Below are 123,842 nucleotides of genomic sequence, written 5' to 3'. Positions count from 1 at the left end.
GGCCTCCCACAGGCGCCTTTTACAGGCAAGGGAGGCGCTGGCTTAGCGTCCCAGAGGTGGGGCATGGATGCCAGCATTCTCCAGGGCCCCTTTTGGCGGCCTCCCTACCCCCACCCCCCTTACACGTGGGGAAACTGAGCCCCGGGAGGAGCCCAGGGGGCCCTGGGATTGGTAGACCCCATCTTACCCAAGTGGCAGCTGAGGCCCAGTGGTGTCCCGCACTTCCCAGATTAGGAGCCCAACCAGAGGCTTGCCAGACTCCCAGGCTCTGGGCGGGAAAACCCAGGGCGCAGGCGCCGCGTTACTGAGGGGGTGGCATGGGCGGTAGTAAGGGGGCGGGGCAGGGCAGGAGGTGCAGAGTTCGAGTCCAGCCCTAAACTGTAACCCCCGTAGGTGTTTGCCCCAGGGTCCCTGCCAGGAAAGGGCGGGAACTGCGAAGGCAGGGGGCGGTTGGGCAGGGGAGGGGGGGAACGAGATCAGGAAGCCAGTCCATGAACTGATCAATAAGTAGTGCTCACCAACGTGCAGCTGGGGCCAGACCAGTGCTTTGTGATCAGGACACCCTTTACAGCAGGGGTGGAGTGGGCAAAGCCCTCCCCTCCATGGAAGGTCTGGGAGCAAGGAAAGGGAGCCAGCAGGGGTGAAGGAAGGAGACTTTGGGATCCCTGGGGGAGGGGGTCTTCTGGAGGAGCTCAGCTTGAATTAGAGTCAGAATCACGGACAATCACAGAGTGCCTGCTGTGTCCAAGGCACTATGGGGGCCATCTGCAGTCTTCGTGATGTATCTCTCCCCACTGGACCCGGATTGGTCTGGGGAGAAATGAGGCTGGGGACCTTGACCAGCCCTCTCTCACTTAAATCCAATTCCCTTGCAACTCGTGGCGTCACCTCCCTGCTGTCATGGTCCTCTTCCAGAAGGGAGGACCAACAGCACCCACTGGGGAGGAAACTGAGGCTCAGGGAGGGGAAGGACTGACCCTTGCCCACAGACGCCAAATTTCAACCCAGATCCTGCACCTCTAAAGGGGAGCCCAGGAGGCATTGTGTGCAGCCTCCTTGCCAGTTCCTTGCGATGGTTGGGAAACACACTGGGTGCACCTGGTGCATTAGGCACCTACCATGGGGCTGGACTGTTCTAGACCCTAGGCATTCAAGTCCCTGTCCTTCACCTTCCCCTCCTGGGCCTCCCTCAATCACCTGATCTCACACTCTTTGGCCCCTTCATCAAGTATACATTATTTATGTGTCAGTTCATCATGCATAATGTGTAGATAACATCCTATGACATCACATGGCCTCTACTGAATGCCCTGTAGACACCTGCCCTGGACATTCCCAGGTCGCCAAGGGGCTAGTTGGAACTGAGTCCCAAGATGAAACACAACCATATTGCCTTCAGTTTCCCTGAGGCTCTTTCCAGGCCTCTGCCCCTTCCCCAGACTCCCACCCCTCTCCTCACCACAAGAAGGATGGAAAAAGTTGAGCACCTGGCCCTACCTGGGCCAGGCTCACAAGACCTTTGGTCATTGGGCTTCCACTCAAATATGGAGGAATCAAAATGAGAGTTACCAGGACTCTGCCTGTCCCACAGGCCCCCAGCCTTTGTTCCCCTAGAGGAGGAATGGATGAGAAACAAGGCCTTCTTCTCTCAGGACTCCCTGACTGACACCCAGCCTCCAAGACTCCCAAGCACAGAAAGGAAGGAACCTGCTCTAGCCCCTAGGGACAAAGGATGCAGGCAAGGGTCCAGAAAGGGGCAGAGAGGGGGGGGGAGTGGGGTTTGACAGAGAGGCACCCCCGGGAAGGCAGGGGCATGGAGGGAAAGAGGGAAGAGCTACTCTGCCCCAGCATGGGCAAGGTGGAGTTAGGGCTGGAAGATGAAGGTAATCTAGCAAAGCTGCCTCCATTTACAGAGGAGAAAATTGAGGCCCCAGGAGGCTGAGAGGCTTGCTCAAGGTCCGGAATGAGATCATAGATCCCCTTCCCTAAGATGGTGAGTCTACCCCTGGGGGTGCTGCAGTGACCCAAGAGGATGAGAGTATCCTCCATGGAGCTTGGGGATATGGGGGGAGGGGTCAGATACAGTAGAAGAGGGCAGGGGAAGCATGAGGAAAGAAAAGAAGAAAATTTTCAAAAACCATACATACGTCTTCCATCTGTTGTCTACCAGAATTAAAGTCATAGTGATCACTTCCTTTTTCCAATACACACACACAACAAGTCAACTCCACTGTCCATTCTTAACCAGCAAGTGTCAGCAGGTGGGGGCGCTGCATATTGTGGGAAGTCCAGCAGACATCCAAAGGAACCTGTGCAAAGATACTGGCGTGGTTTGACATTTGGTCTCTAGCTCATTGTACAGATGAGGAAAGAGAAGCAAGCAAGGTGAAGTGACTGGCCCAGGGCACGCAGCTAGGAAGGATCTGAGGCCCAATTTGAATCCAGCAAGATAAGTCTTCCTGACTGCAGGCCCAGGGCTGCAGCCACTGCCACATCCAAAGGCCCCTATTTTTTATTCACACATTTCCAGGCACATCTGGCTGATTGTGACTCTTTTTGGCGTCTTGTTGGGGTATCTTTCCTACCTTGGCCCTAATGGTGTGCCTCCCTGCACAGCTGTACGCCATTGGATATGGTGGTCTAGAGCCATGCTTGGTTGCTGAAGTGAAGGGAATTCTTTCACATTAAAAACAAGCTTTGAATTCAAAATGACTTTTTTTTGTCTTTAAATGCTGTTGCTCGAACAATACCTATCCATTTTCGTTATGCAGCCATCTGAATAGGTTAACAATTTCTGGACTATCACTGAACGTGAAAGACTAGAGTGGAGGAGTGAGAAAGAATCCAAAATACAACCACCTAACAGCAAGTAAAACTGTCCCAAGCAAACGTCTGCCCCAAATTGGTTGATAGGATCTTATTCTCACGTTCAGGAGCAGTTAACACTTAAACTGGTCTTTTTGAACCACCAAGCACTAATGACCACAAGAAGTACAGTTAACTCCTGGCTTTAGTGACTCAGGCTCCTTTCTTTTCTCAAAATCTAAAGACACGTCTGACCTGGCTGAGGTGATAACTGAAGTTGGAAAGATAACAAGGGAGGAGGTGAGAATGACTTATTCTCCTTTCTATGGAAAAAAAAAAACCCGAAAAGATGGAATCATTTGGAGGTGGACATTGTTTGCTGATGATGGAATGACCAGTTGTCACTAGGACCATGGCAACTCTTTGCCCACGTCCTTAGACTCTCTTTAATAAAAGCCAGCTCGGTGGGGCTGAGCCAAGATGGCCGAGTAGAAAGACACACATGTGCTAGCTCCAAACCCACAGCCCAAAAAATATCTGTAAAAAAGAACTCCCAACAAATTCTGGAGCAGCAGAAGCCACAGAACAACTGAGTGGACGAGATTTCTGTTCCAGAGAGCCCAGAAAACCTCTCCCAAAAGGTCCTTCATGCTGCAGACCCCGGAGAAGAGCCCAGCCCTGCCTTGGCCGAGCAGCACCGAGAGGAGTGGATCTGAGCTGGCTTCAGGGACAGAATCTCCAGCAGCTGCGCAGGTCCCTCCACACACAGGTGACAAGAGTTGGTGAGAGGGTCTCCTTGGTGGGTCAAGAGGGGAGTGGGGTGCCCCCATAACTCAGACCCCCTTGGGAGGTAGCAGTGGAGGCAGCAGCACACAGGGGCTCCCCAAGCAGGCAGGAGCCTGGATCCATTGTTGAAGGTCTCCACATAAACCCCCTGAGGGAACTGAGCCTCGTGAGGTGGCCCTGCTCCCACCTGAGCACCTGAACCTGATCTCACACTGAATAGCAGCCCTGCCCCCGCCTAAGCCCTGAGGCTAGGGAGCAGCATTTGAATCTCAGACCCCAAGCTCTGGCTGGGCAGATCTCGAGGCCAAGTGGGTGTGAAGAGAATATTCAGAAGTCAAGTCACTGGCTGGGAAAATGCCCAGAAAAGGGGGAAAACATTAAGACTATAGAAGGTTACTTTCTTGGTGAACAGGTATTTCCTCCCTTCCTTTCTGATGAGGAAGAACAATGTTTACCATCAGGGAAAGACACAGAAGTCAAGGCTTCTGTATTCCAGCCCACTCAATGGGCTCAGACCATGGAAGAGCTCAAAAAGGATTTTGAAAATCAAGTTAGAGAGGTGGAGGAAAAACTGGGAAGAGAAATGAGAGACATGCAAGCAAAGCATGAAAAACAAGTAAACACCCTGCTAAAGGAGACCCAAAAAAATGCTGAAGAAAATAACACCTTGAAAAATAAGCTAACTCAATTGGCAAAAGAGGTTTGGAATGCCAACGAGGAGAAGAATGCTTTCAAAAGCAGAATTAGCCAAATGGAAAAGGAGGTTCAAAAGTTCACTGAAGAAAATGGTTCTTTCAAAATTAGAATGGAACAGATGGAGGCTAATGACTTTATGAGAAACCAAGAAATCACAAAACAAAACCAAAAGAATGAAAAAATGGAAGATAATGTGAAATATCTCACTGGGAAAACCACTGACCTGGAAAATAGGTCCAGGAGACACAATTTAAAAATTATGGGACTACCTGAAAGCCATGATCAAAAAAAGAGCCTAGACATCATCTTTCATGAAATTATCAAGGAAAACTGCCCTGAGATTCTAGAACCAGAGGGCAAAATAAGTATTCAAGGAATCCACAGATCACTGCCTGAAAGAGATCCAAAAAGAGAAACTCCTAGGAACATTGTGGCCAAATTCCAGAGTTCCCAGGTCAAGGAGAAAACATTGCAAGCAGCTAGAAAGAAACAATTCAAGTATTGCGGAAATACAATCAGGATCACACAAGACCTAGCAGCTTCTACATTAAGGGATCGGAGGGCGTAGAATAGGATATTCCAGAAGTCAAAGCAACTAGGACTAAAACCAAGAACCACCTACCCAGCAAAACTGAGTATAATACTTCAGGGGAAAAATTGGTCTTTCAATGAAATAGAGGACTTTCAAGCATTCTTGATGCAAAGACCAGAGCTGAAAAGAAAATTTGACTTTCAAACACAAGAATGAATAGAAGCATGAAAAGGTAAACAGCAAAGAGAAGTCATAAGGGACTTATAAAAGTTGAACTGTTTACATTCCTACATGGAAAGACAATATTTGTAACTCTTGAAACTATTCAGTATCTGGGTACTGGGTGCAATTACACACACACACATGCACACGCACACGCACATGCACACACACATAGAGACAGAGTGTAGAGAGTGAATTGAAGAGGATGGGATCATATCTTAAAAAAATGAAATCAAGCAGTGAGAGAGAAATATATTGGCAGGAGAAAGGGAGAAATGGAATGGGGCAAATTATCTCTCATAAAAGAGGCAAGCAAAAGACTTATTAGTGGAGGGATAAAGAGGGGAGGTGAGAGAAAAACAACAAGTTTACTCTCATCACATTCCACTAAAGGAAGGAATAAAATGCACACTCATTTTGGTATGAAAACCTATCTTACAATACAGGAAAGTGGGGGAGAAGGAGATAAGCAGGGTGGGGGGGATGATGGAAGGGAGGGCATGGGGAGGAGGGAGCAATTTGAGGTCGACACTCATGGGGAGGGACAGGATCAAAAGAGAATAGAAGTAATGGGGGACAGGATAGGATGGAGGGAAATATAGTTAGTCTTACACAACACGACTATTATGGAAGTCATTTGCAAAACTACACAGATTTGGCCTATATTGAATTGCTTGCCTTCCAAAGGGAAGGGGTGGGGAGGGAGGGAGGAAAAGAAGTTGGAACTCAAAGTTTTAGCAACAACTGTCGAGTACTGTTCTTGCCACTAGGAAATAAGAAATACAGGTAAAGGGGTACAGAAAGTTATTTGGCCCTACAGGACAAAAGAGAAGATGGAGACAAGGGCAGAGAGGGATGATAGAAGAGAGAGCAGATTGGTGACAGGGGCAATAAGAATGCTCGGTGTTTTGGGATGGGTGGAGGGGACAAAAGGGGAGAAAATTTGGAACCCAAAATTTTGTTAAAATGAATGTTAAAAGTTAAATAAATAAATTTTAAAAAATAATTAACGAAAAAGGAAACCGAAAATAAAGAAAAATTCTTTTCAAATGAAAATCCTATACATCAGATATAAGACACCATGATTTAGGATATTAAGCTTATGTTTAGAAATGATGGACATTTTAATATCTAAATTTGGAAGCCAGCATTTTGTGTTTAAAAGTGACTTGCCTGTCACCTTTTCTCTTTGGAAGAAAGGTGCAGTAGAAATCAAATCTAACACTTGTAGGGCTGGAGAGTAAAGCAGTCACTTCCTTTTCACTTCGGTTGTAGATTAAAAATTCTAATCTTTATTAAAAAGAAAGAGGTTTCACACAGAATTATTTCAGCAATACATCGGAAATTTTATTGGAATCTTAGCATTTGAAAAATAAAACCTGCAGTTCAGATTTGTATATCTATCCCCTGCCCATCTTCAGGTCTGGTTTATCATTACGAGTTTGGTGTTGAAGTCATTTGGAATGGTGAAAATAGGTCCTGGAAAGTAACTAGCTTATCCAGACTTATCTGATACAAGCTCATTTACCCAAAAGGAACTGTGTGTACGCCCAGATGTGTCATGTGAAAATGAGAGCTCTTCCCAGTCTCTTTTGTCCATCTCCTGTTTAGATAGTTCGACAGAACACTTATTGACTTCCAGAAACTGTAATAAGTACTGAGATTATAGATATAATCAAACAAATAACTACAGTCAAGGAGGCTTTTTTATAGCGAGAGAAAACATACATAAAGGGCAGCTGGAAGCAGGATGTGCACAAAATGTGGTCTGGAAATGGTTGGGAAGTGACATGGAGGCCTGGTCCAGGGCAAGAGAAAGTCAAAGTTTACTTAGAAGAGAATCCCAAGTCAGGAGTCCAAGGCTGGGATGGAAGGAAGGGGAGAGGTGGAAACAGTAACATTGAGAGAGATTCCTGGAATGTTCCTGGAGTAGAGACTAAATGGTTTGAAAACTGCCAGGAAATGGGTAGTGGATCAAGTTTCTTCCAGATGACCTGCTCATTTCATGAGTGATTGGGGTCTTGTGATCTTACAGTACACATGTCCCTGTACCCAATTTTGATAAACTCAGTCCTGACCAGTGTGACTTTAATGTAGTTTGGCAAAACAGGTTTAAATACAATTTTGAAATTAAAAAAAAAAATAAAAGTCAGCTCAACCTTCCAAAGGAAGGGAGGCAAGTGTCGCCAGGACCTTATTTAGGAAAGGCAAAGTGAAAGTCACTGACCAGCTCGCCAGATTCATCTGCCAACTTATTGTAAACCCACTCGCGATTGCGGCAGCACTTGATTCCACATTTCCGAGAGTTGCATCTGGGGCATGGGTTGAAGCACCTGGCACAATCAACCAGCAGGCAATCACACAAATCGATACCAGATTGTAAACAGTTTCAAAGTTTTCCAATTATTGAAAGAGGCCACTATCTCTGATTTCAGTTAGATACACATCTTGCAAGCCTCCTCCTCTCCATTCCTGCTGTGACTGTGCATCTTCTCAGTGCGCTCCCCATGGACTACTGCACGAGCCCACTGTCTCCCCCACCCAACACACCATTCATGCCAATGAAAGACTCATCTTCTTGGTTCATACACCTGCTGGTGGCAAAAACCTTTCATGCCTCCCTATGACCAACTGAGTCAAAGAACCCTGAGCAGCCAGTGTTTGCCCAGGGGCAGTGCAGAGTTAGGGAGACTAGCTGGACCTCACTTCGGTGGGAGACACACGGCCCCCGTCCGTGGAGAGGGTACCTTGCCGTGACTGCCAGTAGATAAGATATTTATTCTGCCCTATAGGAAGCAGGTTGCTGGCTCCTTCAGAGACACTGCTGTGGTTCATGTCGCTTCCTGACTAAGAAAGTTGGATTGCACGTGTGGAGAGCTTTAAGTGTTTAGTAACTGAGGACACAGTGTAAGTAGTGTCTCTGGCTTAAAAGTAAATGGGCTACAAGCATGAATCCCGTGTCCCACCTGGCTGAAATCCTCCAGTGTGCAGGAAATCCTCAGGCTTCTAAACAGCCCTTTTCAGTCCCATCCAGGTCAAATTCTCCCTGCAATTTCGAGCCATCCTGCCTGCTTGTGGCCCTCTGGGGTCAAAGGGAAGAAGGGTCATTCCTCTCCCACATGCCACCCTCCAATGAGGGCTGCCCACCCTTGCTGTGAAGAGGGTGAGCAGGTGCCACTGCTTGCCCAAGTCTTCCCTTTTCCAGACTCACTGTCCCATCTTCCCAAGACAGGGCTTGAGGCCCTTCCCCATCCCGTTTTGCTGCTGTGTCAAACCTGGCCAGCATACCAATTCCCACTCCCTTCTTTATCCTCTTCTGTGTCCTATGGATCTTTGATGCTTCCCTTCCTCTCCCTCACTCCTGTTCTCTCTCTGTCTCTCTGTCTCTGTCTCTGTGTGTGTGTGTGTGTGTGTGTGTGTGTGTGTGTGTGTTGCCCTGGGGAGAGATTAGCAGTCTCTACCACTCTTTCTGGGGAATGAACAGAGAGGTGCAGCTGGGCAGGCTGGATCACCGCCAGAGCGCCCTTCTCCATCTGCCAGATGCCAGCAGGGGCTGAAAGGAAACCGCTTGAGGGCAGGGACTGTTTGAGCTTTGCCCTTGGCTCCCCACAGTTCAGCCCAGTGCCCGGGACAGAGAAGGTACATCCTCCCTGCCTGCTGTTCTCAAATGAAAGCAACGATAAATTAACTTCACAAATTTTTTTTTATTCTTTTTCATCTGCTTTCACTTTAACAATATATATTCTTCTGCTCTGGGATATGGCAATTTTCTTAAAGATATTTGTATATATTTTTCCACTCCATAAGCTGCAGAAGAGAGACTCTGAGGAGAGTCCCAGGAGAATCCAGGCTCCTTTAATACCTGCAACAAGATGAGAACAAAAAAGGAGTGAGGCGAGTGGTAGTTGTCAGAGTTCAACTCTAGAACCACAGAACCAAAACCAAAACAACACAGACACAAGATAGAAGAGACACATACATGGCCGTGCAGACATGACAACGCATACATCGGGGGTGGGGGGGTGGGGGGGCGGAGAAGATTTTGTCTTTGTCTTTGTGATCTAGCATTAACGGAAAAACGAAAGAGACTTGGAGGAACCTGGAGAAGAACTCTGGCCTGGCTCTAGGGACACCTGAGGCAGGAAGAGGGGCAGGGTAGGAATGACACTGCACCTTCTGTGGAAGACAAGTTCCAAACACCAGCGTTAGGAGAGACTTCAGTAGGAAATCTCCAGCAGGATGGGCATACGGGTGGAAGGCCTTGTGTTTTTCAGCTGCATGTGGCCTCAGAGTAAAGGCATCTGGGAGAAACGTGTGGGCAAGGTCGTGGGGTGCTCACGGCAATGCGGCTAGGGAGCCCGCAGGAGTGCAGATTGCCAACCCAGCTCCTTGTCCAGGCAGTGACGCTGGGCCAAGAAGAAGAGACACACGGACACAGAGACACAGAGACACAGAGAGCCAGGTGGGGCTCGGGCCCTTACTTGGCATGGGAAAACGGGAAGGTGCTGAAGACTTCTCCACCCTCGTCGGTAATGTCCTCGTAAACCCACTCTCGGTTGCAGCGGCAGGTGGGCCCACACTTGGTGGACTGGCACTCGGGGCACGGGTAGAAGCAGCCCACGCACATTCTCTGCAGGCAGTCGCAGAGGTCTTCTCCATTCACGATCAGCCTGCCTCTCTCGTCGTATTTCCTCATGTCTTTCTTGCCACGTGGGAGCCTCCCAGGTGGCTGAGTTGAGCGGGGGCCAGCTTGGTCAGTGGGCCTGGCCTGGTCATCTGGCCTGCCTTCATCACTGGGCCCTGCTTGAGCCTGAGATCCAGCATGGCTGTAGGGGCTGGGTTGGCCATGGGGGTAGGCTTGGCCCCGGGAGCTGCCTCCACCACGGGGGCGGCCTCGCCCACGGCTGCCGCGCCCACGCCCACGGCTGCCGCGCCCACGCCCACGGCTGCCGCGCCCACGCACACCACGCCCACGGCTGCCACGCGGGCGGCCTCGGCTTCGCCCACGGGGGATGATCTCTTCCTGCTCACTGATCTGGACATCAAGGGCAGTCAGGTCATGGGGGCTGCTCTGCCCCTGCTCGTGCAGCAGGCCTCCCCTGGTGAGGGCAGAGCCCCCGAGCCCACGGCGTCTGGGGCGCCCGCGGCCGCGGGACTTCACCTGGACAATGGTGCCAGGGTCGACGCTGGAGCCGACCTGACTACCTGGGCTGATCTGCACTGGGGATGCCATCTGGACGCTCGAGCCAATCTGGACAGCGGAGGTGGCACTGCTACCACTGGGACCTGATGCACCACTGCAGCTGCCTGGTACTTCTCCACAAGGCGCCTTCTTCTCCACTCCTGCACTCTCCTCAGCCTCAACTCTCACCTCATGCTCTTCTCTGACCTCCTGGGTCTCCACACTCGCAGCCTTCTCCTTCTTTTTCTTAGACAACCGAGAACACGTACTCATTTTCGCTCACTGCAAGGCAGCTTCTCTTGCTGCCTCGGGCGTTCTTGGATGCCGCTGCGTGACCCTGGGAACGACAGTAGGCACCTAGGCTCACTAGGAGCAACCTTCAGCAACCCCCCAAAGGAGGGAGGACGATGGGGGAAAGCAGACTGAGGAGGGCCCCTGAAAGGAGCAAACAAGCCTGGCCCAGGCCGGATCTCCTGTGTCCCTTTTGCTTCTTCTGTCCCCCCTCACCCATTCTCATTCCCCGACCTGTACCAGGACTATCAAAGCAGCTGACCCTAAGGCCTGAAACGGTGGCCTGTCCTCTCCACAAATCTCCTCTGCCTTTGGGTCTATCCATGTACCCCTTGTCAGCCTGGCTCCCCAGCTTGGGTCACCAGCCATGGCTGGAAAGTCCAACCTCTTGCTCCTTTCTCTTCCTCCTTCTCAACTATCGCCTTCCTTCAAGCCGTCCAGGACATCGCCACATCCGTTGGCCCTGGTCTTCTGGAAGCCCAGCTCTTGTGGCCTACAAACTCCCCTCCATTTGTGGCCATTTCAAGCAACATTTCTTTCACCCTCTTCCCAGGAAGGCACACAACAGCCATCAGAGCTGGAGCAAGGTGGGACGAGGTGGGGAGAAAGCCTAGCCTGGGAGTCCTCCCTCCCCACGGTCCCCAGCCCCTCAGCTTCCCTCCTGTGGAAAGCAGAACCACTGGGCTGGAGAGGGCCAGATGGCCTACAGTACACGAAGTTTCTCAGCCGTCACCGCCACAGAGGAAGGGCAGGCAGGACCTGATCTCCTGCAACTGAGGCCAAAGGAGACGAAGAGGTCGTTTTCAGATGAGGAAAGGGACCCCTCTCCAGGCAGGCTGGTTAGGGGCTGCAGCTGTCCTCTCCTAGCCTTACTGAGCTCCCAGGTGAGAAAACTCCCCTTACTCCTCCCTCTGGAGTCTGGCACTTTCTCTGCAATTAGAATCTTAGAGATTTGCTGAGATGCAGAGTCCACACAGTGCCCTGAGGTGGGGGAAGCCCAAACCACATTCATGTGGAATTGGGAAATGCGGATCAGAAGAAACAATAGCTTGCAAGGGAGAGAATGCTGCTTTGAGCTTTTCTCAGTCAACTGGGCCTTCAGGGAAACCTTTGTACTGGAGGTTGAGGCCCCTGGCCTCAGGGCCTCCTGAGTGCTAGTAGCCTGAACAAGGTGTGACCCACGGATAGGGGCAGTGGAGCTGTGAGACCAAACTGACCTGTTTTAAAGGAGAGCTTGTACTCAGGGATGGGAGGATGGAAAGGGGTGATACCAAATGGGGGGAAATGCTCTATTTCTTCACTGAGATCAGCTTCAGGGCGTGTGGTCAGACAGCAGATTTACGTGGTGTGTTCAATGCAGGCAACAGGTTTGAACAAGGTGGTGTTTCCAGTGGGGGACTGAACGGGGCATGGTGGGTATCACCTGACAAAAGATGAGCCAATTTCATTTACATCCCCAGCTGGGGAAAGAAAAGGTGTAGAGGGACAGGCAGGGCCATTTTGTCACTGCCTGGTTAAACGAGGTATCTCTTCCTTCAAAAACACCAGCATTCAACCCCGGGAAAACCCTAGGCCAGAGCTGGCCTCAGGCACTTGAGAGCTGTGCTGCCCCAGACCAGGCTCGCTTTGCTCCACTGTAAAATGGGAGTGAGAATAGCACCTACCTCCCAGGGTTTTGGTAAAGAGCAAATGAGCTATTTACCTGGAAAGCACTTTAGCACAGAGTCTGGCCTGTTGCAGGTGAGAATAAAGGCTTGATCCCTTTCCTTTCTCCTTCCCTGGGTTTGTGGCCATTAAGTCCAGAGGGATAAAGAGAATGGACAATGTTTACAAAGGTGAGGCTGGAAACAAGGCTCCCTAACTTGACACTCCTAAGGGCCATTTAGCATTCCCTTCCTCTTTGGGTGAGAAACAAGCTTATTCTAACAAGGGCTACATGGACCTCAACAGACTGGCCCTGGCGTACATGACCCAAAAGCGGCCAAGAAGACCTGCCAAGGCCAGTGGTCACGGAGACCCTGCCTCTCTGCAGAAAGGCCCCATCCCTTTCATCCGGGCCCCTGCACTTGGATGCTCAGAGGCTGACTAAGCGCCCCCTACCCCCGCCACCCCGATGCAGTGAGCAGGGTCCAACCTGGTCAGAGAGGCTCAGAGGCACAAGCCCCTGCACGGGGTTTCAAGACAGGAGCCCAGACGGGAGCTAGGCTCACACCGAGACTGTCCCTCGGGCCTCCCGACAAAGCAGAGAGCTCGCTAGGACCTGGAGGGAAAAGAGGAAGGCCTGGCCAGGGCAGTCTGAATGGCTGCAGACACCAACAGCCCTGGGCCGGGTCTTGCCACCCACTGCATCTGGGCTTTAATTGCTATGGGTCACTTGCCTTTGGAGCCTTCCACCAGCTAAGTCTTGGTCCTGGACAAACCTGGAACAAAAAGAGACACGGGGGTTACCGAGTGGGGTTTCCGCCAAACCAGGAGAGTGACGAGAGGGAGCTCCCCTGACCTAGCGTGTTTCCCAGGGTGAGGCGCCACAGAGGGGCCAATGGCCGGGAGTGCTCACTCTCCTGGCCGCCTCTCCGTGCGGACGGTGCCTCTTCTGTCGGTGGCAGGCACTGGCCTAATTAGGCTAGGGAAGCCACGGAGAGGAAGAAAACCCTTCTGGCCCTCAGAGAGCTTACATCCTGCTGGAGGATGCCACCTGACCTCTCGTAAGGAAAGGGAAAACCTATGTCTTCAGAAGACATCAGTGATTCCAAACGTTCAGCTCCCCGATGCCCATTAATCACACTGCTCAGTCCCCAGTTCTTTGGGTTCTAAGGTACCACTTTGTTCGCTCAGAGAACACTGAGTCCCAGTGATTCGTTTTCTACAAGGGGAAACTGAGGCCCTTAGAGGATAAACACGATCCTTGATCTCACAGGTCTCTTTTATCTCTGCATAGGGGTCAGAACCCAGATCTCCTGATTCTCATTTCAATGTTCTGTCTGCCTTTGATTGGGCAGATCGAGAGGAATGGGGGATCAGGTCTGGTGGCAGGACGATCAGTCCATCTCTCCCTGCCCTGGCATTGGAAGGATGGGCCTTCCCCAGCGCCCCCTACACAGTCTTAGGTCCCAGCAGGAACGTGGCTATTTCAGGGGGCTCTTGGCAGCAAGCTCTTGGGGATAGGTTGGGGGAGGGAGAGATAAGCCCCCAGACAGGGACACCAGCTAGGGCCTCCCCTCCTGTGCAGCAACAGACCAGTTGTGGGCCACTAGCGTCACCTCAAGAACTAGGGCGATCCAGGGGTCTCTTAACTCCTTCCTTATTAATCAGTAAATAACATTTCCACCTAGTTTTCCACGATTCACTTAAATGCAGTCCTCAGCCCTTCGAGAAAGCTCATTTACATAACAACTGAAGAAAAATAACCTCATAGCACAACATCTGGTTACATTAACTATCTCTCAGCAGAATGCCCTGTAGACACTGCCCCCCCCCACCACCCCATTCCCGGTTGTCCAAGGTGGTAGATGGCCATTGGGTGAGGCCTCGCCAGGCGCGAGGGGCCCGGGGCAGCGGCTCCTGGAAGTCAGTCACGGGAGAAAACACAACCATCCAGGCTTCAGGGCCCCCACAAGCGGCCTTTGGGGCTTCCACCCCCCAGACTCCACACGTCTTAGCCCCCAGAGCATGGAGAAGGGTGAGGAAGGACGCCTACCGGGGAATGCCTCCCCCAGACCGCTACCCATTGCACCCGCCCCACAGGATGGCCAAGGATGACAAGTGCAGACGACTGGGTTCTGCCCCCCACAGACCTTCGCCCATTGGCCCCCTCCGCCACCCAAAATACGGCGAAGGATGAGACACGAGGCCTACCGGGGCTCTGGCCCCCCCAGGCCCCCGAATCTGCCCCACCCAGGGCATGGAGAGAGATGAGAAACCAGGGCTGCTGGGGTCGGTTCGGAACCCCAAGGAAGCAGGACGTGAAAGGAGGCCTATCGGGGTTCTGCCCCCCCAAACTCCCGCCCTGACCCCCGCGCCAGTGGGCCCGCCCAGAGAATGGCGCAGGCTGAGAATCCAGGCCTAGCAGCCTACGTCCTTCCCCTCAGATCTCCGCCCACTGGCCTTCCCTCAACCCAAAGAATGGCGCAGGATGAGACACGAGGCCAACAGGGGCTATGACCCCCACCCCCACCCCCACCCCTTGGCCCTCCCAAAGATGGAGGACAAAAAACGAGGCCTAGCTGCATTCTGCCCCTCCTCCACACCCCCTGCCATTGCTCCCCCCAACCGAGGATGGGGAAGCGTGAGAAAAGCGGCCTCCCGGGGCTCGGCCCCCAGACACGCCCAGCGCCCCCCAGGATGGCGATGGATGAGAAACCGGGCACCGCAGGCCCCAGCCCCTCGGCCCCCCCACACCTGCGCCATGGCCCCCCACCGAGGACGACCAAGGAGGAGAAACGAGGCCTACCTCTCCCAGGAGGCCCTCAGGGACGCCCTGCTTCAACTGTTCCCAAGCACAAAAGGAAGGAGCCTGCTCTGCCCCCTAGGGATGGCAGGATGCGATGCAGGGGAGGAGGGGGCGGGGCTGAGAGGGGGCGGGGCTGAGAGGGGCGGGGCCGAGAGGGGCAGGGTTGAGAGGGGAAGGGTTCAGAGGGGCAGGGCTGAGAGGGGAAAGGCTGAGAGCGGAAGGGCTGAGAGGGGAAGGGTTGAGAGGGGCAGGGTTGAGAGGGGCAGGGCTGAGAGGGGAAGGGCTGAGAGGGGAAGGGCTGACAGGGGAAGGGCTGAGAGGGGAAGGGCTGAGAGGGGCGGGGCTGAGAAGGGCGGGGCTGAGAGGGGAAGGCCTGAGAGGGGCAGGGTTGAGAGGGGAAGGGTTCAGAGGGGCAGGGCTGACAGGGGAAAGGCTGAGAGCGGAAGGGCTGAGAGGGGAAGGGTTGAGAGGGGCAGGGTTGAGAGGGGCAGGGCTGAGAGGGGAAGGGCTGAGAGGGGAAGGGCTGAGAGGGGCAGGGTTGAGAAGGGCAGGGTTGATAGGGGAAGGGTTCAGAGGGGCAGGGTTCAGAGGGGCAGGGTTGAGAGGGGAAGGGCAGACGGGCGAGGGGCGCCAGGGGAGGGCTTGGCCACCCACAGGGGCACCCTGGGGGAGGAAGGGGAGCTCCAGGCGCTGCTCTACCGCCAACAGGCACAAGATGGGGTTGGGGCCTGTAAGGGGCCTCCCACAGGCGCCTTTTACAGGCAAGGGAGGCGCTGGCTTAGCATCCCAGAGGTGGGGCATGGATGCCAGCATTCTCCAGGGCCCCTTTTGGCGGCCTCCCTACCCCCACCCCCCTTACACGTGGGGAAACTGAGCCCCGGGAGGAGCCCAGGGGGCCCTGGGATTGGTAGACCCCATCTTACCCAAGTGGCAGCTGAGGCCCAGTGGTGTCCCGCACTTCCCAGATTAGGAGCCCAACCAGAGGCTTGCCAGACTCCCAGGCTCTGGGTGGAAAACCCAGTGCGCAGGCGCCGCGTTACTGAGGGGGTGGCATGGGCGGTAGTAAGGGGGCGGGGCAGGGCAGGAGGTGCAGAGTTCGAGTCCAGCCCTAAACTGTAACCCCCGTAGGTGTTTGCCCCAGGGTCCCTGCCAGGAAAGGGCGGGAACTGCGAAGGCAGGGGGCGGTTGGGCAGGGGAGGGGGGGAACGAGATCAGGAAGCCAGTCCATGAACTGATCAATAAGTAGTGCTCACCAACGTGCAGCTGGGGCCAGACCAGTGCTTTGTGATCAGGACACCCTTTACAGCAGGGGTGGAGTGGGCAAAGCCCTCCCCTCCATGGAAGGTCTGGGAGCAAGGAAAGGGGGCCAGCAGGGGTGAAGGAAGGAGACTTTGGGATCCCTGGGGGAGGGGGTCTTCTGGAGGAGCTCAGCTTGAATTAGAGTCAGAATCACGGACAATCACAGAGTGCCTGCTGTGTCCAAGGCACTATGGGGGCCATCTGCAGTCTTCCTGATGTATCTCTCCCCACTGAACCCGGATGGGTCTGGGGAGAAGTGAGGCTGGGGACCTTGACCAGCCCTCCCTCACTTAAATCCACTTCACTTGAAAGTCCTAACATCACTTCCCTGCTCTCATGGTCCTCTTCCAGAAGGGAGGCCCAGGGAGGGGCAGGTCTGTCCGTTGTTCACAGATGTCAAATTTCAACCCAGATCCTGCACCTCTAGAGAGGAGCCCAGGAGCCAGTCTGTCCAGCCTGCTTGCCAGTTCCCTGGGCTCCCTGGGAAAGATGCTGGGTGCACCTGCTGCATTAGGCACTGACCATGGGGCTGGCCCTCTTCTACGCCCTGGGTATTCAAGTCCCTGTCCCTCACCTTCCCCACCTAGGACTCCATCAATTGCCCAAACTCACAGCCTTTGGCCCCTTCATCAAGTATGCATTATTTATGTCAATTTATAACATATAATATGTAAATAACATTCTATGACCTCACATGGCTTCTACTGAATGTCTTGTAGACACCTGCCCTGAACATTCCCGGGTGGCCAAGGGTCTAGACAGAACTGAGTCCCCAGATGAAACACAACCATATTGGCTTCAGTTTCCCTGATGTTCTTTCCGGGACTCTGCCCCTTTCCCAGACCCCCACCCTTCTCCCTTTCCAGAAAGGATGGAGAAGGATGAGAAATGAGGCCGACTTGGGCTCTTCCCCCCAGACCCTTGCTCACTGACTCTCCACCGAGAAGATGGAGTTAAAGAAATGAGGCCTAACAGGACTCTACTCCCCTATCCTTGCCCCTAACCCACCCCCACACGCCAGAGGATGGACAAGGATGAGAAACGAGGCCTAGTCAGGCTCTGCCCATCCCCCAGACCTCCCCACCCATTGGCCCTCCACCCAAAAGATGGGGGAATAGAAATGCGGATGGAAAATAGAAAAGTCAATGAGGAGAACAGTGCTTTAAAAAGCAGAATTAGCCAAATAGAAGTTCAAAAGCTCACTGAAAAAAATAGTTCTTTAAAAATTAGGATGGAGCAGATGGAAGCTAATGACTTTATAACAAACCAAGTGATTAATAAAACAAAACCAAAGGAGTGGAAAAAAATAGAAGACCACGTGTAATATCTCATTCGAAAAACATCTGACTTGGAAAATAGATCCAGGAGAGATAATTTAAAAATTGTTGGTCAACCTGAAAATCATGATCAAAAAAAGAGCCTAGACATCATCTTCCAAAGTATTATCAAAGAAAAGTGCCCTCATATTCTAGAACCAGGGGGTAAAATAGAAATGGGTAGAATTCTCTGATCAACTCCTAAAAGAGATCTCAAAAGGAAAACTCCGAGGAACACTGTAGCCAAATTCCAGAGTCCTCAGGTAAAGAGAAAATATTACAAGCAGCCAGAAAGAAATAATGCAAAAATTGTGGAATCCCCAAGTAAATACCAAATTAGAAATACTGAAAATCAAAGGAGATATTAATAAAATTGAAATTAAGAAAACTACTGAACTCATAAATAAAACTGAGTTGGTTTTATGAAAAAATACCAATAAAATTGATAAAATTCAGTCAATCTGATTTAAAAAAAGAAAAAAGAAAACTAAATTACCTATATAAAAAATGAAAAAGATAAACTCACCTCCAACAAGGAGGAAAACAATAATTAGACGTAAGTTGAATACTTAAATAACCCCACCTCAGAAAAAGAAATTGAACAAGCCATCAATGAACTCCCTAGAAAAATATCTCCAGGGCCAGATGGATTTACAAGTGAATTCTATCAAACATTTAAAGAATAATTAATTCTAATACTATAAAGACTATTGGGGAAAATTGGTGGAGTCCTACCAAATTATTTTTATGATGTAAATATGGTTCTGATACTTAAACCAGGGAGAACCAAAACAGAGAAAGAAAATTATAGACCAATTTTTCTAATGAATATAGACGCAAAAATTTTAAATAAGATTTTAGCAAAAAGAATACAGTAACTTGTCACAAGAATAATACATTATGTTCAAGTAGGATTTATGCCAGCAATACATGGCTGGTTCAATACTGGGAAAACTATCAGCATTGTTGATCTTATCAACAACAAAACTAAGAGAAACCAATTGATTATCTCAATAGACGCAGAAAAAGCCTTTGACAAAATACAACGCTCATGCCTATTGAAAACACTGGAGAGCATAGGAATACCTGGAGTCTTCTAAAAAATAATAAGCAGTATCTCCCCAAACCATCAGCAAGCATTATATGTAATGGGGATAAGCTGGATGCATTTCCAATAAGATCAGGTGTGAAACAAGGATGTCCATTATCACCACTGTTACTCAATATGGTACTAGAAAGGTGAGCTTTAGCAATAAGAAAAGAAAAAGAAATTGAAGGAATAAGATAAGCAAAGAAGAAACTCAGTTATCACTCTTCGCAGATGATATAATGATATACTTAGAGAACCCCAGAGAATCAAGGAAAAAACTACTTGAAATAATAAACAACTTTGGTAAAGTTTCAGGTTACAATATAAACCCACATAAATCATCTGCATTTCTATATATTAGTAACAAAGTCCAACAGCAAGAGAAACAAAGAGAAATCCCATTTAAAGCTGTAGTACACACTATAAAATATCTGCAAGTCTACCTGCCAAAACAAACCCAACAAACAAACGCAATTACAAAACTCTTTTCACCCAAATAAAGCCAAATCTAAGTAAGTGGAAAAACATCAGTTGCTCGTGGAGAGGCCAAGCTAATATAATAAAAAGGACAATCCTACCTAAATTAATTGACCTATTCAGTGCCATAAAAAACTACCAGATAATTATTTTATAGAGCTAGAAAAAAATGTCAAAACTCATTTGGAAGAACAAAAGGTCCAGAATGTCAAGGGAATTATTGAAAAAAAATTCTAGAGTAGGTGGCCTAGCCTTATCAGTTCTCAAATTGTATTATAAAGAAGCACATATCAAAAGCACTTGGTACTGGCTAAAAACAGAAGGGTAGACCAGAGGAATATGTTAGATACTCATGACATAGTAGTTAAAGAATACAGCAATCTACTGTTTGATCAACCCAAGGACCTCAGCTTTTAGGATAAGAACTCACTGTATGACAAAAATTGCTGGGAAAACTGGATAACGGTGTGTGAGGAAACTAGGCATAGACCAATGCCTGACACCACACACAAGAAAAAACTCCAAACAGATATATGACTGAGGTATAAAGACTGGCATTAAAAACAAATAAGGGGAGCAAGGAATAGTGTGTTTCTCAGACTAATGGAGAATGGAGGATTTTTTGACCAAACAAGAGATAGAGAACATTGTGAAGTGCAAAATGGATAATTTTGATTATATTAAATTGAAAAGTTTTTGCACAACCAAACCCAATGCAACCAAGATTAGGAGGGAAGCAGAAAACTGGGAAAGAATTTTTGCAATTAGTGTCTGTGATAAATTCCTCATTTCTAAAATATATAGAGAACTGAGTCAAATATACAAAAATACAAGTCATTCCCCAATTGATAAATGGTCAAAAGTTATGAATAGGGAGATTCCAGAGGAAGAAATTAAACCTACCTATAGTCGTATTAAAAAAACGCTCTAAATCATTCTTGATGAAAGATGAAAATCAAAACAACTCTGAGACACCACATCACACCTATCAGATTGGCTGACATGACAAAACAGGAAGATGATAAAAATGTTGGAGAAGATATGGGGAGTTGGAACACTAATTCATTGTTGGTGGAGCTGTGAGCTGATCCAACCACTCTGGAGAGCAATTTGGAACTATGCCCAAAGGACTGCAAAAATGTGCATAGCTTATGACCCACCAATATCACTTCTAGGACTGTATCCCAAACAGATCATAAAAATAGGAAAAGGTCCCACATGTACAAAAACGTTTATAGCAGCTCTCTTTGTGGTGACCAAGAACTGGAAATAAAGGGGATGCCCATCCATTGGGGAATGGCTGAACAAGTTGTGGTGTATGAATGTAATGGAATACTATTGTGCTATGAGAATGATGAAGACTTCAGAGAGGCCTGGAAGGACCTATATGAACTAATGCTGAGTGAAAGGAGCAGAACCAAAACGTAGTACACAACAAAAACCACAGTGTGCGAGGAATTTTTCTGGTAGTCTTAGCCCTTCACAGCAAGGCAAGGACCTAAAAAAATTCTCAATGGACACTTGAGGCAAAATGTCTTCCACATCCAGAGAAAGAGCTATGGAACTGGATCACAGAATGTAGCAGATCATTTTCTCTTGTGCTGTTTTTTTTGTTTTGTTTTGTTTCCATGGTTTCTTCCATTCATTTTAATTCTTCTATGCAATTTGAATAAGGTAAAAATGTATTTAATAAGAATATATGTGTAGAACCTATATAAGATCTCACACTGTCTCCGGGAAGGAGGGGGAAGGTAGGGAAGGAAAAGAAGAAAGTGCAGGAGGGGAGGGAAAAAAATCTAAGATATACTGAAGTGATTTTAGAAAACTGAAAACAAATAAATTAATTTTTCAAAATGAAACCTGTTTGTGGGATTTTCCTGACACCCCCTTAAGTCCTGTATTATTTTCTTCCTGGAAATGGATGTCCTGACCTGCTGGGCACAGGTCAGTCTGTTATTCCCATTGGATTTTACAGGACACATACTATGTTGGATTGGTGATTCTGGACTAAAACTTTACCTGGGAACCCAAGATGGTCAAGAAAAATAGTCCCAGTGGAACTGCATGTGTCTAGGCAAGTGTCCAGGAGCCCCTACCCCATGAGGTGACCAGGAATGGAAATGACACAGGATGAAAGGCCAAGGATGGAGGGTTCTGCTTCAGGAGGCTTTGTGTGTCAGAGGGCACCATTACAGTCATGTCTCTAATTATGCTGACAGAAACAAAACATGAGGGGAAGGAAAGGGTACAAAAGAACTAGTGAGTCCCCATGAAGGCAGCTGAATCTGCTAACCACTGAAAACTCCATTTCCATCTGTGCCCTGGCTCTCTGCAAGCAGTTACCAGAACAGGTGATGTAGCCTTAGAGCCCCTCCCTGGGAGGCAAAGCTTGAATGGGGAGGTTCTGGTTGTGGGAAGTCCTTCCTTCCCCTCGTTCTGGCTGGAGGGTCAAGTTTCATGCTGCCCTTCTAGTGAGGCAGGCACACCTGCCCTCCAGATGTGGATCATACTTACCTTCACCCACTTGGTGAGGAGGACCTACTTGCCCATGCAGGGGTACCCTTTGGATATGGCTGACCGTAGCACTCCTTGGATTCTGAGTGAAAGGGAATTCTTAGAGATTAAAAACCAACTTTGGATGTGTAAATCGCTTTTATTTTGTTCTTTAAATACTGCTATCTAAACAAGCTTTATCCATTTCATCTCTGAAACATCTCAATAGCTGAACAATTCAGCAACTAGAACTCAACATGAAAGACCAAACAAATGAGAGAAAAAAAGACAGAAAGATCCCAAAGCACAAACTTGGCAAAAAACCAGCACCCAGACCAGGTTGAGTTTCTTTGTTTGTTAACCTTCAGGAGCTATTTGCAACAAGAAACAGAGGCAGCCCCTAGCTTTAGAAACTAAACTGGCTCTAGGGAGGATGAGAGGGGAGGCATGCCTTATCCTTCCTATGCACGGTGGAAGGTGAGCATTGTGAGAGCAGTCCTGAGCAGGGGGAAGTTTGTTGGAGCCCAGCACTGGAAGGCTCACTGCACACTAGGGCCAGGTCAGCTCTTTGCCCAGTTTTGCCCTACAGATCACTAAGAAAGTAGCCACTTGGGCTCCCTCCAAGAAAAGGGGGCAAGTGTGCCCTGTGGGTGCCGGGTCGGCCTTACTTGGTATAGGAAAATGGATTGGTGCTGACCGGGTCGTCAGATTCATTGTCGTTCTTCCTATAGACCCAGCGCCGGTTGCAGCGACACTTGATCCTGCATTTCTTGGAGGTGCACTTGGGGCATGGGGAGAAGCAGCCAGGGCACCCTTCGTTGAGGCAGTCACACAGGTCTAAACCATTACTAAGGAGCCTGCCTTTCCCGTCATATTTTCTCTTGTCTTTTCTCCCTCTGGCATTCCCTCTGGATGAGTCAGGCCCCTGGGCAGTGGGGGAGCTAGGGCTCCCACCAGCTGCCTCAGCTACTGCTTCCTCCCCACCTTTTGCTATGACCTCTGCTCCCTGGGGGGCACGCTTTCTAATATTTAGGGCCATTAATTGCTGTATCACCGTTTCTATTTGCTTCTCTTCCATCTGATGAACTTTTATGGGAGACGCATCCCCTGCCGCAGCTCCCTCTTGATTGGCAGTGGACTTTTCCCCTCGGCCTTTTGACGTTTTGCCCTTGTCCTTGGTACTCATGCTGGCAGATCCTCCACTCCACTTTGGACTTGCTGTCTTAAGGTCTCTCCTCTAAGTGGTTCCAACTGGACCTGGGGGATAAGAGCACAAAATAGGGGGAAGATGTCTAGAGCAGAAGGCTGCTATGCTCTGCTTGGCACCAGAAAGCCAGACCACTTGGTGCCCAGTCAAAGCAGGACCCCATGGAGTTCGTGTCTCTCGAGAGGAGGACATTGTGGCCACCACCTCCCTGCCTCCTTGTGCTTTGAAAACGTCCCCCCAACCACTGGGGACCCACTCTGCAAATGCCCTCTTGCTTTGGGTCTGTCCTTGCTCCTGTTGTCCTGGCTCCACATCCTGGGTCATCCAATTCACAGCCCTGGGCAGCCCTGGGTGTTGGCAGCCTGTCCTCCCAGCCTGCTTCCTGTTGCCCAGCTCTATGGCCTCGGGGTTGCCCTCCATCGGTGGTCTTTTACAAGCAGCACTCAGTTCATACCTTCAGCCTCAGAACTGGACCTGCTTTCTCTGGGGCAAAGGAGGGAGGGAGGCTCACCAGGCTGTGGGACTGAGATCATCTCCTGAGCCCCAGGTCATTCTCCTCATTTTGTCAAACACTGTTACCCCAGCTCCTGCTCCTTCTTTTCTACCCCATTCCCTGACCTAACCTTTGGGGGGCTTTCACCTTCCTCTTAAGAGCCTTTCTAAAGATGGGGAGATGGCTATACATTTTAATTCTTCTATGTAACATGACTAAGGTGAAAATGTATTGTAGAACCTATATAAAATTGTATGCCGTCTCAGGGAGGGGGGGAGAGAGGGGGAAAAATCTAAGTCATATGGAAGTGATTGTAGAACACTGAAAACAAATAAATACTTTATAAAAAAATAAAAAATAATGTTTGTGTATCCCAACTGAATATTATTTTTTCTTTTGCTTTATTGATGCTCCTCATAATATTCAAAAGGTCATAATGTTATAATATTTTTATTATATTCAGAGCAATATGAAGTATTAATTTCAATCATAATATCAAAAGATCTTTGAATATATTGTGTAGGGCTTTTTTTTTTTTTTAGCATAAATGAGTTTTGTACTTTGTCAAGGTATTTTCTGTATCTATTGAGATAATCATGTCAATTTTGATAGCTTTGTTTTTAATATGATTAATTACATTGATTGTCCCCATAGTGTTGAACAATCCTTGCATCATTTGTATGAATTCAGTTGGTCTAATGAATGATTTCTTGTCTAAGTATCTGCAGTACACTGAACAAGATTTTATCTAAAATTTTTGAATAATCATTAAAAATGCATTAATTATATTGGTTTATAATTCTTTTCCTGGGTTTCACTCTTCCCTGGTTTTGTACTGGTACTACATCTGTCTCATGAAATGATTGCGGTAGGGTGCTATCCCCCTTTTAAAGAATAACTTATGCATTACGGCTATTTAAAAAAAAAAAGATGGGAAGATGGAGCTCAGAGAAAGGATACACTGTGCTGTTTGGATGAATGCACTGGATCTGAGATCTCATCCAAGCAGTGCACCTAGAGACAGGGTACGGAAGTGAGGACTGAGTGGGCAGTGAGACAAGGGGAGCAGCCAGTGTAGACTGACAAGATGTTGGGACTGGAAGCTCAAATCCGTGTGGACAGTCTCGGGCGGGTAAAAGTGGGACTTCTAAATCTTAGAGTCTTACGAGGCCCTCCATGAACAGCGGGGGTTCGAGAAGGTCAGACCGAGCTAGCTCGGCTAGCTCGGGTATTTCCGCCTCTCCCCCGGAGATACCTGATGGGTGGAGTCTCCCTGCCCTCGAGGTCGTCCCGGATTGGAGCACACCTAGTTACCTAACAGCATGGTATTGAGATGCAAACGGTGTGGCTGAAGATTAAGTAGGATTGAGGAAGCCTAAAAGCTCTCTTAGCACGTGTGGAGCCAAAGAGAAAAGTAGGGCTCCGCTTCTTTTCTTTTCTCTCTCCCCTCCCCCTCTCTCCCCGCTTGTACTTCTACTTCCAATCCCTTAAGCTTAGCCTCCTTAGGAAATCTCCCCCTCTTCGTCCTAAGAAAGAAGACTCCCTGTACTTGTAACCGAAACCCTGTAATAAAGCTCAACCCCTGTTTGACTCTGGAACGTCCTTTCTCTCATACGTGCATCCGGCGTGGCCAGCCGAAGACCTCGGGAGGTGAGGTAAGGAAGACTCGGGTAGCCCAATACAGGCCTCTAGGCTTGGCAACAAGAGGCATGGGAAAATACCATGATCTCTTGGGAGGATGCAAGGGGCAAGGGATAAGGGGCAAGGGAAGACTTTCTTTGTAGCAGAAGGGATACCTGGGGGTTTGGGGGCAAGCAGAAGGGAATGAACCAGAAAGAAGACTGTGTCCATTCATGTGTATGGAAATCCAGCACATCTCTGTAAACATGGGCAGAACAAGAGAGGAGAGCACTGCCCTGAGCCAAGTGTTTCCTTTCCCACTAAGAATTAACTGGGGTTTTTATAGTGAGGAGTTACAGGTCAAGGAAGGGAAAGGTGGTGTCTCACCCCCCAACTTACTGAGGCCACTCAGGAGTCCCTGTGGTGCTGCTGCTTCACTGTTAGACTCACAGAAGGGGCAGCCACTTGACGTGTCGGTGACTACCCAGAAAGAGGCCTCTCTGAATGGGAAGAAGGAATGGTTTTTCACCAGGACCTGGGTACCAAACAGAATTTTGACTGAGAAACGCAAATACAAGTGAAAAAACTGGGAGCAAGGAAGTAGACTTGGTCGTTTGGGTGACATTTTCTGCAAGTCAGTGCAGCTTAGCCTTCTGTATGCAGGCAACTCCCTTTTTGGAGGCCTGGGCATCTCCCCCATTCACCTGTATCCAAGTCATGGCCCACCTTCAGGGCTGGATGCTTGGCCCACTCATCCCCTGGTTTCTGAACAAGAGGCCATGTAAGCAGTGAGTCAGGAGGTGGCAGAGGCAAGAAGGACAAGGAGGATCTCTGCCAGGACGCGTTTCAATTTTTTAAAACTGGCCAAGTCCTGCCCGGGACAGATGGGCCCTCTTCTGGATACGTGGTGGGAGCTGGTAGTGTGGTCCCTCTCCTCTGGGTCACCATGTGGTCTGCCACTTGACCTATTTAATTCTTATCTTTGGGAGCTCTGGGCTAATCCAGGCTCTTCATTAATTAATGACTTCTTGACTTATGTCTCCATGAGTCACCTCAGAACAAAATTCCCTCATCAGATAACCATCAGTTATATTACATCATACAAATCTAATGCCCTGTAGAAACCTCCCCTCTCCATTATTCATGGTAAGCCAAGGGCTTAGTTGTGTATGTGGTAAAGGCCTTGCCAGACCTGAGGGACCCACGGGGGCAGCTCACACTCAGGGCTGGGAGAAAACACAGCCAGGGAGGCTTTAGGGCTCCAGAAGCTCCCTCTGGGGATCAGCAAACCCAGACCCCGCCCCTCGGCGCTCAGGCCCCGCCCCTCGGCCCCAGGCCCCATCCCTCGACTGCCCCACAAAGGATGGAGTAGAATGGAAATTGAGGCCTACTGGGGTTCGGTCCTCCCAGACCCTACCCCAACCCCCCAGGGCACCTCTCATTGCCCCCCCCCCCCACCCAAGAGATGGAGAAAGATGAGAAACGAGACCCAACAGGGCTTGGCCCCTCCCACAGGCCCCGCCCCTCAACCCCCCACCCCAGAGGATTAAGGAGGATGATTAAGGAGGCCTACCATCCCTTGGCCTCCCCAGACCCGACCCTCAGCAACCCTGACCCCCCCCAACCCCCCAGGGCACTTCCTATTGCCCTCTCACTCAAATTACGGAGAAAGATGAGAATGAGCCCAACGGGGCTCGGCCCCCCTCAGAGACCCACCTCTCGGCCTCCCACACGGGAGGGAAAATGATGAGAAACGAGGCCTACCGGGACTCGGCCCCCCAGATCCCCACCCCTCATCCCCCCAGATCTCCTCACATTGCCCCTCCATGAAGGCGAAGGGTGAAAAACGAGGTTCCCCGCAGACCATGGCCTCTCACCCTCCCAGAACCCATTCCATTGCCCACCCCCCCACCCCAGGACTGGGAAGGATGAGAAACGAGGCCTACCTCTCCCAGGAGACCCTCAGAGAATCCCTGCCTCGACGGCTCCCAAGCACAGAAAGGAAGAAGCCTGCTCTGCCCCCTAGGGATGGCAGGATGCAGTGGAGGGGAGGAGAGGGGGGAGGGGCAGAGAGGGGATGGGGGAGGTCAGTGATGGGGAGAGAGGGGGAGGGGTGGGCAGGCTGGAAGGGCACCTCGGGGAGGGAGGGCAGCTGGAGGCACTGCTCTGTCACTAGCAGAGGCAAGATGGAGTTGGGGCTGGAAGAGGAAGGTCTTCTAGCAAAGCTGCCTCCTCTTACAGGGGAGGAAACTGAGGCCCAGGGAGGGGGAGGGACTTGCTCAAGGTCAGGCTTAAGGTCATCAATCCCTTTCCCAAAGACGGTGAGACTACCTCCGGGGAGCCTGGAAAGACCCAAGTGGATGGTAGTATCCTCAGGGCCACTTGGGGGGCATTAAATAAAATATAAAAAGCCAGGTGAAGCATAAGGAAAGAAAAGACAGTTTTCAAAAACCATTCACACATCATTCATCTGTCTAACAGAATTAAACTCATAGTGATTACATCAGTTTTTAATTATACACACATGCAAAATGTCCACCTACAAGTACTAACAAGCAAGTGCCGGCAGGTGAGGGCATTGCACTTTTTCAGAAGTCCAGCAGACATCCAAAGGAACATGTGGATGGGATGACTTGTTTATAATATTATACTACATGATTACAGGACACAATACTGTGTCATCAAAATTTCAATGCAAGAAAACACCACAAATTTGCAATAAATTGTGAGATTTAATGGGCATCAGATTTTTTAGTAAAAATGGTTTATATATATATATATTGGAATGATGCAAATTTGCAAAAACAGAAAAACCCTTAAAGTGTTAAAAGAAAGTAGACTTCTAGGGTTCTCTGAGCAATTTCCATGCCTTCCCTCTCTCTCCTTGGCCTAGGGAATTGGACTGTTCCCATCTCCTGCCTGTGGACTTTGGCCAAGTTCCTTCACCTCCCTGTGACACATTTTCTTCATCTGTAAAATGAGGGTGAGGTGGGGAATGGATGAACAAATTGTGGTTAATGAATGGAATGCAATGCTACTGTGCTATAAGAAATGATGAACAGGAAGACTTCAGAGAGGCCTGGAAGGATTTATATGAACTGATGCTGAGGGAAAGGAGCAGAACCAGGAGAACTTTGTACACAGCAACAACCACAGTGTGCGAGCGCTTTTTCTAGTAGACAGTGCTTCATTGCAATGTAAGGACTTTAAAAATTGCCAACACACTCTTGAGGCAAAATGCCTTCCACATCCAGAGAAAGAACTATGGAATTTGATCTCAGAATGAAGCAAACCGTCTTCTTTTGTATTATGTTTTGTTTTCTGATATCTACCATTCATTTTAATTCTTCTATGCGAGATGACTAAGGTGAAAATGTATTCAATAGGAATGCATGTGAAGAACTTACAAAACTGAAAGTCGTCCCAGGGATGGAGTGGGGAGGGAGGGGAAATGGAGGGGGAGGAAGGGGAAAAAATCTAAGATATATAGAAGTGATTGTAGAACTCCGAAAACAAATAAAATAATTTGATACAACTAAAAAAGACTGTAAAAAATAAAATAAATTATAAAATGAGTGTGTGGGACTAGATGATATCTCTAATTCCCATGATCCTTTGCAAAACCACCTGACCCATTCAAATTGCTTGGGATCCATTGTCTAAAAGGCAGGAAAAAAAACAATCCGTCTACATCTTCACTGGGCCACCTCTGGGCTAGAATCTTACTGATCCTTCAAACCAGGTTGTCCAAGAATCTTCCCCTTCACCCTCACAACCAACCAGCCAGAAGTGATCTCATAGCACTTGATTCACATCCACATACACAGTATATTCTAACTTCTATTAGTTATCTGTGTTTTGTCTTACCCCTTCCAACTAGAATGTGAGCTCCTTGAGATAGGGCGCCCGCAACACCAAGCACAAAGTTTTTCACTTAGAAGGTGCCATGAAGCTGAGTGGGATAAAGGAGATACGTTTGACTAGGAGCAGCATGATGTGAGAACATGAAAGGGTCGGGGCTGTTCTGATGAAAGAAGCCAAGGTTAGTTTCTGAGCAGTAGCTTGATATGGAATGGGAAGAGGGAGAGGGTAGAGTTGAAAGCTGGCCTCAGAGCAGTCTAAAGGATTTTAGAAGTCACCTAGTCCTTTTACCCTTTCATGTTACAATTAGAAAACGGAGTAGAGCCCAAGAGCGCTGTGGGAGTGAGGGGTCTACATTCCCATTTGCCTGGCACTTAACAGTCTGCTGCTAATCTGATACTCATCAGGTGAACACTGGGAAGTCCTCTGAGCTCCATTGTTACAGAGGAGGACTGGGGTCCAAAGCAGAAAGTGCCACAGGAGCAAAAGTTGGTGACAAAGCCAGTGGCAGGAATATAGGGTCACGCTCTTTTCCAGGTGTTCTTTCTGGACTTCACCGAACCCATTTGATCACACACACACGCGCGCACGCACACACACACACACACACACACACACACACACACACTATCACATCTCTGAATGGATTGGACAACGAGACCTGGAGCTAGCAAGTGGTAAAGATACCTTTTTGACTTGTGGGAGGGTGGCTCAAAAATCTGTCAGAGCTTTGGAGAGGGAAGTAAGCTTAGCAACAGTTGGGGGGAACAGATGCTTTGACACACACTCATTCCCACTCCACCAGACTCTCCACCACTGTCAATCAAAACCAGTCTTTCCTTCCCCCCTTCCCCCAAATATGTTCTTTCTTTGCATGGAGAATTTCCAAGCTGGCTTGGTCTACAAGTAGGAAAGAGTGGTGCGAACTGTCCTCCTGCAGTTCTTTGGAAGCCCTCACTTCTCCCTAATTTCCCTGCTCTCTCTACGCACCAAGACTGAGAGGACACGCACTCCTTGCCCCTACCAGCCTGACCTGGGCACCAGCACATTGGTACCTTCTGCTGAGAAGGTTCCACTTTCTGACAGTGGTGAGCCCAGGCCAGCCTAGGTTTCAGTCGGGGTGGTTGCCTGTCCAGAGACAACCCTCGTGGACTTCAAACTTGTGAATCTGCAAACGCTTCAAGCTATTACGTGACTGATCCACGTTATTCTCAAGCTAATGTTTAAAACGCCATCCTGCATCATGTGGGATCGAAAACCTTTGCATTTAATCAATAGATGTTGCTGCCTATATCTACCCACTGTACACGGTTTGCTAAGTGTGAGCAAGTGTGTCTTACCCAGTGCTGTGGGTTCTGCTTGCCTTGATGTGGACCCCAAAAGGTACCTGTTGAATGGTTGTTAAACAAGCTCCCCTCAGTCAGAGGAAAGAGAGCAGCTTTTCAAGACCTGTGTGTGAACTACATTTGTGAGCAACATATATCCACCATCATCTCCCAAACTGCTGACACTTTATGCATGTGGTAATAAGACCAATAAAGATTGGCTTTGTGTGGGCCTCTGCCAAATCTCTGTGATGTGTGCTTGGTTTGTGTGTCTGGAGAGAGGGAAGAGGGTGGGGAAGGCAAGGTAAAGCCAGACCCCAGCAAGAGCACCGGTATAACTAAGATCCAGACAGCCCTTGGACCTGGCCAAGTTCAAGTGCTATTGAAAGCATGAAGCCCCCTGTGCGATGACCCTGACAAAAGGATCCTGCAACCTCTCTGCAGTTGATTCCAAAGCTTGGGTCTGCCACCAGCTCCTGGTCCTGAGACCTCTGATCTTAAGGACAGACTCAGTACCCTTCTAAAGGTAGTACTTGTTCCACTTTTGGATGGCCTTAATTGTCAGAAAGGTTTTCCTTACATCAAGCCCAAATCAGCCTTTTGGTGATTCCTAACCATTGTACGTAGATTCATAAAATGTTAGAGCTAGAAATAACTTGCGAGATCTAGTCCTATCCCCTTATATTTAGAGAGGAGGCAATTGAGTTCCAAACAGAGGAATGGCCTGCCCAAGGTAGCAAGGGGCAGGTCTAGGATGTTAACTTTACTGGGACTTTACTGGAACTGAGACCCTAGAAATAAGACTTTTATAACTAGGAAGAATCTTAGAACATAGGATGTCAAAAGGAGGTGGACCTTGGAAAACAGTACATAGGATTTTACAGCAGCAAGTAAAATTTAAAATATGGAATATGAGAGCTAAACAAGGCTTTGGAAATAGACTGTAGATAAAGAACCAATACACCTAAGAAACTACTGAGAAGAATGGGAAGGCATATGACCTGATGCAAAGTAAGTAGAACCAGAAAAACAAAATGCACAAAAACTACCACTAGGTACTTGAGGAGAAAACAAAACCAAACTTAAACTCATATGCATGGCTGCAAGAGAAGAGATGAGAAAATCACCTTCTTTCACTGCAGAGATGGGAGACTGTGTGTGGAACACCACATATACTTTCTAACTCACTGTATATATGGCTTATTTTTGCTTTGTTAAAGTTTCTTTTGATCACTTTGCTAAAAAGGATGACTTTCTGAACAGAGAAAAAGGGATATATTTGCAAATGAAGGTGACACAAAAAGAAAAAAACAGGAAAACTTTTTAAAAAATTTTATTAATTTTATTTATTTTCAGTGCTTCACAATCACTACCACACAACTTAGATTTCTTTTTCCCTCCCTCCCCTCCACCCTACCCCTCTCTCTCTCTGAGAAGGCATACAACTCTACATAGGTTCCATACGTACATTTCTATTAAATATATTCTCACCACAGTCGTGCTGCACAGAATTGAAATCAGTGGGAGAAACCATACAACAAACCAAAACCCAATACAAAAGAAAATGATTCACTACATTCTGCAATTGAATTCCATAGTATCCTCTCTGGATATGAAAAACATCTTGCCCCCAAAGACGACTGGGAATTTTTTTTACGTCCTTGCATTGCAATGAAGCTCCCAAGTCCACCAGGAAAAACTCTTGCACACTGTGGTCGCTGCTGTGCACAAAGTTCTCCTGGCTCTGCTCCCCTCGTTCAGCACCAGACCATACAAGTCTTTCCAGGCCTCTCCGAAGTCTTCCTGTTCATCTATTCTTATAGCACAACAGTATTCCATTACATTCATATACCTTAATTTACTCAGCCATTCCACAATTGATGGGCATCCCCTTGATTTCCAGTTTTTGGTCATCAAAAAGAGTGCTACTATTAAGAAAATAGAGCACAACTACAAGAGAGTCAGAACGAGGCAACAAGTTGAAGTGGATCAAGTTTTTGGCCTGGAATTACGAAGACCTGAGTTCAAATCTAGCCTCAGCCACATACTAACTGTGTGGCCCTGAGAAAGTCATTTAACCCCTGTTTGTCTTAGTTTCCTCAATTTTCAGATGGGGAGTAAAAGCACCCACCTGCCAGGGATGTTGTGAGGATAAAATGAGATATTTGTAAGGTGTTTTGCAAGCATTAAAGTGCTATATAAATGCGTACGTTTCATCAAAATAGAATGTTAAACCTAGAAAGAATTTTATAGATACATGCCACCCCACTCATATAACAGAGAAAGAAACCTCTGCCTGCAAAGCACTTGCCCTAGGTCAACTAGAAAGTTGATGGCTCAATTGGTAGAATCCGGTTTTTCAAAATTCTACTCCTGTGCTCTTTGCAGAGAAGACCCTAGCACTATGGCAAAGTGTTTCTGGGAGAAGTGGGTTGGGGGAACAAGACGGAGAATTTTGCAGTTTTGCCCGGGACCACATTAATAAACTATGGCAATACATACATGGGGCAGTGATGAGCTGTTCTTCCACTCTTGGATGAAAGAAGAACTTGGGTTGTCTATAAGAATTTCCATGGCCATCAGGGGCGTCTGAAAACTGAGTGCCTAAGAATTTTGAAATCTCCCTCCTTTAAGTAAGAAAATGCAGTCAGATTTCCAAGGTGTCACCAGCATTTCCACTTTCAAGCAGGAAAATCCTCCCACCACTGCATTGCCAGCTAAACTCTGACAACAGTCCTAAATTGACAGCAAACACCCTGAATTGGGAGGACAGGCAAGAAGAGACCCAAATCCCTGTGTCCTTCAATCAGTCCAAAGGGGCAACGCCATCTAAAGAACTGGCATCTGGAAGGAATTAAGCTGATTTGGCTGGGAAATGAGAGGCTTGGACTTGATCTCAAATGTTCTGTGTTCTAAGATCCAGTTCTCATATCCTCTGTTCTAAAGTTCCCCTGAAAATTCTAATACCCTTTTGCTTTGAGGTCTTTCCCACATCTGACATTCGCCGTTCTGTTCCTAGTTTTAACTTTCTGTGTTCTCCAGTTCCTCTCATTTCTAACATTCCATGTTTGAAATTAATGGTGTGTTCTAAGTTCCCTTCCAGCTCTGACATGGTACGTTTTAAGGTCCTCCCCAGCTCTAAAATCTGTTAACACTTGCTAATATTCTAACGTTCTTTCCAATTCTAGCATTCTATGTTCTTTGATGAACTACACTCTCTAAGATTCCTCCCATTTTTATGTTCTCTGGTTCTCTAGCTACCCTGAGATGTTCTCCAGCACTTACATGTTACCATACAATGGTACAACCTGCTGTACGTAAGGGAATGTTTCCAGGCTGAGCCATCCCATCTGACCAGGGTTCCTCCGTAAGTGCTACTTCAGTCGACTTTACACATTCCTTCTTATGGTGAACCCAGGGCTAGAAAGAGGTGATAGAGAGTATGTGGCCAGACTTTTAGAGAACTACGCCACAGACATCTGCTGAGTCCTTGGCAAGGTGTTTCCCAACACACAGTGTTACCACCCAAAGATGGGAAAGCTTTTGGGGTTAAGCAGCATGAGGAGCCAGGTCACTGGAAGTAGAAAGGGATGTGAACTAACCTGGCTGCCTTGCCAGTCTCTGAAATCTGGAGCTAAAAGACATAACTAGAGACAAAAATAATAATAATATTGGGGGCCAAGGATGGTGCTGCCCAAGGCTCTCCTCCAGGAGGCTGTATGTAGGAGTATATCAGAGACGCCCATCATGGTCCTGTCTCCAATGATTCTGGCAGACACTGTATAAAAGCCAGGAAAGGAAGATAGGAGGGCTCCCAAACAACCACTCTGCCTGAAGGCAGCAGAATTTGCTAACCATTAATAATTCAAATTTCATCCCTCCCCTGGGCCTCTGCAAGCAACTAAGGGAAAATGTGATATAGTCTTGGAGCCCCTCCCTGAGAAGCATAGTTTGAATGAGGAGGGTTCTCCTGGTTGTGGCAAGTCTTTCTTACCCCATGCTGTGGCTGGATGGTCAAGTCTCATGCTGCCCTCTAGGTCAGGTGGGACTGCTTCACCTCCAGACATGCATGTTTCCTGTTTGTTTTTCATTTTTTTTACCTTTCAGTCATGTCTCACTCTTTGTGACCCCATCTGAGATGTTCTTAGCAAAGATAATGAAGTGGTTTGCCATTTCCATCCCAAGCCCATTGTATAGATGAGGAAACTGAGGTGAGCAAGGTGAAGTGACTTGAACAGGGCACACAGCTAGGAAGAATCTGAGGCCTAATTTGGATCCAGAAAGATGAGTCTTCCTGACACCAGCCCCAGAGTTTTATCCACTGCCCCATCTGAATGCCCCTATTTTTTGTTCACTCATTTTCAGTCACATATCACTCACTGGGACTCCTTTTAGAGTCTTGTTGGGGTATCTTTCTTACCTTTGCCCTATTGGTGTGCCTACCTGGACAGGTGTACCCCTTTGAATATGGTGGTCTAGAGTCATGCTTGGATTCTGAACTGAAGGGAATTCTTTAACATTAAAAATAAGCTTTGAGTTCATAAATGGTTTGTTTTGTCTTTAAATGCTATTACTCGAACAATACTTATCCGTTTTGTCTATGAAGACATCAGAACAGTGTAACAAATTATGTGTTATCACTCAACAAGAAAGATTAAATTGGAGAAGTCAGAAAAATCCAAAATACAAGATAACGACAAATAAAACTGTCACAAGCAAATATCTGCCACCATATGGTGGATATGACTTTATCCCATCCAGTAGCAGTTAACACTTAAGTTGGTTTTTTTTTTTTGTTTTTTTAACCATCAAGCACTAATGACAACATGAAAAGTAGTAAACTCCTGGCTTTAGGGACTCAGGCTCCTTTCTTTTCCCAAAATCTAAAGACACTTCTGAACTAGCTGAGGTGATAACTGAAGGTGCAAAGATAATAGGGCAGGACTGATATTCTCTTTTCCATGCACAAAGAAAATCCTAAAATGATGGAATCATTTGAGGGGGGATGTTGTTGTTTGCAGATGCTGGAATGATCAGGTGTCACTAGGACCATGCCAATCCTTTGCCTCTGCCCTGAAACTCATTTTTAAAAATCCAGTTCATCCCTCTTAAGAAAAGGGAGCCAAGTGTCACCAGGACTTATTCAGGAAAGGCAAAGGGGAAGGCATTGACCAGCTCGCCAGACTCATCCTCCACTTTATTGTAAACCCACTTGCGATTCCAGCAGCACTTGACTCCACATTTCCTGGAGCTGCATCTGGGGCATGGGTAGAAGCAGCCAGCACAATCAACCTGCAGGCAATCACCCAAATCGATACCATTGCAAATCAGCCTGCCTTTACGGTCATACTTTCTCCTGCTTTTCTTTGGCCCCATGAAGATTTCGGGATGGTAAGAAAACACATAAGGCCTCTGCCTAGGTGCTGGGCCAGGGTGTGCAGCAGCTCCTTGGGGTTCCTCTTCCTCCTGGATCTCAGGCTCAGCAGCTGTGGCCTGGGCTACTGGATTTTTCCCTTTTGAGGAGATACCTAGTACTTGCTTCTCTGCCATCTGGCCTTGAGTAGGGCCAGCCCTCTCCTCCACATCTGCCTGGCTGGTATTGGATTCTTCACTCTGCATTTCAATGTCAATAATTGGTTGCAGGATCCTGCTCTTCTCTGCTTTGGCACAAACTCCTGGATTTTAAGAATGAGAGGAGAAACATGTCATCATTAAAAACACATGAATGTAATGGGAAAGCTGATTCAGAGGTTAGCAATGTCACAAAATTAGGAAAAACAACACTTGGAACATAACTTTAATTTTCAAAATATTGCTGTTTCTTGTGAAAATTCAACTTAACCATTATCATTAGCTAGACATTAACTCATTTTCAAACTTTCTAAAAATTCCCATCAGCTGATGCTGAATGACTGAAAAGATTCCATGTGTAATCCTTGCCTGAAGATAATTCAAAGAACAAAATTTTGATGAATATAGGACAGTTTTCACCTGATCCCACAAGAAAAAATCTAGTACAGCTAGATCAGGTGACCAAGGAGGCCAAGTAAGAGAACTCCCTTTACCTGTCTATGGATCTGAAAAAGCAGCATCCAGAAACCTTTAAATGAAATGCAAGGTGGAAGGAGCTTCCCATCATGTCAAAATTAAAATGAAAAATTTGTTATTCAAAATTCACAAAACAAAATAAATGTAAAAGAAACTAAAATGACAAATGATTTTTTTTAAGTTTGTGGCACTCAGTTCTCTATATAGTCTAGAAATGAGGACTTTATCACTGACATTAGCTGTAAAAATTCTTTCCCAGTTTTCTACATCCCTCCTAATTTTGGTTGCGTTGGGTTTGGTTGTGCAAAAACTTTTCAGTTAGATGTAATCAAAATTATCCATCTTGCACTTCATAATGCTTTCTATCTCTTCTTTAGTCAAAAATTCTTCCCTTCTCCATGAATCTGATAAATACACTATTCCTTGCTCCACCAATTTGTCCATAGTATCAATCTTTATACCTAGATTGTGTACCCATTTGGATTTTATTCTTGTGTACGGTGTCAGGCATTGGTCTATGCCTAGTTTCTGCCACACTTTTATCCAGTTTTTCCAGCAATTTTTGTCGAAGAGTGAGTTCTCATCCCAGAAACTGGGGTCCTTGTGTTTGTCAAACAGTAGATTTCTATATTCATTGTCTATTGTGTCTTGAGTACCTAGCTTATTCCACTGGTCTACCCTTCTGTTTCTTAGCCAGTACCAAGTTGTTTTGATAATCGCTGCTTTATAATACAATTTGAGATATGGTAGAGTTAGGCCACCTTCCCTAGCATTTCTTTTCATTAGTTCCCTTGATATTCTGGACATTTTGTTCTTCCAGATGAATTTTGATATTATTTTTGTAGCTCTAGAAAATAATTATCTGATAGTTTGATTGGTGTGGCACTATATATGTAAATTATTTTAGGTAGAATTGTCATTTTTATTATATTGTCTTGGTCTACCCACGAGCAACTGATGTTTTTCCACTTACTTATATGTGACCTTATTTGTGCGAAAAGCGTTTTGTAGTTGTGTTCATATATTCCCTGAGTTTCTTTTGACAGGTAAACTCCCAAATATTTTACTGTGTCTACCCCAGCTTTAAATGGGATTTCTTCTTCTATCTGCAAAGAGTGATAACTTAGTTTCTTCTTTGCCTTTTCAAATTCCTTCAATTTTTTTCTTCTCTTAGAGACACAGCTAACGTTTCTAGTATCACATTTAATAATAGTGGCGATAACAGACATCCTTGTTTCACCCATGATCTTACTGGAAATACATCTAGCTTATCCCCATTGCATACAATGCTTGCTGAAAGTTTTAGTTAGAAACTGGCTATTATTTTATGGAAGGTTCCATTTATTTCTATGCTCTCCAGTGTTTTCAATAGGAATGGGTGTTGTGTTTTGTCAAAAGCTTTTTCTGCATCTATTGAGATAATCATGTGATTTCTGTTAGTTTTCTTCTTGATATGATCAATAATACTAACAGCTTTCCCAGTATTGAACCAGCTCTGCATTCCTGGTATAAATCCTACCTGATCATAATGCATTATTCTCGTGATAAGTTGCTCTATTCTTTTTGCTAAAATCTTATTTAAAAAAAAAGAACAAAACTCCTTCAGATACCTCTAAAAAGAGAATCTGACCAAATTTTAGAGTGGCAGAATTCAACAGAAGACAGAAGGTGGCAGATTTTGAACCCAGGAGAGATTGGAAGGATGACAGGAGGCATCTGTTGCATAGGGCTGGAAGGGCAGCAGCATACAGGGCACAGGCTCTACCAGCATAGACCCTGCCATAGTAAAGCAGAACAGGAAGCCCTGGAAGTTCTGAAGCAGCAGTAGCACTGCAGAATCTCAAACATATCAGCCCAGGATGGGAATCCAGTGGAACTGAATGAGAGAGAACCACAGAACCCCAGGAAACTTCTGCAGCAGCTCCTGAGACTGTCAGCTAAAAGATTAAATATCTGTAAGTCACCTACTTGAACTTCTGGGAGTCAAGATGGCAGAATGATTGATAATTGCTATCTTGCTACTCTTGTGGACCTAGAAAAACTCAGAGAATATTTCCCCAGGTAAAACCCAGGAGCAGTGAGATCAACCAAAGGGGTAAACAGTCTCTTAACCCCTGAGACTAGGAAAATCACAAAGACGGCTCCCTCTTTCTGTGGCTGAAGGGGACCAATACAGGACTAGACCCGTCACAGACAGCTCCACTTCAGCAAACTGGGAGGAGATCTTGAGACCCAGAGGGGTGTAACCTGTAATTGTCAACACCAGGAACCCAGGCCTGTCTCAGCACAGTCAGGTTAATTGGGAAGACACTAGCGCAAATGGAGTTCACCAAACACTGAGCCTGTCTGTGCTCAGGAGAGGAGACCTCTTGTGGTCAGACCACCCCTCCCCCACACTTCACACAGATAGCTCCAGTGTAACTCCTGGGAAACTCAGAAAGACTTTACCTGGCCTCTACATTGGCATATCAACCAGCTCAGCACCAGGTAAGCTACAGCATACTAGGTTCTAGTTGAAAGATCCAGAGGCCACAATACACAAAGTCTCAAGTTCCAAACACAAGATCCGTGGAACAGAGCCCCCTGTGCCCCAGAAGCAGAGTTCTGCTTTAAAAGTCAGGACAGGAGAGATCATCATGAGCAAGAAGCAAACCAGAAAAGATAAGACTAGAGAATCTTTCTATCAGAACAAGGACCAAAACACAAATACCAAAGAGGTCAGAATTTAGACTGTACTCCCATCTGAAACTTCAGAAGGGATCATAAAGTGGCCTCACACCAAAAGAGAATTCTTAGAAGAGCTCAAAAAGGATTTTAAAAGCCAAATTAGGGAAGTAAAAGAAAAATTGGCCAACGATTTTTAAAAATATGAAAAACAAATCATGGAAGAATTTAAAGGGAAAACTGGACAAATGGAAAAGGAAGCACAAAACCTAAGTGGGGAAACTGGACAAATGGAAAAGGAAGTGCAAAAACTCACTGGAGAAAATAACTGCTCAAAAAGAACAAATAGACAGATGGAAAATGAGATGAAAAATTTAACTGATGAAATCAATTTGTTAAAAATTACAATGGGGCAAGTAGAAGCTAATGACTCTACGAGACATCAAGAATCAGTCAAACAGAATCTAAAGAAAGAAAAGATAAGAGAAAATCTAAAATATTTCATTGCAAAAACAACTGACCTGTAAAATGCATCCAGGAGAGAAAATCTAAGAAATATTGGGCTGCCACAAAGTCATGATGAGGAAAAGACCTTAACAATATCTTCCAATAAATCATCAAGGAAAACTGCCCAGAGGTCCTAGATGCAGAGGGCAAAATAGTCATTGAAAGAACCCACCAATCACCTCCTGAAAGGGATCCCAAACTGAGAACACCAAGGCATATCATTGCCAAATTCCAGAACTATCAAGTGAAGGAGAAAATACTGCAGGCAGCCAGAGAGCAAAAATTTAAATTTTGAGGAGCTACAATCAGGATCACACAAGACCTTGCAGCCTCTAATGAATAGGTCAGAGGAACTGAAATATGATATTCCTAAAGGCAAATGAGCTGGGTACAAAACCAAGGATCAATTACCCAGCAAAACTGAGCATAATGTCAGGTAATGAGATGGACAATCAATAAAATACGGGATTTCGGGACCTTACTGATGAAAAGACCAGAGTTCAATAGAAAATTCCATCTTGAAACACAATTCTCAAGAGAGGCATAAAAAGGTAAACAGGGAAAAACAAGTTGCTATTCAGTATGCACAAATTATTTCCATCCATATAAGGGAAGATGATACTTGTTACTCTTGAGAATTTCATATTTATTATGATATATAAAAGGGATAGACATAGACGGAGGGAGTGGGTATGAACTAAATGATGGGATCATAAGTGATTTAAGGGTGGAAATGGATTATAACGGGAGATGTCAAAAGGAAGAGGCAGAAAAAGGAAAATTACATCACAGGAAGAGGCACAACAGCATATTAGAGTTGAGGGAAAGAGGGGAGGGGATGAATATTGTTTGAGGTTTGCTCTCATCTGATATGGTTCAGGGAGGGAAGAGCAAACTCTGTTAAGTACAGAAATATAACTAGCTATATAGGCATTAGGACAAGAAATGAGAAAGAAAAGGGAGGGGTGGCTAAAAGGAAGGGAAGAAAGAGTAAGGCAAAAGGGGAGTAAAAGGGAAGGGGGCTGAAAGAAGGGAGGGAAGACTGAGGGAGGTGGTGGTCAATAATTCAAACTATTGTGGAAGGGAAAGGAAAAGGGAGAACTAAAAGCATAAACAGGGCAGGGAGGAAGAGGATGAAGGGAAAGACCCAGACAGTAATCATAACTATGACTGTGAATGGGATGGAATCTCCCATAAAATGGAGGTGGATAGCAGAATGGACTAAAAGCCATAATTCAACAATATGTTGTTTATAAGAAACATATTTCAAATGGGGGTGGGGGGTGGGGATACACACAGGGTAAAGGTAAATGGTTGGAGCAGAATATATTATACTTCAGCTGATGTAAAAAAGCAGGGGAAGCGATCATAATCTCAGACAAAGCAAAAAAAGAAATAGATCTAATCAAAAGAGATAAGGAAGGGAACTATATCACGATAAACCGCACCTTAGACAATGAAGCAATATCATTACTAAACATATATGCTCCAGGGGTATGCCATCTAAATCCTTAGAAGAGAAGTTAAGGGAGCTACAGGAAGAAATAGATAGCAAAACTATACTAGTGGGGGACTTCAACCTCCTCTTCTCTAAACTTGATAAATCTAACCTCAAAATAAACAAGAAAAAAGTTCAGGAGGTGAGTAAAACTCTGGATAAGGCAGATATGATAGATCTCTGAAGAAAACTGAATAGGGATGGAAAAGAATGTACATTTTCCTCAGTGGTATGTAGCACATATACAAAAATTGACTATGTACTAGGGCATGCAAACTTCACAATCCAGTACAGAAAGACAGAGATAGTCAATGCATCCCTCTCAAATTATGATGCAATAAAAATTATATGTAATAAAAGACCATGGAAAGATAAACCAAAAATTAATTGGAAACTAAATAATCTAATCCTAAAGAGATAGGGGGTTAAACAACAAATCATCAAAACAATCAACAACTTCATTCAAGAGAATGACTATAATGAGGCAACCCACCAAAACTTATGGGATACTGCAAAGCAATTCTTAGGGGAATTTTATATCATTGAATGCTTACATGAATAAAATAGAGAAATAGGCGATCAATGAATCTGGCATGCAGCTGAAAAGGCTAGAAAAAGAACAAATTGAAAACTCCCAAAGAAATACCAAATTGGAAAAGCTGAAAACCAAGGAAAGATTAATAATGCTTAATAAAACTGAAATTAAGAAAACTATTGAACTAATTAATAAAACTAAGAATTAGTTTTATGAAAAAACCAATAAAATGGATAAATCTTTGGTGAAACTGATTTTTAAAAAAGAGGAAAACCGAATTACCAATATCAAAAATGAAAAGAGTGAACTCACCTCCAGCGAGGGGGAAATTAAAACAATAATTAGAAATTACTTTGCGCTACTGCATGCCCACAAATTTGACAATCTAAATGACATGAATGGATATTAAAAAATATATAAATTGCCCAGATTATCAGAAGAGGAAGTTGAATCACTAAATAACCCCATCTCAGGAAAAGAAATTGAACATGCCATCAATGAACTCCCTAGGAAAAAATCTACAGCTTCATATGGATTTACAAGTGAATTCTACCAAATATTTAAAGAACAGTTAATTCCAATACTACCTAAACTGTTTGGGAAAATTGGTGAAAAAGGAGTCCTACCAAATTCTTTTTATGATACAAATATGGTTCTGATGCCTAAAGCAGAAAGAGCCAAAATGAAGAAAGAAAATAATAGAACAATTTCTCTAATGAATATGCATGCAAAAATTTAAAATAAGATATTAGCATAAAGAATGCAGCAACTTATCACGAGAATTATACATTATGATCAGGTAGGATCTATACAAGGAATGAAGGGCTGATTCAATATGAGGAAAACTATCATCATAAATCATACGATTATCTCAATAGATGCAGAAAAAGCCTTTGACAAAACACAACACCCATTCCTACTGAAAACACTGGAAAGCATAGGAATAAATGAAGGCTTCCATAAAATAATAAGGAGTATCTACCGAAAACCATCAGCAAGCATTATATGTAATGGGCATAAGCTGAATGCATTTCCAGTAAGATCAAGAGTGAAACAAGGATGACCATTATTACCGCTGTTATTCCATATGCTACTAGAAATATTAGATTTAGCAATAAGAGAAGAAAAAGACACTGAAGGAATTAGAATAGGCAAAGAAGAAACTAAGTTATCATTTTTTAGAGATATATCATGATATACTTAGAGAACCCCAAAGAATCAAGGAAAAAACTACTTGAAATAATAAACAACTTTGGTAAAGTTGCAGGTTGCAAAATAAATCCACATAAATCATCTGCATTTCTATATATTTTTAACAAAGCCCAACAGCAAGTGATAGAAAGAGAAATCCCAATTAAAGCTATGGTGGACACTATAAAGTATCTGGGAGTCTACCTGTCAAAACAAACCCAGGGACAATATGAACACAATTACAAAACACATTTCATATGAATAAAGTCAGATGTAAGTAAGTGGAAAAGCATCAGTTTCTTGTGAATAGGGCAAGCTAATATAATAAAAATAACAATCCTACCTAAATTAATTGACCTATTCATTGCCATACCAATCAAACTACCAGATAATTATTGTCTAGAGCTACATACAAAAAATAATATCAAAATATATGTGGAAGAACCAAAGGTCCAGAATATCAAGGGAACTAATGAAAAGAAAAGGTAAGGATGGTGGCCTAGCCCTACAACATCCCAAATAGTTTTTAAAGCAGCAATCATCAAAACCACTTGGTACTGGATTAGAAATAAAGGGGTAGACCAGTGGAATAGGTTAGGCACTCAAGACGCAGTAATAAATGAATATAGCAATCTACTGTTTGATTAACCTAAGAATCCCAACTTCTGAGATAAGAACTCACTGTTTCAGAAAAAGTGCTAGGAAAACTGGATAAGTGTGGTGAAAACAGGTTATAGACCAACGCCTGACACTGTACACAAGAACAAAGTCCAAATGGATACATGATCTAGGTATAAAAAGTTTTGCTATAAACCAGTTAGGGGAGCAAGGAATAGTGTATTTGTTAAACTTATGGAGAATGGAGAAATTTGACCAAACAATAGATGGAGGACCTTACGAAGTGTAAAATGTGTATTTGGATTACATCAAATTGAAAAGTTTTTGCACAAACAAATCCAATGCTACCAAGAGTTGGAGGGAAGCAGAAAATTGGGAAAGAATTTTTGCAATTGATGTCTGTGATAAAGGCCTCATTTCTAAATTATATAGTGAACTGAGTCAAATGTACGAGAATACAATTCATTGCCCAATTGATTAAAAATGGTCAAATGATATGAACAAGCAGTTTGCAAAGTAAGAGATTAAAGCTATCTATAGTCATAAGAAAAATGCTGTAAATCACTGTTGATGAGAGATACGCAAATCAAAACAACTATGAAATACCACATCACACCTATCAGATTGGCTAACATGACAAAACAGGAACATGATAAATGTTGGAGAAGATGTGGAAGAAGATGAGTCGGAATACTAATTCATTGTTGGTGGAGCTGTGAGCTGATCCAACCGTTCTGGAGAGCAATTTGGAACTATGCCCAATGGGGTACAAAAATGTGTATTCCTATGACCCAGCAATATCGCTTCGAGGACTGTATCCCAAAGAGATCATAAAAATGGCAAAGGGGTCCCACATGTACAAAAAATATTTGTAGCAGTTCTCTTTGTGGTGGCCAAGAACTGGAAATCGAGGGAATGCCCATCCACTGGGGAATGGCAGAACAAGTTGTGGTAATTGAACGTAATGGAATACTATTTTGCTATGAGAAATGATGAACAAGAAGACTTCAGAGAGGCCTGGAAGGGCTTCTGTGAACTGATGGTGAGTGAATGGAGCAGAACCAGGAGAACTTTGTACACAGCAACAACCACAGTGTGCGAGGAATTTTTCTGGTAGACTTACCCCTTCAAAGCAATGCAAAGAACTGAAAAATTTTCAATCAACTCTTGAGGCAAAATGCCTTCCATATTTAGAGAAAGAACGATGGAATTGGATCACTGAAAGAAGTAGACCATTTTCTCTTGTGTTATGTTTTGTTTTGTTTTCATGGTTTCTCCAATTCATTTTCATTCTTTTATTCAACATGACTAAGGTGAAGATGTATTTAATAAGAATCTATGTGTAGAATCTATATAAGATCCCACGCCATCAAGGGGAGGTAGGGGGTAGGGAGGGGAGGGAAGGACCAAAGTGAGGGATGGAGGGGGGGAAATATAAGATATATCGGAAGTGAGTGCAGAAAACTGAAAACGAACTAATTAAACAACATTAGGGTTTTGTAGTGAGGAGTTACGGGTCAAGGAAGGGAAGGGTGGTGTCTCACCCCCCAACTTACTGAAGCCAGTCAGGAGTCTCTGTGGTGCTGCTGCTTCACTGTTAGACTCACAGAAGGGGCAGCCACTTGATGTTCAGGCGCTGATCCAGAAAAAGGCCTCTCTGAGTGGGAAGGAGGAATGGGTTTTCATCAGGACCTGGGCACCAAACAAAATTTTGACTAAAAAACCCAAATACAGGAGAAAAAAACATGGAGCAGGTAGACTTGGTTGTTTGGGTGACATTTCCTGGAAGTTAGTGCAACTTTGCCCTCTGTATCCAGGCAGCCCCCTCTTTGTCAGCCCAAGCATCTACCCCATTCACCTGTATCCTTCAGGGCTGGATGCTTGGCCCACTCATCCCCTGGTTTCTAAACTAAACTAAAGGCCATGTAAGTAGCGAATTGGGAGGTGGCAGAGGCAAGCAGGACCAGGAGTAATCTCTGTCAGGGAATGTTTCAGTTTTTAAACATGGCGAAGTCCTGCCTTCAATGAATGGGTACTCTTTTAGATACCTGGGGTGGGGTGGGGTTGGCAATGTGGCCACTGTGGAGGTGTTCATCAAGAAGACCCACCACTCCTCTGGATCACCATCTAGTCTGCCCCTTGACCTATTTAATTCTTATCTTTGGGAGCTCTGGGATAATCCAGGTTATTCATTAATTAATAACTTCTTGACTTATGTCTCCATGAATCACCTCAGAACAAAATTCCCTCATCAGATAACAATTAGTTATATTACATCATACATATCCAATGCCCTCCCAATTATTCCTGATAGGTCGAGGGTTTAGTTGCTTATATGGTAAAGGCCTTGCCAGGCCTGAGGGAACCAAGGGGGCACTCAGGGCTAGAATAAAACATAACCGTGGAGGCTTTAGTATTCTAGAAGCTCCCTCTGAAGCTCACTCCCCCCCACCCAAGACCTTGCCCTTTGACTCTCCAAACAGGTGTGTTCCTTGAGCAAACCCCCAAAGAAGGGAGGAGTATGGGGGAAAACAGACTGAGGAGGTCACCTGAAAGGAGGAACTGTCTGGCTCAGGTCATATCTCCTCTTTTGCATTATCTTTCCCCCCTTCCCAATTCTCACTCTCCCACCTGTACCAGGACCATCAAAGCAGCTGACACTAAAGTGTGAAAGAGGTCCCCTGTCCTCTTCACAAATCTCCTCTTCCTTTGGGTCCATCTCTCCCCTTGTGGCCCTGGCTCTCCAGTTTGGGCCACCCAGTTTTCCAGGCATGCCTGAAAAGGCCAGCCTACTGCTCCTTTCTCCTCCTCCTCCTCAACTTTCACCTTACTCAAAGCCTTCCAGGCCATCATCTGATTCATTGCCAGTGGTTGTCTGGAAGCCCAGCTCTGTGACCTACAAACTCCCCTCCGTGACCATTTTAAGCAACATTTCTCTTACTTATTTGTTTGCTTGTTTGTTTTTAGGTTTCAACATTCATTTACACAAAATTTCGAGTTCCAATTTTTCTCCCCATCTCTCCCCTCCCCCACACCATAAACCTTGCATTCTGATTACCCCTTCCCTCAATGTACCCTCCCTTCTATCACACCCCACCCTGCCCTTATCCCAATCTTCTCTCTTTTCTTGTAGGGCAAGATAAATTTCTATACCCCATTACCTGTACTTCTTATTTCCCAGTTATATGCAATAATAATTCTCAACATCCGTTTCTACTACTTTGAATTCCAGCTTCTCTCCCTCTGTCCCTCCCTCCCTACCCACTGAGAAGGCAAGCAGTTCAATACAAGCTATATATGTGCCGTTTTGCAGAAGACTTCCATAATAGTCTTACTTGTGTAAGACTCAAGCAACATTTCTTTCATCCCATTCACTGTAAGGGAAACCACAACCATCAGAGCTGGAGCAAGGTGGGAGGAGGTGAGGAGAAAGCCTACCCTGGGAGTCCCCCTCCCAGCCTTGTCCCCAGCCCCTTGGCTTCTATCCTGTGGAAAGCAGACCCACTCAGCGGTAGAGGGGCACATGGGCTCCAGTGCATGAAGCTGCTCAGCCGCCACAGCCACAGAGGCAGGGGAGGCAGGAACTGGTCTCTGGGAACAGAGGGTAAAGGAGATGAAGGGGCAGTTTTCAGATGAGGAAAGGGACACCCTTCAGGCAGGCTGGTTAGGCACTGGAGCTGTCTTCTCCTTGCCTCGGGGTGCTTGCAGGTGAGACAACTCCCCTTACTCCTCCCTCTGGAGTCTGGCACTTTGTCTGCACTTAGAGTCTTAGAGATGTGCATAGATCAGAGTCCACGTAATCCCCTGAGGTGAGAGAATCCCAAATCAGATTTAAATGGAATTGGGAAATGCTGATCAGAATAAACAATAGTCTGCAAGGGAGAGAATGCTCCTTTGGGCTTTTCTCAGTCAATTGGGCTTTCAGGGAAACCTTTGTATTGGAGGTTGAGGCCCCTGGCCTCAGGGCCTTCTGAGTGATAGAAGCCTGAACAAGGTGTGACCCATGGATAGGTGCAGTGGAGCTGTGAAACTAAACTGATGTGTTTTAAAGGAGAGCTAGTACTCAGGGATGGGAGGATGGAAGGGGGTGATAACAAATGGGGGAAATGGTCTGTTTCCTCGTTGAAATTAACTAAAGTGCATGTGGTCAAACATGTTTCTGTGGTGCGTTCAGTCCAATACATTTGTACCAGACGATGTTTCCAGTGGGGGAGTGGAAGGGGCATGGTATGTATCACCTGAGAAAAGAAGAACAAATTTCATTTAAATGCCCAGCTGGGGAAAAACACGGAGCTGAGGGCCAGGCAGGGCTGTTTTGTCACTGCTTGGTTAAACAAGATATCCCTTCAGAAACACCAGCATTTTAACACAAGGAAGACCCGAAGTCAGAGCTGGCCTCAGAAACTTCACAGCTGTGCTACCCCTGGAAAGCCCTCAGTTTGCTCAACTGTAAAATGGGGATGGTAATAGCACCTGCCTTCCAGCGTTGTGGTGAAGATCATATGAGCTATTTATTTGGAAAGCACTTTAGCATAGAGCCTGGCCCCCTGTAGAGGGCAATAAAGGCTTGTTCCCTTTCCTTTCTCCTTCCTTGGGTTTGTGGTGATTAAGTGGGCAAGAACAAAAGAGAATAGAAAATGTTTACAAAGGGGAGACTTGGAAGCAAGGCTCCCTAACTTGACACTCCTAAGGGCAATTTAGCATTGCCTTCCTCTTTGAGTGATAAACAACCTTATTCTGACAAGGGCTACATGGGCTTCACCAGACTGGCCTTGGGGAACATGACCCAAAAAAGGTGAAGAAGGCCTGCCAGGGCCAATGGTCATGGAGACCCTCTCTCTCTGGAGGAAGCCCCATCCCTTTCCATCTAAGGCCTGTACTCATAATCACCAGTTGTTGACTGAGCCCCCCCACCCCCACCCAAACACTCAGAAGCAGTGAGCTGGGGCAGGCCTGGACAAGGAAGCTCAGAGACAGAAGCCTCTGCCTGGGGGGAGAAGACAGGAGCCCATACTGAAACTGGACTCACACTGGGATTGTCCCTGGGGCCTCCCTACAAAACACAGAGCTTCCTAGGGGTGAGAGGGAGAGGAGTAAGGCCTGGCCTGGGCTGTGAGCTGAATGGCTGCAGAGACTGACAGTCCATGGCCTGGATCTTGCCACTGAGTGGGACAGACTTAGTGAAGACTCCTCAGATTGTAATTTTTCTCCCAGGGGTGAGGTAAGGCCTAAAGGCTCAAGGTTACAATATTTTTAGAATAGAATAGTTCCATATAAGGATATAAAACTGTGTAGTGTATTAGGGTCTCAGTGATTGGACAAAACTTACATAATTCCTCGATGTCTTCATTTCAAAAGGGATTGGTTAGATTTCATGTCTAGAATGTAAGACCATATTCTCAGCTAATGAGGATAATGGTTAGTGGGGGGAGGAGGGACTTGCGTTAGGGTCTATATAAATCACTGTCCTTTTCTTTGTCTTCGGCTTTCCTACTCCTACAGGTAAGCCCCGCTTCTCGAGAATCGAATAAATCACTTTTCTGTCATCACTTTGAGAGGCCTCTGAGTAACTGATTTATGTAGGGACCTGAGCCACCCCACACAGTTTGGGGGCTCGTCCGGGATCTATGACCTTTCTGAGACATGGCTGACAGCTCATTTCAAAGAGTGGGAGCCCGTGGGGAGATTTCGCCATTGTCCTTGAAAAGAGCTGCCGGGCCTCCCTCTCTGCAAGGTAACGACCCGAAGCAGAGGAACTCAGTGAGGACAGAAAAGAACAGAGATAGGGACTCCAAAGACTCAGAAGCTGTGAAGTGTGTGAAAATGCCAACCGGCTGGTGTTGAAGTTTGCAGTCAGGCAACTTGTACGCGTATACGACCCAGCGGTAAGCACGGGGTGGGGCCTGGGGGTCAGTTCGTTGAGTCTTAGATAGACTCGGGGAGAAGGTGACGACTCCCAACCAAATTAGTGGACTGCGGGACCCCAGGGTGAAGGGCCCCCCAAAAAACGTTTGCTGGGTGACTGCTGGTGACGGGCGCCCCTCACCTGAGAGCTGGCAAGAGAGCTAGCAGGAGAGCTAGCAAGGGAGCTAGCATAATTCCTAAGAAACTAGCAGGAGAGCCAGCGGGAGAGCTAGCAAGGGAGCTAGCACAATTCGTTGAGTCTCAGACTCGGAGGTGCTGTCGACAACCCTCGACCAAAATGGGACAAAAGCAGTCCAAGAATAGAGCTTCGGAGTGGAGTCAGGAAGAAATACCGGTAAATAGTCCCTTGGGAAACCAATTACAGAATTGGCATGAATTACCAAATTATAGAGAAAAGAATGTAGAAGAAGATGATAAAGTATTGTTGTTTCATATGGGGTGAAAAGACATCAGAGGAGGAGGCACAATCTGGCCCAAATATGGTTCCTCTGAGGACTGGGTTTGCCAAAAATTTAAACCTATATGTACTATTCTGTTCTGTTAAATGTTTTGTCTGTATATGTTGTGTTGGTATTTCTGTGTGAATGAAAGTGTGTGTGTCTCTGTTTTTATCTGATAAGGTTGTAAATTTAGCTAGCCAGCCAGCCAGCAGGAGCAGAAAGGCTGAGCTGAACTGTCCTTGAAATTCCTGTTACTCCCTTTCTTCAACCCCTCCAGACTAGTTTCAGAGGGGCGGAGGGACAAGGAGGGAGAGAAAGAAAAGAAAAATCTTTTTCCCTCAGACCTAAGAGGCATGCTGGCAACCATTTAACCATTTCCTGCCTCACCCAAAAGAAGAAATTTTAGTATAATGGGAAATAACAGAAAGTTAAGTGAATTCATTCTGGTCGTATTTGGAATTGTGAATAGGTGAAATGTGTCATTCTTAATTTAATGTTTCAGATAGGTTAGAATTTATTAAAGTTTGGTGGAAGTAAGCAGAAGATTAGAAAGTAAAAAAATCTCAAGTAAGCAACTTAGAGCTGAGAGTTTTGGACTTAGGTTTAATTAGATCCATATATATTTGATGCCAGACAATGTATTTAAAGTAAAAAGATAATAAATTTAGGTTTTTCTTTTTCTTTGGAGAGTGGGAGGGCCAGAAAGAGGTGGCCTTGAGAATCCTGGCACAAATAAGAGGAGGGCAGAGACACCCAGTAGCATTTCTGCCAAAAATGTTAGATCCATTAACAAAAGGATAGGTATTTGTTAGATGCAACATTGATCTAATGTAACTGTTACACGATTTTAAATTTTGTAATTTATTACATATAGATTGGGATTTTAAAAAGATGTGATAGAAATTTGATAATTTGAAACTTACATTTGGTTATAAAAAAAGAGCTGAATAGGTTAATGGCTTCTTTTAAGTTTTAAGTAAACTTAAATAAGTTTAAATTTTTAGGTAATCCATCTGAATATTGTATTAGAAATTGCATTGTTAAGTTAATTAATGAATTGGTTAAGAAGAGATGTTATGAATTTTTTTTATAAGAGTTTCCTTGTTGTAGCATTCTTAAGAAAATGAGAACACTTTTAAAATGTACATGTATATATATATATATAGGTGTGATTTTCAAGCCTGTTTCATCTGAGCATGTATTATGTTAAAAGTTTATTTCTGTTGTTGAAAAGGAAATTTTAGCTAAAATTGTTTTTGCCATGAATCAAGCATTTACTCTAAAGTTATTTTTGTAAAAGAAAGTTTATGGGCAAATGTGAAAAGGCTTTGGGTTTAGGTCTTTTCTTGTGATTTCTGTCAATTAGTTTCAAGGGGATTGTGATAAATTGTAAACTGTTCGTAAGAGAAGAAATATTTGCTGTATTAAGAAATACTTTGTAAAATCTTTCATATGGGTTTTTGGAAGGCCTACCTATCCAATTTGTATTTGTAAGTTACAAAAGTGGGAAGAATTTAGTTTCTCTAATAGGATATGAAAATGCAATTGATGTCATCTGAAATTTATTGTTTGGGTTCATAGCTAAAACAATTTGTTATCACCTATGAAAATTATGTTTGCCATTTGCAATTCTAATGCTAAAACCTAAAGCTGGTACACTGTGTGTATATGTGGGAAAAGAAGCAGTCCTCAGGCTAGTAACAAGTACAGCCCCAGCAGCTGAGGAGATTGTATATAGAACTTGCTTTGGTGAGAATTTGAAAATGTACAAGGAATGATCTTCAGTGATTGGCTCTTTAGGGCAAATTTAAGATCTAAGAAGTAAATAAAATCCCTGGGGACATTCTTTCTAAATCTAATGGGAATAAATAGATATCGTATCATTGTTACATAGAACAAAATTGGGATTTAAAGTTAACTGTAATTGTATTTTATTTACAGGGGGATTCAGGGAAAGGAATCCCTTACAAAAAAAGGGGGGGGCCCAGGTGGTCTGGGAGCTCCAGGAATGGTCTTGATGGGAGTGGCCAGTAAACTGGAGATTTGGACTGATAGAATTAAGAGTGGGAGGTAGAATAGACTTGGGCATAGGACCTTAGGAGAGCTGGTTCACGTGGAAAAAAAAAAAACAGAAACCAAGGAGTTTTCAAGGTGAGTTTTTCCAAGGCCTTTAGACAAATGGGACTAAAATTTTTTTGGGGTAATGGACAAAGGTCCCAACTTGGAATGAGATCTTTACAGGTTACAAAATGATGTAAAAGCAATTAGTATTAAAACAATTAACTGAATTAATTACTGAGACTAAATCAGAGACATCTTCAGTTTGGGAAAAAGAATTTCAGTCTAATTTTCTTAGAGGTAGGTAGCCTCTGGTAATATTTGGCATTGAAAGTTAAATGATTGTTTTGATTTGAATTCATTACGTGAACATAAAAATTCAGGTTAGTGTTTGAACTTATCACATGTGTAGCTCATTCTTTTAGATTGAGCAGGGTTAGAAAGGGATAAAGTAGTTTGGGAAACAGATATAAATCTATTAGAGCAATGACTTATGATTGTTATTCAATCAGCAACTAGAACATGTATAGAAAGGCATGTAGGCTACTTAGACCTGCTTCAAAGATGTTCCTTGGCCAATGTGAAATTAGTCATGTCTGAAACTGATTATTGGAGCTTGCTATTTTAAGATTTTTCTGGGACTATTAACTGACTGTTCTTCTGAGTCTAACTCCAGGTGTGGATAGCAAGAGAGGCGGTCTGAGCCACTGATCCATGATGCCAGTAAGCCTGTGAGATGCTGGTATGAACTGCAAAAAGGTGATCTCATGGGAAGGTCGGGAGAGCGACTGTTCAGTCTGGGCTGAGGTAGGATTCTCCTGACTCAATTTCCCCACTGACACCTGGTAGACTTTAAGCCTGGCTGAATGCCAGTTGACATTCTACTCCTGCCTGGAACTGACATAAAGTAAGGGAGATGTTGTTTCCCTGCAATGTCCCTACTCTTAGTGGCAAATTCCTAAAATCAGAAGTTTTGTAAGTAATAATACCAGATCTGTTGAATAATAGATTGTTGGTAGGGGAATATCTGAGGTTAAGTTTAAAATTGAGCTAACAGGTTTAGGACTTTAGACCAACAACAATAAGTTAGGGTCCTCTAATTCTTAGTAATAGTGTGGAAATGATTAGGTCAAGGGCTTCTGAGACTAGCATGCACAGTTATTATTTTGTCTTGGTTAATGTTAAATGAAAAATGGTTTGTGGACTATATTGTAAATGCTTTAAAAGAAGCATCACATGATCAGAAGTTGGAATTGTTTTATGATGTGATATGCACTGTGTTAAAAATGATTATTTCTTGTATTTATATAAGTACTGGAGCCTGGTATTGACTCCTTAGTGAAATCTCATCTTCCTAATGAGGGAATGAATAATGACTTACTGTGAAATGTAGAAGCTGCATTTTAATGTGAATTTTCTTTTTTGTTAAATGACAATTTGTCAAAGTTTCAATTTTGATTTTTGTAAGAATGATAGGAGTGGTAATCTAAGATGGTATTAAGTTCAGTTCTGTAGGAGAGTGGACATCTGGATTTCTACAAGAAGATGAAGAGAAGAAGATGCTGAGATGCTGTGCTGAAGGAGCATCCAGATCAGAAAACTGCATAAGATGATATTTTTCCCCAGACTGCTGTATGAGATGGAACCTCTAAATGGACAGTTCATTAATTTAAATCTCTGTATCTGTACTTATGACAAGGGGACTGCCCCCTGTAATTTGCTAATGTGTCGGTCAACTTTGCTTCCTTCCCATATTCATAAAAAAAAAAGGAAGATAGATGAAGGGAAGGATTCATAAGGGAAAGAATGTGAAGAGGTATTTATTGATTGGATTTAGGTATGGAAAAAGGAAAAATAAGAGGAGGGGAGGAATATGGGTAAGTTGAACCTTGAACTATCTATTCCCCCATCCCAATTCAGAAAATGTTTAGCATGATTGGGAAGCCAGTAGACAAAGTTATGGAAGGTTATTGCATTTAAAATTTTTAAAGTTGTTTACTGTCATTTATAATTATTGCTATTAGTTATTAAACTCTCAGGCTTCATGCTTAGAGACACACTTTGTCAGTATTTAAAAGCTCCGTTTGAAGCGTGTGTGAGAACACACAGAATTTGGAAAGGGATAGCCAATTATATATATATATATAAATTCATTATAAGTTTTGTTATTTGGGGAACTATACTAGGATTATTATTGTTTGTTCTTAACAGGATTCTCTGTTCAGCAATTGTCCTAAGCCATTAATCACAATGTCTAAACAGGACTCTTCTATTAAGACTGTGTGGACTTGACAAACCGTGGGAACAATGCAACCAAAATGTAATACCCTGGGAATGTCCCTTTTAGGCATGATCCTGTTCCCACTGCTGGGACACCAGGCCCCAGTTATCAACCCCCACCTCTTGAAAATAGTTTCCTGGCCCTAATTCAGACCATTGCGGACACCTTTGAGGTATCCGACTGTTGGATTTGTGGGGGGGGCCTCAGCGGTTGAACCAATGGCCATGGGTAGCAGTACCGCTGAGTCCAGTCTGGATCCTAAGTAATAGATCTGTAGTACATGATGGAACAAGATTCTGGACAAGCCAAGAGAAACATCAATGGTCTTTGTCTGAATCAGTTCCAGGTGAACATTGTTTAAACCAAACAGGACCTGAATTGCAGGAGACATGGCTGGGAGGAAGTAATTGTAAATGGATATTCACACGAAGGCCAGAAACCCTGGCCCGTATTGATTGTGCCCAGTATGCAAACAGATGGGATCAGAATGGTATTACCTGTTCAGATGGTAGGGTGATTCCCTGTACCCATTCATTTTTCCCATCCTCTTCATATGAAGAGAGCAAAAGGGGAATATCACGAAAGTTGTGGGTATAAGTTTTACAACCCCTCTGATCCCAGAAAACCATGTGAAGGGGGGTCATGACCATGACTATTTGTGGAGTTGTATATATATGAACAGTATTAAGAATAACACAGAATATAAAGAATGGGTATGGAAGTGGGAGAATGGAACACATAGGATGATGTTTGATACTTTCTGGAGTGTAATCAATAGAACTGGGGAGAATTATCAACATTGTATATGGAAGAGGAAACAACAACTATGGAAGGGTAAGTCAGAGATCATGAAAGGGGGATCATTAGGCCCGGATGATGTGAAGTACTTTCTGGCTGTGGATTATAGAGTAAGACTGTTTCTAGAGGAAAATCCTGCTTTGAGAGGGCATTATTGGATATGTGGACAGAGAGCTTATACTCACCTTCCGCTAAACTGGAGAGGTGTTTGTTACATTGGATTGGTGAGACCTAAATTCTTTTTCTTGCCTGAATCAGGGAAACAGCATCTAGGGGTCCCTCTATATGATGATCTAGCAAAAAGAAAGAGGAACATCGACACCTCCCTCACTCAGACTGGAAATGCAAATGGGTGGGGCGATACTTGGCCTCCTGAGAGGATAATCAGAGAGTATGGGCCTGCAACTTGGGCTCAAGATGGGAGCTGGGGTTATAGAACCCCTATATATCTATTAAACAGACTAATCAGTCTCCAAGCAGTAATTGAAATTATAACCAATCAAACAGCAAAGGCTTTGGACTTATTGGCTGATCAAGCCACACAAACTAGGGAAGCAGTACTGCAACATAGATTAATCTTAGATTATTTACTTGCAGAAGAAGGGGGAGTTTGTGGGAAACTCAATTTATCTACATGTTGCTTAAAAATTGATGATAATGGAAGGATAGTGAAAGAGATCACCAAGAATATCAGGAAAGTTGCTCATGTTCCCATACAAACTTGGGGCTCGCCTTTCAATACATCCTGGTGGTCCTGGTTTGAGGGGAGCTGGTGGAAGAGGTTACTGTGGTTTGGCCTTATAGCAATTAGTGGTATTGTATTATTTCCTATTTGTTTATCTTCTTTGATTTCACTAATTACTAAAATAGTTAGAAATTCTTTACTAAAACTTGCTAGAGTAGAAGAAAGGACTGAAGGAGCCATTCGACTGATGATATTAAAGAAGGAAGGTTGGGCACCTGTGGAGACAAGAAACATGAATGATCCTGATTGGGATGAGGAGATTAATAGACAGTGTGAGATCATGTTACAGAACTTTGGTTGAAACATCCGTGAGAAGTCTTCAGGCTGATAAAATAAGAGGAGGGATTGAGTGGGACAGACTTAGTGAAGACTCCTCAGATTGCAATTTTTCTCCCAGGGGTGAGGTAAGGCCTAAAGGCTCAAGGTTACAATATTTTTAGAATAGAATAGTTCCATATAAGGATATAAAACTGTGTAGTGTATTAGGGTCTCAATGATTGGACAAAACTTACATAATTCCTCGATGTCTTCATTTCAAAAGGGATTGGTTAGATTTCATGTCTAGAATGTAAGACCATATTCTCAGCCAATGAGGATACTGGTTAGTGGGGGGAGGAGGGACTTGCGTTAGGATCCATATAAATCACTGTCCTTTTCTTTGTCTTCGGCTTTCCTACTCCTACAGGTAAGCCCTGCTTCTCGAGAATCGAATAAATCACTTTTCTGTCATCACTTTGAGAGGACTCTGAGTAACTGATTTATGTAGGGACCTGAGCCACCCCACACACCACCCATTGCTTTGGGGCTTTAATTGCTACGGGTAACTTGCCTTTGGAGTTTTCCGCCAGCAAAGTTTTTGTCCTGGACAAACCTGGAACAAAAAGAGGGGTGGGCGTTAATGAGTGGGGTTTCTGCCAACCCAGGAAAGTCACGAGAGGGAGCTCCCCTGAACTAGTGTGTTTCCCAAGGTCCATGGCCAGGAGTGCTCATTCTCCTGGCAGACTCTGCATGTGGACGGTGTCTCCTCTGTCTGTGGCAGACACTGGGCTAGGTAAGCCAGGGCAGCCAAAGAGAAGAACAAAACCCTTCTGGCCCTCAGGGAGCTTACATCCTGCTGGGGGATACCACCTGCACTCACGTGAGGAAATGGAAAACCTACGTCCTCAGAAGACACCAGTGATTCCAAACATGCAGCTCCCAGATATCCATTAATCACACTGCTCAGTCTTGAATTCTCTGAGTTTTAAGGTTCCACTTTGTTTACTCAGAGAACACCTAGTCCCAGTGATTCATTTTCTAGAAGGGGAAACTGAGGCCCTTAGAGGCTAAACACACCCCTTGATCTCACATGTTTCTTTCATCTCTGGACAGGGGCCAAAATCCAGATCTCCTGATTCTCAGTTCAATGTTCTGTCTGTCTTTGATTGGGCAGGCGGAGAGCATGGGGGGAGTGGGGGAGGGGATTAGGTCTGGTGGCAGGATGATCAGCCTATCTCTTCCTGCCCTGTCCTCTACAGGACCCCCCATACAGTCTAAGGGCCCAGCAAGAACGTGGCCATTTTAGGGGGCTCTGGGCAGCAAGCCAATGGAGATAGACTGTGGGAGGGAGGAATAAGTCCCCAGGCAGGAACACCAGGTAGGGCCTCCCCTCCACTCCAGCAATAGACAAAAGGTCACCCACCTCAGTTGTGGGCACCTTCCCTCATCCCAAGACCTAGGATGATCCAGGGGTCTATTAACTCCTTTCTTATTAATCAGTAAATTACATTTCCACCTAGTTTTCATGATTCCCCTAAAGGCAGAGCCCTCAGCCCTTCGGGAAAGACCGTTTACATAATAATTAAATAAAATAACAACCACATAACACATCATTTTGTTATATTAGATCACTCTGTACTGAATGCCCTGTAGACACATGCCTTCCCATTCCTGGTTGGCCAACAGCGTAGATGGCCATTGGGTGAGGCCTTCCGGGGACCTGACCCAGAGGCTCCTGGAACTCAAGCCCGGGATAAAACACAACCATTCAAGACCTAGGGTGATCCAGGGGTCTTTCAACTCTGTCCTTATTAATCAGTAAATAACATTTCCACCTATTTTTCCACAATTCTCCTAAATGCAGAGCCCTTAGCCCTTCATGAAATATCATTTACATAATAATTAAATAAAATAATAACCATATAACATTTCATTATATTAAATCCCTTCCAACTGAATGACCTGTAGACACATGCCCTCACTCCCACTCCTGTTTGTCCAAGGGGGTAGATGGCTATTGGTTGAGGCCTTGCCAGCCCTGAGAGGCCTGAGCCAGTGGCTTCTTGAACTCAAGCCTGGGATAAAACACAACCATCCAGGCTTCAAGGCCCCCAGAAGCAGCCTCTGGGGTTATGCCTCCCCAGATTCCCCCCCGCATTGGTCCCCATCACCTAAAGAAGGGAAAAGGATGAGAAATGAGGCCTACCGGGGCTCTGTCCCCCAGAGCCTTGCTCATTCGCCCTCCACCCAAAAGATGGAGTAATAGAAATGAGGCCAACCCGGGCTCTGCCCCTCCCAGATCCCCACCCCTCTCCCCCTCACCAGAGGATGGAGAAGGATGAGAAAGGAGACCTACGGGGGCTGAGCCTGTCCCCCAGACCTCTGCCTATTGGCCCTCCACACAAAAGGTGGACTAATGGAAATGGGGACCATTGGGGCTCTGCTGCTCCCCCAGACCCCCATCCACTGCCTCCCCAGAGGATGGAAAGGATGAGAAACAAGGCCTGTCTCTCAGGAGTCCTTCATTGACACCCTGCCTCGAGGTCCCCCAAGCGCAGAAAGGAAGGAGCCTGCTCTTCCTTCTATGGATAAAGGCATGCAGGCAAGGTCTCAGGAAGGGGCAGAGAGAGGGGAGGGGTGGGCCCCCTAGGGGGGCACCCAGAGGGAGGGAGGGGCATGGAGGGAAAGCTGGAGAAGCTGCTCTGCCCCCAGCATGAGCAAGATGGAGTTAGGGCTGGAAGATGAAGGTCATCTATCAAAGCTGCTTCCATTTACAGGGGAGGAAACTGAGGCCCAGGGAGGGGAAGGGGTTTGCTCAAGGTCAGGAATAAGATCATAGATCCCCTTCCCTAAGTTGGTGAGACTACATCCTGGGAGGTGCTGGAATGACCCAAGAGGATGGTAGTATCCTCAGGTGCACTTTTGGGGGGAGAGGGACGGGGGGGAAGTTGTTAGGTAAAATAGAAGAGGGCAGGGGAAGCATGAGGAAAGAAAAGAAGAAAATTTTCAAAAACCCTTCATATGTCGTACATCTATTGTCTAACAAAATTAAAGTCAGAGTGATTACATCATTTTTCAAATACACACACAAAAGGTCAAGTCCAACAACAAATCTTAACAAGCAAGTGACAGCAGGTGAGGGCGCTGCATATTGTGGGAAGTCCAGCAGATATCCAAAGGAACATGTGCATGTGATGAATTGTTTACAGTATGATGGTATATGATTATAGGAGGCAATACTGTGTCATCTAATTTCAACGGAAGAAAAAAACCATCAAATTTGCAATAAATTATTAAATTTAAGGTGCATCATTTTTTTTAAGAAAATGACATACTTTTTTTAAATGACGCATTTTTTCAAAAAGAGGAAAACCATTAACACCTGAAGAAAGCAGACTTCCAGGGGTCTCTGAGCAATGATTTTTTGAAAAAGAAGCAGTAGGTCAAATGTTTGGGAACCTGTGATCAAGAACTTAACCAGACATAATTATCATCTTTTAAACCCTTTCATTTTCAGAGGAGAAAAGTGAGCTCTAGAGAGGTCAAGTGATAACCTCAAAGTCACCAAGGGAATTTGGGGACCTGTAGCTGCTGCAGTCTCAGCTGTAGGCCACAGGTGAGGGCCACAGGGCGCACTCACCCTTTCACAGGGGCTGGATTGGGAGGAAGAAGTCCTAGCTTGTTTGAACAGAAGCAACACCCCTCCTCCAGTGGCACAGCCCCTTGCTAGTTGCTCTGTCTATCCAAGTATTTATTAACAAGCTCTCCCTCAGGGCTGCCCAGGTCCCTGGCACTTGACTAGGCACCAGGACCCAGATACAGAAGGGAAACAGGACCTGCCCTGAAGGCTCTTCCATTCTCCCAGTGTGATGCTCCTGCAAAGAGAAAGAAAGGCAAACTGTCCTCAGGGCACTCCTTCTCTGAGAGAAGGGAACCAGGACGCCCTGGGAGAATCCTCCTGGATTTATCTGGAAGGTAACAAAGGCCCCACTGATGGTTCCTCTCTTGGGAGTCACAGGACTATGTTTTCTATCTATTTGGGCCCGCAACAGTTGGGGACATAGGGCAGCACACTGGCATTTTTATTTTTAAGTAGCCTCAGTTTCCTTGCCTTTCAAATGAGAGCCTTTCCTTAGTGGAGGCAAGTGCTTCTGGCTGTACGATGCCATGAGTGCTGGGCATAATTTTTCTCTTTTTAATCACTCAATTACAATTCTATCTTCTTTTCTGTAATCAGTTAATTCTATCTCCTTTTCCAAAATCAACCAGCAAGTTCTTCTGACACACGTACGAAGTGCCAGGCGCTGTGCTGAGCTCTGGTAAGGAAGATGAAACAATCCCTACTCACAAGGACATTACATTCCAATGGGGATGACAAAGATAGTTATAAGAATAAAAATAATAACATCGGCATTATAACTGCAAGGAGTGCACGTACAGAGAAAGAGAGAGGGAATAGATGGGGAACTCGAAGGTTTAAGAGGGGAATCAGGAAAGGTTTCATGCAGAAGATGGTGCTTGAACTTCAGCTTAAAGGAAGACAAGGATTCTGGGAGGTGCAGGTGAGAAGGAAGGGCATTCTAGGAGTGGGAGACAGGCAGTGCAAAGACATGGAGGTGGGAGTCTTGTGCCTATTGGGAGTGAGAAACAGGCAGGGAGCCAGTCTGGCTGGGGTGCAGAAAGGGAAGGAATGTCCAATGAGCCTAGAGAGGAAGGTTGGGAAGGGCTTTCAAAGCTAAACAGGAGTTTCTTTTTCACCCCAGAGGAAAGAAGTACATTGTGGCTCACAGATATTTCAACACTGCCCCTGAACTGAAAGTCTGCCTTTACACAGACAGCACTCGTTCCGGAGGGCTTCTCACTCACCACACTTTGTGTGGGTCACAAGCCCACCAAGGGTTTTCTGTGGGAACAACAGGATTTGAGTCATGTCTGGGTCACTGAAGAACACAGAGAGAGCCCTCTGGTCCCTTGCAAGTACTGAGGCTAAGAATACACTGAGCATCGCGTGGATTTTATGTAGCCCAATAAAGCACAGAAGAGTCACGTCGTCACCTGTAACCAGTCAAAACTCTTCTCCTTCCCTCTCTGGGGGGTCTCTAGGGTTTTTTCAGGCACTTATGTGGCCTGTCCTGAATTCATTAAGTGTTTTACTTGAGCCTGTAGTTAGGGAGTTAGGAAGGGCATCTCCGAGAGTTGAAATCCAGTCCCAAGAACTAAACCTAGGCAAATCCCTTAAACCTGTAACCACAGTTTCCTCATCTGTAAAATGAGCTGGAAGAGAAAACGGCAAACTGCTCCAGGATCTCTGCCAAGAAAACCACAAATGAGAGTCAGACAAGAATGAAAAGACTCCATAATAAGTCTGGTCCTGTAGACAACCAAACCCCCTACATCCCACCTTCCAACTTCTAGCTCTTCTCTTTTCCTCCAACGAGCAGATGCATCCAGGCTTATACTGGTAAACATTTAACAACCAGCTCCAGGCAGGGGGGATGGCCAAATGTGCACAGTGTTATCTTTAACCTGCATTGTTAACCTACTTACCTTCACTCTCTTTGCCCTAGGTCTTGAACAAAACAATACATAGTGGCCTGATACACAGTGTTTGCCATTTTCCAGGGTATCAATATTCACAATGAAAATTTTAAATCTCCTCCAGCACACCCTTGTATATATCCACAATTATGGGGACAAATTGGACCATGATTTCTATAAAGGGTAGTAATGAGTAAAGACTTCATTGATGTATAATTGTCCCCACAAGATGCCGAGAGTCCAGGAACATGGGACACCAAGGTCAGTCAATGTCCACAGGACAAAGTCATCCTCAGCACAAACTGCTTTCAACGTATCACCCTGATGGTACGACCAACACACCTGATTCACTGGTTCGTACGTGTGGGCACGATTGAAGACTTCAAATCAAAAGTCCTTTGGATGAGATTTTAACCTGTATTCAGCCAAACGTGTTTGTGAAGGAAACATCCTATTGACAAACATCAGTCGCATATTTCTTAAAGCAGAGGTTATCTAAAGTTGTATGTATTGGAAGTGCCCTACACACTGCATCCTTGACCTTTTTACCATCCCACATATCTCTTCCCTTCCATTTTTTAATTTTTCCAAAACATCAGCTTCCCTAATGTTTCCGCTTGCTCACGGCCCACTCTCCTCTGGGTTCTTCCCTCAAAGCTCTCCTGAAACTGGACTTTCACAGGTCACTGATGGCCTTCTAATGCCCAAAGCTAATGGCCTGATCTTCTGAAGAATTAAGAAATTGAATTGGTTCTTTCAACATTTCTCTCAATATTTCTTCCCCTCTCGTGTCCCTGATCACCATTCCCTAACAAATAATAATTTAAAAGACACAAGAGGAAAAAGCAGAAGAAATTGCTAAAAGTTAGGAAAACTGATCCATGTGGTCTCTTCATTTTAGGAAAAAAAATGTGTTTTATTGAAAACCTAAACATGAAGAGACAATCTCCTAAACTTGGATGAAAATAATTGACTGTTAAATTAATTTATATGAATGACTGAAATATAGTTTTCTCCCTATACATGGCCACCCATCAACATGGATCCCTTTCTGCCAAACAATCCCAAAAAGTATCTACGGTGAAAAGAAACCCACGAAAATATTTTGGGCCACCCAGTCTTCCAGGAATGGCTGGAAAGGACAGCCTAGTGCTCTTCCTCCTCCTCCTCAAACTTCACTTTACCCCAAGCCTTCCAGGCCATGGTCTGACCCATTGCCCCTGTCTTCTGGAAGCCCAGCACTGTGACCTACAAACTCCCCTCCATCCATGAGCATTTGAAGCACCATTTCTTTCACCTCATTCACTGTAAAGGAAAACACAGCCATCAGAGCTGGAGCAAGGTGGGAGGAGGTGAGAAGAAAACCTACCCTGGGAGCTCCACCATTCCTGTCCCCACCCCTCGGCTTCTCTCCTGTGGAAAGCAGAACCACCCGGCTGTAGAGGGATAGATGGGCTCCAGTTCATGAAGCTGCTCAGCTGCCACAGCCAGAGAGGCAGGTCAGGCAGGAGCTGGTCTCCTGGAACAGAGGCCAGAGATGAAGGGACAGTTTTCAGACGAAGCAAGGGACACTCTCCAGCCAGGCTGCTGAGGCACTGCAGCTGTCTTCTCCCTGCCTCAGGGTACTCGCAGGTGAGAAAACTCCCCTTCCTCTCCCCTCTGGAGCCTGACACTTTCTCTGCAATTCGAGTCTTAGGGATTTGCTTAGATCAGAGTCCATCCAGTCTCCTGAGTTGGGGGAAGTCCAACTGGGGCCAGACCAGTGCTTTGTGATCAGGTCAACAAACCTCAAAGCAGCTCCAACGTGTGTGCCAGGAGATGGGCAGCAGATGCCAACAGAGGCAAAGACAGGCTTGCCCTGTAAGGGCTTACCCTCCAATGGGGAAAGAGGACCTTTACAGCAAGGGTGGTGTGGGTGGAACCCTGCCCACCATGGAGGGTCTGGGAGGAAGGAAAGGGGGCCAGCAGGGGTGAAGGAAGGAGACTTTGGGAAAGCTGGGGGAGGGGGTCTTCTGGAGGAGCTCAGCTTGCATTAGAGTCAGAATCACAGACATTCACAGAATGCCTGCTGTGTCCAAGGCACTATGGGGGCCATCTGCAGTCTTCTGGATGTATCTCTCCCCACTGGACCCAGATGGCTCTGGGGAGAAGTGAGGCTGGGGACCTTGCCCAGGCCTCCCTCACTTAAATACAATTCACTTGCAAATCGTAGTGTCACCTCCGTGATGTCATGGACCTCTTCCAGAAGGGAGGACCAACAGCACCCACTGGGAAGTAAACTGAGGCTCAGGGAGGGGAAGGACTGACCCTTGCTCACAGAAACCAAATTTCGTCCCAGATCCTGCACCTCTAGAGAGGAGCCCAGGAGCCGGTCTGTCCAGCCTGCTTGCCAATTCCCTGGGATCGCTGGGAAACACACTAGGTGCACCTGCTGCATTAGGCACTGACCATGGGGCTGGCACTCTTTTAGGCCCTGGGCATTCAAGCCCCTGTTCCTCACCTTCCCATCCTGGATCTCCACCAATCACCCAAGCTCAAAGCCTTTGGCCCCTTCGTCAAGTATGCGTTATTTATGTGTCAGTTCATAATGCATAATATGTAAATGACATCCTATGACATCACATGGCCTCTAGTGAATGCCCTGTAGACAGCTGCACTGGACATTCCCGGGTGGCCAAGGGGCTAATTGGAACTGAGTCCCCAGATGAAGCACAAAAATATTTCCTTCAGTTTCCCTGAGGCTCTTTCCAGGGCTCTGCCCCTTCCTCAGACTCCCACCCCTCTCCTCTCCACAAGAAGAATGGTAAAGGATGAGCACCTGGGCCTACCTTGTCCAGGCTCCCAAGACCTTTGGTCACTGGCCTTCCACCCAAATGTGGAAGAATGAAAATGAGAACGACCAGGATTCTGCTTGTCCCACAGGCCCCCAGCCTTTGTTCCCCCGGAGGAAGAATGGATGAGAAACAAGGCCTTCTTCTCTCCGGACTCCCTGAATGACACGAAGCCTGGTGGTCTCCCAAGCAGAGAAAGGAAGGAGCCTGCTCTAGCATTATATGTAATGCGGATAAGATGAATGCATTTCCAGTAAGATCAGGGGTGAAACAAGGATGGTACTAGAAATATTAACTTTACCATTGTAATGGACAGACTGAGACAGGCACAGGCAAGAGTCAATTGAGAATTTGGGAGCTTCTTTATCAGCCAGCGGCCTCCGAAGAGGCAGCCCCGAACAAAGGTGTGTGTGCCTTTTAAGCATCTTAGCACTTCCCGGTACAGCCTTGTGGTTCCAATAGCACACATTTTTCACAGAACAGTTTTGACAGGGGTTCCTAGGTACTGCTAGGCAAGGGGGCACAACAGAGAGGGGGCTCCAGGCAGCTGCTAGGCAAAGGGGTACAACAGAGAGGGGTCCCAGACAGCTGCTAAGCAAAGGGGTACAACAGAGAGGGGGCCCAGGCAGCTGCTAGGCAAAGGGGTTCAACAGAGAGCGGGGCCAGGCAGCTGCTAAACAAAGGGGTACAACAGAGAGGGGTCCCAGGCAGCTACTAGGCAAAGGGGTACAACAGAGAGGGGGCCCAGACAGCTGCTAGGCAAAGGGGTACAACAGAGAGGGGGGGCGCAGGCAGCTGCTAAGCAAAGGGGTACAACAGAGATGGGGGGCCCAGGCAGCTGCTAGGCAAAGGGGTACAACAGAAAGTGGATACTAGGCCCAACACTACCTAGAAGCTCAACAGACATTTCTCAACCCAGGGGCTCTGGGGGGGAGGGGAAATAATGTCCACTTCACCATTAAGAAGATAAAAAGAAATTGAAGGTATAAGAGTAGGCAAAGAGGAAACTAAGTTATCACTCTTTGCAGGTGATATGATGATATACTTAGAGAACCAAGGAAAAAAACTACTTGAAATAATAAACAACGTTAGTCAACTTGTAGGTTACAAAATAAACTCACATAAATCATCTGGATTTCTATATAATACTAACAAAGACCAACAGCAAGAACTAGGAAAGGAAATCTCATTTAAAGTTACGGTGGACACTATACGATGCCTGGGAGTCTACCTGCCAAAACAAATCCAGGGGCTATATGAACACAATGACAAAACGCATTTCACACAAATATAGTCAGATCTAAGTAAGTGGAAAAACATCAGTTGCTCGTGAGTAGGCAAAGCTAATAAAATAAAAATAATCCTACCTAAATGACTTGACCTGTTCATTGCCATACCAATCAAACTATCAGATAATTATTCTCTAGAGCTACATACAAAAAATAATATCAAAATATGTGTGGAAGAACCAAAGGTCCAGAATATCAAGGGAGCTAATGAATGGAAATGGCAAGGATACTGGCCAAGCACTAGGAGGTCTCAATTTGCATTTAAAGCAGCAATCATCAAAACTACTTGGTACTGGGTAAGAAATAGAGGGGCAGACTAGTGGAATATGTTAGGTATTCAAGGCACAGTAATCAATGAATATAACAACCTACTGCTTGATCAACCGAAGAACCCCTGCTTCTGGGAGAAGATCTCACTGTTTGAAAAAAACTGCTGCACAAACTGGATAAGTGTGGCAGAAACTGGGTGTAGACCAATGCCTGCCAACCGTATACAAGAACAAAGCACAAATGGATACATGATGGAGCTATAAAGAGTGATGCTATAAACCAACAAGGGGAGCAAGGAACACTGGATTTGTCAGATTTATGGAGAATGGAGACATTTCTGTCCAAACAAGAGATAGAGAACATTATGAAGTGAAAACTGGGTCATTTTCATTACGTCAAATTGAAAATTTTTGCGCAAGCAAACCCAACGCAACCAAGATTAGGAGGGAAGCAGAAAACAGGGAAAGAACTTTTGCAACTAGTGTCTGTGACAAAGGCCTCATTCCAAAAATATATAGCAAACTGAGTCAAATGTACAAGAATCCAAGTCACTGCCCAACTGATTAGTGGTCAAATGATAAGAACAAGCAGCTTGCAAAGTAAGAAATTAAAGGTAGGTATAGTCATGGGAAAAATGCTGTAAATCACTATTGATGAGAGATGCACAAAACAAAACTACTATGAGGCCCCACATCACACCTATCAGATTGGCTAACATGACAAAACAGGAACATGATAAATGTTGGAGAAGATGTGGGATGGTCGGAACACCAATTCATTGTTGGTGGAGCTGTGAGTTGATACAACCGTTCTGGAGAGCCATCTGGAACTATGATCAAAGGGCTACAAAAATGGGTATACCCTATGATCCAGCAATATCGCTTCCAGGACTGTGTCCCCAAAACACCACGAAAATGAGAAAGGATCCCACATGTACCAAAATATTTAAAGCAGCTCTCTGTCTGGTGGCCAAGAACTCAAAATCGAGGGAATGCTCATCCTTTGGGGAATGGCAGAACAGCTTGTGCTTTTTGAAAGTAATGGAATACTACTGCGCTCTAAGAAAAGATGAACAGGAAGACATCAGAGAGGCCTGGAAAGACTTCTGTGATGTGATGGTGAGTGAATTGAGCAGAACCAGGAGAACTTTGTACACAGTCACAATCACAGTGTGCGAGGAATTTTTCTGGAAGACTTGACCCTTCACAGCAATGCAAGGAACTCAAAAATTTCCAATGGACTCGAGGCAAAATGCCTTACAGAAAGAACGATGGAACTGGATCCCTGAAGGAAGCAGGCCATTGTCTCTTGTGCCTTGTTTTCTTTTCATGCTTCTCCAATTCACTTTCATTGTTCCACTCAACATGACTAAGATGAAAATGTATTCAACAAGAATCTGTGTGTAGGATCTATATACGATGGTATGCCATAAAGGGAAGGGGGGAGAGGGAGGGGAAGCAAGGAGGAAAGTGGAGGATGGAAGGTAAAACTATCAGATGTATGGAAGTGATTGCAGAGAACTGAAGACAAAAAAATTATTAAAAATACATTGGGGTTTTTGTAGTGAGGGGTTAGGGGTCAAGGAAGTGCAACTTACTGAGGCCAGTCAGGAGTCACTGGGGTGCTGCTGCTTCACTGTTAGACTCCCAGAAGGGGCAGCCACTTGATGTTGAGGCGATGATCCAGAAAGAGGCCTCTCTGAGTGGAAAGGAGAAAGAGGATTTCACCAGCACCTGGGTACCAAAGAGAATTTTGCCTGAGTAACGCAAATACAGGAGACACAACCTAGGAGCAAGTAAGTAGACTTGGTTGTATGGGTGACGTTTCCTGCAAGTTGGTGCAGCTTTGCCTTCTGTATTCAGGCAGCCCCCTCTTTGTAGGCCCGGAAATCTCCCTCATTCACCTGCATCCAAGCCATGGCCCACCTCCAGGGCTGGATGCTTGGCCCACTCATCCCCTGGTTTCTCAACAGGATGCCATGTAAGCAGTGAATCGGGAGGTGGCAGAGGCCTGAAGGATAAGGAGGATCTCTGCCAGGGGGTGCTTCAATTTTTAAAAATGGCCAAGTCCTGCCCTGGACACAGGGACCCTCTTCTGGACACCTGGTGGGGGCTGGTAGTGTGGCCATCCAGGGGGATGTTCATCAAGACCACCCACCTCTCCTCTGGTTCACCATGTGGTCTGCCACTTGACTTATTTAATTATCTTCAGGCAATTCATTAATTAATGACTTCTAGACTTATGTCTCCATGAAACACCTCGGAACAAAATTCCCTCATCAGATAACAATGACATATTACACCATACATATATGAACCCCTGTAGAAAACCCCCTCCCCATTTTTCCTGGTAGGGTGAGGGTCTAGTTGTTCACGCGGTAAAGGCCTTGCCAGGTCTGAGGGACCCACGGGGGCAGCTCACACTCAGGGCTGGGAGAAAACACAGCCAGGGAGGCTTTAGGGCTCCAGAAGCTCCCTCTGGGGCTCGTCCCCCCCCCCCAGACCTCGTCCTTTGCCCCCCGCAAACAATGGCGAAGGAAGAGAAGCCAGGCCTACCTGGACTCTGCCCCCCCATACCCACGGCCCTTGGCACCCCCACCAAAAGATGCAGAATGAGAAATCTAGAAATTGCAGGGCTCCGTCTTCCCCTGAATCCCAAGCCTCGCCCCGCCACAGGATCGGCACGGATCAGAAAGAAGGGCAACCTCGGCCTTGCCCTCCCCACAGACCTCCGCCCATCGAACCCCATAACCCAGAGGCTGGCCAAGGCTCAGAAACGAGGCCAACCAGGCTCGCCCCCACGCAGATCCCCACCCCCAACTTCCCCCAGTGTACCCCGCCCACTGTGCCCCCTGCAAAGGAGGGCAAACGATGGGAAAAGCGGCCATCTGGGGCTCTGCCTCTCCCCCGGAAGTCCGCCCGCTGGCCCTGCCACCAAAAGATGAACGACGAGACATGAGGCCTACAGCGGCTCCACCACCCGAGCCCAACTGCCACCCCCCCAGGACGCGAAGGATGAAAAACGGGGCCCCCCCGAGACCCCCAACCCTCTGCTCCCCCACTACATATCCCATTGTCCCCTGAAGACTGGCAAAGGACGGGAAAAGCGGCCATCTGGGGCTCTGCCCCTCCCCCGGAAGTCCGCCCGCTGGCCCTGCCACCAAAAGATGGACGACGAGACATGAGGCCTACAGCGGCTCCACCACCCGAGCCCAACTGCCACCCCCCAGGACGCGAAGGATGAAAAACGGGGTCCCCCCGAGACCCCCAACCCTCTGCTCCCCCACTACATATCCCATTGTCGCCTGAAGAATGACAAAGGACGGGAAAAGCGGCCATCTGGGGCTCTGCCTCTCCCCCGGAAGTCCGTCCACATGCCCTGACACCAAAAGATGGAGGACGAGACATGAGGCCTACAGCGGCTCCGCCACCTGAACCCAACTGCCACCCCCCAGGACGCGAAGGATGAGAAACGGGGCCCTCCTGAGACCCCCAACCCTCTGCTCCCCCACTACACATCCCATTGTCCTCTGAAGAATGACAAAGGACAGGAAAAGCGGCCATCTGGGGCTCTGCCTCTCCCCCGGAAGTCCGCCCGCTGGCCCTGCCACCAAAAGATGGAGGACGAGACATGAGGCCTACAGCGGCTCCACCACCCGAGCCCAACTGCCACCCCCCAGGACGCGAAGGATGAGAAACGGGGCCCTCCTGAGACCCCCAACCCTCTGCTCCCCCACTACACATCCCATTGTCCTCTGAAGAATGACAAAGGACAGGAAAAGCGGCCATCTGGGGCTCTGCCTCTCCCCCGGAAGTCCGCCCGCTGGCCCTGCCACCAAAAGATGGAGGACGAGACATGAGGCCTACAGCGGCTCCGCCACCCGAACCCAACTGCCACCCCCCAGGACGCGAAGGATGAAAAACGGGGCCCTCCTGAGACCCCCAACCCTCTGCTCCCCCACTACACATCCCATTGTCCCCTGAAGACTGGCAAAGGACGGGAAAAGCGGCCATCTGGGGCTCTGCCTCTCCCCCGGAAGTCCGTCCACATGCCCTGACACCAAAAGATGGAGGACGAGACATGAGGCCTACAGCGGCTCCGCCACCCGAGCCCAACTGCCACCCCCCAGGACGCGAAGGATGACAAACGAGGCCCCCCTCGACCCCCGGCTCTCAGCCCCCCTAGTACCACTCCCATTACCCCCCCGAGGATGGTGAAGGATGAGAAACGCGGCCTACCTCTGCCAGGAGGACCTGAGAGACTCTCTGCCTCGAGCTCTCACGAGCACAGAAAGGAAGGAGCCTGCTGTGCCCCCTAGCGATGGCAGGATGCAAGGGAAGGGAGGAGAGGGGGCAGGGCTGAGAGGGGCGGGGAGAAGAGGGGGCGGGGCAGAGAAGGGGAGGGGGCAGGGGGGAGGGGAGGCCAGGGGAGGGCTTGGCCACCCACAGGGGCACCCTGGGGGAGGAAGGGGAGCTCGAGGTGCTGCTCTGCCCCCAACAGGCACAAGATGGGGTTGGGGCCTGGAAGGGGCCTCCCACAGGCGCCTTTTACAGGCAAGGGAGGCGCTGGCTTAGCGTCCCAGAGGTGGGGCATGGATGCCAGCATTCTCCAGGGCCCCTTTTGGCGGCCTCCCTACCCCCACCCCCCTTACACGTGGGGAAACTGAGCCCCGGGAGGAGCCCAGGGGGCCCTGGGATTGGTAGACCCCATCTTACCCAAGTGGCAGCTGAGGCCCAGTGGTGTCCCGCACTTCCCAGATTAGGAGCCCAACCAGAGGCTTGCCAGACTCCCAGGCTCTGGGCGGGAAAACCCAGGGCGCAGGCGCCGCGTTACTGAGGGGGTGGCATGGGCGGTAGTAAGGGGGCGGGGCAGGGCAGGAGGTGCAGAGTTCGAGTCCAGCCCTAAACTGTAACCCCCGTAGGTGTTTGCCCCAGGGTCCCTGCCAGGAAAGGGCGGGAACTGCGAAGGCAGGGGGCGGTTGGGCAGGGGAGGGGGGGAACGAGATCAGGAAGCCAGTCCATGAACTGATCAATAAGTAGTGCTCACCAACGTGCAGCTGGGGCCAGACCAGTGCTTTGTGATCAGGACACCCTTTACAGCAGGGGTGGAGTGGGCAAAGCCCTCCCCTCCATGGAAGGTCTGGGAGCAAGGAAAGGGAGCCAGCAGGGGTGAAGGAAGGAGACTTTGGGATCCCTGGGGGAGGGGGTCTTCTGGAGGAGCTCAGCTTGAATTAGAGTCAGAATCACGGACAATCACAGAGTGCCTGCTGTGTCCAAGGCACTATGGGGGCCATCTGCAGTCTTCCTGATGTATCTCTCCCCACTGGACCCGGATTGGTCTGGGGAGAAATGAGGCTGGGGACCTTGACCAGCCCTCTCTCACTTAAATCCAATTCCCTTGCAACTCGTGGCGTCACCTCCCTGCTGTCATGGTCCTCTTCCAGAAGGGAGGACCAACAGCACCCACTGGGGAGGAAACTGAGGCTCAGGGAGGGGAAGGACTGACCCTTGCCCACAGACGCCAAATTTCAACCCAGATCCTGCACCTCTAAAGGGGAGCCCAGGAGGCATTGTGTGCAGCCTCCTTGCCAGTTCCTTGCGATGGTTGGGAAACACACGGGGTGCACCTGGTGCATTAGGCACCTACCATGGGGCTGGACTGTTCTAGACCCTAGGCATTCAAGTCCCTGTCCTTCACCTTCCCCTCCTGGGCCTCCCTCAATCACCTGATCTCACACTCTTTGGCCCCTTCATCAAGTATGCATTATTTATGTGTCAGTTCATCATGCATAATGTGTAGATAACATCCTATGACATCACATGGCCTCTACTGAATGCCCTGTAGACACCTGCCCTGGACATTCCCAGGTCGCCAAGGGGCTAGTTGGAACTGAGTCCCAAGATGAAACACAACCATATTGCCTTCAGTTTCCCTGAGGCTCTTTCCAGGCCTCTGCCCCTTCCCCAGACTCCCACCCCTCTCCTCACCACAAGAAGGATGGAAAAAGTTGAGCACCTGGCCCTACCTGGGCCAGGCTCACAAGACCTTTGGTCATTGGGCTTCCACTCAAATATGGAGGAATCAAAATGAGAGTTACCAGGACTCTGCCTGTCCCACAGGCCCCCAGCCTTTGTTCCCCTAGAGGAGGAATGGATGAGAAACAAGGCCTTCTTCTCTCAGGACTCCCTGACTGACACCCAGCCTCCAAGACTCCCAAGCACAGAAAGGAAGGAACCTGCTCTAGCCCCTAGGGACAAAGGATGCAGGCAAGGGTCCAGAAAGGGGCAGAGAGGGGGGGGGAGTGGGGTTTGACAGAGAGGCACCCCCGGGAAGGCAGGGGCATGGAGGGAAAGAGGGAAGAGCTACTCTGCCCCAGCATGGGCAAGGTGGAGTTAGGGCTGGAAGATGAAGGTAATCTAGCAAAGCTGCCTCCATTTACAGAGGAGAAAATTGAGGCCCCAGGAGGCTGAGAGGCTTGCTCAAGGTCCAGAATGAGATCATAGATCCCCTTCCCTAAGATGGTGAGTCTACCCCTGGGGGTGCTGCAGTGACCCAAGAGGATGAGAGTATCCTCCATGGAGCTTGGGGATATGGGGGGAGGGGTCAGATACAGTAGAAGAGGGCAGGGGAAGCATGAGGAAAGAAAAGAAGAAAATTTTCAAAAACCATACATACGTCTTCCATCTGTTGTCTACCAGAATTAAAGTCATAGTGATCACTTCCTTTTTCCAATACACACACACAACAAGTCAACTCCACTGTCCATTCTTAACCAGCAAGTGTCAGCAGGTGGGGGCGCTGCATATTGTGGTAAGTCCAGCAGACATCCAAAGGAACCTGTGCAAAGATACTGGCGTGGTTTGACATTTGGTCTCTAGCTCATTGTACAGATGAGGAAAGAGAAGCAAGCAAGGTGAAGTGACTGGCCCAGGGCACACAGCTAGGAAGGATCTGGGGCCCAATTTGAATCCAGCAAGATAAGTCTTCCTGACTGCAGGCCCAGGGCTGCAGCCACTGCCACATCCAAAGGCCCCTATTTTTTATTCACACATTTCCAGGCACATCTGGCTGATTGTGACTCTTTTTGGCGTCTTGTTGGGGTATCTTTCCTACCTTGGCCCTAATGGTGTGCCTCCCTGCACAGCTGTACGCCATTGGATATGGTGGTCTAGAGCCATGCTTGGTTGCTGAAGTGAAGGGAATTCTTTCACATTAAAAACAAGCTTTGAATTCAAAATGACTTTTTTTTGTCTTTAAATGCTGTTGCTCGAACAATACCTATCCATTTTCGTTATGCAGCCATCTGAATAGGTTAACAATTTCTGGACTATCACTGAACGTGAAAGACTAGAGTGGAGGAGTGAGAAAGAATCCAAAATACAACCACCTAACAGCAAGTAAAACTGTCCCAAGCAAACGTCTGCCCCAAATTGGTTGATAGGATCTTATTCTCACGTTCAGGAGCAGTTAACACTTAAACTGGTCTTTTTGAACCACCAAGCACTAATGACCACAAGAAGTACAGTTAACTCCTGGCTTTAGTGACTCAGGCTCCTTTCTTTTCTCAAAATCTAAAGACACGTCTGACCTGGCTGAGGTGATAACTGAAGTTGGAAAGATAACAAGGGAGGAGGTGAGAATGACTTATTCTCCTTTCTATGGAAAAAAAAAACCCGAAAAGATGGAATCATTTGGAGGTGGACATTGTTTGCTGATGATGGAATGACCAGTTGTCACTAGGACCATGGCAACTCTTTGCCCACGTCCTTAGACTCTCTTTAATAAAAGCCAGCTCGGTGGGGCTGAGCCAAGATGGCCGAGTAGAAAGACACACATGTGCTAGCTCCAAACCCACAGCCCAAAAAATATCTGTAAAAAAGAACTCCCAACAAATTCTGGAGCAGCAGAAGCCACAGAACAACTGAGTGGACGAGATTTCTGTTCCAGAGAGCCCAGAAAACCTCTCCCAAAAGGTCCTTCATGCTGCAGACCCCGGAGAAGAGCCCAGCCCTGCCTTGGCCGAGCAGCACCGAGAGGAGTGGATCTGAGCTGGCTTCAGGGACAGAATCTCCAGCAGCTGCGCAGGTCCCTCCACACACAGGTGACAAGAGTTGGTGAGAGGGTCTCCTTGGTGGGTCAAGAGGGGAGTGGGGTGCCCCCATAACTCAGACCCCCTTGGGAGGTAGCAGTGGAGGCAGCAGCACACAGGGGCTCCCCAAGCAGGCAGGAGCCTGGATCCATTGTTGAAGGTCTCCACATAAACCCCCTGAGGGAACTGAGCCTCGTGAGGTGGCCCTGCTCCCACCTGAGCACCTGAACCTGATCTCACACTGAATAGCAGCCCTGCCCCCGCCTAAGCCCTGAGGCTAGGGAGCAGCATTTGAATCTCAGACCCCAAGCTCTGGCTGGGCAGATCTCGAGGCCAAGTGGGTGTGAAGAGAATATTCAGAAGTCAAGTCACTGGCTGGGAAAATGCCCAGAAAAGGGGGAAAACATTAAGACTATAGAAGGTTACTTTCTTGGTGAACAGGTATTTCCTCCCTTCCTTTCTGATGAGGAAGAACAATGTTTACCATCAGGGAAAGACACAGAAGTCAAGGCTTCTGTATTCCAGCCCACTCAATGGGCTCAGACCATGGAAGAGCTCAAAAAGGATTTTGAAAATCAAGTTAGAGAGGTGGAGGAAAAACTGGGAAGAGAAATGAGAGACATGCAAGCAAAGCATGAAAAACAAGTAAACACCCTGCTAAAGGAGACCCAAAAAAATGCTGAAGAAAATAACACCTTGAAAAATAAGCTAACTCAATTGGCAAAAGAGGTTTGGAATGCCAACGAGGAGAAGAATGCTTTCAAAAGCAGAATTAGCCAAATGGAAAAGGAGGTTCAAAAGTTCACTGAAGAAAATGGTTCTTTCAAAATTAGAATGGAACAGATGGAGGCTAATGACTTTATGAGAAACCAAGAAATCACAAAACAAAACCAAAAGAATGAAAAAATGGAAGATAATGTGAAATATCTCACTGGAAAAACCACTGACCTGGAAAATAGGTCCAGGAGACACAATTTAAAAATTATAGGACTACCTGAAAGCCATGATCAAAAAAAGAGCCTAGACATCATCTTTCATGAAATTATCAAGGAAAACTGCCCTGAGATTCTAGAACCAGAGGGCAAAATAAGTATTCAAGGAATCCACAGATCACTGCCTGAAAGAGATCCAAAAAGAGAAACTCCTAGGAACATTGTGGCCAAATTCCAGAGTTCCCAGGTCAAGGAGAAAACATTGCAAGCAGCTAGAAAGAAACAATTCAAGTATTGCGGAAATACAATCAGGATCACACAAGACCTAGCAGCTTCTACATTAAGGGATCGGAGGGCGTAGAATAGGATATTCCAGAAGTCAAAGCAACTAGGACTAAAACCAAGAACCACCTACCCAGCAAAACTGAGTATAATACTTCAGGGGAAAAATTGGTCTTTCAATGAAATAGAGGACTTTCAAGCATTCTTGATGCAAAGACCAGAGCTGAAAAGAAAATTTGACTTTCAAACACAAGAATGAATAGAAGCATGAAAAGGTAAACAGCAAAGAGAAGTCATAAGGGACTTATAAAAGTTGAACTGTTTACATTCCTACATGGAAAGACAATATTTGTAACTCTTGAAACTATTCAGTATCTGGGTACTGGGTGCAATTACACACACACACATGCACACGCACACGCACATGCACACACACATAGAGACAGAGTGTAGAGAGTGAATTGAAGAGGATGGGATCATATCTTAAAAAAATGAAATCAAGCAGTGAGAGAGAAATATATTGGCAGGAGAAAGGGAGAAATGGAATGGGGCAAATTATCTCTCATAAAAGAGGCAAGCAAAAGACTTATTAGTGGAGGGATAAAGAGGGGAGGTGAGAGAAAAACAACAAGTTTACTCTCATCACATTCCACTAAAGGAAGGAATAAAATGCACACTCATTTTGGTATGAAAACCTATCTTACAATACAGGAAAGTGGGGGAGAAGGAGATAAGCAGGGTGGGGGGGATGATGGAAGGGAGGGCATGGGGAGGAGGGAGCAATTTGAGGTCGACACTCATGGGGAGGGACAGGATCAAAAGAGAATAGAAGTAATGGGGGACAGGATAGGATGGAGGGAAATATAGTTAGTCTTACACAACACGACTATTATGGAAGTCATTTGCAAAACTACACAGATTTGGCCTATATTGAATTGCTTGCCTTCCAAAGGGAAGGGGTGGGGAGGGAGGGAGGAAAAGAAGTTGGAACTCAAAGTTTTAGCAACAACTGTCGAGTACTGTTCTTGCCACTAGGAAATAAGAAATACAGGTAAAGGGGTACAGAAAGTTATTTGGCCCTACAGGACAAAAGAGAAGATGGAGACAAGGGCAGAGAGGGATGATAGAAGAGAGAGCAGATTGGTGACAGGGGCAATAAGAATGCTCGGTGTTTTGGGATGGGTGGAGGGGACAAAAGGGGAGAAAATTTGGAACCCAAAATTTTGTTAAAATGAATGTTAAAAGTTAAATAAATAAATTTTAAAAAATAATTAACGAAAAAGGAAACCGAAAATAAAGAAAAATTCTTTTCAAATGAAAATCCTATACATCAGATATAAGACACCATGATTTAGGATATTAAGCTTATGTTTAGAAATGATGGACATTTTAATATCTAAATTTGGAAGCCAGCATTTTGTGTTTAAAAGTGACTTGCCTGTCACCTTTTCTCTTTGGAAGAAAGGTGCAGTAGAAATCAAATCTAACACTTGTAGGGCTGGAGAGTAAAGCAGTCACTTCCTTTTCACTTCGGTTGTAGATTAAAAATTCTAATCTTTATTAAAAAGAAAGAGGTTTCACACAGAATTATTTCAGCAATACATCGGAAATTTTATTGGAATCTTAGCATTTGAAAAATAAAACCTGCAGTTCAGATTTGTATATCTATCCCCTGCCCATCTTCAGGTCTGGTTTATCATTACGAGTTTGGTGTTGAAGTCATTTGGAATGGTGAAAATAGGTCCTGGAAAGTAACTAGCTTATCCAGACTTATCTGATACAAGCTCATTTACCCAAAAGGAACTGTGTGTACGCCCAGATGTGTCATGTGAAAATGAGAGCTCTTCCCAGTCTCTTTTGTCCATCTCCTGTTTAGATAGTTCGACAGAACACTTATTGACTTCCAGAAACTGTAATAAGTACTGAGATTATAGATATAATCAAACAAATAACTACAGTCAAGGAGGCTTTTTTATAGCGAGAGAAAACATACATAAAGGGCAGCTGGAAGCAGGATGTGCACAAAATGTGGTCTGGAAATGGTTGGGAAGTGACATGGAGGCCTGGTCCAGGGCAAGAGAAAGTCAAAGTTTACTTAGAAGAGAATCCCAAGTCAGGAGTCCAAGGCTGGGATGGAAGGAAGGGGAGAGGTGGAAACAGTAACATTGAGAGAGATTCCTGGAATGTTCCTGGAGTAGAGACTAAATGGTTTGAAAACTGCCAGGAAATGGGTAGTGGATCAAGTTTCTTCCAGATGACCTGCTCATTTCATGAGTGATTGGGGTCTTGTGATCTTACAGTACACATGTCCCTGTACCCAATTTTGATAAACTCAGTCCTGACCAGTGTGACTTTAATGTAGTTTGGCAAAACAGGTTTAAATACAATTTTGAAATTAAAAAAAAAAATAAAAGTCAGCTCAACCTTCCAAAGGAAGGGAGGCAAGTGTCGCCAGAACCTTATTTAGGAAAGGCAAAGTGAAAGTCACTGACCAGCTCGCCAGATTCATCTGCCAACTTATTGTAAACCCACTCGCGATTGCGGCAGCACTTGATTCCACATTTCCGAGAGTTGCATCTGGGGCATGGGTTGAAGCACCTGGCACAATCAACCAGCAGGCAATCACACAAATCGATACCAGATTGTAAACAGTTTCAAAGTTTTCCAATTATTGAAAGAGGCCACTATCTCTGATTTCAGTTAGATACACATCTTGCATGTCTCCTCCTCTCCATTCCTGCTGTGACTGTGCATCTTCTCAGTGCGCTCCCCATGGACTACTGCACGAGCCCACTGTCTCCCCCACCCAACACACCATTCATGCCAATGAAAGACTCATCTTCTTGGTTCATACACCTGCTGGTGGCAAAAACCTTTCATGCCTCCCTATGACCAACTGAGTCAAAGAACCCTGAGCAGCCAGTGTTTGCCCAGGGGCAGTGCAGAGTTAGGGAGACTAGCTGGACCTCACTTCGGTGGGAGACACACGGCCCCCGTCCGTGGAGAGGGTACCTTGCCGTGACTGCCAGTAGATAAGATATTTATTCTGCCCTATAGGAAGCAGGTTGCTGGCTCCTTCGGAGACACTGCTGTGGTTCATGTCGCTTCCTGACTAAGAAAGTTGGATTGCACGTGTGGAGAGCTTTAAGTGTTTAGTAACTGAGGACACAGTGTAAGTAGTGTCTCTGGCTTAAAAGTAAATGGGCTACAAGCATGAATCCCGTGTCCCACCTGGCTGAAATCCTCCAGTGTGCAGGAAATCCTCAGGCTTCTAAACAGCCCTTTTCAGTCCCATCCAGGTCAAATTCTCCCTGCAATTTCGAGCCATCCTGCCTGCTTGTGGCCCTCTGGGGTCAAAGGGAAGAAGGGTCATTCCTCTCCCACATGCCACCCTCCAATGAGGGCTGCCCACCCTTGCTGTGAAGAGGGTGAGCAGGTGCCACTGCTTGCCCAAGTCTTCCCTTTTCCAGACTCACTGTCCCATCTTCCCAAGACAGGGCTTGAGGCCCTTCCCCATCCCGTTTTGCTGCTGTGTCAAACCTGGCCAGCATACCAATTCCCACTCCCTTCTTTATCCTCTTCTGTGTCCTATGGATCTTTGATGCTTCCCTTCCTCTCCCTCACTCCTGTTCTCTCTCTGTCTCTCTGTCTCTGTCTCTGTCTGTGTGTGTGTGTGTGTGTGTGTGTGTGTGTGTGTGTGTGTGTGTGTTGCCCTGGGGAGAGATTAGCAGTCTCTACCACTCTTTCTGGGGAATGAACAGAGAGGTGCAGCTGGGCAGGCTGGATCACCGCCAGAGCGCCCTTCTCCATCTGCCAGATGCCAGCAGGGGCTGAAAGGAAACCGCTTGAGGGCAGGAACTGTTTGAGCTTTGCCCTTGGCTCCCCACAGTTCAGCCCAGTGCCCGGGACAGAGAAGGTACATCCTCCCTGCCTGCTGTTCTCAAATGAAAGCAACGATAAATTAACTTCACAAATTTTTTTTTATTCTTTTTCATCTGCTTTCACTTTAACAATATATATTCTTCTGCTCTGGGATATGGCAATTTTCTTAAAGATATTTGTATATATTTTTCCACTCCATAAGCTGCAGAAGAGAGACTCTGAGGAGAGTCCCAGGAGAATCCAGGCTCCTTTAATACCTGCAACAAGATGAGAACAAAAAAGGAGTGAGGCGAGTGGTAGTTGTCAGAGTTCAACTCTAGAACCACAGAACCAAAACCAAAACAACACAGACACAAGATAGAAGAGACACATACATGGCCGTGCAGACATGACAACGCATACATCGGGGGTGGGGGGGTGGGGGGGCGGAGAAGATTTTGTCTTTGTCTTTGTGATCTAGCATTAACGGAAAAACGAAAGAGACTTGGAGGAACCTGGAGAAGAACTCTGGCCTGGCTCTAGGGACACCTGAGGCAGGAAGAGGGGCAGGGTAGGAATGACACTGCACCTTCTGTGGAAGACAAGTTCCAAACACCAGCGTTAGGAGAGACTTCAGTAGGAAATCTCCAGCAGGATGGGCATACGGGTGGAAGGCCTTGTGTTTTTCAGCTGCATGTGGCCTCAGAGTAAAGGCATCTGGGAGAAACGTGTGGGCAAGGTCGTGGGGTGCTCACGGCAATGCGGCTAGGGAGCCCGCAGGAGTGCAGATTGCCAACCCAGCTCCTTGTCCAGGCAGTGACGCTGGGCCAAGAAGAAGAGACACACGGACACAGAGACACAGAGACACAGAGAGCCAGGTGGGGCTCGGGCCCTTACTTGGCATGGGAAAACGGGAAGGTGCTGAAGACTTCTCCACCCTCGTCGGTAATGTCCTCGTAAACCCACTCTCGGTTGCAGCGGCAGGTGGGCCCACACTTGGTGGACTGGCACTCGGGGCACGGGTAGAAGCAGCCCACGCACATTCTCTGCAGGCAGTCGCAGAGGTCTTCTCCATTCACGATCAGCCTGCCTCTCTCGTCGTATTTCCTCATGTCTTTCTTGCCACGTGGGAGCCTCCCAGGTGGCTGAGCTGAGCGGGGGCCAGCTTGGTCAGTGGGCCTGGCCTGGTCATCTGGCCTGCCTTCATCACTGGGCCCTGCTTGAGCCTGAGATCCAGCATGGCTGTAGGGGCTGGGTTGGCCATGGGGGTAGGCTTGGCCCCGGGAGCTGCCTCCACCACGGGGGCGGCCTCGCCCACGGCTGCCGCGCCCACGCCCACGGCTGCCGCGCCCACGCCCACGGCTGCCGCGCCCACGCCCACGGCTGCCGCGCCCACGCACACCACGCCCACGGCTGCCACGCGGGCGGCCTCGGCTTCGCCCACGGGGGATGATCTCTTCCTGCTCACTGATCTGGACATCAAGGGCAGTCAGGTCATGGGGGCTGCTCTGCCCCTGCTCGTGCAGCAGGCCTCCCCTGGTGAGGGCAGAGCCCCCGAGCCCACGGCGTCTGGGGCGCCCGCGGCCGCGGGACTTCACCTGGACAATGGTGCCAGGGTCGACGCTGGAGCCGACCTGACTACCTGGGCTGATCTGCACTGGGGATGCCATCTGGACGCTCGAGCCAATCTGGACAGCGGAGGTGGCACTGCTACCACTGGGACCTGATGCACCACTGCAGCTGCCTGGTACTTCTCCACAAGGCGCCTTCTTCTCCACTCCTGCACTCTCCTCAGCCTCAACTCTCACCTCATGCTCTTCTCTGACCTCCTGGGTCTCCACACTCGCAGCCTTCTCCTTCTTTTTCTTAGACAACCGAGAACACGTACTCATTTTCGCTCACTGCAAGGCAGCTTCTCTTGCTGCCTCGGGCGTTCTTGGATGCCGCTGCGTGACCCTGGGAACGACAGTAGGCACCTAGGCTCACTAGGAGCAACCTTCAGCAACCCCCCAAAGGAGGGAGGACGATGGGGGAAAGCAGACTGAGGAGGGCCCCTGAAAGGAGCAAACAAGCCTGGCCCAGGCCGGATCTCCTGTGTCCCCTTTGCTTCTTCTGTCCCCCCTCACCCATTCTCATTCCCCGACCTGTACCAGGACTATCAAAGCAGCTGACCCTAAGGCCTGAAACGGTGGCCTGTCCTCTCCACAAATCTCCTCTGCCTTTGGGTCTATCCATGTACCCCTTGTCAGCCTGGCTCCTCAGCTTGGGTCACCAGCCATGGCTGGAAAGTCCAACCTCTTGCTCCTTTCTCTTCCTCCTTCTCAACTATCGCCTTCCTTCAAGCCGTCCAGGACATCGCCACATCCGTTGGCCCTGGTCTTCTGGAAGCCCAGCTCTTGTGGCCTACAAACTCCCCTCCATTTGTGGCCATTTCAAGCAACATTTCTTTCACCCTCTTCCCAGGAAGGCACACCACAGCCATCAGAGCTGGAGCAAGGTGGGACGAGGTGGGGAGAAAGCCTAGCCTGGGAGTCCTCCCTCCCCACGGTCCCCAGCCCCTCAGCTTCTCTCCTGTGGAAAGCAGAACCACTGGGCTGGAGAGGGCCAGATGGCCTACAGTACACGAAGTTTCTCAGCCGTCACCGCCACAGAGGAAGGGCAGGCAGGACCTGATCTCCTGCAACTGAGGCCAAAGGAGACGAAGAGGTCGTTTTCAGATGAGGAAAGGGACCCCTCTCCAGGCAGGCTGGTTAGGGGCTGCAGCTGTCCTCTCCTAGCCTTACTGAGCTCCCAGGTGAGAAAACTCCCCTTACTCCTCCCTCTGGAGTCTGGCACTTTCTCTGCAATTAGAATCTTAGAGATTTGCTGAGATGCAGAGTCCACACAGTGCCCTGAGGTGGGGGAAGCCCAAACCACATTCATGTGGAATTGGGAAATGCGGATCAGAAGAAACAATAGCTTGCAAGGGAGAGAATGCTGCTTTGAGCTTTTCTCAGTCAACTGGGCCTTCAGGGAAACCTTTGTACTGGAGGTTGAGGCCCCTGGCCTCAGGGCCTCCTGAGTGCTAGTAGCCTGAACAAGGTGTGACCCACGGATAGGGGCAGTGGAGCTGTGAGACCAAACTGACCTGTTTTAAAGGAGAGCTTGTACTCAGGGATGGGAGGATGGAAAGGGGTGATACCAAATGGGGGGAAATGCTCTATTTCTTCACTGAGATCAGCTTCAGGGCGTGTGGTCAGACAGCAGATTTACGTGGTGTGTTCAATGCAGGCAACAGGTTTGAACAAGGTGGTGTTTCCAGTGGGGGACTGAACGGGGCATGGTGGGTATCACCTGACAAAAGATGAGCCAATTTCATTTACATCCCCAGCTGGGGAAAGAAAAGGTGTAGAGGGACAGGCAGGGCCATTTTGTCACTGCCTGGTTAAACGAGGTATCTCTTCCTTCAAAAACACCAGCATTCAACCCCGGGAAAACCCTAGGCCAGAGCTGGCCTCAGGCACTTGAGAGCTGTGCTGCCCCAGACCAGGCTCGCTTTGCTCCACTGTAAAATGGGAGTGAGAATAGCACCTACCTCCCAGGGTTTTGGTAAAGAGCAAATGAGCTATTTACCTGGAAAGCACTTTAGCACAGAGTCTGGCCTGTTGCAGGTGAGAATAAAGGCTTGATCCCTTTCCTTTCTCCTTCCCTGGGTTTGTGGCCATTAAGTCCAGAGGGATAAAGAGAATGGACAATGTTTACAAAGGTGAGGCTGGAAACAAGGCTCCCTAACTTGACACTCCTAAGGGCCATTTAGCATTCCCTTCCTCTTTGGGTGAGAAACAAGCTTATTCTAACAAGGGCTACATGGACCTCAACAGACTGGCCCTGGCGTACATGACCCAAAAGCGGCCAAGAAGACCTGCCAAGGCCAGTGGTCACGGAGACCCTGCCTCTCTGCAGAAAGGCCCCATCCCTTTCATCCGGGCCCCTGCACTTGGATGCTCAGAGGCTGACTAAGCGCCCCCTACCCCCGCCACCCCGATGCAGTGAGCAGGGTCCAACCTGGTCAGAGAGGCTCAGAGGCACAAGCCCCTGCACGGGGTTTCAAGACAGGAGCCCAGACGGGAGCTAGGCTCACACCGAGACTGTCCCTCGGGCCTCCCGACAAAGCAGAGAGCTCGCTAGGACCTGGAGGGAAAAGAGGAAGGCCTGGCCAGGGCAGTCTGAATGGCTGCAGACACCAACAGCCCTGGGCCGGGTCTTGCCACCCACTGCATCTGGGCTTTAATTGCTATGGGTCACTTGCCTTTGGAGCCTTCCACCAGCTAAGTCTTGGTCCTGGACAAACCTGGAACAAAAAGAGACACGGGGGTTACCGAGTGGGGTTTCCGCCAAACCAGGAGAGTGACGAGAGGGAGCTCCCCTGACCTAGCGTGTTTCCCAGGGTGAGGCGCCACAGAGGGGCCAATGGCCGGGAGTGCTCACTCTCCTGGCCGCCTCTCCGTGCGGACGGTGCCTCTTCTGTCGGTGGCAGGCACTGGCCTAATTAGGCTAGGGAAGCCACGGAGAGGAAGAAAACCCTTCTGGCCCTCAGAGAGCTTACATCCTGCTGGAGGATGCCACCTGACCTCTCGTAAGGAAAGGGAAAACCTATGTCTTCAGAAGACATCAGTGATTCCAAACGTTCAGCTCCCCGATGCCCATTAATCACACTGCTCAGTCCCCAGTTCTTTGGGTTCTAAGGTACCACTTTGTTCGCTCAGAGAACACTGAGTCCCAGTGATTCGTTTTCTACAAGGGGAAACTGAGGCCCTTAGAGGATAAACACGATCCTTGATCTCACAGGTCTCTTTTATCTCTGCATAGGGGTCAGAACCCAGATCTCCTGATTCTCATTTCAATGTTCTGTCTGCCTTTGATTGGGCAGATCGAGAGGAATGGGGGATCAGGTCTGGTGGCAGGACGATCAGTCCATCTCTCCCTGCCCTGGCATTGGAAGGATGGGCCTTCCCCAGCGCCCCCTACACAGTCTTAGGTCCCAGCAGGAACGTGGCTATTTCAGGGGGCTCTTGGCAGCAAGCTCTTGGGGATAGGTTGGGGGAGGGAGAGATAAGCCCCCAGACAGGGACACCAGCTAGGGCCTCCCCTCCTGTGCAGCAACAGACCAGTTGTGGGCCACTAGCGTCACCTCAAGAACTAGGGCGATCCAGGGGTCTCTTAACTCCTTCCTTATTAATCAGTAAATAACATTTCCACCTAGTTTTCCACGATTCACTTAAATGCAGTCCTCAGCCCTTCGAGAAAGCTCATTTACATAACAACTGAAGAAAAATAACCTCATAGCACAACATCTGGTTACATTAACTATCTCTCAGCAGAATGCCCTGTAGACACTGCCCCCCCCCCACCACCCCATTCCCGGTTGTCCAAGGTGGTAGATGGCCATTGGGTGAGGCCTCGCCAGGCGCGAGGGGCCCGGGGCAGCGGCTCCTGGAAGTCAGTCACGGGAGAAAACACAACCATCCAGGCTTCAGGGCCCCCACAAGCGGCCTTTGGGGCTTCCACCCCCCAGACTCCACACGTCTTAGCCCCCAGAGCATGGAGAAGGGTGAGGAAGGACGCCTACCGGGGAATGCCTCCCCCAGACCGCTACCCATTGCACCCGCCCCACAGGATGGCCAAGGATGACAAGTGCAGACGACTGGGTTCTGCCCCCCACAGACCTTCGCCCATTGGCCCCCTCCGCCACCCAAAATACGGCGAAGGATGAGACACGAGGCCTACCGGGGCTCTGGCCCCCCCAGGCCCCCGAATCTGCCCCACCCAGGGCATGGAGAGAGATGAGAAACCAGGGCTGCTGGGGTCGGTTCGGAACCCCAAGGAAGCAGGACGTGAAAGGAGGCCTATCGGGGTTCTGCCCCCCCAAACTCCCGCCCTGACCCCCGCGCCAGTGGGCCCGCCCAGAGAATGGCGCAGGCTGAGAATCCAGGCCTAGCAGCCTACGTCCTTCCCCTCAGATCTCCGCCCACTGGCCTTCCCTCAACCCAAAGAATGGCGCAGGATGAGACACGAGGCCAACAGGGGCTATGACCCCCACCCCCACCCCCACCCCTTGGCCCTCCCAAAGATGGAGGACAAAAAACGAGGCCTAGCTGCATTCTGCCCCTCCTCCACACCCCCTGCCATTGCTCCCCCCAACCGAGGATGGGGAAGCGTGAGAAAAGCGGCCTCCCGGGGCTCGGCCCCCAGACACGCCCAGCGCCCCCCAGGATGGCGATGGATGAGAAACCGGGCACCGCAGGCCCCAGCCCCTCGGCCCCCCCACACCTGCGCCATGGCCCCCCACCGAGGACGACCAAGGAGGAGAAACGAGGCCTACCTCTCCCAGGAGGCCCTCAGGGACTCCCTGCTTCAACTGTTCCCAAGCACAAAAGGAAGGAGCCTGCTCTGCCCCCTAGGGATGGCAGGATGCGATGCAGGGGAGGAGGGGGCGGGGCTGAGAGGGGGCGGGGCTGAGAGGGGGCGGGGCCGAGAGGGGCAGGGTTGAGAGGGGCAGGGCTGAGAGGGGAAGGGCTGAGAGGGGCGGGGCTGAGACGGGCGGGGCTGAGAGGGGAAGGCCTGAGAGGGGAAGGGTTGAGAGGGGAAGGGTTCAGAGGGGCAGGGTTGAGAGGGGAAGGGCAGACGGGCGAGGGGCGCCAGGGGAGGGCTTGGCCACCCACAGGGGCACCCTGGGGGAGGAAGGGGAGCTCCAGGCGCTGCTCTACCGCCAACAGGCACAAGATGGGGTTGGGGCCTGGAAGGGGCCTCCCACAGGCGCCTTTTACAGGCAAGGGAGGCGCTGGCTTAGCGTCCCAGAGGTGGGGCATGGATGCCAGCATTCTCCAGGGCCCCTTTTGGCAGCCTCCCTACCTCCACCCCCCTTACACGTGGGGAAACTGAGCCCCGGGAGGAGCCCAGGGGGCCCTGGGATTGGTAGACCCCATCTTACCCAAGTGGCAGCTGAGGCCCAGTGGTGTCCCGCACTTCCCAGATTAGGAACCCAACCAGAGGCTTGCCAGACTCCCAGGCTCTGGGTGGGAAAACCCAGGGCGCAGGCATCGCGTTACTGAGGGGGTGGCATGGGCGGTAGTAAGGGGGCGGGGCAGGGCAGGAGGTGCAGAGTTCGAGTCCAGCCCTAAACTGTAACCCCCGTAGGTGTTTGCCCCAGGGTCCCTGCCAGGAAAGGGCGGGAACTGCGAAGGCAGGGGGCGGTTGGGCAGGGGAGGGGGGGAACGAGATCAGGAAGCCAGTCCATGAACTGATCAATAAGTAGTGCTCACCAACGTGCAGCTGGGGCCAGACCAGTGCTTTGTGATCAGGACACCCTTTACAGCAGGGGTGGAGTGGGCAAAGCCCTCCCCTCCATGGAAGGTCTGGGAGCAAGGAAAGGGAGCCAGCAGGGGTGAAGGAAGGAGACTTTGGGATCCCTGGGGGAGGGGGTCTTCTGGAGGAGCTCAGCTTGAATTAGAGTCAGAATCACGGACAATCACAGAGTGCCTGCTGTGTCCAAGGCACTATGGGGGCCATCTGCAGTCTTCCTGATGTATCTCTCCCCACTGAACCCGGATGGGTCTGGGGAGAAGTGAGGCTGGGGACCTTGACCAGCCCTCTCTCACTTAAATCCAATTCCCTTGCAACTCGTGGCGTCACCTCCCTGCTGTCATGGTCCTCTTCCAGAAGGGAGGACCAACAGCACCCACTGGGGAGGAAACTGAGGCTCAAGGAGGGGGAGGACTGACCCTTGCTCACAGACGCCAAATTTCAACCCAGATCCTGCACCTCTAAAGAGCAGCCCAGGAGGCATTCTGTGCAGCCTGCTTGCCAGTTCCTTGCGATGGTTGGGAAACACACTGGGTGCACCTCCTGCATTAGGCACTGACCATGGGGCTGGCACTCTTTTAGGCCCTGGGCATTCAAGTCCCTGTCCCTCACCTTTCCCACCTGGGCCTCCACCAATCACCCGAGCTCACAACTTTTCACCCCTTCATCCAGTATGCATTATTTATGTGTCAGTCCGTAACGCATAATATGTAAATGACATCCTATGAAATCACACATTCCCTCTGCAGGGAAAGCCATAGGAGCTATTCTGCCCCCAGCGTGGGTGAGATGGAGTTAGGGCTGGAAGAGGAAGGCCATCTAACAAAGCTACCTCCTTTTACAGGGGAGGAAACTGAGGCCCAGGGAGGGCGAGGTACTTGTTCAAGGTCAGGAGTAAGTTCAGAGATCCCCTTCTCTAAGATGGTGAGACTACCCCCCGGGGGGGGGGGTGCTGGTATGACCCAAGACGATGGCAGCGTCTTCAGGTGCATTTGGGGGGCATTAAATAAAATAGAAGGGAGCAGGGGAAGCATGAAGAGAGAAAAGAAGAAAATTTTTAAAAATTACTCATACGACTTTCATCTGTTGCCTACATCCTTTTTCAAATACCCACACACACACAAAATATCAGCTCCACTGAAAATTCTTAACAAGCAAGGGTCAGCAGGCCAGGGCAGTGCATGTTATGGGAAGTCCAGCAGACAACCAAAGCAACGTGCAAAGATACTGCAGTGGTTTGCCATTTGGTTCTCTAGCTCATTGTAAAGATGAAGAAACAGAGGCAATCGCAGAGAAATGACTTGCCCAGGGCACACAGCTGGAAAGTTATCTGAGGCCCAATTTGAATCCAGGAAGATGAGTCTTCCTGACTCCAGGCTCAGGGCTCTAGCCACTGCCACATCTGAATGTCCTTATTTTTTGTTCACTCATTTCCAGTCACATCTGGCTCATTGTGACTCCTTTTTGGAGTCTTGTTGGCATACCTTTCCTACCTTTGCCCTATTGTTGTGCCTACCTGCACAGCTGTACCCCATTGGATACGGTGGTCGAGAGTCGGGCTTGGATTCTGAACTGAAGGGAATTCTTTGACATGAGAAACGAGCTTTGAATTCAAAATGGTTTTTATTTTTTTTTGTCTTTCAATGCTATTACTCGAACGAGACCTATCCATTTTGTCTATGAAGACATCTGAAGAGTTTCACAGTTTCTGGACTATCACCGAACATGAAAGGTTAGAGTGGAGAAGTCAGAAAGAATACAAAATACAACAACGTAAGAACAAATAAAACGGTCACAAGCAAATATCTGCCACCAGTTGGTGGATATGATCTGATGATCACATTCAGCAGCAGTTAACACTGAAATTGGGTTTTTTTAACCACCAAGCACTAATGATAACACGAAAAAGAGTAAACTCCTGCCTTCAGGGACTCAATCTCCTTTCTCTTCTCAAAATCTGAAGACCCGTCTGACCTGGCTGAGGTGGCAACTGAAGTTGGAAAGACAACAGGTTGGGAATGACTTATTCTCATTTCTATGCAAAAATAAAAGTCCTAAAACGATGGAATCGTTTGGGGGAGGATGTTGTTGTTTGCTGAGGCTGGAATGATGAGTTGTCACTAGGACCGTTGCAACTCTTTGCCCCTGCCCTGAAACGCATTCTCAAAAAGCCAATTCAACACTCTTAAGAAAACGGAGCCAAGTGTCGCCAGGACCTTATTCAGGAATGTCAAAGGGGAAGGCACTGACTAGATTGCCAGATTCATCCTCCACCTTGTCATAAACCCACTTGCGATTCTGGCGGCATTTGACCCCACATTTCCTGGAGCTGCATCTGGGGCATGGGTAGAAGCAGCCAGCACAATCAACCTGCAGGCAATCACACAAATCGATACCATTGCAAATCAGCCTGCCTTTCCTGTCATACATTCTCCTGCTTTTCTTGGGCCCCATGAAGATTTCAGGATGGTAAGAAAACACATCAGGCTTTGGCCTAGGTGCCGGGCCAGGGTTTGCAGCAGCTCCCTGGGCTTCCTCTTCTGCCTGGATCTCAGATGTGGCAGCTGCCGCCTGGCTTCCTGGATTTCTCTCTTTGGAGGAGACACCTGGTCCTTGCTTCTCTGCCATCTGGTTTTGCGTAGGGCCAGCCTTCTTCTCAACATCTGCCTGGCTGCTATGGGATTCTTCACTCTGCATTTCAATGTCTGCGCTCATTCTCAGTACTGGGTTGCAGGATCCTTCTCCTGTCTGCTTTGGCACAACCTCCTGGATTTTAAGAATGAGAGGAGAAACAGAGCATCGCTAAAAACACATGACTGGAATAGGAAAGCTGATTCAGAGGCTGGCCATGTCACAAAATGAGGAAAAACAACACTTGGAAGACAATTATAATTTTTTAAAAACTGCTATACTTTTTGTGCAAATTCAACTTAACTATCATCATGAGCTGGACATTAGCTGATTTCAAAAATTTCCAAAGACTCCCAACAGCTGACGTTGACTGACTGAAAAGATTCCATGTGGGAACGGAGTTGTGATGGTGGAGTGAGGGCAGGTAGTCACCTTAACTCTAAGAGAAACTCCTTCAGACACCTCTAAAAAGAGAATATGAACAACTTTTAGAGTGGTGGAATCCCATAGGAGACAGAGTGTACAGATTTCCAACCCAGGACAGACTGGAAGGTCCACAGGTAGGATATGTTGCACCGGGCTGGAGGAGGGCACAGCACACAGGGCACAGGCTGGACTAGCGCCCACCCTGCCATAGCAAAGCAGAACAGGAAGCCCTGGGAAGTCTGAAGCTGCAGCCCCACTGTGGAATCTCAAACAGACAGTATATCTATCTGATAGATATAGATAGATAGAGATGTAGATGAGAGATAATACATAGTATATCTATTAGAGGGAGTGGGTATGAAGTCAATCATGTGATCACAAAAATGTGATTTGACGGTTTGAAGGGATTGCAACGGGAGACGCCAAAAGGAGGAGGCAGCAAAAGGTAAATTATTTCGCAGAAAGAGGCATGAAAACATATTAGAGTAGAGAGAAAGAGGGGAGGGGGATGAGTACTGTTTGAGGTTTACCCTCATTTGATTTGCTTCAAGGAAGCAACAACAAACTCTGTTAAGTACAGAAATGTAACTAGCTCTATAGGCAACAGGAGGGCAAAGGGGAAAGAAAAGGGAGGGGAGGTTAAAGGGAAGGGAACAAGTTGGAAGGGAAAAGGGGAGTGAAAGGGAGGGGAGCTGCAAGAAGCAAGGGAAAACTGAGGGAGGTGGTGGTCAATCATTGAAAAATTGTTTAAAAGTCAGGAAAAGGGTGGTTATCATGAGCAAGGAGCAAACCGGAAAAGATAAGACTAAAGAATCTTTCTATTGGGACAAGGACCGAAACCTGAATACCCAAGACGTCAGCATTGAGACTGTACTCCCAACTGAAACTTCAGACGGGAAGATGAACTGGCCTCAAGCTCAAAGAGCATTCTTGGAAGGGCTCAAGAAGGATTTTAAAAGCTAAATAAGGGAAGTAGAAGAAAAACTGGCCAAGGAATTTAAAAACACAAAAAAGAAGTCTCAGAAGAATTGAAAAGGAAAATTGGACAAATGGAAGCACAAAACCTACCTGGGGAAATTGGACAAATGGAAAAGAAAGCACAGAAAATAACTGGAGAAAATAACTGCTAAAAACAAACAAGTGAAGAAACGGAGAAACAGATGCAAGAGTTAAATGAGGAAAACTATCTGTTGAAAATTAGAATGGGGCAAGTATGAGCTAATGACTCTACGAGACATCAAGAATAAGTCAAAGAGAACCTAAAGAATAAAAAGACTGAAGAACATGTAAAATATCTCACTGGATAAACAACTGACTTGGAAAACACATCCAGGAGAGAAAATCTAAGAAATACTGGGCTACCACAAAACCATGATGAGGAAAAGAGCCTGAACAAATTCAAAAGCCCCAAGTAAATGCCAAATTAGGGATACTGAAAAGCAAAGGAGAGATCAATGAAACTGAAATAAAGAAAACTGTTGAACTCACAAATGAAACTAAGAATTGGTTTTAAGAAAAAAAACAATAAAATGGATAAACATTTGGTCAATACGTCTTAGCAAAGAAAGAAAAAAAATCAAAATACCAATATCAAAAACGAAAAGGGTAAACTCAACTCCAAAGAAGAGGAAATTGAAACAATCATTAGAAATTAATTTTGCCAACTGCATGCCCATAAAATCGACAATTTAAATGAGATGGATGAATATTTTGAAAAATATGAATTGCTCAGATGAATAGAAGAGGAATTTGAATACTTAAATAACTCCATCTCAGAAAAAGAAATTGAACATGCCATCGATGAAATCCTTAGGAAAAAATCGCCAGGGCCATATGAATTTACAAGTGAATTCTATCAAACATTTAAAGAACTGTTCATTCCAATACTACATAGACTGTTTGGGAAAATTAGTGAAGGAGTCGAACCAAATTATTTTTACGATGCAAATATGGTTCTGATGCCTACAGCAGAAAGAGCCAAAATAGAGGACGAAAATTAGAGGCCACTTTCTCTAATGGATATAGATGCAAAAATTTTAAATAAGATATCAGCATAAAGAATACAGCAACTTACCACAAGAAAAATACATTGTGATCAGGTAGGATTTATACCAGGAATGAAGGGCTGTTTCAGTGTTAGGAAACCTATCATCATAAACTGTATGAATATCTCAACAGAGGCAGAAAAAGCCTTTGACAAAATACAACACCCATTCCTCCTGAAAACACTGGAACACAGGATCAAATGGAGGCTTCCATACAATAGTAAGCAGTATCTAACTAACACCATCAACAAGCATTATACGTAATGGGGATAAGATGAATGCATTTCCAGTAAGATCAGGGGTGAAACAAGGATGGTACTAGAAATATTAACTTTACCATTAAGAGGAGAAAAAGAAATTGAAGGTATAAGAACAGGCAAAGAGGAAACTAAGTTATCACTCTTTAAAGGTGATATGATGGTATACTTAGAGAACCCCAGAGAATCAAGGAAAAAACTACTTGAAATAATAAACAACTTTAGTCAACTTGTAGGTTACAAAATAAACTCACATAAATCATCTGCATTTCTATATAATATTAAGAAAGCCCAACAGCAAGAACTAGGAAAGGAAATTTCATTTAACGTTACGGTGGACACAATACGATGTCTAGGAGTCTACCTGCCAAAACAAATCCAGGGACTATATGAACACAATGACAAAACGCATTTCACACAAATGAAGTCAGATCTAAGTAAGTGGAAAAACATCAGTTGCTCGTGAGTAGGCCAAGCTAATAAAATAAAAATAATCCTACCTAAATGAATTGATCTGTTCATTGCCATACCAATCTAACTACCAGATAGTTATTCTGTAGAGCTACATACAAAAAAAAATATCAAAATATGTGTGGAAGAACCAAAGGTCCAGAATATCAAGGGAGCTAATGAATGGAAATGGCAAGGATGGTGGCCAAGCACTACGAGGTCTCAAATTGCATTAAAAGCAGCAATCATCAAAACTACTTGGTAATGGGTAAGAAATAGAGGGGCACACTAGTGGAATATGTTAGGTATTCAAGGCACAGCAATCAATGAATATAACAACCTTCTGCTTGATCAACCCAAGAACCCCTGCGTCTGGGATAAGAGCTCACTGTTTGACAAAAACTGCTAGACAAACTGGATAAGTCTGGCGGAAACTGGGTGTAGACCAATGCCTGCCAACCATACACAAGAAGAAAGCACAAATGGATACATGATGGAGCTATAAAGAGTGATGCTATAAACCAACAAGGGGAGAAAGGAACACTGGATTTGTCAGATTTATGGAGAATGGAGACATTTCTGTCCAAACAAGAGACAGAGAACATTATGAAGTGAAAACTGCGTCATTCTCATTACATCAAATTGAAAAGTTTTTGCGCAAGCAAACCCAACGCAACCAAGATTAGGAGGGAAGCAGAAAACAGGGAAAGAACTTTTGCAACTAGTGTCTGTGACAAAGGCCTCATTCCAAAAATATATAGCAAACTGAGTCAAATGTACAAGAATCCAAGTCACTGCCCAACTGATTAGTGGTCAAATGATAAGAACAAGCAGCTTGCAAAGTAAGAAATTAAAGGTAGGTATAGTCATGGGAAAAATGCTGTAAATCACTATTGATGAGAGATGCACAAAACAAAACTACTATGAGGCCCCACATCACACCTATCAGATTGGCTAACATGACAAAACAGGAACATGATAAATGTTGGAGAAAATGTGGGATGGTTGGAACACCAATTCATTGCTGGTGGAGCTGTGACTTGATACAACCGTTCTGGAGAGCAATCTGGAACTACGGTTAAAAGGCTATAAAAATGGGTATACCCTACGATCCAGCAATATCGCTTCCAGGACTGTATCCCAAAATCATCACGGAAATGAGAAAGGATCCCACATGTACCAAAATATTTATACCAGCTCTCTGTCTGGTGGCCAAGTGAAGGAATATTTCATATCCTTTGAATAAAGTAAGTTCACTCTGTCCTTTTGGTGACCTCCCAAGGAACATAACATGCGCGAGTTGGCCAGGTATTAATGTTTTGGGAACTAGCCACTCCCGGAACACATAGACAATACTTGGAGGATCTGGCTAGTCCTCCCAGTATATGATTAATTAACTTATATCTTGTGGCCCCCGTATAGTATCTCCTTGATGGACAAAACCTGTATTCCCATGGCCATGTGCCTGACCATCTTCGAACAGTGTGCGGAGCCGTTGGCAAAAAGCCTTCTTTGTCTAGGTCCCTATAAGATCCCCTTCTTCAGTGTAAGTCCTCGGAATCTCACCCGTGGACAGGATGCTCTGCCTGGGACCACTTGCTCCCAATTCGGACCCTGAAAGCTGTATCCTGGGATTCCCCAGCTGATGAAATTCAGGTGTTGGTGCCTCCCCGAATTGGTGGTGTTTTCTTTCTCTTTTTCTGCTATACTGATTATTATTATTACTTATTATTCCGTGTTTATTGTGTATTATCTGTTGTATTGGATGTTATTACAGACAGTCTATTCCTTGAATTGTATAATTAAACTACCTTCATTTTTAAAGCAGTGTGGGAGTGTTATTTACAGGAACGAATCTGAACCCCTAAAAATCACAAAACATAAATTGGCGTCACGAACAGGATTCGTTGTGTAAATGCCTCTCTTTAAGAAATCAGTTGAGAACCCTGTCCCAGTTGAAGTCCCGGGATGGGAAGACAGGATTCGCAGTACAATATGCCATTTTTGAAGAAGAATTTGACAAATAAAGTATTTGAAGAAGATATTGTGGAGTCGGGAGATTTGCCCTACTCCTCGGTGGCAAAAGGACAGGACCCTATGAAGACTGGGGTAGTAGACTTAAAACTGCAGAGCCCTTACAGGTGACTGCTTGCCTACAAGAATCATCACCTTCTCTGCTCTTGGTAAACTTCACTTCTCTGTTCCGGTTGCAAAAATGTATTTTATCTCTGTTTGACCTGTTTTCTGATTTGTAAAAGTAAAGATAATGATGGTTGTTGTTATGGGATCAAAATGATAAAATGATTATAAGATTCTTGACATAATGACTGGTGTATAATTGTTAACTTTGAAGTGGTTTTAATTACTAAAAGTAATAAGATCAATAATTTATGGAAATGTAAATAATACCAACTGAAGTTATTGTTGTGTTAAAGCTGTATTTCTAAGATTGTATTTCTGAATTTCTCTTAGATTGTAAAAATTGAGTGACCACTGTAATTCAGAAATAGTGTTAGACAAAGTGATTTTTAACCTGAATTTCGTTGAAACTAAAAGATGTTGGGAAAATTGTGTAAAACCAGCTATGTTACTTTATGAGTCCCGCTAACCTTGCCTTATAATGTTTTATAATTGCCATTTAGAAAACCAGGTATTTTCACCTTTGCCTGATAAAGGTTATAGCTAAAACAATTCGGCTATCATGCATAAAAGTTGTAAGATTGTTAGCTAAGGTATTTGGAGTTACTGTTTTAATGCTAAGCCTTAAACTGTTAATTGATTACTGTGTATGGAAAGAAAAGAACTTGTTTGGCTTATGTAATTCCTAAACAATGAATATGACTTTCTCAGAAGCTGTAATAGATAGAAAGGATTTTTAACAATTGGCTTTTATATCAGGACAAGTTCTAAATTTGAGAAGGAAAGATGTTAAATGGAATCCCTTGTGTATGTGAGTCCTGGTAGATCTTTATTGCTTATTGCAACTCCATAAGAAAAAAAAAATAACTATCTGGCTCTAAACTGTAATTGGTGAAATTTGCCATTTAAGGTAAAAGGTATTTGGGACCATAACTATTTTTGTTTTGAGTTTGAATTTGGGTATAGTTGTTTGCATTAAATCAGCATCTGAGAGAAATGCCACAAGTTACTCAGAGAGAATGTGATCCTGTACTGTTAACAGGTGAAGTTTGTATTTGGAAAGGAAAGGCCAAGGAGACAATTCTAGCCTCAATCTAGGATGGGATCCCCCTGGCTCAGTTTCCCCATTGTGTTCCTTTAAAAAGGAATGTTTCCCACCTGACTATTCCTGAGTCTGGCTGTGAAAAGATACTGCATGACTGGAGAATTTCACTCTTATCTGAATTCAAACAGAATAAAGGATGTTTTATCCTGTCATATTTGGTACGTCACATGTCCCTGCTTTTTTCCTTCTATAGCAAATTTCTATGAACAGAACAAGTAGTCAGTAAATGTGTGAGCCCTGTCATGTAATCTTACTGGCAAATCAAATTAGAACATGTGGAGAAATTTATGTAAACTGCTTAAGACTCATCTTTAGATGTTCCCATTGTTTAAAAGGATTTTAAAAGCAGTCATGTTTTTCTGTGATCAGTCTCTTACTGTTACCAATGTGAGATTCCATTACAACACCTTTTTGACTAAAACATTTTGTAATATGTAGGAATTCTGCAATAACTAAGAATTTAGTTTGTAATACTTTGGGAATTCATATTACTTAAGGACATCTTTATAACAACTCAGCTTTAATGAACTTCAATTTTAAAGTTTTATTTTTGCTTCAAAGTGAAGAGTTATCATTTCAAAAGATTTCAACTAATTTTCTTTATAAAAGTTTAGTGACTCAACATCAGGATAAAATTTAAACAGTTTTTTAAAGAAAAGAAAAGGAAATGCTTTTAGAAGAAATATTTTTTTAAAAAAGAAAAATCTCTCATGTAAGGCCTACTAAATTTTCATTTTCAAGATAATGTATTGCTAAATTAATATGTAATGATCTACAAAGCAGAAAAGATTTTGGTATTTTGATCTGAATTTGGAGTCATCCCATGGCCTAAGCAAGAGTTAAAATTAGTGTTTGAACTTACCATATGTAAGCAACAACAACAACTTAATTTCTAAAGTTTCCCTTCCAGAGTGAATAATCAGAAAGAGATAAACAAGCCTGTGAAACAACGATGTACATCTACTCAGTTGTGAGGTTCAAGTTAGAAACCTCTTTTGTTTAAGGCAATACAGCCATACTAGTGAAGAGTAATAACTTGTGAGCTATCTTGTCTATGGTAGAAATATAAAGGAGAGTGAAGCAGTCTGAATAATGGGCTCAAGAGATTTTGAAAGATAAATAAAGGTTTGACTGAAAATACAGAAGGCAGATAAGGTTTGGGACAAATGGGGGTCATCCAAGCCTCTCCTGTCTCCAGATAGTTGCTCTGGATACCTTTGTACCAGTCTCAGATGGTTTAAGTATGTTGAGAGAGTGTGGGGAAGTATTTTCAGAAGACAGAAAAGTGTTGTAACTTGATTTGATAATTAGTAGCCCTACCAGATTTGAGATGGCCTTACCTAAAGTATACCAACCCATATGTAACCCCTTCTGGTCATTTTTTGGCCTTTGTTTGCTTAATCTCCTTGCCAGTTTTGTCTCCTCCAGGTTCAGTTCCTTCCACTTGCAGATGACCATTCTGGCTGTGTATCACCCTCTGTCTGAGACCATTACGCATCACTGTCTGGACCTGGATCATGTTCCTGATACTGACTGAAGAACCAACCCCCTGAATGGGACCTCTCAAGGCAGGGACAGCTCTACGTCCAATCTCAGCATGAAGCAGTTTCGGAATCTGAGACCTTGGTCCCTTACCCCAGAAAGATTTGGGGTCTCATCTGTTTAAGGGGGGAATGATGGGGTGCTTGGGTGCATGTACTTGGGCCCCAATTCTGGAATCACATTTCTCCCTAACCTCAAAATACTGCCATTATAGGCAGATACTATCCTGATCAAGTTTAGCTGTTTTAGGAGTAGGTGTACTAGGAGGAGTAATTGACTCCGACTATGTTGGAAAAATTAAAATAATTTTGCTAAATTTGGATACTGAACCTTATCATACAACAGAAGGAGAGTTGCCCAACTAGTTATTATCCCTTGCCTGAATCCTGAATGGCCAAAGTTCATATACCAGAATCTTCTGATGCCAGGAGGGGAGGATTTGGTACTACCAATATGACAATTGACTCAAAGGCATGGGTTAAAAATAAACCTACAGACTGGCCTAAGGCCATGGAAATCGTAGCTGAGGAAAAAAAATAATACAGTGCTGGTTTGTTACTCAGGAGATGATACCTTATATGATGTTCCATTAATACATGTCTTTTTCTGTGAATAAAGTGTTTTTTAGGGATATGGATATTGCTGTACACCATCTCAGAAAATTTTGCCTGGACCCCAGGAGCACGACTGCACGCAGGTGGCTCTCAAATAACCTTACGGTGGAGAATTCTACCACCCCTGATAGGTGTTTTCAAGTGATGAAGGATCAGTTCAAGAATAGTAATTGTACCACCTGGGGCATTAACAATACGACCCAGTGTATTAATGTTAACAATAACATATCCTTCCCTGTATTACCAAATTGTGCCAGAATAAAAAGGGCCTGGTATGATACATTGCTTGGCGGGACAGGAACCGGTTTGGGTATAATAAATTCTATAGATCTTGAGACCCTGGCCAGCAGACTGCACAGTGCTGGACAGGATGTAGCTCAAGCACTTACTGTTAATGCCAAATGGTTGCCCACAACGATCCTGCCCCATCAACGTACTTTAAAATACCAAGGCCAATTCCTACAGGTTTTAATGACTCAACCTTAGCTTCAGTAACTTTTAACACTAATGTTACAGCACTATTTAATTGGACTCAATGTTCTTTACAAAATACGTATACTCTAATACAAAAAGAGAATGCACAGCGTTTATTGTTGAGTGGAGACCCTGATCTTTGGAAAACTTTATTCCCTTCCTATAATTATTGGAAATCTCAGCAGCAAACTCAAGCTAAGTGCACCTCTCTGTGGTGTACTGAGACTATGTATTACTATAATGTACAACATTGGACCACCATGTGTCAGTACCATGTAATTCCTTTTATATTGCATCATTACTTTGCTTTGCTACATTTATATGGAAATTACATCGATCAAGCTAATGTAACTCATACTTTAGAAGATTGTACTTTAACTAATAGTGGAATGGTGTGTGGGATGATGGCCAGACAGATGGAGCCCTGTCTTCTCTCACACTCCTCTAATCTACGTGATCTTACTCTATACCCTATGTCCAATTTCTCTATGTTACATGAAGGATCTGTTCCATCTATCTGCCTTGTCTCTAACAATCAAACTAACTTGTACTCTGTAGGGCAAGTAGCCCCATTTGCTGGTTGTATACAACATGTGAGTCTTCTCCATTGGCAGGGTGATGATTTCTACTTTCCCCCTGATAGTGGATGATGTTATTTTGTCTTGGGTACCCAAACTATTACGTCTACCCTATGTGTATTTATCTTTGGAACCTTTAATCTCTATTTTAAATTCTTCTGTTGAATTCCAGCAACTATTAGAGAAAAACCAAAGAGCGCTCAATAAACATCATATACAAACACTTGTAGTTGAGGCCTCACACTTAGTAACCTCTGATACTAATCATCGTTGGTATGATTTTCTATTCCAATCCTCCACTGCAACTAAATACTTTAATAGCCTTGCTATTCCTATTTTGTTATTATTCCTATTACTACTGTTTTTATTTTGTTGTAATTGTTATATGTATACTCAAATGAAACGGATATATACTAATTTTACTCCCTTGATTCAGTCACCTTAAGTCCTTTGTGACCTTAAGGCCAAATGAAGGAATATTTCATATCCCCTGAATAAAGTAAGTTCACTCTGTCCTTTTGGTGACCTCTCAAGGAACATAACATGCGCGAGTTGGCCAGGTATTAATGTTTTGGGAACTAGCCACTCCCGGAACACATAGACAATACTTGGAGGATCTGGCTAGTCCTCCCAGTATATGATTAATTAACTTATATCTCGTGGCCCCCGTATAGTATCTCCTTGATGGACAAAACCTGTATTCCCATGGCCATGTGCCTGACCATCTTCGAACAGTGTGCGGAGCCGTTGGCAAAAAGCCTTCTTTGTCTAGGTCCCTATAAGATCCCCTTGTTCAGTGTAAGTCCTCGGAATCTCACCCGTGGACAGGACGCTCTGCCTGGGACCACTTGCTCCCAATTCGGACCCTGAAAGCTGTATCCTGGGATTCCCCAGCTGATGAAATTCAGGTGTTGGTGCCTCCCCGAATTGGTGGTGTTTTCTTTCTCTTTTTCTGCTATACTGATTATTATTATTACTTATTATTCTGCGTTAATTGTGTATTATCTGTTGTATTGGATGTTATTATAGACAGTCTATTCCTTGTATTGTATAATTAAACTACCTTCATTTTTAAAGCAGTGTGGGAGTGTTATTTACAGGAACGAATCCGAACCCCTAAAAATCACAAAACACCAAGAACTCGAAATCGACGGAATGCCCATCCTTTGGGGAATGGCAGAAGAGCTTGTGGTATTTGGATGTAATGGAATACTACTGCACTCTAAGAAAAGATGAACAGGAAGACCTCAGAGAGGCCTGGAAAGTCTTCTATGAACTGATGGTGAGTGAATTGAGCAGAACCAGGAGAACTTTGTACACAGTCACAATCACAGTGTGCGAGGAATTTTTCTGGAAGACTTGACCCTTCACAGCAATGCAAGGAACTCAAAAATTTCCAATGGACTCGAGGCAAAATGCCTTACAGAAAGAACGATGGAACTGGATCCCTGAAGGAAGCAGGCCATTGTCTCTTGTGCCTTGTTTTCTTTTCATGCTTCTCCAATTCACTTTCATTGTTCCACTCAACATGACTAAGATGAAAATGTATTCAACAAGAATCTGTGTGTAGGATCTATATACGATGGTATGCCATAAAGGGAAGGGGGGAGAGGGAGGGGAAGCAAGGAGGAAAGTGGAGGATGGAAGGTAAAACTATCAGATGTATGGAAGTGATTGCAGAGAACTGAAGACAAAAAAATTATTAAAAATACATTGGGGTTTTTGTAGTGAGGGGTTAGGGGTCAAGGAAGTGCAACTTACTGAGGCCAGTCAGGAGTCACTGGGGTGCTGCTGCTTCACTGTTAGACTCCCAGAAGGGGCAGCCACTTGATGTTGAGGTGATGATCCAGAAAGAGGCCTCTCTGAGTGGAAAGGAGAAAGAGGATTTCACCAGCACCTGGGTACCAAAGAGAATTTTGCCTGAGTAACGCAAATACAGGAGACACAACCTAGGAGCAAGTAAGTAGACTTGGTTGTATGGGTGACGTTTCCTGCAAGTTGGTGCAGCTTTGCCTTCTGTATTCAGGCAGCCCCCTCTTTGTAGGCCCGGAAATCTCCCTCATTCACCTGCATCCAAGCCATGGCCCACCTCCAGGGCTGGATGCTTGGCCCACTCATCCCCTGGTTTCTCAACAGGATGCCATGTAAGCAGTGAATCGGGAGGTGGCAGAGGCCTGAAGGATAAGGAGGATCTCTGCCAGGGGGTGCTTCAATTTTTAAAAATGGCCAAGTCCTGCCCTGGACACAGGGACCCTCTTCTGGACACCTGGTGGGGGCTGGTAGTGTGGCCATCCAGGGGGATGTTCATCAAGACCACCCACCTCTCCTCTGGTTCACCATGTGGTCTGCCACTTGACTTATTTAATTATCTTCAGGCAATTCATTAATTAATGACTTCTAGACTTATGTCTCCATGAAACACCTCGGAACAAAATTCCCTCATCAGATAACAATGACATATTACACCATACATATATGAACCCCTGTAGAAAACCCCCTCCCCATTCTTCCTGGTAGGGTGAGGGTCTAGTTGTTCACGCGGTAAAGGCCTTGCCAGGTCTGAGGGACCCACGGGGGCAGCTCACACTCAGGGCTGGGAGAAAACACAGCCAGGGAGGCTTTAGGGCTCCAGAAGCTCCCTCTGGGGCTCGTCCCCCCCCCCCCAGACCTCGTCCTTTGCCCCCCGCAAACAATGGCGAAGGAAGAGAAGCCAGGCCTACCTGGACTCTGCCCCCCCATACCCACGGCCCTTGGCACCCCCACCAAAAGATGCAGAATGAGAAATCTAGAAATTGCAGGGCTCCGTCTTCCCCTGAATCCCAAGCCTCGCCCCGCCACAGGATCGGCACGGATCAGAAAGAAGGGCAACCTCGGCCTTGCCCTCCCCACAGACCTCCGCCCATCGAACCCCATAACCCAGAGGCTGGCCAAGGCTCAGAAACGAGGCCAACCAGGCTCGCCCCCACGCAGATCCCCACCCCCAACTTCCCCCAGTGTACCCCGCCCACTGTGCCCCCTGCAAAGGAGGGCAAACGATGGGAAAAGCGGCCATCTGGGGCTCTGCCTCTCCCCCGGAAGTCCGCCCGCTGGCCCTGCCACCAAAAGATGGAGGACGAGACATGAGGCCTACAGCGGCTCCGCCACCCGAGCCCAACTGCCACCCCAAAGGACGGGAAGGATGAGAAACGAGGCCCCCCTCGACCCCCGGCTCTCAGCCCCCCTAGTACCACTCCCATTACCCCCCCGAGGATGGTGAAGGATGAGAAACGCGGCCTACCTCTGCCAGGAGGACCTGAGAGACTCTCTGCCTCGAGCTCTCACGAGCACAGAAAGGAAGGAGCCTGCTGTGCCCCCTAGCGATGGCAGGATGCAAGGGAAGGGAGGAGAGGGGGCGGGGCTGAGAGGGGCGGGGAGAAGAGGGGGCGGGGCAGAGAGGGGGCGGGGCAGAGAGGGGGAGGGGAGGCCAGGGGAGGGCTTGGCCACCCACAGGGGCACCCTGGGGGAGGAAGGGGAGCTCGAGGTGCTGCTCTGCCCCCAACAGGCACAAGATGGGGTTGGGGCCTGGAAGGGGCCTCCCACAGGCGCCTTTTACAGGCAAGGGAGGCGCTGGCTTAGCGTCCCAGAGGTGGGGCATGGATGCCAGCATTCTCCAGGGCCCCTTTTGGCGGCCTCCCTACCCCCACCCCCCTTACACGTGGGGAAACTGAGCCCCGGGAGGAGCCCAGGGGGCCCTGGGATTGGTAGACCCCATCTTACCCAAGTGGCAGCTGAGGCCCAGTGGTGTCCCGCACTTCCCAGATTAGGAGCCCAACCAGAGGCTTGCCAGACTCCCAGGCTCTGGGCGGGAAAACCCAGGGCGCAGGCGCCGCGTTACTGAGGGGGTGGCATGGGCGGTAGTAAGGGGGTGGGGCAGGGCAGGAGGTGCAGAGTTCGAGTCCAGCCCTAAACTGTAACCCCCGTAGGTGTTTGCCCCAGGGTCCCTGCCAGGAAAGGGCGGGAACTGCGAAGGCAGGGGGCGGTTGGGCAGAGGAGGGGGGGAACGAGATCAGGAAGCCAGTCCATGAACTGATCAATAAGTAGTGCTCACCAACGTGCAGCTGGGGCCAGACCAGTGCTTTGTGATCAGGACACCCTTTACAGCAGGGGTGGAGTGGGCAAAGCCCTCCCCTCCATGGAAGGTCTGGGAGCAAGGAAAGGGGGCCAGCAAGTGTGAAGGAAGGAGACTTTGGGATCCCTGGGGGAGGGGGTCTTCTGGAGGAGCTCAGCTTGAATTAGAGTCAGAATCACGGACAATCACAGAGTGCCTGCTGTGTCCAAGGCACTTTGGGGGCCATCTGCAGTCTTCGTGATGTATCTCTCCCCACTGGACCCGGATTGATCTGGGGAGAAATGAGGCTGGGGACCTTGACCAGCCCTCCCTCACTTAAATCCAATTCCCTTGCAACTCGTGGCGTCACCTCCCTGCTGTCATGGTCCTCTTCCAGAAGGGAGGACCAACAGCACCCACTGGGGAGGAAACTGAGGCTCAGGGAGGGGAAGGACTGACCCTTGCCCACAGACGCCAAATTTCAACCCAGATCCTGCACCTCTAAAGAGGAGCCCAGGAGGCATTATGTGCAGCCTGCTTTCCAGTTCCTTGGGATGGTTGGGAAACACACGGGGTGCACTTGGTGCATTAGGCACCGACCATGGGGCTGGCACTGTTCTAGACCCTGGGCATACAAGTCCCTGTCCTTCACCTTCCCCTCCTGGGCCTCCATCAATCACCGCTCACAATCTTTGGCCCCTTCATCAAGTATGCATTATTTATGTGTCAGTTCATAACGTATAATATGTAAATGACATCCTATGACATCACATGGCCTCTAGTGAATGCCCTGTAGACAGCTGCACTAGACATTCCCGGGTGGCCAAGGGGCTAGTCGGAACTGAGTCCCCATATGAAACAAAACCATACTGGCTTCAGTTTCCCTGAGGCTCTTTCTGGGGCTCTGCCCCTTCCCCAGACCTCTGTCCCTCTCTGCTTCACATAAAAGGATGGAGAAAGATGAGAAATGAGGCCTGTTTCAGTTCTGTCTCCCAGATCCTTGATCATTGGCCCTGCACCCAAAAGCTGGAGTAATAGAAGTGAAGCCTTTTGGGACTCTGCACCACTCCCCCAGCTCCCCAACACTTGCCTACCAGATCTCCAATTGTATTATAGGGTAGTAATCATCAAAGCCACTTGGTACTGGCCAAGAAACAGAGGGATAGACCAGTGAAATAGCTGAGGCACTCAATACACAATCGTCAATGAATATAGCAATCTACCGTTTGATCAACCCAAGGACCCCAGCTTCTGGAATAAGAACTCACTCTGACAATAATGGCTGGGAAAATTGGATAACAGACTGTGCAGGAACTGGGGATAGACCAATGCCTCTATCCCAGACACAAGAAGAAAGTCCAAATGGATACATGATCTAGGTATAAATACTGATACTACAAACCAATCAGGGGAGCAAGGAATAGTGTATTTGTCAAATTGATGGAGAATGGAGAAATGTTTGACCAAAGAAAAGGTAGAGAAAGTTATGAAGTGGAAAATGATCAATTTTGATTACATCAAATTGAAAAGTTTTTGCACAAGCAAACCCAATGCAACCAAGGTTAGGAGGGGAGCAGAAAACTGGGAAAGAATTTTTGCAACTACCTGAGTCACATGTACAAGAATGCAAGTCATTACCGAATTGATTAATGGTCAACGGCTATGAACAAGCAGTTTGCAAAGTAAGAAATTAAAGCTATCTATAGTCATATGAAAAATGCTGTAAATCACTATTGAGGAGAGACACGCAAATCCAGACGACTAGGAGGTAACACATCGCACCTACCAGACAGGCTAACATGACAATACAGAAACATGATAAATGATAGTGAGTGGGGCAGCTACATGGTTCAGTGGATAGAGCACCAATGCAGGAGTCAGGAGGACCTGAGTTCAAATCTCACCTCAGACACTTGACATACACTAGCTGTCTGACCTCGGGCAAGTCACTTAAGCCCAATGGGCTCATCCTGGGTCATGTCCAGTCATCCTGATGAATCGCTGGATTCAGATGACTCTGAGGAGAAGCGCGGCTGGTGACACGCACAACCCTCAATCACTCAAAACAAAGGACTGATGGGACCATGAAGGGCCTCTTGTAGGAGGTGGCACTTAATCTGAGCCTGGAGGTAGTTTCAGCTTCCAAGAGGAGGAGGGGAGGAAGGAGAACTTCAGACACTGGGGGTGAAGAGGAAACCAAACCTACAAAGGGGGAGATGGGATGTTGCATATGAGGAAACAATAAGAAGACTGCTTTGGTTGAATGTAGAGTGTGTCCACGTGAGAAGTAGGAAGGATAGAGCCCCCTGGGAAGGGATCTAAATACCAAATAGAAGAGGGGGGGCTTCTTACTCAAGTATCTTGAGTAGGGATGTGAACTTTAGGACTATCAGTTGGTAACTCTATGTAGGATGGATTGGAGAGGGCAGAGGCAGGGAGATCAAGTAGGAGGCTTCCGGAATAATCTAGGCAAGAGGCAACAAGGGCCTCTACTTGAGGGATTTGGGAACAGGTGGAGGAAAGGAGATGGATAGGACAGTTGTTATGGGTGTAGACCTGACAACAGTTAGCGTCTGATTGGATACTGAGTGAGGGAGAAAGAGGAGCCAAAAATGACTCAGACATTTTGAACCTGGTTTATGGAAAAGAGGGCAAGGTCCTTGAATGAAGGAGAAGTTAACCCTTCTGGTCCTGTGACTCAGTCCTCTGTAGATTTGCTAAGGACAAAGAGTTCTGATCATCTAAATATTTCACTTTTTCTTTTCCTAGCCAAAGTATGGACTTCTGCAAATGGGGAGGGCAAGGGAGGAAGGGAGATGGAGACAGTACAGTAGCAGCATCCAGGTTAGCAAGAACTTCAGATGAAGGCTGCAGAAATAAGGCAGAATGGGCCACACCTCTGACTTCTTATAACATCCCACTTCTGGTAGCAAGATCTCCAAGTATCGTGCAAAAAGCTGGTGCCCCCAAAACATTTGATAAGTGTTCAACCACTAGGAGGACACTATTAGACACTACCCTGATCCTAGTCAGCAGAAAGGTGGTAGAAAGTGTTAGAAGCTGGGAGACTTATTCTCACCCTGGAGATTATTGAAGTGAGCTGCAGTGAGGAAACATGAGGCATTGTTAGGCAGTCTATGGTTGGGAAGCTAGGTGGCTCTGTGAATAGTGCTGGGCTTGGAGTCAGGAGGATCTGAGTTCAAATCTGCCCTCAGACATCGACTAGCTGTGTGACCCTTGGAAAGTCACTTCACTCTGTTTGCCTCAGTTTCCTCATCTGACAAATGAGCTTGAGAAGGACATGGTAAACCTCTCCAGCATCTTTGCCAAGAAAATCCCAGCTGGGGTCAGAGTTGGGGGAGAGGTGGACAGGGCTGAAATGACTCAACAACAACAACTATGGTTCTCAGAAAGTTGCTGACCTCTCACCTCAGCCTCTCTGGTAGCCACATCTACACATTACGTCTAGCAGGGCATGAACTGAGTGGGATTTATGCATTCAGAAGCTGCTCTAAGCCTACATCCTACCAAAATGCTTCCCCTTCTGCCTCCACAGTTGCTGTATTTTTTCAGAGCTCAAGTCCCATGAATTTAGCATAAGGAATTCACTCTTCTCAGGAAGAGACAGAAGATGGTCAGCTATGTATGGAGTTTTACTCTTGAAAGAAAAGCCAAAGCAATGAATGAGAAATAAAACATCTGCCATTTCGCTGTGTACCCAAAACTTCTCCCAGACCTATGAAGTTTGCTCATAGTACTTAAACCATGACTAGCCAAAAAGTGGTAAGAACTGCACAACTCAATTTGCTTAGTCAGCCCCACCACCAGCTGTTCCTCTTGGAAGCCAGCAAAAGACTGCAGACAATACAACACGGCTTGCAACTTTTATTTTCCTTATCTATCCCTTAGAAAGGTCATGAGGTGAAGACTCAGCTCCTCTCCATTGTGACCCTAGGCACAGACTCAAGATCCTGTGCTTTTTTGTTGGGGGGGGGGGGTAGGGGGAGAAAAGGACGAGAATGTCTGTTTATCTTTTCCAGGTTAGACGTGCAGTGATCACACAATGGGCCAATTCCAATACAAATGAGCAACTTTAACCAGCTCCTATTCTGGACCTGAGCTGGTCCATCCCTCCTGAAGCAGCCTGGTGGCCTTTCCCCTCCAGAGACTCAACACACTAGTGCATCTCAGAACTCCTAATCTCAAGTGATCCACTAACCTCAGCCTCCCTAGCAGCACGGACCACACTCCACCAGTACTCCACCATTTAATGTCTTGTTGGTCCTAGGACCCTCCCTTTGCCACCTTCACCATCTTTCTGGGGGTTGACCTGAAGCTTAATATTAAAGGTGTGGTGTAAAATTCTGTATTCTGTGTTGAGGTATAAGCCTGCCAGAAATCATTTTTATTCATTTAGATTATTTTAATCTAAGCATTTTTGCTTGGAGAAAGGCCAAATTTCCATGCCAATAAAGACCACTATGGGCCAGGCAGGGCGACTCTTATTTGAAAAACTTCCATGGTCAACTAACCAGAGTAGAGGGACCTTTGGAACCCTCATAAGAAGTTCTTTTGGAGTAGAGCTGCCCTGTCTTGCTGATTCCTCATTTAGGTTTAGTAATCTGCCTGTTTGAAAAGAAAGCCTAGTCTGTGAGACTCAGTAAGAGGTATGCTTCTGGTCACATCTGTTTTTGAGGCCACCTTCTATGTTGTGTATGGGAATTCTTAAACTAGGGATGTGGAACCTGCGGCCTTGAGGCGACACGTGGCCCTCTAGGCCCTCAAGCACAGGCCTTTGACTGAATCCAAACTTCACAGAACAAATTCAGTCAAAGGGCTGAACTTGAGGGCCTACAGGGCCACATGTGGACTTGAGGCCTAAGGTTCCCCACCCCTGTCTTAATCCATGCCAGAATAAAGCCTTCCTGGATCAGCCAGAAATCAACTTTCTGGTCTGACACCAAGCTAATTCCAGCTGCACTGGGCTACTTGCAATTTTAAACAGAAGAGAAGTGACCATTTTCTGAAAGAAAGGGAGGCTAGCTCAATCCTGCAACCTGGTGACAGGCATGTTTGCCTCACCCCTTTCCTTTACATTGAACAGCAGACCAACTCTAGATCGGGTGGCTTGGTTAGTGAGCAGAGCTCCTCTGGGAATTCCACAAATTCCAAGGTTCTCTGTCTAGGGATTATGAATGGCATAAACTCATATTTTCAGGATTTTTCTTTTCTGTTTGTTGGAGGTTTGTTTAATGTATGTAGATTTGCTTTATATTTAGAGATGTAAAAGCACCAGGTCGGGATACCCTCCTGACTAAAGGAATGTCTGCAGGGTCAGACAAACCTCCAGAATGGGAAAGAGGTTAGCAGGCCAATTATGTTGAAATATAGTTATGAAAAATGCATAAACAAACAAGCTTATGGCTCCTCAGGTCAATCATTTCTGCTCTAAGGGGACACCCATTTGACTGACAAAACTTTGAGACCTGACTAGTACCCAAGTGTCATTACTGCCTAGGAGAGGTAAGAAAGATTTAGTTGGATACCCTTGGGATAACCAACACTACTGCTGCAATCTGGGATGGAAAGAGACCACTCACTAGTTGGTACAATTAGAAAAGCTGCCATCCTTATCCCAGGAGATGAACTGAATCAGTCCCAGATGGGTTTGGGAGAGCACCACATCACTGCTGCACTAGGCCACTGCCCTGCAAGCCTCCTCATTCATGAGGAAGATTGTCCAAATGACTGAGACACTCCAAGGCAGCAGACCATGTCTTGATGTACAGCATGTTTTCAAAGGTTAGGGTGCTTATTCTTAAAACTAAATTCATTATTTATTTTTAATACTCTTTAAATTTTGAGTTTCTGATTCTCTCCCTCCCTCCTCCCTCTCCACCCACCACTGAGAAACAAGCAGTATGATCTCAATTATACATGTAAAATCATGAAAAACGTATTTCCATATCAGCCATATTTCCCCACAAAGCAAGAAAAACAACGAAAGTGAGAAAATCATACCTCAATCTGCACTCAGAGTTCGTCGGTTCTCTGTCTGGAGGTGGATAGCACTATTTTTTTTTATCATGAATCCTTTGGAATTGAGTTAGACCATTGTATCCATCAGAGTAGCCAAATCTTTCACAGTGAAGCATCATGACAGCATTGCTGCTACTGTGCACAATGATCTCCCAGTTCTCCTCATTTCATTTTGTATCAATTCATGTAGGCCTTGACATGGTTTTTCTGAAACCACCCCCTGCCTCTCGTCATTTCTTACAGCACAATGCTACTCCCTCACGATCACGGATACCACAACTTGTTCAGCCATTCCCCAACTGATGAGCATCACCTCGATTTCCAATCTTTTCCACCACAAAAGAGCTGTTATCAATATCTTTGCATGTGTAGGTCCTTTTCCTTTGCTCTCTCTGGGATACAGACCTAGCAGTGGTATTGTTGGATCAAAGGGTATGTGGTTTTATAGCCCTTTGGGCCTAATTCCAAATTGTTCTCCTGAATGGTTGGAACAGTTCCCCATTCCACCAACAGTTCATGAATGTACCTATTTTCCATCATCCCCTCCAGCATTTGTCATTTCGGATAGGTGTGAGGTGGAACCTCAGAGTTGTTTGAAGTTGCCTTTCTCTAATCAACAGAAATTTAGAGCATTTTCTTTTCATATGACTACAGGTAACTTCTTCTGAAAACTCAAAATATAGATTAGATTTTTAAAATAAAGTCTTGCTGGACTACAGCAATTTTTTCCAAGAAACCTTTCATTTTGATCAAGTTGAATTTATCCCAGGGATGTGAGGATGGTTCAACATTGGGAAAACAGTCACCACAATTATACATGTTAAAAGCCAAAACAACCCAAACCGCATGATTATCTCAATAACTGCAGAAAAACCTTTGACAAAGTGCCATATTCATTTATGCTAAAAATTTTAGACCTATGAGATATGGGCATAGAGGGATCTGTTTAATATCATAAAAAGTATCTATCTAAAACCAAAAGCAAGCATCGGATGCAATGGAGATGCACCAAAATCTTTTCCAACAAATACAGGAAGAAAGCACAGGATGCTGTCTCTCTCTCCCTACTGTTACCTGATACCATTTTGGAAGCGTGAGAAATGGTAAGAAGAGAAAGAAATTTTCTAAAGTATCTAAAGATACATAAAGAAGATATGAAACCATCCTTGTTTGCTGAGGTTAGGATGATTTACCTGGAAAATCATTTAGCAAATTAGCAAAGATACTAAGTGAAATAAGAAACAACTTCTCCTCTCCCCATCAACTGCATTTCTATATAATAATAACAAAACATAAGAGGCGATAATAGAAAGAGAAATCCCATTCCACATCACTACCAAATGCATGAAGTGTCTGAACACCGAGCTACCAAGCACATAGAAGACATGAATAGATTTCATTACAAAGAAACACGGAACAATTGAAATAGCTGGGAAATGTCCAGTTCATGACTTGGCCATGCCAAAATAATAACAATGACAAGACTTCCAAAGTTAATTTACACTTTTAATTCTATACCAAAATTTCCAAGGGATTTGAATAGATCTTTAATAGAACTTGGTAAAATAACAAAATATATTTGGAACCCCCCCCCCCAAAAGATCAAGATTATCATGGGAAATTATGAGAAGGGGGAATGACACTTCCAGACCTCACACTATATTACATACTAGCAGGCACCAAAATTATCCGCCATTGGTTAAAAATAGAAAGGGAAATAAGAGTAACCAACTAGACCAAGGAGCATCAGAAATTATGAAAGTGTTTAATAAATAGGAAAGTGACTTACAGAAGAACTCCCTATTTGATGAAAACTGATTGGACACCCCAAAAGCAATCTGGCTAAAGTTAAGCTTAGACCAGCACTTTATGCCATGTACATTGGCATGCATTATAAATGTTCATTATAATATGTTATAAACGGATATATGACCTTAATATTAAAAATCACACTGTACAAATGAGAAGGGAAAGAGATCATATGCTTCACACTGTTACAGCTAGGGGACATGTTTTTAACCAATCATGGGATAGAGGCGATTAAAAAAGATAAAACAGGTAACTTTCATTACATGAAACTGAAAAGCTTCTGCACAAACAAAATCAATGTACCTAGGATAAGAAGGGAAGCAGTAGAAAGAGAAAAGTCTTTGTAACGAACTGATAAAGATTTGGTATCCAAGGTATGTAAACAATTAACAAATACATGTAAGACCAATAGCCATTCCCCAATAGAATATTGCTCAAAGGATGCGAGGGGACAGTTCTCCAAAGAATTCCCAAGTATTCACAACAACATGAAAGGATGCTCCAAGTCACTAGTAATAAGAGGAATGCAATTCAAAACAACCTTGAAATCTCATCTCACGCCATGGATGTTGGCAAAGATGGCAAAAATGACAAGAGTTAATGTTGGGAGAATTGTTAGAACAGAGGCATACTAACATATTTTCAGTGGGACTAAGAATCAGTTATAAATGTTTTGAAAAACAATTTAGAATTGAATAAATAAAGGTGACCACGATCTCCATATCCTTTGACCCAGAGATTCTGTTACTGGGCTTATACCCCAAGGGAGCTATTGATAAGAAGAAAGTTCCCAAAGACGCTAAAATACTTACAGCAGCCCTTTGTGTGATAACAAGGAATTTGGAGACCAAGTCCATGCCCATTGATTGGGGAACGGCTAAACAAATTGTGGTGTATGCATGTAGTAGAGTACTACTGGGATGGAAGAAACGATGGGTATGATGAATTCAGAGAAGCAGGGAAAGATCTCTATGAACTAATGCAGAGTGAAGTAAGCAGAGCCAAGAAAACAATATGCACACTGTAAATGGCAAAATCATCACAGACACACCGCAAATCAAAAGGGAATGTTGTAACATTCTAAAAATCAAGCGTGTCTAGAAAAAAAGAGATGTGAGAGGACACTCCTAATCAATCCCTTTGAGGGAGGCCCACAGGCGTTGTTCATCTTCTTAGATTTTTTCATTGTATTGATTGGTTGTGCTGATTTTTCCTCTTTTGTATTAAAACACTATTTGTTATATTGGATGGCTCTTGAGAATGGGGAGGGATACTGGAGAAAACTTTGATGACATGAAAAACAGAGGATGTTAAGAAAAAACTTCGTTAAAAGGTAAACTCACAATAGTTTCTAGGCGAGGCACTGGATATATCAAAAAATGAAACCCTCCAGTTCACATTCTAATGAGAGACAGCATGTATGTATCCAAGTAGATACAGACTAGAGACAATGTAGTTGGAGATGAGGAAAAACTTCCTTTGGAAGGGGATCCTTGAGCTGCATCTTGAAGAGAGAGAGTGATTCTGTGGGGCAGAGGTGTAAAGAGAAGGAATTCCAGGAATTCCCAGTGCAACAGGGCAGAGACAAGATGTGGGGTGGCCGTTGTGGAGAAAGGAGAAAAGTTCATGACTTACCCCTGAATGATTCCTTTAGCTGAACTGTAAGGTACAGGAAGAGGAATTATAATGAGGCTAGAAAAATAGGCCAAGGCCAGGTTGTGTAAATCTTTAAGCCTGTGGCTCTATATTGTTGCTAAGTCTAAAGCTGGAGTAGGCAGCTGGGGGCAGTGAATAGAGCCCTGAACTTTGAGTCAGGAAGAGCTGAGCTCAAATGTGGCCTTAGACACTAACTAGCTGTATGATCCTGGGCAAGTCACTTAATTGTCTTGGTCTGCCTCAATTTCCTCATCTACCAAATGGGGATAATAATTCTACCTTCCTCCCAGGGTTGTTGTGAAAATCAAATGAGACAATTATAAAGCATTTTTCTACTTTAAAAAAGCCCATTAAAGATAGAAATAAGAATTAACCTACTGCAGGATAACCTTCTATTCTCAGTATGTCTGCATGTAATTATTTCATTGCTATCTCAACATCACCTTCTTCCCCAAGTCTTTTTCCAAAATCACACTCTTTGAACATATCTAACAAAAGTTATCCAAGAAGTAGATTCCTTTTTCCTTAAAGTCATTAGATCCTAAGGTTGGTGTTGGAAGGGGCATCAGTTAACATATAGCTGGTTCATCCTAATTGCCATGCTTGTTGCTTCAAAACAGAAAGATTTTCCTTTGGTTTTTTCTGATGCTGGCTGGCTTGATGTATTGGCTAAAAGTATGATTTCAGCAGCCTTGTAAAGGATGAAAACATCCCTATCTGTTTTCTAATGCGCTCAGTTGAAAACTGACAAGGAACAAGGTGATTTAGAAAATTTGACATTGGCCTAAAAAGTCAACTTCAAATGTGAGGTGACATTATTTGCAAAACAGATAAAATTTTGGAAATGATAAAGATATATATATATATATATATATATATATATATATATATATATATATATATATATATATATATATAATCATCATCATCATCATCATCATCATAGAAAATACCACATAGTTTTGATTAATAGTAGTTACTTCACTTATGAAATCCCAGCAAAAAAGTTTGGATTTACAAGGTTGGTGCTTTTTTCAATGAAGAAATATTGCCTCTAGCAGCTTGTACCGAAATTGCAGCATACAGATATTTTTCCCCATAAAAGGTCAAAATCTTTTGTTCTGTATTTAACATCTTAGCACCTATTGATAAAGCTGAAATATCCCTGGCAAATTTTTATTATAATGGGAAGAATAGAGAATTCCTTTAAAATTGTCATAATTTACAAATGGCTGCATTTAAGGATCATCCGACACATAGCTTAACAACCAGCTCTCTGAAAATGCTCAATATATTTGAAAGTTAAATTTGCGTTATTAACATTTTTTCCCATCGCTTTCTTAAGTCTAGACAATCAGCACAATAACAAATCAAGTCCTGGGTATGATCATTCCAGAAGCATTCACCGCTTTCCCCGCTGCCTTCACCCCCCATTCTAGGTAACATTCGACATTTTGCCAAGACCTAGGCTACACTCAAGAGGACCATCCTACAAGCAAAGCTATGGCCAATGAAAAGCCTGGAACATGAGAGTAAAAGGCTAGAGGTGGAGAATGAAGACAATGCAATAACAACAGCTAGCATTTACCCAAGACTTTAAGGTTTAGCAAAGTGCTCTACGTATCTTATCTCGTTTGATATTCTGAAAAACCCTTGGAGGAAGCTGCCATTCTTATCCACATTTTATGGATTAGGAGGCTGAGAATGAAAAAGACTGAGTGACGTGCCCAACCAAGGTGATAGAGGATTGGAAATTAAGTGGTCAATGCCTTGTCTTACCACCTATTAAAATGCTGGCAGTTCCCAAGAGATGGAGAAGTGAGGTTTAGTGAGAGCCCTGGGACAGGGAATCCAACATGAGAGAGATGGACGCTTGGTTCTTGTGTCCTATTTGTGTTGACAGATGTGGTGCCACAGGTTAGTGGGCCCCCAAAAGATGCCCTGGGGGAACTGGACAGGCTCATGGCAAAGAGCAATAGACAGTCACAATTTATCTTTATGAGGATCAGGCTGCTGGGGAATGTGTACCCTTGTATTACTGATTAAAAGCGGAACCAAGAGCATATAAATGCTGTGCGTGTGTGTGTGTGTGTGTGTGTGTGTGTGTGTGTGTGTGTTCTTTTCATAGTAAGAGAGATCTGGTGTTTTACTAATGAGCAGATCTCAAATGATAGTTGGATTGCCTCACTCACCTTGGCAGAACTTGGCATACAGAATTCCTGTAAAGATGACATAAGCCACAGAACTGGCTGGCACCCTACCACAGCAGGGGGGACCTCTTTTGGCCAGGCCTTCCCCCCTCCCCATTCTCTTTTCTGATCAAAGCCCAGGGTGCATTTGCTTGTAATCCAACGGAAAAGAACAGCAGCCACAGTCTATTCCACGGTCCTCCCTTTCCCAGCCCCTACTAAAGCTACCCCAAGGTAGACACTGAAAGCCATAACAACTCCTCACTACTCAGCTCTCTCCACTCTACCCTCTTGGCCAGGGTCTCCCACAGCTCAGGCAAGCCCTCCACAAAGACAGAACTGGGGAGGGTCTCCCCAAGGAGCCTGGACCAGCAAGCAAGGCTAAGGCTTCCCCATAGTGAGCCTGTCTTCATGGTTACCTTCCATAAATCATGCCTTCTTTAGGCAGAAGACTCACTGTGTGAGCCCTGTTCTGTTGTACCCATTAGAATGGCCTCAGAAAAACTGAGACCTGGGAAAGACCTTAATTTAGAAAGTCCAAGGTCACCCGTTGGATCCTGGGCCATTGGCATATATCTTGAGACTGGACTCTGAATGACTTTGGAGAGAGTGAAGCTGAAGACTGCACAGCCCTGCCTCACTTGAATCCAATTCATTGGCAAGTCAAGACTCCACTCCATGATATCATTGGTCCTCTTCTAGAATGAAGGTCGTATAACCCTCTCCCCCAGCTCATATCAAGGTTATAAGAATAGAAAAATGAGTAGTGACCTAAAGAAACCCAGTTCTATAAGGGTGTGCCTCAAAGACCCCTGAAGCCTTGGGTTGGCTGTGCCTGGGTATAAAAAGGTTAGGAAGGCCCAAAGACCTATGAGAAAGCCCATGACCTTGTTTTCTGACCTTGGTTTGACCCTGTGCCTTTCCTGCACTCACTCAGCTACACGAGAGAATGAGAGACAGGTTTTGAAGAATATGGAACCCCGAGCTCCAGAGCTGTTTGGTAGTTATTAGGCAAGCAACCATTGCCTGAGTTCCAGGGTTGGAGAGAGTTAATTGTTAAATTTTCTGTGTGAGCATTCACACCTGGAAATATGTTTTGTGGTTGTACAGTCATTTGTTCAGTTGCGCTTGACTCTCCCTGAGCCCTTTTTGAGTCCGCCATTTCCTTCTCTGGTTCATTTTACAGGTAAAGAAACTGAGGCAGGAAAGCCCAGAGCCGCCCACTTGCGGCAGCAACTGAGACCTGGGACCCAGTTCTCGAGTTCGGCTGCCCAGCAAAGTGACTGATCTACATGTCAAAAGAATATGGCTGTATAAATATCAGAAATCGATCAGATTAAACAGTTTAAAGAGTTTCTTGGAACTTACAATAAACTCACAGAAACCTGTTTTCTGGATTGTGTTAAAGACTTCATAACAAAGGAGGTTAAACCAGAAGAGTCTACCTGCTCAGAACACTGCCTACAAAAATATTTAAAAATGACACAAAGAATACCCTTGAGATTTCAAGAGTATCATATTCAACCAAATGAAGCTGTGGCTGCCAAAGCAGGACTCTTTGGCCAACCACGATAGAACAGTGTTCATGGATGGACCTTGCCATAAAGCAGTGCCAACAGTTGTTGCATTGGAAGTGGAAATCCTTTTGATCTTAAGCTGTTGTCGATATTTGCACCATGTCAATGATTGTGAGGATTTGGCAAGGGGAAACCATTGGAGAAACAAATGTGCTTCTTACCGGGAATAAGGAAAGTACAAGATCTTGTCTTATTGTGCAATGAAACTATTAAGATGCAGCCTTTGTTGGGGCCTTAAAATCCAACTGCTTTCCACGGATTAGCAAAATAAACCATTGTTTCTTCAACAGTGACTGTTAATTTTAAAGTAAAGTAGGTGTTCAATCATGTATAACATAAAAATTATTTTTATTACCAAAAGTAAAGTAAGTGACAACATTTAAGTTCATATTTTTATCAACAAGCAGCTGTTTATACTAAGAATTACCACAGTATCCAGACTGGAGTCTTAACTGGATACGAAGCTGAGATTTTTTCACTCAAGATTATCCTCAAGGAATTCCTGTTCATTCACTTCTGCCTCAAATTGCTGATAAATATACAAGAATTATTTTTCTATTATTTCAATGCACAGTTTTTCCTTTCCTCTCCTTCATTCTCTTTTTCCTCCCTTCCCTATCCTACCATCCTCTGCCAGATTAGGCATTAGAATTCCTGTGCCTCTAGGAAAAATGGCATCGGTGACTACCACTAAGAAGTGTATCAACTGACAGCTATGCTCTAGAGTGGAACTCATGGTCTTTACTAAAAATATGAGAATGAAACCTGCCTGATTAGGTCAGACCATCAATGTACAATTCATTTATAACCACTTAAATTGTGAATTATCCAGTTTTTCTTTCTAAATATGCCCAAATGAAATTAAGCAATAAACCAAAGCTAAAATAGTCTGTTGGCTAAATAAATACAAAAATGAAACAACCATCTGTGAAAAGTCATCGTTGACTCACAGCTATAAAAGAAGACAGATTTTTATAAACATTTTTAATCTGGTGGCAAATAAAAGACAACTATAAGCTAACAGTTATCTTACTGGGATAAATTCCATTTGATACAAAATATGAAGTTGCAGGTAGAGAGACTTTAAAGACTTTTAGGTCTAAACTTAACAATGATGTTTTGTGTTTCCGTCACTAATGGAAGAAAAAAATATATGATGTAATTTAGGGGGGAAGGGAAATCTCCATGATAAATTTACATATACATTTTTTAAAAATTTATTTAACTTTTAACATTCATTTTCACAAAATTTTGGGTTCCAAATTTTCACCCCATTTGTCCCCTCCCCCCACCCCAAAACACCAAGCATTCTAATTGCCCCTATCACCAGTCTGCCCTCTCTTCCATCATCCCTCCCTTCCCTTATCCCTATCTTCTCTTTTGGTCTGTAGGGCCAGATAACTTTCTATACCTCATTACCTGTATTTCTTATTTCCTAGTAGCAAGAACAGTAATAGACAGTTGTTCCTAAAACTTTGAGTTCCAACTTCTCTTCCTCCCTCCCTCCCCACACATTCCCTTTGGGAAGGCAGGCAATTCAATACAGGCCATATCTGCGTAGTTTTACAAATGACTTCCATAATAGTCGTGTTGTGTAAGACTACCTGTATTTCCCTCCATCCTATCCAGGCCCCCATTGTTTCTATTTTCTCTTTTAATCCTGTTCCTCCCCATGAGTGTCGACCTCAAATTGCTCCCTCCTCCCCATGCCCTCCCTTCCATCATCCCCCCCCACCCTGCTTATCCCCTTATCCCCCACTTTCCTGTATTGTAAGATAGGTTTTCATACCAAAATGAGTGTGCATTTTATTCCTTCCTGTAGTGGAATGTGATGAGAGTAAACTTCATGTTTTTCTCTCACCTCCCCTCTTTTTCCCTCCACTAAAAAGTCTTTTGTTTGCCTCTTTTATGAGAGGTAATTTGCCCCATTCCATTTCTCCCTTTCTCCTCCCAATATATTTCTCTCTCACAACTTAATTTCATTTTTTTAAGATATGATCCCATCCTATTCAATTCACTCTGTGCTCTTTGTCTCTGTGTGTACGTGTACGTGGGTTTGTGTATGTATGTGTGTGTGAGTGTGTACAATCCCACCAACTACCCAGATACTGAATAGTTTCAAGAGTTACAAATATTGTCTTTCCATGTAGGAATGTAAACAGTTCAACTTTAGTAAAGTTCCTTATGACTTCTCTTTGCTATTTACCTTTTCATGCTTCTCTTCATTCTTGTGTTTGAAAGTGAAATTTTCTTTTCAGCTCTGGTCTTTTCATCAAGAATGCTTGAAAGTCCTCTATTTCATTGAAAGACCAATTTTCCCCCTGAAGTATTATACTCAGTTTTGCTGGGTAGGTGATTCTTGGTTTTAAATCCTAGTTCCTTTGACTTCTGGAATATCCTATTCCATGCCCTTCGATCCCTTAATGTAGAAGCTGCTAGATCTTGTGTTATCCTGATTGTATTTCCAGAATACTTGAATTGTTTCTTTCTAGCTTCTTGCAATATTTTCTCCTTGATCAGGGAACTCTGGAATTTGACCACAATGTTCCTAGGAGTTTCTCTTTTTGAATCTCTTTCAGGCAGTGATCGGTGGATTCTTTCAATATTTATTTTGCCCTCTGGTTCTAGAATCTCAGGGCAGTTTTCCTTGATAATTTCATGAAAGATGATGTCTAGGCTCTTTTTTTGATCATGGCTTTCAGGTAGGCCCATAATTTTTAAATTGTGTCTCCTGGATCTATTCTCCAGGTCAGTTGTTTTTCCAATGAGATATTTCACATTATCTTCCATTTTTTCATTCTTTTGGTTTTGTTTTGTGATTTCCTGATTTTTCATAAAGTCATTAGCCTCCATCTGTTCCATTCTAATTTTGAAAGAACTATTTTCTTCAGTGAGCTTTTGAATCTCCTTTTCCATTTGGCTAATTCTGCTTTTGAAAGCATTCTTCTCCTCATTGGCTTTTTGAACCTCTTTTGCCAATTGAGTTTGCCTATTTTTCAAGGTGTTATTTTCTTCAGCATTTTTTTGGGTCTCCTTTAGCAAGGTGTTGACCTGCTTTTCATGCTTTTCTTTCATCTCTCTCATTTCTCTTCCCAGTTTTTCCTTCGCCTCTCTAACTTGATTTTCAAAATCCTTTTTGAGCTCTTCCATGGCTTGAGCCCACTGAATATTTATTCTGGATGTTTAGGATATAGAAGCCTTGACTTCTGTGTCTCTCCCTGATGGTAAGCCTTGTTCTTCCTCATCAGAAAGGATGGGAGGAGATATCTGTTCACCAAGAAAGTAACCTTCTATGGTCTTATTTTTTTCCCTTTTCTGGGCATTTTCCCATCCAACGACTTGACTTCTGAGTGTCATCTCCACACCCACCTGGCCTCCAGATCCTCCCAGCCAGTGCTTGGGGTCTGAGAATCAAATGCTGCTTCCCAGACTCAGGGCTTTTGGCAGGGGCGGGGCTGTTATTCAGTGTGACATTAAGTTCAGGTGCTCATATGAGGGCAGGGCAGCAACAGGGGACTCAGTTCCCTCCGGGGATTTGTGCAGAGACCTTCAACAATGGATCCAAGCTCCTGCCTGCTTTGGGAGCCCCTGTGCACCGCTACCTCTGCTGCTGCCTCCCGAGGGGGCCTGAGTTATGGAGACACCCCGCTCCCCTCTTGGTGAGCCAAAAAGACTCTCTCACTGACCTTTAGCACCCGTGGGTGGAGGGACCTGCATGGCTGCTGGAGATTCAGTCCCTGAAGCCTGCTGGGATCTGCTCCTCTCGGTGATGTGCTGCCAAGGCAGGGCTGGGCTTTGCTCTGGGTCCGGTGCACGACAGACCTTTGGTGTTGGTTTTTCAGGTCTCTCTGGAACAGAAATCTCCTCCACTTGTTGTTCTGTGGCTTCTGCTGCTCCAGAATTTGTTGGGAGTTCTTCTTTGCAGGTATTTTATGGGCTGTGGGTTTGGAGCTAGCATATATGTACCTTTCTACTCCACCATCTTCCATATACTTTTTTGAAAGCCTCCTTTAGAAGCTGAACCATGTCACTTCATTACCCAGCCTTAGTAGACACAGCTGTTAATAAAATCCTGGCGTGGAAAAAAAATCTAAAATTTGACTAAGGATATCTTAAAAGTTTGACAAACTTATACTACTTCTAAACAGAATACTTTATTACTCTAGGATGCTAAAATAATTTTTTAAAAGATGCACGTCAGAGCTCTTGGGTATGAATATACACATGAGCATGAATATAAAATTTCTATTTCCCACCTTGATTTCACGAAAAGAATGAAATCTACACATACATGGCACACCAGGGGTAGTTTATGCATCAGCATATCAAATACCATAGCAGGCAGCATTTGTTTGAAAACCTGCAGAAGTTTCTGTGGCTGCCCACATACTAAAATGGCATTGCTGAGGTGTTCAACTCCCAATTTGTGTTCACCTAAAACAACAAAAGGCATGGTGTGTTTGAATGGAAGTTTCAAACTTTTTCTTTTAGAATATCAAATCCTGAAAGATGATGGAGTAGAAAGACGCACATACGCTACCTCCGAACCCACTGCCCATAAAATATCTGTGAAAAAAGAACCACCAGCGAATTCTGGAGCAGTAGAAGCCACAGAACAGCGGAGCGGAGGAGATTTCTGCTCCAGAGAGCCTGAAAACCTCTCGCAAAAGGTCCCTCGCACCCCGGATCCCGAGCAGAGTCCAACCCTGCCTCGGTGGCACAGTGCCAAAAGGAGCGGATCCGAGCAGGCTTCAGGGACAGAATCTCCAGTGGCCATGTGGGTCCCCCACCCACAGGTGACAAGGGTCGGTGAGAGGGTCTCTTCAGCTGGTCGAGAGGGGTGTGGGGTGCCCCCATAACTCAGGCCCCCTCTGGAGGCAGCAGTGGAGGTGGGAGCAGACCAGGGCTCCCCAAGCAGGCAGGAGCCTGGATCCATTGTTGAAGGTCTCTGCATAAACCCCCTGAGGCGGCCCTGCCCCCACCTGAGCACCTGAACTTAATCTCACACTGAATAGCAGCCCTGCCCCTGCCCAAAGTCCTGAGGCTGGGGAGCTGCATTTGAATCTCAGACCCCAAGCACTGGCTGGGAGGATCTGGAGGCAAAGTGGGTGTGAAGAGAATATTCAGAAGTCAAGTCACTGGCTGGGAAAATGCCTAGAAAAGGGAAAAAACATAAGACTATAGAAGGTTACTTTCTTGGTGAACAGGCATTTACTCCCTTCCTTTCTGATGAGGAAGAACAATGTTTACCATCAGGGAAAGACACAGAAGTCAAAGCTTCTGTATCCCAGCCCACTCAATGGGCTCAGGCCATGGAAGAGCTCAAAAAGAATTTTGAAAATCAAGTTAGAGAGGCGAAGGAAAAACTGGGAAGAGAAATGAGTGACATGCAAGCAAAGCATGAAAAACAAGTAAACACCCTGCTAAAGGAGACCCAAAAAAATGCTGAAGAAAATAACACCTTGAAAAATAAGCTAACTCAATTGGCAAAAGAGGTTCAAAAAGCCAGTGAGGAGAAGAATGCTTTCAAAAGCAGAATTAGCCAAATGGAAACGGAGGTTCAAAAGTTCACTGAAAAAAATAGTTCTTTCAAAATTAGAATGGAACAGATGGAGGCTAATGACTTTATGAGAAACCAAGAAATCACAAAACAAAACCAAAAGAATGAAAAAATGGAAAATAATGTGAAATATCTCATTGGAAAAACAACTGACCTGGAGAATAGATCCAGGAGACACAATTTAAAAATTATGGGCCTACCTGAAAGCCATGATCAAAAAAAGAGCCTAGACATCATCTTTCATGAAATTATCAAGGAAAACTGCCCTGAGATTCTAGAACCAGAGGGCAAAATAAATATTGAAAGAATCCACCGATCACTGCCTGAAAGAGATTCAAAAAGAGAAACTCCTAGGAACATTGTGGCCAAATTCCAGAGTTCCCTGGTCAAGGAGAAAATATTGCAAGAAGCTAGAAAGAAACAATTCAAGTATTCTGGAAATACAATCAGGATAACACAAGATCTAGCAGCTTCTACATTAAGGGATCGAAGGGCACGGAATAGGATATTCCAGAAGTCAAAGGAACTAGGATTTAAAACCAAGAATCACCTACCCAGCAAAACTGAGTATAATACTTCAGGGGGCAAATTGGTCTTTCAATGAAATAGAGGACTTTCAAGCATTCTTGATGAAAAGACCAGAGCTGAAAAGAAAATTTCACTTTCAAACACAAGAATGAAGAGAAGCATGAAAAGGTAAATAGCAAAGAGAAGTCATAAGGAACTTTACTAAAGTTGAACTGTTTACATTCCTGCATGGAAAGACAATATTTGTAACTCTTGAAACTATTCAGTATCTGGGTACTGGGTGGGATTACACACACACACACACACACACACACACACATGCACACACGCACACACACATAGAGACAGAGTGCACAGAGTGAATTGAAGAAGATGGAATCATATCTTAAAAAATGAAATCAAGCAGTGAGAGAGAAATATATTGGGAGGAGAAAGGGAGAAATGGAATGGGGCAAATTATCTCTCATAAAAGAGGCAAGCAAAAGACTTATTAGTGGAGGGAGAAAGAGGGGAGGTGAGAGAAGAACATGAAGTTTACTCTCATCACATTGCACTAAAGGAAGGAGTAAAATGCACACTCATTTTGGTATGAAGACCTATCTTACAATACAGGAAAGTGGGGGATAAGGGGATAAGCAGGGTGTGGGGGGATGATGGAAGGGAGGGCATGAGGAGGAGGGAGCAATTTGAGGTCAACACTCATGGGGAGGGACAGGAACAAAAGAGAGAACAGAAGTAATAGGGGACAGGATAGGATGGAGGGAAATACAGGTAGTCTTACACAGCACTATTATTATGGAAGTCATTTGCAAAACTACATAGATTTGGCCTATATTGAATTGCTTGCCTTCCAAAGGGAATGGGTGTGGAGGGAGGGAGGAAGAGAAGTTGGAATTCAAAGTTTTAGGAACAACTGTCGAGTACTGTTCTTGCCACCAGGAAATAAGAAATACAGGTAAAGGGGTATAGGATGGAGACAAGGGCAGAGAGGGATGATAGAAGAGAGGGCAGATTGGCAGAGAAGGGCAATTAGAACACTCGGTGTTTGGGGGTGGGAGGAAGGGACAAAAGGGGAGAAAATTTGGAACCCAAAATTTTGTGAAAATGAATGTTAAAAGTTAAATAAATAAATAAAGAAGGAAAAAAAGAATACCAAATCCTTTTACTGCAAAATGCCAGCACTCTAAACATTTTGATTAGAATATCGTTTGACAAAATCTGTCATTAAAGATGGGAACTTTCCCTTTCAAGTGCAGTAGAGTTAGACAAGACTCCCATCACACATAGTATCAAATAGGAAAAGTGTTAGATGGGAATTTGCACATCAAAGCCTACTTGGACTTAGAATCTCAAAGTGGAAATTGAAGGCTGGTGCAGCTTGGGCTGTAACAGGCACGGTTGTTTGGGAGTGTTGGCTTTGAAAATTGTTAGCTCTATAGTGTTGTATTTGAATTTATTTAATAAAAATAGAGGGATTTGGTATTCTGTTTTACAATTCTGCCAGGTTTCATTTAAGACTTTTGCAATATGCGTAAGATAATGGGATAAGGTAATGTTTCTCTTAGCACTATACATATGCTTGCTATGTCTTAGATCAAACACAACTGGCCTCTTGGTTATAAGAAATGTGTAATGGATTCCATTATCAAATACTATTGAACTAGCATCCTATGTTAATTTGTTCATTAAGTTCAAAAAATTGAAGGAAAAAAAACTTTTGATTTTATCTCTAAGTGGGGTGTGCCTCAGACCACAGAACTCATAATATCATGAATTTTGTGCTACTATCTTCTACAATCCAGTCCTCTTATTTTGCAGATGAGGAAACCAACTTGCACAGTTAATTGCAAGTATCTTGTTAGTATTTTGCTCACAAGTAATAAGTATATGTATCAGAGTCAGTGTCTTCACCCAGGTCTCCTGACTCTAAATCACAATTTCTCATCTTAGCACAGGATTTTTAAGACCATCATTTGTAGTTAAACATAGCTA

General features: G+C 45.8%; 2 protein-coding genes, 2 long non-coding RNA genes and 1 pseudogene across 6 annotated transcripts; 1 reads left to right on the top strand and 4 right to left on the bottom strand.

The window, feature by feature from the left end:
* Positions 1-8,725: 8,725 nt before the first annotated feature.
* Positions 8,726-15,021, bottom strand: LOC140515496 (uncharacterized). Its single transcript, XM_072626242.1, has 4 exons — positions 14,965-15,021; positions 12,893-12,934; positions 9,523-10,560; positions 8,726-8,903 (listed from the first exon to the last, which is right to left on the bottom strand). Exons 3-4 carry the CDS (start codon positions 10,494-10,496, stop codon positions 8,897-8,899), a joined length of 981 nt encoding a protein of 326 aa, XP_072482343.1. The 5' UTR covers positions 10,497-10,560; positions 12,893-12,934; positions 14,965-15,021; the 3' UTR covers positions 8,726-8,896.
* Positions 15,022-21,779: 6,758 nt separating this feature from the next.
* LOC140515659 (uncharacterized) lies at positions 21,780-26,961 on the bottom strand. The gene is made up of 3 exons (XR_011971123.1): positions 26,906-26,961; positions 25,359-25,494; positions 21,780-22,896 (listed from the first exon to the last, which is right to left on the bottom strand). It is a non-coding gene; the product is annotated as an uncharacterized lncRNA (long non-coding RNA).
* Positions 26,962-34,687: 7,726 nt separating this feature from the next.
* On the bottom strand, positions 34,688-69,980 carry LOC140515227 (uncharacterized). Of its 2 annotated transcripts, none has more exons than XR_011970903.1 (5): positions 69,878-69,980; positions 67,237-67,372; positions 56,283-56,324; positions 44,763-44,863; positions 34,688-35,820 (listed from the first exon to the last, which is right to left on the bottom strand). It is a non-coding gene; the product is annotated as an uncharacterized lncRNA (long non-coding RNA). The 2 variants fall into 2 exon arrangements; XR_011970904.1 differs by having other exon boundaries at positions 44,763-44,898; positions 69,878-69,976.
* Positions 69,981-78,903: 8,923 nt separating this feature from the next.
* LOC140516411 (uncharacterized) lies at positions 78,904-100,301 on the bottom strand. Of its 2 annotated transcripts, none has more exons than XM_072627366.1 (4): positions 100,167-100,301; positions 83,092-83,133; positions 79,701-80,759; positions 78,904-79,081 (listed from the first exon to the last, which is right to left on the bottom strand). In XM_072627366.1, exons 3-4 carry the CDS (start codon positions 80,693-80,695, stop codon positions 79,075-79,077), a joined length of 1,002 nt encoding a protein of 333 aa, XP_072483467.1. In that variant the 5' UTR covers positions 80,696-80,759; positions 83,092-83,133; positions 100,167-100,301; the 3' UTR covers positions 78,904-79,074. The 2 variants fall into 2 exon arrangements, with proteins under 2 accessions (XP_072483467.1, XP_072483466.1); XM_072627365.1 differs by lacking the exon at positions 100,167-100,301 and adding an exon at positions 85,165-85,260.
* Positions 100,302-115,490: 15,189 nt separating this feature from the next.
* Positions 115,491-115,760, top strand: LOC140515845 (mitochondrial import inner membrane translocase subunit Tim9 pseudogene; annotated as a pseudogene).
* Positions 115,761-123,842: the final 8,082 nt, after the last annotated feature.

This window comes from Notamacropus eugenii, chromosome X (genome assembly GCF_028372415.1).
Source record: "Notamacropus eugenii isolate mMacEug1 chromosome X, mMacEug1.pri_v2, whole genome shotgun sequence".
NCBI classification, from domain to species: domain Eukaryota; kingdom Metazoa; phylum Chordata; class Mammalia; order Diprotodontia; family Macropodidae; genus Notamacropus; species Notamacropus eugenii.
This window is presented reverse-complemented; position numbering and strand designations above follow the sequence as displayed.

What these genes read in the sequence shown, in the direction of transcription:
- LOC140515496 (XM_072626242.1), bottom strand. Translation starts at nt 10,496, where the DNA reads ATGAGTACGTGTTCTCGGTTGTCTAAGAAAAAGAAGGAGAAGGCTGCG.
- LOC140516411 (XM_072627366.1), bottom strand. Translation starts at nt 80,695, where the DNA reads ATGAGTACGTGTTCTCGGTTGTCTAAGAAAAAGAAGGAGAAGGCTGCG.